General features: G+C 40.9%; 6 protein-coding genes, 1 long non-coding RNA gene and 1 pseudogene across 11 annotated transcripts; 4 read left to right on the top strand and 4 right to left on the bottom strand.

Annotated features, from left to right (window-relative positions):
* Window positions 1-9,453: 9,453 nt before the first annotated feature.
* Window positions 9,454-10,943, top strand: LOC149404501 (uncharacterized). The gene is made up of 2 exons (XM_089607551.1): window positions 9,454-10,116; window positions 10,236-10,943. Exons 1-2 carry the CDS (start codon window positions 9,454-9,456, stop codon window positions 10,941-10,943), a joined length of 1,371 nt encoding a protein of 456 aa, XP_089463677.1.
* Window positions 10,944-23,671: 12,728 nt separating this feature from the next.
* Window positions 23,672-28,583, top strand: LOC149404500 (peroxisomal acyl-coenzyme A oxidase 1). The gene is made up of 14 exons (XM_089603557.1): window positions 23,672-23,961; window positions 24,145-24,253; window positions 24,363-24,424; window positions 24,875-25,084; window positions 25,187-25,274; window positions 25,397-25,559; window positions 26,093-26,291; window positions 26,552-26,749; window positions 26,902-27,033; window positions 27,260-27,380; window positions 27,498-27,608; window positions 27,759-27,828; window positions 27,953-28,136; window positions 28,232-28,583. The coding sequence occupies exons 1-14, from the start codon at window positions 23,824-23,826 to the stop codon at window positions 28,439-28,441; spliced, it is 1,995 nt and encodes a 664-aa protein (XP_089459683.1). The 5' UTR covers window positions 23,672-23,823; the 3' UTR covers window positions 28,442-28,583.
* A 5,903-nt stretch (window positions 28,584-34,486) lies between these two features.
* On the bottom strand, window positions 34,487-37,075 carry LOC149404499 (uncharacterized). Its single transcript, XM_089607550.1, has 3 exons — window positions 36,570-37,075; window positions 36,378-36,500; window positions 34,487-34,511 (listed from the first exon to the last, which is right to left on the bottom strand). Exons 1-3 carry the CDS (start codon window positions 37,073-37,075, stop codon window positions 34,487-34,489), a joined length of 654 nt encoding a protein of 217 aa, XP_089463676.1.
* Window positions 37,076-39,450: 2,375 nt separating this feature from the next.
* LOC149404498 (sphingomyelin phosphodiesterase) lies at window positions 39,451-43,282 on the top strand. Its single transcript, XM_089607091.1, has 4 exons — window positions 39,451-41,128; window positions 41,805-41,951; window positions 42,071-42,187; window positions 42,538-43,282. Exons 1-4 carry the CDS (start codon window positions 39,632-39,634, stop codon window positions 43,132-43,134), a joined length of 2,358 nt encoding a protein of 785 aa, XP_089463217.1. The 5' UTR covers window positions 39,451-39,631; the 3' UTR covers window positions 43,135-43,282.
* A 6,351-nt stretch (window positions 43,283-49,633) lies between these two features.
* Window positions 49,634-86,839, bottom strand: LOC149404496 (structural maintenance of chromosomes flexible hinge domain-containing protein GMI1-like). 5 transcript variants are annotated; one of them, XM_089606050.1, is made up of 9 exons: window positions 86,617-86,839; window positions 79,697-79,780; window positions 78,994-79,125; window positions 77,939-78,025; window positions 77,746-77,796; window positions 77,161-77,217; window positions 76,986-77,084; window positions 50,335-50,399; window positions 49,634-50,056 (listed from the first exon to the last, which is right to left on the bottom strand). In XM_089606050.1, the coding sequence occupies exons 2-7, from the start codon at window positions 79,754-79,756 to the stop codon at window positions 77,055-77,057; spliced, it is 417 nt and encodes a 138-aa protein (XP_089462176.1). In that variant the 5' UTR covers window positions 79,757-79,780; window positions 86,617-86,839; the 3' UTR covers window positions 49,634-50,056; window positions 50,335-50,399; window positions 76,986-77,054. The 5 variants fall into 5 exon arrangements, with proteins under 5 accessions (XP_089462176.1, XP_089462197.1, XP_089462169.1 ...); XM_089606071.1 differs by lacking the exon at window positions 86,617-86,839 and having other exon boundaries at window positions 77,161-77,195; window positions 79,697-80,080; XM_089606043.1 differs by lacking the exon at window positions 86,617-86,839 and having other exon boundaries at window positions 79,697-80,077.
* On the bottom strand, window positions 67,382-67,638 carry LOC149404497 (uncharacterized). The gene is made up of 3 exons (XR_016294227.1): window positions 67,598-67,638; window positions 67,476-67,532; window positions 67,382-67,410 (listed from the first exon to the last, which is right to left on the bottom strand). It is a non-coding gene; the product is annotated as an uncharacterized LOC149404497 (long non-coding RNA).
* A 5,010-nt stretch (window positions 86,840-91,849) lies between the features above and the next one.
* Window positions 91,850-107,236, bottom strand: LOC149404494 (uncharacterized; annotated as a pseudogene).
* On the top strand, window positions 96,773-98,170 carry LOC149404495 (uncharacterized). The gene is made up of 2 exons (XM_089603664.1): window positions 96,773-97,427; window positions 97,504-98,170. The coding sequence occupies exons 1-2, from the start codon at window positions 96,841-96,843 to the stop codon at window positions 98,168-98,170; spliced, it is 1,254 nt and encodes a 417-aa protein (XP_089459790.1). The 5' UTR covers window positions 96,773-96,840.
* Window positions 107,237-144,179: the final 36,943 nt, after the last annotated feature.

Raw genomic sequence — 144,179 nt, 5'->3', positions numbered from 1 at the left:
CCTTTTAAATATTATTCTCTCCTAATATTCATGAGAGAGAATAAAAGACAATATCTTATTTTCTTTTAAATATTATTCTCTCTAAATATTCATTACAGAGAATAAAAGAAAATATCTTATTTCATTTTAAATATTATTCTCTCTAAATATTCATGAGAGAGAATAAATGACAATATCTTATTTCTTTTTTAATATTTTTCTCTCTCCTTTATTTAAACAACTAAAGAGAAAACATTGGTAAGTACCAATATATAGCACACGGCCAAGAGATTTGCGTGACTTCCTTGTTGCCAGATCCTAAAATTCGACTTTCACATAGTGCAAGACTCAATTGCTTAAAACCTAATTAATTATTTATTTACTTGGTCCAACAATAAAAAAATAAGAACTTGATTAATTATTTACTTGATCAAACAATAAATAATTAGTACTATCATAAATAATTATTTAATTTTGCAAATACATGTATTTTCGAATTGATGTTATCAATCACAATTACAGATAGTGAGATTATAATAATGAAAACACATTATTATTAGAGGTTCTTTATTCGTCTTATCAAAGCCGAATCGGGGACTATGGACCTAGTAATAGAAGTTCAACAAATCCGATGAAAAGACCAAAAAAGTCTTTTCTCTTTTCCACATCGATTTGTCTAATCTTGGTCAGACTCCACCGAGGCACGCCAAGACTAAACTCTCCTTTATACTAGAATTTTATTTACTCATCGTGACGAGTGTCCACTGATCTAGTCAGTACGTGATCAAGATCCTCCAGGTTCAACCCGTATCGAGAAAGGTCAATTAAGCCGTTATACATTTCTTGATACATATATACCCTAAGCACTATTGCTTCCTCAACAAAAGATTCTCCCGAACGTACATACTTCGGAAGTGCTAGCAATCTATCGGTTCTGGAATCAACTCTTAGGTGAGTGAGCATTGACCTTCTTCCAGGAAGGCTAGATTCCGTATCTGTCAACCATTTCCTACTCGAATCATGCTTTGAAACACCCAAGACATTAGTTTTGATTAGCATGATAGTAGCCTTTTAGCAAATGAGTCAAAGAGCGCGGTAACATGATCCAGTGTCCATGATCACTTCAGGATTTAGATCAAACTGTGACCATCATAGCGACCCCGGTTAGTGTGTCGTAACGGTACTTAAACGACACATCTACAACCAAAGTCTGTCTGGGTCGTGCACTTACCACAAGTGCAGAATGCTTGCACGTCGTGATCAACCTTCATTAGTGTTCCGCATATATGACTTTAGATAAAGCTATCCAGGCGTGTATCAAGCCTCTACTTCTATTGTTCCTTAATTAGTGCTAGAAGAATTTCAAGAAGATGCTCCACCAACTTCTCAGGATGATCTTGCTACAAGAACTGTCGTAGTAGCCTCTCCGGAAGCTGAGTCTCCTCAAAGGAACACTCGGATGAAACTGCTGCATCTAAACCCAGCCCTGCCAAGGAGATCACTCAGAAGAAGAAGAACATCTCATGGATTGAAGAGAATTCTTCCAGAATCAAGGGAGTATGGAAGAAAGGTGTGTGGTTTAGGTCCCAAGCACATGCAGGCAACTGGGATGCTGTCGTGAAGCGTTCTATCATTCACGGGAAGAGGATTGATGAAGCAAAGTACACAGTCCCTCATATCATATCTCTGATGAAAGAGGTACACTTGTTCTCCACTATTACCTCGTCTAACAAGTGCAGTGTTCAGCTTGTGAGAGATTTTATAGCGAACCTCACTAAGGACTTTGGAAACTCTGCAAGTCCTTTCTTTGGAGATGTTGTGCTAAGAGGTAAGAAGGTGCGGATCACTCCTCGTGTTATCAATGAGTACTACAACTTGTTGGTTGAATATCATGTTGAGCCAGAATCTGACTTCAACAAGATCGCCCTGTGCCTCACTGCTGGAGAGAAGACCAGTTAGATCGAGAATAACATGTCCTCGAACGATCTCAGCTCGAAGTACTCCATCCTCTATGGGATTGTTAACAAAAAACGGTACCCTAATCTTCACATGGGAACAAACAATCGGTCAACATGGGAGTAATCATCTTCTCTCATATTACTTCTCAGCTTATGGAACATGGATATGAGTTATCCATTGAAGCCAAGTTGATCAACGCTGATCCCAACCTGTTCTCCGGGAAGCACAAGAATGACATTGAGGGGGAGCATCCTGCTTCACTTGTTCAAGAAGATGTTCCTGAAGAATTAGGGAATGCAAAAATAGAAGAGATAGTCTGAATGATAATACATTGAAGAGAAATACAATAGTCTGGGTATATATAACCCTAATAAAACAAAAAGGAAATAAAGAAAATGGAAATAATCATAAACAATAATAATAATAATAATAATAATAATGACTAAATATATGCTAATACCCTCATCAAACTCACGATGCTACAACAATAAGCATTGAGAGTTGGTCAGCTAAGAAGCAGAAGCGCGAAGTGGAGTGAGCCTTAGTGAATAAATTGTCAATCTGAAGAGAAGAGGGAACAAAAGGCAATGTGATCGTACCAAGCTGTAAATGATGGTGGGTGTAATGACAATCAATTTCAATATGTTTGGTTCACTCATGGAAGACCAAGTTACGAGCAATCTGGATGGCAATCTAATTATCACTGTATAACAGTGTAGGATGATGAAGAGTGACACCCAAATCAGCAAGTAACCAGCGTTACCAAACAATCTCACATGTAGTCGTGGGCATAGTGCAATACTCAGCTTCAGTGGAAGAGCGAGAAATAACATCCTGCTTCTTGCTCTTCCAAGAGATGAGTGAATATCCAAGAAAACACAGAATCCAGTGGTGGACTTGCGATCCGTAGGATCACCAGCCCAATCGGCATCAGGTACGCAACTCTAACGAAGACGAGGAAGGAAACAGTAGACTCTGAAATTGCGTACCACCAAGATACCTGAGAATGCGAAGAACGACAGCCCAATGAACTGTAGTACGAGCAGTGATAAAATGAACAACTTGTGCAATGTCGGGACGAGTAACTGTAAGATAAACCAAGCTCCCTACCACCGTGCGGTATAGGCTAGGATCGAGCAGATGAGACCCGTAGGATGAAGAGTAGCGAGCATTAGTTTCAAGAGGAGTATCAACGGTCCTGCTGTTAGTGAGACGAGCGCGCTGAAAAATATTTGATATATACTTTGACTGAGATAGAAGGTAGCCTTTCGGGGAGAAGGCCACCTCGATACCCATAAGATCTTTCATAGCAAAGCACATGTGAAACCCCAAACCTGTTCATTTTAAAAAAATTAGAAATTTCTTGATGTGAATTTTATAAAATTAACTTAATTTTTATGTGCTATGTATGTATGCTGGTTTTCATGGTATGAGAAATATTCTCCAAGAGATTTCTTTTAAAATAAAGTTGCTATATATTTTTTTCACCTTGTACGAATTTTCAGGTGACAATATAATTGCATTAAGCTAAGATATTATAGCATTGATATTATTTTTGTGTATCCATTCACGTCATCATGACAGTGTTAGAGTCTTCCTTCCCTTTTCTTTTTTCTCTCCCAACAGACCGCTCCTTTTTACCTTAAAAAAAGAAGAACAACAACAAAACCGACTAAAACTATTTTAGCAAATGGTCTACCGTATTGGTATTTCTAACAAGCATCAGGGATTTTTCTTCTTTCAGCTGATCAAGAGGTATTTTATTTTTCAACTCTTTGTTTTCATTATTTTGGAATTATATTAGTTAATATGTATTTCTTTTTGTATGAGCAAATATTGATAAAAATATTTTTATTTATTTGAAATAATTTCATATATTTTTAAAAAGAGTTGTTTTATATAACTGACGAGATGATTTTCATATGAAATTTTTATGCACAATTATTTCACATGTCTTTGATACGTGTTTAAAAATTCATGATCTTTGGATAAACAGTATTTATTCTAAAAACTATTTACAATCAATGGGTAGACATATGATCATGTTTTATACGACGTGGTTTTTTATTTTAATAAAATACCTACATTACGAATTTTTATTTGAAATATTTATACCAAAATATTCAAGACTTAAATAATACGTATTTTAAATTTCGAAATTTTTGGACGAACCTTGTTTTTTTTTTTTTTTCTAAAAATCAATTATGATCAGTACGGAGATTTTTTATTTATGTTTCAAACAGCATGTTTTGTAATTTGTTAAAATACTTGCAAAACTTACTTTGGCATGAAATTTTTATATGAGACGCACATTTTTGGTATTGTTATATATAAAGATAATTAGGAGTTTTCTTTTACCGGAAATATTTTTTTAGTATTTATTTTAACAAGTACGCAGACATGTCTGTTTTCTCTAAAACTCAATTTTTAGAGAATATGCGTTTAAATTATATTTCGTCATGTTGGAATATGATTTTGGCACTGCCATTGAAGAAGAAAATGTTTAAAATTTTGTTTTCTATGTTCTAGAATTTTTTCAGATTTTTTTCTCACAAATTCGTATGTTTGCCGAAACCTTGGGCCAAGGGCTTTTTTGTCTTTTACCTCCAAGTTTCGCCTCTGCATTTTCCCGAAACTTTACTATGCCAAAAACCGATTATTATAACCTGATTGTCATTCTTTCGTTTAGGTTCCGAGCCAAATACTTTTTCCGATCGTTTGATAGTTTAAAGTCGGACGTTCCCGAAACAATGTGAATATAATCTCACTACAATACGGATTAGTTTAAAATTAATTATGATGAGTGTGTGATCTGAATTGGTTAATATGTGTTATATGATTGATTGTGTGATATTTTCTATATGCGTTATGTGTTATTGAGTAAATTGTGATTATTATGTTATGCCTTGTTATGATGAGCTTATGTATGAGTTTAGTACAACTTTGGCATAACATGTTCTAATTATTAGCATGCTTCATTTATGTTTATGTCATATGTCATATATGTATGCAACACAAATAATCAAGTGATAAGATAAGTAAGAGAATTCTCTCGAGCCGACCTACGGGCTCATAAAGGGAGTTTTCTCATACGATATATTTATTAGATGGTGCGAACTATGGGAGGTTGCAGCCCCGTAGCTCGTTTCCAAAGTGTACACTGAAATTGGTCGACTACTCTAGGGGCACCCCTAATAAAATACGATAAGATTTATGATACGAATGACCATGACACTATTAGAATTAAAACACTAATAATCGGTTAATGCATTACATTACTCATCTTTTGTGAGTTATAGTTATTCTCGCTGAGCATTTGCTCACTCTATGTGTTTGCGTCCGTGTTGTAGGTAAACCACATATGAATAAGTGGGCATGGTGGATAAGCGGCGTTCGATGGCTAAGGGGTCGGGTTGTGGTCCCTGCTCGCTTTTTTTTTCAAAAAGACTTCCGCTATGCATTTCTAAATACTCAGCTTGAGATTTTTATGATTATGATATTTTAGAGTTTAATTAGTTTTTCCAAAAATACCGAAGTTGAATTTCATGAATTTATTTTCGTTAAGTATATCTATTTTGGTTTTTATTTCTAAGTTAAATATTTCTTTGTTTTAGTCATATGAATTGGTGAGACTTATAATGTTGTGTTTATTTTCAAATTTGTTATATTTTGAGATATACACCTTACAAATATATGAAACGATGTTTTAAAAAAAAATATTCCTATTTTTTTTCTTTCTAAAATTTTCAAAGTTAGCTTAATATGACGGTCCGGAAAGCCGAGTCGTCACAATACCGATAGAAGTTAGACTTTAACTATTCAATCCCATCATAATCATCGTTGGTAATCATCATATCATCAACATAAAAGAACAAAAGGATACGACATGTACTTGTACGCTTGACAAACAAGGCGGTGTCATGTTGACTAGGGAAAAAGCTAAGAGAGATAATCACGGTGGAGAACTTCTCAAACCAAGCTCGGAGAGCTTGTTTGAGACCATAGAGAGCTTTGTGTAGCTTGCACACATGACCGGACTGCTGCGCAACACCCGGATGAGGTGTCATGTAGACTTCCTCCTGAAGGTCACTATACAAGAAAGCATTCTTCAAATCCATCTGAGATATTTTCCATCGATGAATGGAAGCCACATCGATTAGAGTGCGGATCGTCGTCATCTTCGCAACCAGAGCAAAAGTCTCTTCATAATTCAAGCCATACTCTTGTGAATAACCTTTTGTAACAAGACGGGCCTTGTACCGCTCCACGAACCCAACGCGAGCCAATAGCTCGATTCTCTGACGATAACGGTACTAAGTCCTAAGTATGAGTCTGATGTAGAGCAGTAAGTTCCTCAGCCATAACAGTCTGCCAAAGGGGGTCGACAACAGCTTCTGTAGAGGACAATAGCTCAGAAAGAGAGTGAAGAGACACAAGAAATGAAACAAAAGTAAAGTATAAAGAATAACCAAAGTCGGGAAGTTTAGTGGACTTACGACGACGAGTGGACCGACGCAGAGGAGGATGATCCGCAATCTCGAGCGATGGGTGAGCACTCATAATAGGGTAGGTCATAAGTGTGCGTAACTCAATAACCAAAGTATCAGTGAGTATAGCCTCAACGGTGTCAATGTCAAAAGGATCAATACGAATAAGGTCGCTCAGAGTCACGATAAGAACTAGCGGGAATAGAGAAGAAAGGAATATGCTCTAAAAACACGACATGACGAGAGACATACAATTTTTCACTAATCGGATCAAAACAACGATATCCTTTTTGACCCATACCCTATCCCAAAAAGACACACAAAAATATTTAAGAGACAATTTATTGCGCTCGAGGTCGAAGCACGAAAACAAGTGGAACTGAACACACACAAAGAGGCATAATCAGGGATATTGCCGAACAATTTTTCAAAAGCGGATAAACTTGAATTGTGAGAGGTAGGAATTCTATTTATGACACAGGCAGCGGTTTCGATAGCCCCCCCCCAAAAAAAAATACTGGGAACCTCGACGGACAGTAGGAATGAGCGAGCGGTCTCAACAAGATGAAAGTATTTTCTTTCGACAAAACCATTTCTCTGAGATATGTTGGTGCATGAGGTTTGACGAATGGTCCCATCAGAAGCAAATAACTGGCAAAAATCGTTAGAAGTAACTGACAAAAATCGTTAGAAGTAACTGGCAAGTAATTACGTGACAATCCAATAGTGGACGAATGTGGAAAATCGATTTTAGGGCTTTGATACCATGAAGATTGACGGATTGCGAAAATAAAAGAGATAGTCTGAATGATAATACATTAAAGAGAAATACAATAGTCTGGGTATATATAACCCTAATATAACAAAGATGGAAATAGAAAGGGAAATAATCCTAAATAAATATAATAATAATGACTAATATATATATATATATATATATATATGCGCTAATAGTTCCATCATCTTCTCAGACAACCAATGCATCCTCTCTCCTCTCATCCATGAAGGCGAAGATTCTCAACCTGCTGGAAGCGAAGGTAAAGTTCGAGACCGCTGAGATCAAGAGGCTGACGAACCAGAGTAGGCTCATCTCCAACTTGATCAGAGATATCAAGTACTCGGTTGAAGACCTTGTTCAAGACTTTATTGCTAATGACGATGAAGAAGAAGAAGATTGAAGATCGATGTTCATTCCGCTGCTTAAGAAGAAATGTGTAGTTTTTATCTTTTTACTTCTTTTTAGTTCTTTTTACACTCAAAATAGACTTATATATTTCCCTATCTTGTCCTTTTGTGGCAGAAAGGGGGAGTATTTTTTTATTGAGTGTTTTCATTTTGGGTTGTAGTAAGCTAGTTAAACAATGCTTTTACTTCCTTTTGCTGGAACTGTTGATTCGCCTTCTTAGTTGCTAAAACAATTGCTTGAAACAGTCTCCGTAGGGTAATGTGTTCGTTTTGGCATAAAAATGCCAAGAGGGAGATTGTTGAATCTTTATGGCATAGTTTATTTGGCAAAACAAATTGTAATTGAGTTGTTCAAGCAGGAACATCAACAAGTTGTTCAAGCAACTTAAAGTCACGGCAGTTGCATCTTTTCCTCACTCGGAATCAAGTAAAAAACTGTTTAAATTAGTTACCTGATTTAGTTGGTGTGGGGGTCAAAAATCAATTTTCTAAAAAATAATAAAACCATTTAAGTTGGGCTTTAGTTCGACCAAAGCCCAACAACAGACCCAGTCCGGCTCTCAAAGACATATCTGGGCCTAGCTCGACTCCTGAAGATCGACCAAAGCCCATTCATAAGCCCAGTTAGCCAGAGGAAGGATGAGTCGCCCGTGTTGACCCAGTTAGAGGAATCGGTCTTGGTCAGATAGAAGACCTCGCTGGGAAGACCGGATCTGAGATAACTTCGACCAGCGACGTGGCAGAGCCGAACTGATCAACACGTGTCCTCTTCAACGAATTCTCTCCCGCTATAAATAGGAGCCAATATGTCGATTTTCACACACACGAGCATATACATTTATTCTCGATATTCTTTCTTCTATTTCTTGTTCGCTGAGTTCGTCCGTTTGAGTTCGGCACTTCGTCCTCCGATTGTAATACATTTGATTATCAATAAAAGTATTGAGTTCATATATTCGTTTTCATCCATTTCTTTTCAAATTCCTTTTTGTTTCTTATACGACGTATTTTGAGACCCATACTTAAATAAATCAAATATATGTATTATATTATAATTTGAAATTGTTGGAATCGACATCAACAATTTGGCGCCGTCTGTGGGAATCCTCAAACAGACCAACCTCGAAAGAAGCAAGTTCACCAGAAAAGAAATACCATGTCTTCCACCCCAACTCGTTATGAATCGGGAGAGAAAATCCCTCCGGGGATCAGGGTAATCCTGGATATGCTAAATAAAAAGATAGAAAGTCAAGAAGAAACCAACCGGAGTCTTAATGCCCGGTTGGATTCCCTCTTGACCCCTCGGAATAATTCTGATCAACAGGCGGGATCCGGCGAATTGACCGCCTCAGAATCTGCTCGAAACGCGGCGTCAGCCGCGCAGACGAGCCAGGTTCTTCCTCCCAGAGTCTGCTTGGACTTCACCGGGATCCAGGTCTCCCAGGGCATTGATCAGTCCCCAGGTCGGAGCTCACAGATTGGGGGGCTGCAGAAAAGGCCGCCACTGAAGCCGCGATCGATCCAGCCGGACTGCCCCCGCCCCCGCCGGCGGGAACACCGCCGGAATCCTTCCCCGAAAGTTTTGGACCTCGCCCTTCGATGACCTCCCAAATGTTCACCCCCCAATATCTTGGCGGGTAGAACCAGATGCGGTACGATCAAACCGAAATCACTACAGTCACCCCAGTGCGCATGGGACTTCGCCCCTTTCAATGGGGCGAACCTAGCATGACTGAGTTCGAAAGATTCAAGGAATCAGTGACGGCCGAACTAAAAGAAGTCCACTCAAAATTTCACAGTGTGTTCAGCCCCCGAGATAGACCGACTCGTTGCGGAAACGGGAATGACTCATTTCGCTAAAAACATCACCAACGTTTTCATTAGAGATGCCGGGAAAGTCCGTCTTCCTCGGTACAATGGGACCTCGAACCCGAAAGCTTACATCCTGTCCTTCAGAATTGCAATGGGACGAGCAATGCTGACAGAGAGAGAACAAGAGGCGGGAAATTGCCAACTGTTCGCTCAAAGCTTGTTTGGAGCTGCCTTGGAGTGGTTCTCCAGACTCGAGCCTAACTCTATCGATAGTTTTGCCAAACTATCGGCAATATTCCTAAAACATTACTCGATGTTCGTAGAGGACGAACTCACAATAGCAAACCTATGGGGGGTCCAACAGAAAGAGAACGAGTCCTTAAAGGACTACATGATCCGTTACAAGGACGTTCTCTCAAAAATCTCTAACATTGATCCCGAATCTGCCATAACCTCTCTAAGGAACGGCCCGTGGCATGAATCGAGATTCAAACTAGAGATGACTGTAAACCGCTCCCTTACATTGGAAGATGCAATTCACAAAGCATTAAACTACGCTAAGGCCGAGGAGGAATTTGCCTCCTTAGCAAAACAGCGTACGGCCGAGAAGAAGCCATACGCGAACACATGGGTGCGGCCAGCAAGTGCTGGGAGCAATCCCCGAAGGCCCAGCCCCCAGGAGGCCGGGCCACAGGTTAGGAAACAGCACCCCCTTCGGGGTTTGCTTTCAACATAAGAGACGAAAGCAAGGAATGAGGTCCCCAAGCAAAAAGATGGACCAGGGACCCAAACGCGTTCTGCGATTTCCATCAGACCAACGGCCACCCCACAATAAACTGCGAGACTATGCGCAAAGTTTTGACCGAAAAATATGCAAAGGGGGAACTAAAAAACATCGATCTAGGTCCCCCGCCCAAAAAGAAGATTTTCAACAACCGCAGGAGAGGCAACCCCTCACCTAAGAGGACTAGGCACACCGACGAAAGGGAACCAGAATCCTCGCCGACCACGATAAAACATCGAGTCGACTTCATAATGGGCGGTTCAAAATTTTGCAACGGCTCGGTCAACTTGATTAAAGCTCATCAGCGTCAGCTGATGAATAAGACCACCAAGACCGGAGCAGAACAGGATGCTCAAATCTCATTCTCCAAAAAGGAAGCCTCAGCGGCAGCAGATCTGCATGACGTGCTCGTGATAACGATCGACGTGTCCAACTGCGAGGTCGCTCTAGTCCTAATCGATGGAGGAAGCTCCGTGGATCTCATTTTCAAAGATACCCTCAAGAGAATGGGAATCGAGGAATCTGAGATTGAAAGGGAGCAGACCCAATTGACGGGCTTCAACGGGTCGACTACTCCATCACTAGGAACCGTTAAGTTGCTTTTAAAGACCCACGGGTTAAACAAAATAGTCGAATTCCAGGTTCTGGAGTGTCTCTCCCCTTATAACATCATCCTGGGACGACCATGGATACACCGAATGAGGTCTGTTCCCTCAACCTTCCACCAGTATATTTGATTTCCCACGCTTGAAGGGATAATGGAGATCAAAGGGAACCAGGCAACCTCCCGTAGCTGCTATCTCACTAGCCACAAGCAGAATATTAAAAAGGCTAATGAGAAGCAATAGAAATTAATGAACGTAAAGCCAACTAAAAATGAAAGCTCTAAACTAGAAGAATCGGATTCCCGAAGTACTGAAATGACGATACAAATACGGCTCAACGGCCTCGATCCCTCCAAATGCGTAGGAATCGGAGCCGAGCTTAAGGGAAGTATATGACGAGAGCTTATTTGTTTCCTGAAGAGAAACAAATCTACCTTCGCCTAGACGACAGAGGATATGCCAGGGATTAGCATTGACGTTACGTCCCACCAGCTTAATGTTGACCCAAGTTTCAAACCAGTAAAACAAACGAGACGCAAGCTTGGCCCCGACAGAGCATCAGTAGTCAATGACAAAGTCGAAAGTCTCCTCAAAACCGACTCAATCCGCGAGGTCAAATATCTGAATTGGTTAGCAAACACCGCCGTCGTAAAGAAAAAAAATGGAAAATGGAGGGTATGCATTGATTTCACCGACCTAAACAAAGCATGCCCTAAAGATAGCTTCCCCTTGCCGCATATTGAACAACTGGTCGAGGCAACCGCGGGACATAAGGTACTCTCGTTCATGGACGCATTCTCAGGGTACAACTAGATCCTAATGCATCCGGACGATCAAGAAAAAACGGCATTCATAACAGACCGAGGCACCTATTGCTAAAAGGTCTTGCCATTTGGACTAAAGAACGCTGGCGCCACCTATCAAAGGTTAGTCAACGAAATGTTCAAAGAAAAAATAGGAAAAACGATGGAAGTGTACATCGATGATATGCTCGTCAAGTCCCTAAGAGAAAATGACCATGTAGGACAGCTAGAGGAATGTTTCGAGGTACTGAATAAGTACTAAATGAAACTGAATCCTACCAAGTGTTCGTTCGGAGTGTCCTCCGGGAAATTCCTCGGGTACTTAGTCACCCAATGAGGAATCGAAGCAAACCCTTACCAGCTAAATGACTTACCAGAGATGCCCTCATCTCGTAACAAACGAGAAGTGCAGAGGTTGACAGGTCGTATCGCCGCCCTCAATCGCTTCATCTCTCGATCCACGGACAAATGTCTCCCATTCTATCGACTCCTAAAAGGAAACAAGAAACTCAAATGGGACGAAAAATGCGAAAAAGCGTTTAAAGAACTAAAAGAATATCTATCGACACCCCCAATTTTAGCAAAACCCGTGACAAGAGAGCCACTCTACCTATACGTTGCTGTTTCCCAAGCAGCGGTTAGTGGAGTGCTCGTCAGGGAAGAGCAAGGGGACCAACGACCCATATTCTATGTGAGCAAGTCGTTCGTCGATGCAGAAACTTGGTATCCTATTATGGAAAAATTGGCCTTAGCCGTTGTTTCCGCCGCACGAAAGCTCCGGCCATACTTCCAATCCCATTCCATAATAGTGATGACGACCCAACCGCTGAGAAGTTTCCTACACAGCCCTAATCAGTCGGGAGGATTGACCAAATGGGCCGTAGAACTAAGGAGTACAACATTGAGTATCGAATTAGGACTTGCGCTAAATCTCAAGTTTTAGCGGACTTCCTCATCAAACTCCCAAGAGAGGACCCCGCCGTGACTGAAGACGAGGGCACTTGGACACTCAAAGTGGACGGCGCATCATCAAAACAAGGGGCAGGAGTAGGAATACACATAACATCCCCCCACGATGAGGTCATCGAACAATCATTCAGACTCGACTTCGTTGCATCAAACAATGAGGCCGAGTACGAAGCACTAATAGCCGGACTAAGATTGGTTATAGCCGTCAGGGCAAAGCAAGTACAAGCTTTCTGCGACTCTGCGACTCTCAGCTCGTAGCAAATCAATACTCCGGCGAATACGAGACGCGGGATGAGTGAATGGAAGCCTATTCAAAGGTCGTAAAAGACCTTACGGCACAGTTCAAACAATTCTCTCTAACGCGAATCCCTAGGGGATAAAACACCTCAGTAGACGCATTGGCCGCCTTGGCGTCCACTTCGGATCCGGACCTCAGAAGGATAATACCAGTCGAAACAATCAAACAACCTTCTATAGCCATCACTGTCGCCACAGTAATAACTATAGAAGGGGGGTATTGGAGAGATGAAATCATACATTACATCACGACTGGTACGATCCCGTCCGACAAGATGGCAAAACGCAGACTTGCATTGAGAAGTGCAAGATTCTGCGTGATAAACGGAAACCTGTTCAAAAGAAGCTTCGCAGAACCATACCTTAAGTGCGTTGGTACGTATGAGTCAAAACGAATCCTAGAAGACGTACACGAGGGAGAATACGAAAGCCACGCAGGGGGAAGAGCATTCGCCATCAAAATAAAGAGGCAATGCTACTTTTGGCTGACCATGTTGGCAGATTGTGAGGCACATTCGCGTCACTGCGACCAATGCCAACGCCACGCACCTAACATAAAAAGACCCACAGAAGAACTATCCTCAATCTTGTCTCCATACCCATTCATGAAATGGTCTATGAGACATCGTATGACCAATGCCGACCGCCCCTGGCGGACTAAGATTTTTATTAATCATAACAGATTATTTCTTGAAATGGGTCGAAGCAGACGCCTTCGTCTTGATAAAAGATGTCGACGTGACAACATCCATCTGGAAAAATATAATCTGTCGGCATGAAACCCCCCACGAACTCGTAACGGATAACGGGTCAAAGTTTATATAAAAAAAATTCCGCAATAATATTGGGGTGAGGATGTCGACACCACAATATCCTCAAGGGAATGGACATGCAGAAGCAACAAACAAGACCATAGTAGATTCCATAAGGAAAAGGCTCGATGCTAAGAAATGACGGTGGGCGGAAGAGCTACATGGTGTGCTATGGGCATACCGAACTAGTCCGCGAAGGCGATAGGGAAAACTCCATTTTCCTTGGTCCATGGAGTCGAATTAGTCATCCCAATCGAACAACAAGTGCAAACCCTTAGGGTGATGCATGCGCCTGAGGATGAACCAAAAAATTATGAGTAGTCACTATGTGACGCATTGGATCTTGTAGAGGAAAAGCGGGATTCGGCCCTGGTACGGCTACCCACTATAGACAATCCATTGCCATATTCTACAATAAAGGCGTTAACACGAGAAGATTTGATATAGAGGACTTGGTCCTCCGAAAAGTCTTCCAAAACACTAGCGAGGCAAACGCCGGAAAACTCGATGCGAATTGGGAAGACCCCTATAGGGTCACCAGAGTAGCACACCCCGTTTTGAGATCATGGAACGTAATCAACCTGAAAAAATACTACTGCTAACACGGTAAGAATCGAACTACATCCGACTTGATCCCTACATAAGGGTACGTAGGCAGCCTTTCTTTACAAAGGCACAGTCCAAAAAAAAAAACTAACTTAAATCGTTCATTTGAGACAACTGGAAAGGAATGACAATAGGGCTCCGGAGCCCATACTTCGTCCTAGGGGTCCAGGCCCCGAACTAGGACCACGGTGTGAATACCTCACGACCAAGGCGAGATCCGAAATCTCACTTCGTTATCTCACGTAACATCTGAATCAGAGGACGCACCTCGGCAAGGAGGGCCTCGCCCAGGAAATACATAGTGAAACCTTTTGGATCTCGACGATTTAAAAGACTTGACAACGCCTGGGTAAAATTCATTTGATTACTTCAACCTAAGGGAAACATTTTAGATATTCGGCGATCTAAAAGACTTAGCAAATATAAAAAGACATGTCCATGAGACCACGGCCCAAGGGAAACATTTTAAATACTCGGCGATCTAAAAGACTTGGCAAATATAAAAGACATGTCCATGTGACCGTGGCCTAAGGGAAACATTTTAGATACTCGGCGATCTAAAAGACTTAGCAAATATAAAAGACATACGGCCTAAAATCTTAAGGGAAACGTTTTGGATAACAGCGATCTAAAAGACTTAACAGATTCTGGAAAACCCGAGTTGATAGAGACTCTGACTAAATAACATTTGATGGAAACCCTCAGAGCAAAAAGGCGACCTGAATGACTTAGACAAAATAAACAAACATTCATGCATTCTTAAAAGAATTTGGCGAGCTAAAAGACTTGGCAAATATTTAAGAAATGAAAATTGCATTAAATAATAAACAATAAACAAATAATCCAAAATAGATAGGGATACCGAAGCCCCCTATAATTGTTTCAAAATAAATAAAAATTGCGCCCACAACAAACGGGCCTAATAAGTACTACTAAAAAAAGGCAGAGGTTGTGGAGAGCAAGGCCTCGAGCTCAGATTTCGGGACGATCCGGGGACAGAGTGAACGGCTGCGCGTCCTCGTCGACCTCTGGGATCGGGTTCAGGGCCTCGTCCGTCACACCCATCATCGACCCATGCTCGTCAAATGGAGGAACTTCTGGCTCCGGAACCTCGGAAGGGGCGTTGGGGGCAGAGTCGGCTGGGACCTCGGGAGGGGAACGGTCGGCGTAAGGAGTGAATGGGATGTCCTCGACCTCAGGAATGGTAATGGCGGCATACTATGCCTTGTACTGAGCAATGTCATCCTCAGTATCTTTGAGTTCGTTGGTCTAGTCGGAAATATCCCCCTTCAATACTTCCGAGATCAACTCTTTGTTGCCCCGGCACTGCTTGAGTTTTTTTAAGACGAGGACGGCCTCGTCTATCTTCTCCTTTTGAGCACGATACTTCAGTATCTGCTCCCGATATCGCAGCGAGGTCGCCTTCCTCGCCGCTAAGACTGCCCTATCCTTCTCGGCTTTGGCCGACCTATTGAGCTTCACCGCCTCGTCCTGAGCGGCCGCCAGATCCTGATCCTGGTTCATCACCTTGGCCTCGGCCACATCGAGCTTCTTCTTCAGCTCGGCCGAATGAAAGCCCCACCTTTCGATTGTGGCCACTTTCTTTTCGACCTCGGCCTCCAAAGCCTTGGTCTTCGCCACCAGATCGGCCTGAGCAGCATTGTACTTCCCCAAGAGTGCGTCCTTGGCAGCGATGTCCTCCTCAAGGGAAGCTACTTTGCCGCCCACCTCCCGGAGTTCGGCCTAAAGGGACTCCGTCCCCTTCTTCACCGAAGCCAGTTCGGCGAGAGCAGCATTTGCCTTCCGGAGGCGCCTATCGTACCGGTACACTCCCCGGTTGAACTGAGTTGATAGCTGCACAAAAAAAATCGCTCAGTATCTCAGTTTGCCATTGTAAGAAATAAAGTTGCAAAGATTATAGGACTTACCTTGGTAATGGTCGACGCCATGCATCGGTACCAGTCCGACTCTGTCAGCTCAGGGACCTTGGGCAACTCATGACCTTCTACGGTCAGCTGCTTGAGCAACCATGTGGACGAATAGAAATCATCGCACAGTAGGTGATCCTGGTTGTAGTGGAAGTTAATGTAGTGCGCCTTCTTCGGTTTCGAAGAAGAGACACCCGGGTCACCTCCACGGGTCCTCGCAAGACCACCATGGGTCCTGGCCTGGCCGTTTCCACCGGCCGGGGTGCTCTCCCCTTTGTCTCCATGAGCCACTCCGGCCTCAGGGGCGATCCCTGGCCCGCTTGCGGCCACCACAGGCTCCGGGTCCCTACCCCCGTTGCCCTTATTCTTCTTCTTCTTCTTCAGCTCGCCCTCGAGATGGGCATCCTCCTCCTCACTTCGGCCTTCACTCTGGCCCGCCGGCGTTTTCCTCTTTTTAAGAGATGCCGACGCCTCGGCCAAATTGTCGACCTGCCCAGCCGATGTGGCAGGAACGGACCCGGGGGCTTGATCGCCCTGTACATCGGCGGTTCCAGCAGGGGCCGCTTCTTTCTCGACATCCACGATGGGGATGTCGGCCCGAGGACACTCTCCGGTGACCTCGACTTCGGGGTCCTGAGGAGGACCCGAGGGCGCAGTGGCCGAAGAAGAAGCCACAGTGGCCTTCTTACTACAAAAAAAGCACATTCATGCTGCCCTCGGTTACTACAAAAAAACAGAGAAGAGGAAGCGAAAATTCTCAGTCAAAATTGTTAAGAAAGGATAAAAAGAAATTATTGGCCGAACTAACCTTCTTCGAGAACAACGCCTGGAGAAGGTGGCCAAAGTCCGACCGAGATGAAACGCTCCAGAGTGAAGCTCGACCACTCACCGAGGCCTTCCTGAAGTTGGTCGAGTTTAGCAGCGAACTCCGCGGGCGAAGGAGCATTGATTTTTCCTATAAAAAATATAAGAGGGAAAAACGTTTATGATAATAACAATAATAATAATGTGAAAACAAAAATAAATAAATAATATAAAATATTTTAAAAGTTCGCATACTCGATGAGCTCGCCCACTTCGCCAAAAAATTACGAGCTCGGCTCTCGAGGGATTACTCGTTAACGGCGAAGAAAAAGTAACGCCGCCCCCAATTCTTGTCTTTCGAAGGGAGGCCAGAGATCACTCCCCGACCTGCGGCCTTTGAAAGATAGAAACACTTAGGGTCGTGTTTCGAGTTCGCCTTGACCACGCAAAGACGGACTAAGTCCATCAGGACGAGGTCGACCTTTTGTTCGTGGGCCACAACTAAGAGGCCCAAGACCATCCGAACGAAGTTGGGCTTCGACGAAGTCGAAGAGAAGAGGGTGGATCGGGAACCGAAGTCCACACGATTCTAACCAAACCTCATAAATACAGCAGTACCCCTCGACTAGGGTATCTGCAGTAGCGAACGGTGGTGGAAGGAGAATCCCGATCTTGGGGGCTATCTGGTATTTGCGTCGGATGCCTGGAAGGTCCGCGCTCTTGATATCCGAAGGCATGAGGATGTCCTCATTATCCAATGGATTGAGTCCCGACTGAGGAACCCCGGACCCAGACATTTAATTTTTAAGTGTTTAGAGGTTTGAAGTTCGTTTGAGTTCGCTAGCCGAACTGAAGGCGAAGTGTTTAAAAAATATGAATCTGTTTGAGTTCGCTGGCCGAACTGAAGGAAATTCAAAGCCGAATTCACGAAAAAACCGAAAGTCTAAGACAGAAAAGAAATAAGTATTTCGAAGAAACTAAAAGAAGTGAGAAGTTACCTTTTCACCGAAGCCGCTCGAATTATAAATGAAGTAAGAAGTCTTTTCGAATTACTCTTATTTATAACCATTTATATTAAACCGAATTCCGATAAAATCTAATGATTACAGATCAAATCAAATATTCAGTCGGTTAAAATAATATAAAATCTCAACTGACATCCGACTCTTCGATTTCGACTGACGAAGCGTGGCTGATATCGCGCCACGTGTCAAAAATATTCCGGAAATATGCGCCACACGCCAAAAATGAAAATTCAAATCTTTCCCCCCTTTTTTATTTCGGGATTTCGAAAGTTTCGCTCTAGTATTTTCAAAAATATTTGAAATATTTTCAAAATAATCGAGGGCTAATTATGGGGGTCAAAAATCAATTTTCTAAAAAATAATAAAACCATTTATGTTGGGCTTAGTTCGACCAAAGCCCAACAAGAGACCCAATCCGGCCCTCAAAGACATATCTGGGCCTAGCTCGACTCATGAAGATCGGCCCTAGCCTAGTTCGCCAGAGGAAGGATGAGTCGCCCGTGTTGACCCAGTTAGAGGAATCGGTCTTGGTCAGATAGAAGACCTCGCCGCGAAAACCGGATCTATGATAACTTCGACCAGCGACGTGGCAGAGCCGAACTTATCAACACGTGTCCTCTTCAACGAATTCTCTCCCGCTATAAATAGGAGCCGATATGTCGATTTTCGCACACACGAGCATATACATTTATTCTCCATATTCTTTCTTCTATTTCTTGTTCTCTGAGTTCGTCCGTTTGAGTTCGGCACTTCGTCCTCCGATTGTAATACATTTGATTATCAATAAAAGTATTGAGTTCATATATTCGTTTTCATCCATTTCTTTTCGAATTCCTTTTTGTTTCTGATACGACGTCTTTTGAGACCCATACTTAAATAAATCAAATATATATATATATATATATATATATATATATATATTACAATTTGAGATTGTTGGAATCGACATCAACCGGTTGAGATCGTAATCTCGGATTAGGTGGATCCGATTGATTTGACTTTCTGCGTAGATTCAGAACCAAACGATATATATATATCGTTTGGTTCTGAATCTACGCGATGCCATAAAAGGTTGATGTCACAACTAAGAGGCCCAAAAGGTTTGCATAAAAGGTTGGTTGTTTTGGTTCTTCGTTTTTTGGCAAATACATGACGCCATAGTTCTTTTCTTGTCTCTCTAGTGGTTCAGAGATCTTCATCGACAATAAGCTTAGAACAACTCACAGCTTGTGTACCGTCGTACTAAGTGTGAGATCATGTTTTGCATTGACGTGCTATTGATCTTCGGGAGAAGATCAGGTAAATGCTTAGAGAGTGAGTCTCTAGATCCGAGGGGAGCTTGGATCCATATTCATTGGGGATAATCAAATGAGAGAGGTATTTGCGAATGACAGCTTTGTCAAACTTAATATTCCTATAACCTTAATGGATTGATTATAGTGGATTGCTTTTACTTGGACATGTCAGTCCTACTGAGTAGGTTGTTTATACCGAATAAGGTTACCAATTGTCTTGTGTTCTTTATTGTTTTCTGTTTGATTGTTTGCTTGTTTATCACCTTGATTAATCTGCTTAAAACAATCCGATGTTCAATAACTTGATCAACCTAAATCTTGAACAACCATCTTATCCACGTTAGGTAATTTCACAGCTATATGAGAATTATTAAGTTATGTGTATCAGTTTTGTAACAGAAATTTTTTACCACTATTAGATTTATCTTATTTGTTTTATGAGTTATTATATTTTTCAGTGGAGGAGATTAGTTCACGTAGCTCCCATACATAAGATTTTTAATAATCGTTCATCATCAATCATGTCAATTAATATATCAAATAATTAGAGGCCAATATTTCTATAATCTCTTTAGCTCACATGTTTGTTATTTTCTGAACCTTTTTCCCCTGGCTTGAGACTTTACTGCAACCGAGAGATTTATAACTAATTAGACCACTTTAAACATGTGATTTTGGATCTAGCCTATGTTTGACAATTTTTAGGGATATAACCAAATGGCTTATGTGACAATAATTAAGGTCTGATTTGCCCTTATTTATTAATAAATTCGTCACTTTCTCTCTCTTATTTTTTTCAAATAATTTTTTTTGCATCAAAACTTCAAAAATTCGTATCTTTCTCATACGAACTCGAAATTGAGTGATTTCAAATCCTACAAATTCATGGCGTCTAGATCTTCAAAAATATACCCAATGTGTTTGATGAAAAATTATGTTTAATGCATCATATTTACATTTCCATTTTTTTTATAATTTCAAAAAATTTCCGTTATTTCCATATTTAAGGTAGATTTTTCTACATCTATGGTATTAAACATTATTTTTCATCAAACACAATGGATCTATTTTTGAAGATCTCGGCGTCACGAATCCGTAGGATTTGGAATCACTCAATTTCGAGTTCATATGAGATAGATATGGTTTTTTGAAGTTTTTATGTAAAAAAAGTGTAGGAAAAAAATATGAAAGAGAAAATGACGAATTTATTAATAAATAAGAGTAAATAAGACCTTAATTATTGTCACATAATCATGTTGGCTATTTCTCTAAAAGTTGTGAAACATAGGCTAAAAACAAATTTCATAGTTTCATTTTGGTTATTTCGCTACAATGCCCGACTTTAGTGCAACATCAAAATGATGAAAGCATATTATGGCCACATGGGAAATTCTGCTACAAACCTTGAAAAGGATATTGTTGAAATTGTGACCGCCAAAACGATATCCTACGTGGCCTCGTGCATGTGCATGCAAGTTCCTAGCATAATAGTTGAACAAAGATCCTCCACGATCTTCGTAAAAAGCGGTATTCACAACGGTATACATGAAAAGATCGACAATTTATGTTGAGTTTTAAGCTCCATTCTTCATCTCTTGCGATATGAGTTCAAATTCTACCTCTCTCTCTCTAGAGAGAGAGAGACAGAGAGAGAGAGAGTCTTCATCTTCAATTGATGACCCATCCGTGCAAGGATTTCTTCATCCTGAGAATGACTTCATTCATAGTGCGATTACATTTTCTTCATCGTATGCATCCAGAAACGTAATTGAAGGACTCTAGCACTCAAAGTGGCAAAAAAAAATATCATTGATCACATCCTAAGCATTGAAGGCATGAAGATAGAGATTCACGTGACCTAGTATAGATTCATAAATAGAATCGAACAACCAACTCAACAAGAACGAGTCATGCCTTAACTAAAGGACATACGTTGGGTTTGGTACTCAAGTGATCATACCATTAGAGATTGATTCAAGAAATTTTTGACTACCCGAGTCTGATAACACAGACAACGATGAGTTTTCTACCCAGAGTTTGACAAACATTTTGAGAATGAAAGAGAAGATCACAACGAGGAAAAAAAATGTTTATCTTTGCGATAGGCGTCAAGGGCAGTGATTGAATGAGAGGGAATCAAACCGAATAGAAAACCATCGAGACGATAAATTTGTGCTGTTAATAAGACTTGTGAGTTCTTAAACTGAAAATAATTAGGATCCAACTATAGATTATAGGATTGGACATTTGATGAAAATTTTGCATATGTTTGTAGTCGACTTTGGAGTTGATGATCAAGAAAGGAAATGTTATGGAAATACGAAGTATTTATAGTGGGAAGCCATGAATAATTTAAAGGGTTATATAGGTATATAGCCACGCGGCTATAGAGGTTTTTGGTTTTAGTCAACTTTTTGTTAATTTTCTGTTAATAGCCACGGCAATCTATTTACACCATGTTAAAAGACGTGAATGGCCTCAAATAACACCAGCCTATTATCCGCCCATTATTTTCAGCCTATTAATTTAAATGGAAAACAAATATTCGGTCATAACTACTCGCACAAATTGAGGGAGGATTTTATTCGGTATTGATTTTAAATCCCGGAAATCAAGGGAAGGTTGTGGATTAACCGAATATACCCATTTGAACACGCCACTTTTCTTCATTTTGTTTACCAAAAAAAAAGATAGGAAGCCGAGAGAAAAAAAGATAGGAAGACGAGGAAAAAATTGGAATCATCAGACGAACGACTAACGAAATCAACGAGAAAAAGGTATGTTTGTAGCCGATTTACTTCACAGTTAATACGATTTTCTCATAGGGGTGTGTTTGTACATGATTTTTTTGTTTATGGTTGTTCTTCTTCGGTATGAGATGGTTTTTTTTCAGTTGAAATTAGGTTCACAATTCGAGAAAAAGAGATGACCTGCATTTCAAAATCGGAGGGAAAAAAAATGGTGTTCACGCGCGCGCTCTCTTCCCGTGGCTCCACAGCCCCAACGCCTACATGTGAAACACCATGATTCGAGGTTGTTACATGGACGGGATTGCAAACGCCTGCGAGAAGGCTCCGACGCCCAAGGAAGATGGGTCGGTAATTTGCGTGACGAGGAAGATGAGTTTCAATGGTTATTTGGTTGTACAAAATAGGATGATTCGTTTTTGTTCGGATGGTGTATATTCGTGTAAATACAAAGCATATTTTATTCGTGTAAATAAAAAGCATATTTACAGTTTATTGTACAATATATTCGTGTAAATACAAAGTATATTTATAGTATATTCATTGTAAATACAAAGCATATTTACAGTATATTCGTGTAAATAAATTGAAAAAAATTCTGAAAATATTTTGGACGTTCTAAAATTATGAATATATGGAAGACAATAAGATCAATAAATGAAGAATATATTTACAGATTATATCTATAATGAATTGCCACGAAAATAGAAACTAATTAACTAAAGTTAACGCTGAAAACTTCCAAATACACGATAACAATAAACATGCGCTGGAAACTTTCAAAATCTACTGGAAAATTCAAATTTCAAATTTGAAAACTTCCCTATTCGGTTTCAAAATTTGATTAAAAAAACTGTCTAATTAAAATAGCGACCGAATTAAATAAGTGCAAATGTGTAAAACTAATTTAATTAATAAGATGTCACGTAAGTAAGATGATTATTTACGGAAAAGTAACGATGTCTACGCAGCCAATAATTTGTAATTTAAATTTGATGTATTGACTTTACTAAGAAAGGAAATGTTATGGGAATAATTTCTTTACAGATTTACTTTGATCAAGAGAGAGAAAGCGAGGCAAGAGAATTGCTTATAATAATTTGGGGTATTGACTATGAGCTTAGTGGACTAATCTCAGCCACTGAACATGTGTTACAAAACTATTACACATAACATAAGTGATGTAATGCTATTCCCTAAGTAAAATGATTTGAATCATTGAATTAGTATATTCTCTCTCCTTATCTTTATCGCTTGTTCTAAAAGGAGACCAATTCTAAATGACGTCAGCGCAGTCGTCGTCTCATCTCGTCCGATGAACCGCAAATAAAAATAAAAATAAAAAGAAAACTAAAAGGGAAACGGAAATGTCTAACAAGTTATAAACGTGACAAAATTAAAAAAAAAAAAAAAAGGCATGGGTCAACATCATTCATTGGGAATTTCAACGCGTAGGATATAAAATTTGCCAACTGATCAAGATTCAAAATCCAAAAATTAATAATTCCGGTAAAATAACAAAAAAATTCAGTAAGTAAAACTTATCCTTTTGGTTGGTTTATCCATTTAAGACCGGTTTTGATTTTGATGTGCTATTAATAGGTTTGGTTTTTTTGGTCGGTTTGCCTTTTAGTTCTCATCTTTCGATTTTCTTCAAAAGAAAAGAAAAAGAAAAAAAAAGAGCTAGTAAAGGATTTTTTTTTTTCCGATCGACCGATCTGCTGGAATGGAGGGCGTAGATCACTTGGCGCTGGAGAGGAGCAAGGCGGAGTTCGATGTCGACGAGATGAAGATCGTCTGGGCTGGCTCTCGCGACGCCTTCGAGGTCTCCGATCGGATCGCTCGCCTCGTCGCTTCCGATCCAGTAAGTTTCCTTTCGTTTATTTGCATGTTCGGTTTGTTTCGGAGATAAATGTTGAAATTAGGGCGTTTTTTCAAGGTTTGCAGAGAAATCGAAATTGCTCATGCCTGTCTTTATCAGATTCTCCGGTTTTTCAATCTGTGTTTTTTTCTTTTCTTTTATGTTTTTGTTTTGTTACGTTGACAGGTCTTTAAAAAGGATAATAGGACTATGCTACCAAGGAAAGAGTTGTTTAAGGACACACTGAGAAAAGCTGCTCATGCTTGGAAACGAATCATTGAGCTTCGACTTAACGGTTTGTAATCACCAATTTGTCATCGTCTCGTGCGCAATTAAAATGCTTTAAATGTATAGTTGTTTTCTCTATTACTTATTGAGCTGGAAATTACTTTCTGAAACTACAGAAGAGGAAGCTGGTAGGCTAAGGTTTTTCGTGGACCAGCCTGCGTTTACTGATCTTCACTGGGTAGGATTTTTCTCCTTGATAACTAATAAAGTGTACAAAAAAATAAAATTCAGTTTACTTCCTTCGAATAAATCGCAAAAATGTCGTTATTTAGGTTGGTGGTCGATTCGCTGTGTTTTTATTTATTTATTTTTTATTGGGGAAATGGTAGTAAAAATACTCGATGGTTAGACAAAACACTACTTATATACTCATTCTTTTTTTTCTTAGGCAAAAATACTTAAAGTTTCAAATTTAGTTACACGCAAATACTTTGTCGTTAAAATTTCTGTTAGAACTTAACGGTCCGAGTAGTAACGGACTCAATATAACGTAACATGTGGTATTTTTGCCAAAGAAAAAAAACTTCGGGTATATACATAGTATTTTGATAAAACATTAAGTATTATTGCCACCATTTCCCCATTTTTATTTGCTTGATACATAAATTGGTGTGTCAACTATACTCAGGGAATGTTTGTGCCGGCTATCAAAGGACAAGGTACGGACGAGCAGCAACAGAAATGGTTGCCCTTGGCTTACAAAATGCAAATAATTGGCTGTTACGCACAGACTGAACTCGGCCACGGCTCCAACGTTCAAGGGCTCGAGACCACTGCGACTTTTGATCCCAGCACAGACGAGTTCGTTGTCCATAGTCCAACACTGACTTCTTCCAAAGTGAGTAAAGTGGTTGAATTGGCATATGATATGATGTTTTGCCTCCCTGAATGAAATTTACTAATCAGGTTCTTTTTTTTTTCCTTCCTCTGTTGTGAATAGTGGTGGCCTGGAGGTTTAGGCAAGGTTTCCACACATGCTATTGTCTATGCTCGTCTTATTACTGATGGCCAGGACTATGGAGTGCACGGTAAATACCAAATACCAAGTTTTCAGATTAGATTTTTTTTTCTTCCTATTTTGTATTGTTTGTTTCTCTCTGATGAATGCATGCATTATATAGTATTGATATATGTAGACCTGAATTTTTAGGCTTTATTGTTCAACTCCGAAGCTTGGAGGATCATTTACCTCTTCCCGGCATCACTGTTGGTGATATCGGAAATAAATTTGGTAGTGGAGCTTACAACTCTATGGACAATGGGGTGTTACAATTCGATAATGTGCGCATCCCAAGAGACCAGATGTTGATGAGGTTTAAACTTGTAACTTGCTCTTCTATATTCAATGGACCCTATATATTCTCACTTTTTTTTTATTCAGGCTGTTAATCCACTTAGTCATACTGTTTCACTTTTTCATCTTCTTCTATAGTCCTAAGACTCCTAATTGGCCTGTGTAAACAAATATTTATGTTTTCAATTCCTCTTAAATTGTTTCTTCCACTGGGCAAGTGGGAAGTGCTGTACAAATTGAACACAGTTGTTAGATTTAAGTTCTTAAAATTATCCTAATAGTACTGTATAGCAAGAACAGCAGAACCAGCAAGGAAATATTAGTTGCTATATGCAGTTGTTATGCATAAAATACATCTAGAACAGATCAACTTTCTGGCATCACAGGTTCTTAAGTCCTTTCTTTTAAAGTTTTAATCTTCCCTCATGTGTAAGATTTTCAAGAATCACCTTTCTACTTGCTTTCCTAGTTAGATTTTCAATTGTCACAATTTCTTAATTAGTTATAAAAATTTAATAACTAATTTTTTTTTCCTTGCTCGAAATGTACCAGGATTTCACAAGTTACAAGAGAAGGAAAATATGTACAATCTGATGTGCCACGGCAACTAGTTTATGGTACCATGGTATTCGTGCGACAAAGTATCGTTGCTGATGCCTCCTCTGCCTTGTCACGGGCGGTGTGCATCGCTACACGATACAGTGCTATTCGAAGACAATTTGGCGCTCAGAATGGTGGTGTTGAGACACAGGTATTCTTTTTCAGTACTTTTCCTGTCCAGAAATGCTCTATTATTTGCAAATAGTGAATTTCGCGCACTGCATTTTGGATTGACTTGATCAACAAACCAAATTAAACTGCAGATATATATGGGAAAATAGAAAGAATTTATTTAGAATTATTTTCTCATCCAGAAGCCTGAGAACTTCATATATGTTTCATCTATACTAGATCTTTACGTTGATACTGACTATTAGCTACCGACGTATTGGTTCATTGTTGGCGTTATAGGTGATTGATTACAAAACTCAACAAAGTAGACTATTCCCTCTGCTGGCCTCTGCCTATGCTTTCAGATTTGTCGGGGAGTGGTTAAAATGGCTGTACACGGATGTGACCCAAAAGTTGGAAGCCAAAGAGTTTTCAACATTGCCCGAGGCTCATGCCTGCACTGCCGGCTTGAAGTCCTTGACTACTACTGCTACTGCTGTAAGGCTATCTTCCAAACTTCTTTACATATATATTCTTCTTCTTTTTTTTTTTTTTATGCGTCGTTTTTCTCATCTATGTTATGTTACAAACTCAAAAGAATCAAAATTCTTTTCATTTCCATGTTATTAATAATACTATGTGGATTTCAGGATGGGATTGAAGAATGCAGGAAGTTATGTGGTGGCCATGGTTATCTATCAAGCAGTGGACTTCCTGAGCTTTTTGCGGTTTACATTCCTGCCTGTACATACGAAGGAGACAATGTTGTGCTACTTCTCCAGGTCTGTGAACAAGCTTTTCTTTATATATATATATATTTTTTTTACTTTTTTGGTTTTGGGCTTTCAGTCTATTTAGTTGAATTTGTTTTATTAAAAGCACTTGGGATGAATAAATATGCACAATGGAATTTTGTGTTTCCAAAATATAAGTAGGTGTTTGCTCAATGTAATGCACAACCATTATTTTTTTTTTCTAACCCAACCCTGCTGACGATTTATAACTTAGGTGGCAAGGTTCCTCATGAAGACTGTTGCTCAGCTGACATCAGGGAAAAAGCCTGTTGGAACCACAGCTTACCTGGGCCGAGTTCAACAACTGATGACATGTCGATCAAATGTTCAGCAAGGTAAGACATTCAAATGTTCCTCATGAAGAGGGTTTTGAAACGATTTAATTTTTTTATTTATTATATAAAGAATTTTGTAAAATTACGTACTGAAATATTTTTTTTCTTCCTGCGCAGCTAGTGATTGGTCAAAGCCCTGTGTGGTATTGGAGGCATTTGAAGCAAGAGCTGCCAGGTTGTCTGTTACCTGTGCAAAAAACCTGAGCAAGTTTCCAAGTCAAGAGGAGGGTATACCTTCTCTTTTTTTTCCTCCAAAGCTCTATATATCATCTAATTGCTACATCACTCTTTAGTTTATTTCTTAGTATGATTGCATATGTTACGGGCTGTTGATTTTAATTTTAAATCAATCGGGCTGTTTTGTCTCTTCAAAATCAGGCGTTTCAGAACTCTCTGCTGATTTGGCTGAAGCAGCTGTGGCCCATTGCCAGCTTATTGTCGTTTCCAAGTATTGCTTCTTCCCTTTTGATGTGTTATTGTTTTTTTAGTTATGCAAGTTCTGATGTTCAATTACTACACTTTTCTGGTTGCTCCTTGCAATTTATTTTTTTCTCGTGTTCTTTATGAATTAGGTTCATCGAGAAACTTGAACAAGAAATCCCCGGAAAGGGAGTGAAGGAACAACTCCAGAACCTGTGTTACGTCTACGCTCTGAGTCTCCTCCACAAACATCTCGGTGATTTCCTCTCCACTGGTTGCATCACTCCCAAACAGGCTTCGCTCGCAAACGATCAGCTTCGCTTTCTTTACTCTCAGGTGCGTAATATCAACCGTCTTTCTATATCTTTGTATTGAAACCAGATTCTCTCTAGTGTTGACATCGTTTCAATCTTTGTTTTGCCGGTGGTCAGGTCCGTCCCAATGCAGTTGCGCTTGTGGACGCGTTCAACTACACCGATCACTACCTCAGCTCTGTGCTCGGCTGCTACGACGGCAATGTCTACCCGAAACTCTACGAGGAGGCGTGGAAAGACCCGCTGAACGAGTCTGTGGTGCCCGATGGTTATCAAGAGTACATTAGGCCTCTGCTGAAACAGCAGCTTCGCAATTCAAGGCTCTGATCTCAAATGGTATGGGAAGAACAGGACAAGTTTCTGTAATAATTATGGCAATGGTATTTATTTGTTAGCTCTAATAAAGCGACTGAGGGTACAGCTGCTAATAAGTCGATAATTATATATGAAATTTAAACATATTTAATCATATTGGCCTTCAATTTTCGGAAATCTCTGTTGCGTGTTTGGCTTTATATTCTTTTCAGATCCATGATGTTCTTCTGAAACTCGCGTAATTTAAAAGTGAAAAATAAAAGCTTTAGAGCTTCGAAAATATGAATGAGATCCGAAGGGGTAAAACGTATTGGTGATAATTAAAAACATCTAGTGATATGCTGTGAACCGAAAACAATCGGATTGGTTTGGTTTGGTTTGATTTATGTGGGATGATTTAAGTAGGTTTGTTCGAGTTAATTATCACAACAAAACTACAAAATTAACCGTTGAAACAAATTCAACAAAAGTCATGCAAATACTAAAAATAAATAAACTCATCTCAAATTTCACTCCATAAAAAAATCTATACCTCTTGAAAAATTCATAAAATAAAATAAAATAAAAAAGAGTTGTAGAAATTAATATAAATAGGTCTTCAAGACCATAACGATTGTACTTGCATTATCTCTTTGTTCCGTTGTAACCATGTTTTGTAGTAGTATATACTTTAAAAATGTATTTATATTTTTATTATGAAATCATAAAGCATAATGTGTATTTTTTTTTTATTAAACCTTAATAACATTTTACCTTGATAATATTTTTAATTTTTCGTGAGCATCAGTTCTTAATCGAACTGCATCGAATTGGTTTGGTTCAACTCAATCTCATGACTATCAAAAATCAAACCAACCCGAAAGACTTGCGGTTTGGGTTGGTTACAACCCAAAGTTCTTTGGGTTTTAATAGGGTGGTTTAGAAAATACTACGGTTTGATATGGATGATCGGGTTGTTTGGTTTAGCGGTTCTCATGAACATTTCTATATATATACACACTTTTCATTTTTCTTTCTCCTTATCTGATTCCTATGGTGACACTAGTAGTTTTGCTGCCATGAGCGAAAGAGATAGAGGGAAAAAATATATGCAAAGGTTGAATGTGTAGTATTGTAACTTAGAACATCAATTTTCAATTTATTTACATTTATGTCTAGTATTTTCATTACGACGACTAGAAATTGATGCTGTGGTGAGAACGAATGCTAGTCCCAAACTGTGAACATGGATTTTAGTCTCCGCACATCGTTTACCAAATAATTGCTTTGCTTGACAAGCTTGCCCTCTTGACTATGAATCCACCGAGAGGCTCAAACCATGAATGTTATGTAGCATGGAGAGTGATCTGATTTCTTATGTTGGAACTTTGTTATGAACAAGCGTATTTTAGTGAGTAGGACGTTTCAGGGCTAGGAATTCACTCGCGTTTTAATGAATCAAAGATATGATAGAAGATTTCCCATTGGAGTGCTCATCAACATGCTTTGTCCTCTTCATACGTACTTCTAAAGATATCTCTTCCTAAACCCAACTATTGATGGTGCTGCTCCACCACATGTGACTCACAGAATGTATGCCAGTAAATAAAACTCAATGAGATATGACACATAAATTATTAGATGCCAGTATCTAAAAATTCAATGTGTTGCAATGACAAAGTCCATGTTGTAACTCCGTTGTTCGTCTTACTGCTCGAACAACTCAAGATCGAATATAGCCTGTCTTAACTCGACTTTATCGTTACTCACTTGCCATTGCTTGTAAGACTCGAGCCGCTCGAATCTCCCCGGCCTTGGTACTCTATTACGTCCAGTTGTCTCGATTGTATGCCGCTCCTCTCAAACTTCATCGAGTACCAGTCGTCCTACGCCACTGTGGCATCGAATATGTTGAACAAGCCCGAGTAATAGAGTAGCGCCTCTTTGAACTGACTCCTGCAGAACGGCTTGTTTTACGTCCCATGCTAGACTTTATACATGAACATGTTGGTTTTAAATCCCAATTTTTTTTTTAATTCAGAGAACTACAACCAAAGATTTCAATAGCGGAAGCTTGTATGAATTTTTTGTATTGAAAACTCAAAAGTATTGGTCTTCCAATTTTATTTTGCCAAAGTTTGTATATTCTTGTTGATGAGGATAAAATAACTCACGCAGTTATTAATAAGTGCTATTGTTTATTTTTAACTTCGCCTCTCATTAAATAGAATCTAACACTTACGGTAGTTATTAATAAGTACTATTGCCTATTTTTAATTTCGCCTCTCATCAAAGTAGAATCAACAATTATGGTATCCACACAAATTATCTTAATTAACAACTTTATTCTAAGTTAGACCATATTATTTTGACTTATTAAATTATTACTCCCAACATATATATTTAACAACATTAATAGTCACAAATTTACTCCAAGAATCTTCCACTCACACGTGTATAAATAAATTTATGAACCTTAGTGCACCAAAAATGTTTATCATTATTATGATATGATATAGTACAATCTCATCCATTAATTATTGATAATCAAACCGATTTTCATTGTATCCGTCACAACTAAACACATCTATAATAGCATATATTAATATAATCAAATGATAGAGATCAATTATGAATACATGGTAGAAAAATTATATTTAAGACGATCTATTCATATTAGTTTTTTTATGGTCCTACTTTACTTTTAAAGAGATCAAACTTTATAACTAATGACATAAATATGATTAAAAAAATGTGTGTTTGCTAACAACGCAAAACAAAATACAGAACATGAACAAACAAATATACTCCCATGAAGTTTGTTCCAAAATGCTCTATGTAAATTTGTTCACTTTGTACGCTTTCCTTTATAACTAAGAACTCGATGTCGATGAGTTTTGACTTGGTCGAGCTCCTGTTGTCCGATTACAACTGATTTATTTGATTTATTACACAATATAACTTGAGAGGTCTTCCAATTCCTTCAACAATATGTAAGCCAACGGAAAAGTTCATCAATCATATACCGCGTATGGATGCCTCATATATAATATGTTGCGAGTTATGTTCCCATGGAGGATGAATTTATAAGAGTTTGTTTTGAATTCTTCCATGATGTAGTTTCTCTACTATATATATAAACATAGCACAATGTAGATTTTCTACTGTCTTGGCATCTTGCAAAGTCTGAGTCAGAATATCTAATGATCATGTGATCTTTTGTTCTTTTCAAGCATCATGATTCGTGTGGCTACTTTCCTATGTTGATTGCTTAAGTATATGTCTGAAACTCCAACAATATACACAATATCTAGCTTTGTACATACTCAAGCATGCATTTGACTGAGAAACATGCAAAGAGATGCCCGCTTGTTTCTCGAGACGAATTATTCGTGGATGAACGACTTATCTGTCAATACCAATTATCCTTTGCAAAGAAATGGCCTGTTTGTTTCGCGAGAAAATGTGAGAAATAAATTCAATATCCTTTGATTGAATAATTGATTATGCTCTGTCTTGTTTGAAAAAAGAATATTTTTTTTTCATTTTTCTTTTCTCATGAAAAAAACATGAGATAACAAATTTAATGTTTAACAAAGGTTTTGAATAACCAAATTCAAGTTTTTTTAGTCCAATAAGCAATTTACTTGCATTAAAAATGAGCTATTGAAATGGAGCAAATATAAAATTTTGTATGTTCTACACTTTTCACGAAATCAGAGTTTTGGACATCATTCGAGTACTTTTCATCAATTTTTGTTTTTTAATAATAAAATAAATTATAACTTTAATTTTTTGTTTCGGGAATAATTTCAGTTTGGCCGTCCGGTCTCAAGTTGGGCATGCGGATGGTGGTCTCCCTTCCGAACATAGAAAACTTTGTCAGTGGAAGTCACCGCTTTCGACACGTGGCTTAGCAGTGGTCAGGCTTCTGACAGTGTGTCGGAAGCGGCGGTGTCAGACAGAAGGCAATCTCACCGCTTATTACCGTTGCATATATGAACGTTAGTAATAGTTTTGAAAGACAATCTAAGCCATTGGTTATGTGTACGTTACAAACATCAAAGACTGAAAAAAAAAACTAACCGTTTATTACCGTTTCAGCTCAATTTTTTTTTTTTACACTTTCATCCTTTTTAACCATTCCGTTTCATTTTTCACAACATTAACAAACATTCTACTTCATTCTCTAATAACATTCTATACAAACATTCTCTACACAATTTTTGTAATATATAATTTTGATTTATAGAAATATATTATATACTTAAGTTTTTATAAAATTTATATTATATAGTTTTGATTTTGATTAGTATCATATAGTTGAATTTATAAAATTTATATTATATAGTTTTGAGTATGTCTGACGAGTCATCAACTCGCCGAGGTTCACGTGAATCATATTGAAGTTCTAGTCGAACTCTCATACAATCACAAGAAGATAAGAAGTAACATGAAGAAGTTCAACAACACTCTCCACCACGACAATATCCACAAAATTGGTTAAACTTTTCTCAATTTTTCAATTATGAAAATACCGAATTTCAACTCGTCCCCGAACCAACATTTTCATATCAACCTCCAAGTATCCCTCTAGAATGATCTCAATTCACCCTGATTTTCGGTTCCTTATATTCCACATCAACCACAAGATTTTACACAACAACCTCCCCCTCAACTTTCACATCAACATCCTTCTAGCTCACAACAACATCCATACGAAGAAGCTTTTATGTTATATCAAAAATAACTTCGTAGATTTCAAAACCAATCACCTCTTCCACCACCTCAACATGAGTCACCTCATCCACCATCACCACCACAAGATCCACCACAACCACAAGACCAAGAAAACCCACAAAAAGCCATAGTTTGGATAACCGAGTTTTTACATTTTGAAGAATGTATTGCTAAGATTAAAGAAGCCATAGTTTGGATAAACAGTTCCAACACAAGAGTAGACGAACTAAAGATGCGTTTTTTTTTATTTAACGGACTTGACGAGAGCACCTTTCACATCTATGTTAGGATTAGTGGAACACAACATTTTTAATGTTGAATACCTTCTTGGCCGAAGGTTATGTCCAAGTTATTAGAGAATATGTGAATAAGTTCGGAGGTGCTAATATAACCGAAACAAACATCGAAGTGGCTAAAATGGTTGTCGTTTTCTTCATCTTTTTACGATGAAACATGTGCATTGTTGGCCGTTTACACACCCACATTGTATTTAGCAATCCATAGTGTTATAAAATTGCCGAACATCTTCATGATTCCAACCACTTTCAAATATTTCAACCGTGTATAACATCTATGAGAACAAAGTTTGCAGAGTACTGTGATATATGAAAGATTCCGTTCTTATATGGTTTTGCATGCATTTAGACCCCCGAATGAAACTTGGAGGTTATCTTACATTTTTACAATATTTAAAACACACTATTAGCGAAGATTACGTTACACACGATCATCTAAGGGTTGTAGAAGAGTTTTACGAATTTTTCAGGCATTACCAAGGACAGATTCCAACTCTTCTCGAGCTGAGTCCACCTCGAAACACATCAACGAGCAAAGAAATGTACCATGAAATGTGACATTTTACCCGAGGTAGGAGTTCGTCTCCAAGATCATCACCACATCCAACAATCTCTCGAGAGACATCCAGACATGACGAGATCACGCTTTACAACTCTCAATAATTCACCTCCATGAACCAAGACGACCTCAACTTGCTGGCATGATGGAGGCAACACGAAAATATGTTCCCAATAATGTCCAAGATGATCTCAGATGTACATTCGATCCCGGTTCCAACGGTTTCATCCAGATACACATTTAGTAGCTTGGGTCGCATCATCGACGATCGAAGGTAAAGCTTGAAACCAGGGCCGGCTTAACGAAATTGGAGGCCTAAAGCAAATATACAAAATCGGGCCTTTTTTTAACCCACGCAAAATAAACTTCACATATGGTAATCATAAGTGTAATACCATTAAATAATACAAATATTCAACAAAAATATGTTTGTCAACTATCTCCATCATGAACTTCATCCTCAAACTCTTCAATATTCTTCGTTCACACCACACAAAATATGAGAAACCTGCAAAACAAAAAAACACATACACGCACACAACTTCAAAACTTGACTTTTCTTGCCTTTTGCGATGCAAAAGTATTGATCAAATCATTATATTCTAATTTTTCCAGCAAATCCTTTTCAATAGACAACATAGCCAACCCAGATAACCGTTCCTGTGACATCGTTGACCTCAAGTAAGTTTTTATTAATTTCAACTTTGAAAAGCTTCTCTCTGCAGACGCAACAGTCACGGGAATGGTTAATAAAATTCTTTAAGCAATACATGCATTCGGAAAAGAATCCACCTTTTTTATGTAATCAAGTATTTCAATTGGACCATTAGTTTGCTGTCGAAAAACAACTCTTAATATTTTTAATTCCGAAAACAAGTCTAAACCATCAATATCCGAAGATTCCTCATGTTTTAAAATATTTTCAAGATTCAAGCAATATGTTTTCAAAACATTTTCGTCCAATAATTTCAGCTTATCAAAAGTAAAAAGAAATCCAAAATTTTTATCATACTCTTGAAACTGCTCAAATCTAATTTGAATTGAGGAAACAACTTGATCAACCATGTATAAAAAATAATCAATTCGAAATAATTCTTCAAGAGATTTAGTATCATCGGAAACTATTGGCTCATCGAATTGTCTCTTCCTACGAATCACACGTCTTTCACGAAATTGGGATTTTACTCCCATCTCATTTGCAATTTCTTTTGCCGAAATCATGGCAGATGTGAATCCATTTTCTCTATAACTCTCAAAATATGAAACAAGACCTTTCAATTGATCTAATGCCACATCGATATGCATATCTTTACTTTGTAAACTCTTGCTAACCAAATTAATAGCATGTAAGATATCATACCAAATTGTCATGCCTAGCAAAAATTCAAAATCTTCTAGTTCATATTCCGCTAGACATTTTGCTTCACTCTTAATTTTAGGATCGTCACTTGCTTCTGCGAGGTCTAACAATGCATCTCTACTTTTTGGAGCTTGATACCTAATTGCTTTGACACTTTCTATTCGACTTTCCCAACGAGTTTGTGACAATGATTTTATAGTCAAACTAGATATATTTTCTTTCAATATCTTCCATCGCTTGACTGATGAGGAAAACAATGAGTATATGCGTTGTAAAACTCCAAAAAATGATATAGCTTTAACACAAGAGTTTGCAACATCACAAAGCACCAAATTAAGATTATGACAACCACATGGTGTGTAAAACGCTCTACAATTTATTTCCAATAATCTTTTTTGCACACCTTGATGTTTTCCTTTCATATTAGATCCATTATCATATCCTTGTCCTCTTACATTATTAATATCAAGTTTCAAATTTTCAATCTCCCTCACAAGTGTATTAAAGAGGCCTTTCCCGGATGTATCATCAACATTTAAAAATCCCAAAAAGTATTCTTCGACTCGAATTGGACTTGTTGACATATCCACACACCTTAATATGATAGACATTTGTTCTTGGTGGCTTGTATCCGGAGTACAATCAAGTATAATAGAAAAGTATTTTGCCTCTTTTAACTTTTTGACAATTGTAGTTTTGATTTCATGTGCCAACATTTGAATGAACTCATTTTGAACTCCATGTCCCAAGTAATGATTACGGATCTCGTCGTTTTTAATACGCCTCACATGCTCTTGCATTACCGGATCGAATTCCGCTACCATCTCAACTAGACTAAGAAAGTTTCCGTTATTTTCTTGATAAATCTTTTCATTTGTTCCCCGAAATGCCGAGTTATTCTTAGCCAAGTTTTTAACAATAGCAATGATTCTTATCAAAACACTTCTCCAATGTTCTTTCTCTTTGTTAATTATGTTTTGAGCACTCCGATCAATTTTTTTATTTTTGACCAACCTCAACTCCAAATCAAACCAATCTTTCATATTAATCATGTGTTCATCACTTGTTTCATGACCTTTAAGTTTTGCACCAAGATTTCTCCAATCATTTGTTCCATCATTTCCTAATAGGTTTACACTAGACTTCATACCAAACAATTTACAACAAAAACAATACACTTTGTTCGATTCCTTTGAATAGACTAACCATCTTCTATCACATCTTTCCCCATTTAATAATTTTCTCGTGTAAAAAGAAGTTGAAAAATGCCTACAATTATCATCTTTTGGAAATGTTATATCATTATCTCTAATGGGGCCTTTTTCCACCAATAAATCTCTCAACTTATGATCTATATTTTTCCATTTAGACGGGTCAAAAATATTGGTAGAATTTTCAATAAAATCACATTTATCACCCTTGGTGTCCATATCAATTTCCTCTTCTTCTATGATTTTTTCACCTTCTTCATCAATCATTACAATATCACATGTTTCATCAATATTAATCTCTTTCTCTAGACCTTCTTCTACCACCACTTTGTCACGTCTCTTTGAATTAGGCAAATTTTCTTCTCTTATTGCTTCACTTGTAGTTTCATGTCTTTTTGTAAGAAATTTTTCAAGTGCTCCTTTTTGAGATTGAATCAAATTTTCTTCTTTTCTTTTTTTCTTAATTTTATCATAACCCGATTGATATTTTTTACTAGACATATTTAAATTAAACCAAGAAAACACTACAATTCCAAGAAATAAAAATTCACACTTTGAAAAAAAAAAAAAAAACCACACTTGAACACACAAAAATTAATTTAAATCTAAGAAACAAGCAAGACACACTAAGAAGGAAAAATAAAATTAAGATAGATAAAACCTGAAATTAATTCATTGTCTTCCTTCTTCATGTTGGTAAAGAAACGATTTTGCCATCATCACAGCTGTTTCTTGATTCTTTTTGGGGAGAAGATGAAATGTCGCTACTTTTTTACAGTGGAGTGTCTTTACACAAACAAAAAAAAGCTTTGATATTTATGCCACTGTCTGGCCCGACATTGTGTGCACGCACATGGGCCATATTCCAAAACTACAATTGGGCCTTTTGGGTAGCTTAACGTATTAGAGTGTCTTTCAAAGCCATGTACAGATTTCTTTTTTTGGTACATATCAAGGAACTAAATGCCGGCGAATTTCCCGGAATTTCGGCTGGAAATTCCATTTCCATGGGTCAACGGCGAGCGGAAGAGACATATGTCGTTTCCATGTGTTATGTCGCTGCAATTTCCAAGAAACGACATTTCGTTTCTGTCGTTTAATGCCGGTTGATGTCGTTCCATTTTGTGTATAAAACCATCCTCATATCCAAGAAATTCGAGGAAATTCGAAGGAAAAGAAAAAAAAAAGACTCGCGGCTGTGGAGGAGAGAACGTGGGTGTCGGAGGAATTCGACGGCGATCGGCGAGTTTCCACCATTTTCGTCACGCTCAAGGTATAAATCAACAAGATGTCGACGAATTTCCTCCGATTTGAAGGAATTTCCAAGTCGTTTTGGAAACCCTAGATTCTGAAACTTGCACCTTCAATTTCTTGAGTAATTTGATTTTTTTTTTCATATAATCCTCTTCATGAAAGTTGTTTGTAATGTGACGATCTATCATATATATTTTTTCCAGATTTTTTTGGTGAAATTCCGGTGAACCTTGAAATTTTCCGGCGAAACACCATTTTTTCCGGCGAACCTTGAATTTTCCGGCGACTGAAAAAACCGAAGTTCAAGTTTTATTTCTGTTTTTAAGTAAGTTTATGTGTTTAATTTGTATCTTGTATATGCTAGAAATGAAATTATTTAAGACTTAAGTGTATGAATTTATTGATATATTGAAATTGTTACGTTTTGAATTGAAATGTTTGACATGTTGAAATAAATTTGTTGTATGTTTAAATTAGATTATGAATTGAAATTGTTACGTTTTGAATTGAAATTAAATTAGTTTGAACTTTGAATAGAATTTATTGATATCTTGAAATAAATTTGTTGACATGTTTAAATTAGATTATGAATTGAAATTGTTACGTTTTGAATTGAAATGAAAGTAGTTTGACTATAATTTGTTGATATGTTGAAAGAAATTTGTTGACATGGTGAAAGAAATTTGTTGACATTTATGCTAGATATGTATGATTTGAAGTGTTTTAAATTTGAACTACATTTAAAAATATATATATTTATGTGTTTGTTTCGCCACATTATTTCCGTTCGGTTTTCCGTCGGCACGTCGGTTTTCCATGGAAATCGGCATTTGAAAACGGCATTTTACTTGCCCATTTCCACAATTTTTCCGTTGAAAATTCCATCGGCATGACGACTTTCCGTAAATCAGGAGGTTCGAAACGGCAACGAAAACGGCATTTTTTTTCCTTGGTACATATATAAAATGAAAAAAAAAAATTGGGCCTTTTGATTGAGGGGGCCTAAAGCCCTTGCTTTAGTATACTTGTAGATGGGCCGGGCCTGCTTGAAACTCGAAATGGTCGAGATTGATATCAATATGAAGAACATGTTCAAGAAACTTTTGTGAACATTGATATTGTTGATATAAACTTCCAAAACATGACTATTCATGATGTGTAGTTTTGTTGTAATGTTTTTATTATTATATTTTTGTAATGCTTTATTTATTTATTTTTTTAAAGTGATTAATAAAGATGCAATTTAGTTTACATATTAATCGCTTCTTTAAAAATTTTACATTTTAATCTCATTTGATTTATCATTTAAAGTTAATTTTTTAATTTTATTTATTAAATTAACAGAAATTTGCGGAGATGCTAATTTCCGATAAGTAGATAGTAGTGATATTGTTAAGCGTCGAAAATGAGTTTGAGGCCTAACGAAGGCATCGGAAGCCTTTTTTTTTTTAATGGTAACAGTATTTCCGTAAACCTCCGCTGCCCTTGCCGAGTCCGGTCCATGATGGTCGTAAGTCCTGCTGGTGGGCCCCACCCACATTATGTGGGAGAATTGAGAATGAGATGAGACCGCACCGCACAACAAAGTGACAAACAAAACCCGCCATGTGTCCATCGATGCTCTAAAATATTCCACGTGTGCTAATTCCAAAACCCCTTTCGTATTTCCCTTCGCTCCTCTGTCTGTTAGTATCCAGAAAATACCGCCATTTGCTTCTTCCATCCCTCATTCAAATAAAACACCCAAACCCTCACAAAACCCTAATACCTCTATTCCATGTCCGCACGCCCAGGATAACAACCATGCACCCGCACTCCTTCGCCGTCGATTCTCACGCCAAGGCCCAGGAGCTCGCCTCCGCCATCCTCGCCGCCGCATCCCCACCGCAGATCTCAGCCGCGTGCTCCTCCACCGCCTCCTTCCTCCGATCCCACTCGCCGGACCATTCCCGCCATTTCTTCTCTATCGCCTTCCCAGCCCTAATCTCCAAGCTATTCGGCTTCGGAGCTCTCGAAGACAGCTCCACCGCGTCGCCGTCGCCGTCTTCCGGTGGCTGGATCGGCATCGCCGCCGCGTCCAAGGATTCCGTCTTGACCGGAAAAGTTTACGACCTTCTCTCGCCCGACGGAGCGCTTTTCGGAGCGATCTCGGCCGTTGATCGCCTCGACCTCGTGAAGTACGTGTTCCCGGCGGAGCGGCTTCCGGAATGGGCGAGGTTCTTGCTCACCTCGGAGAAAGATCGGAAGGTAGTCTCTGACATATGTCCGATTTTCAAGAATAGAGTGAAAGAAGACTCCGTGAAGGGTTCGATATCTCAGGTCCAGCTTAATGTATTTGAGTACTACATGTTTTGGTTCGCTTATTACCCTGTTTGCAGAGGGAACAGTGAGAATTCAGATAATTTGGTGGTTAAGACGAATAGGAGGTTTAAATTAGAGAGCTGGGTTTCGTCGATTTCGGGGTTTTCCAGTGGTGGTGTCGCCCAGAGTAATGGCAGTGGAAATGTTGAGCCTAATCTGTATGTTAGGCTTTTGTTTGCTTACCTTCAAGCTTTTGTGCCCATAAGCGATTTGAATTCACACCTACCGTATCGGAGCTCGCTTCTTCATTTCTCGTCGAGTTACGATGGGAAGGCTATGAAGCAAGCCGAGTTTGTAGCCAATGCCTTTGTTCACTTTTGGTTGGTCGACAATGACTTTTCTCCGTTGCCGACTGATCTGTGCAAGTCTTTTGGAGTGAGTTTTCCGTTCCGGTCCGTCTTGGGTGCGCCTCCTCCGACGGCTGGGCTCGGAGAGGTGGTTAAGCTGTTTGTTAAGTACTTGAATCTGAGCTCTGCAATGGAAGGATGTGGGAATGACAGTGTCGACTGTGCTGGCAGTCCGATGTGGAATACTCCTCGGACTCCCGGCCCATTCGAGGGTTCGAATTCGAGGACTGTTGTGGCGGCATCGCCACTCGGGTCTTGGAACTTGACGATTCAGAGGCCGTTATATAGATTTATACTCAGGACATTCATGTTTTGCCCAATTGGGACTTCGATAAAAAATGCTTCTGAGGTGTTTTCTGTCTGGATTGCCTATCTTGAACCGTGGAAAGCCAGCTTGGATGATTTTCGTGATCTTAATAAGACTTCAAGCAAAGAGGTCTTTCCGTCCCACGATTGTGGGTACTCGTCAGCCTGGCAGGGTTATGTTCTGTCCAATTACTTGTACTACAGCTCTTTGGTTATGCATTTCATCGGGTTTGCACACAAGTTTCTTCATGCTGATGTTGAGATATTAGTCCAGATGGTCTTGAAGGTACACCTATTAACCATTAATTTCCTTTTAAAATATTTTAGGTCTGTGACGCAGCACATATTTATTTGTTCGTTTTATTGGGATCGGTGACACAGAATTTAGATTAGTAATTTAAACTAAAAAATATTTGTTGATGTGTGTCAACGTGACGTGGCATCTCTATTCCAGACAATGCTAAAAAACATCCCTAAGTTGAAAGAATTTAATTGCATATATTTTGGGGGAATAAAAGATCGAAGGGACTAAATTTTTTTATCAAGCAGTTCAACGATGGAGAAATCTACATTCCAAGACACATGCTAAATACTTTGACCTTGATGATTTTGGCCAATTGCTATGGCGGACTAGGTTTATGCTAAAAACTGTTCCATCCCTTGGGAAGAATTTTGTACAACTGAATCCTCAAGTTCTTTTTTTATTTTTTATTTTGTTATCAGGCAAATCTGATGTTACTATATAAATTACCTTTAGAAATGATGTAGTTAGTTGATTAGGAAATTGAAATAGGCGCGTCATTGGTTTGTATTTAGTGATAGTTTAGAAAAAAATAGTTCTTGCATTGTGATGTCAACCTGGTAGTGTTACAATTATTGCGTCGAAGCTTTTGCATCAGACAAAAATCTATGAATGTCCTTTCTTTCTAAACATCACACACACACACTATGTTTATTCATAGGCCATCACTGTGTTGACATCGTCCAAAGAGTTGGTGGACCTTATAAGAGCGGTGGACTCTGTCTTCCATTCCAAACAAGATGGATCGGGAAAGGCAATGCGTAACAGCCTGTATAGATACGTGCCTTTGATTCGGGAGCAGCTGAAGGTAAGTTTCAACTCGACATAATCTCTACTGAATGCTCAAATATTGGTCAAGGATTCGAAGTAATTTTTATTTCCATGTAATCATGCTATTTTCTTTTTCGTCTGTTTTGATGATGATAGGATTGGGAAGAAGGGTTGTCGGAGATGGATGCGGATGGATCGTTCTTGAATGAGAATTGGAACAAAGATTTACGTCTCTTCAGTGTAGGAGAAGATGGTGGCCAGCAGCTACTACAGGTTTCTACTTTTAACTATGTACCTGTTTGGACCAACGTTTAAAATGCTGCAGAAATTCACCGATATGCTGGAAATTTTCTCTTTTTTTTAGCACTTTCCGGCAGCTTAAAGGCTTAATTTTTTTTTTACCCTGTAAATTGTCGAAAATTCAGAAAATATATATTTCATGGAAAAAAAATATCTAAATTACTATCTGCTTCCGAAATTTCCGTGAAATATAACAATCAAAATTCTGTCTTAATTGGCATTTCAAAGTTCAAACCTAGTTCTGCACATGCTTTTACTGATATATACACGGTTCACGCCTTGAGATTGTGTCTGAAATTACTTGTTTTCTTTTGTTACGATAGTTGTTCATCTTGAGAGCTGAAGCGGAGTTTCACGCCATTTCTGGCGAAAATCTTGCTCGCAATCTTCAACACATTGACTCGTTGAAAGCTGAGGTGAGTTGCTTGTTTGGCGGCGACACGGTCAAGCGGCTGTCTTTCTCTCCGGAACTGAAGCATCATCAAAACATCCGCGATGACGTATTCAGCCCAAGAAGCGTTGGGAATCGGTTATCGGAGAACACCAAATACAAGGGAGACTGGATGAAGCGCCCAATCTCTGACGATGAGGTGGCGTGGCTTGCGAGAATCCTCGTCTTGTTGTCCGATTGGCTGAACTTGTCCCTCGGGTTGAACCCCCAGGAAGATAGGGAGGCGGGCCCGTGGGCTTACATCGATGTTTCGAGCGCTGACATGGACAGTGTTTCTGGACCAAAGGCTGTCTTGTGTGCTATTGGCTCTTGGCTTCTTATGATGTTCATGGCCGCAGTGAAGCTGATGAGAAGACATGGTTTTAGGGTGAATCTTAGGGTTTTGGCATCAAAGAAGTTCGTTATGGTTGTGCTTATGTACGTTGGTTTTAATGTGCTGAGGAGAGCTTTTAGACATCTTTATTCATAGGGTATACTAGATGAGGCTATTAAAAGGGAGAGCTTGTATACGGATTTTGGTAAATAATATTTCATCCAGTAACGTTGGGAGTTTTGTTGCCGAATTGTAAGTAACTATGATATATACATACAGCTTGAAAAGTTGCAAGGGTTTTTCATTTTTATTTATTAAACTAGATTTCGCAATACGCTTTTACGTGTCTAGAAAAGAAAAGAAAAAAAAATGTTTATTAAATAGGAAAAAGTACGTCGAAAAATTCGATAGTGCCGACCATGAAAAGAGTGCCTAGAAGAGTCGCGAGAAATCGAGATGTTGAACAACACGGGAAATCAAGAGATTGAATGACATTGCGGTTTTTGGTGAGCTCGAAAGTGCACCTATCTTTGACTTTCAAATTGTTGTGTTGACGAAATGTTATGGATCTGGGATTTCGATCACATGATGGGAAGAGTCGTTGTGCTTAATTAACTTTAATGAGAATACATAAGAACCGCAAAATCTACTAGAATTTAACATCTGGTTTTGAGAGAGATTAATTTGTTTGCTTGTAGGTTAATCTTTACAATTCAATGGACTAGACCCAAACGCCATAACCTAGTTACAAAGGATTTCGATCACGTGAAGGGAAGAGCCGTTGTGCTTAATTAACGTTAATGAGAATACGTAAGAACCGTAAAGCTCCACTAGAATTTAATATGTCATTTTAAGAGAGATTAATTTATTTGGTTGGAGGTTAATCTTTACAATTTAATGGACTAGACCCAAACACCATAACCTAGGTTACAAAGGATTTCGGTCACATGATGGGAAGAGTCGTTTTGCTTAATTAACATTAATGAGAATACATAAGAACCGCAAAGCTCCACTAGAATTTAACATCTCGTTTTGAGAGATTAATTTGTTTGGTTGGAGGTTACTCTTTACAATTTAATGGACTAGACCCAAACACCATAAGCTAGTTACAAATTCTAAGTACTTATTAGTTATTTAATCAAAATTTATAATAATATAAATTCATAACTAAAGATATTAATTGCGTAACTCCAAAGGGTTGGTCTAGCAATAAGGACGATTGTTAAGACCTTGTACGTCTCCGGTTTGATTACCCCTGGACGCAACAATTGAGGCCACTGGGTAATCTTCCTGTCGATAACACTAGTGCCTCGTGGATTTTAGTCGGGTTAAGCCGGACACCGCGGTTATAAAAAATTATTGAACAAATAAATAAGTAGTTGTATGTTAAGAAAGTATTGAATATATTAAAATAATTATTGTAAATTAAAAATGAACATATTCAGTTTATTATAATGTTAAGATAGTCTATGAATATGTTTATTTTTGTTTATGCATATGTTTGATTAAGTTTAATGTTAAGTTATGGTTTGTGTTGATGTCGAAATCTCAACAATCACAAATATTATATAAGGTATATTTATTTGATTTATTTTATGGGTCTCAGAAGACTTCGTATAAGAAACAAACGATATTAAAAGAAATATTAATACGAAATAATAAAAGAGTAACTTTTATTTAAATCTTCTGTTTACAAGAGGCGAAGTACCGAGCTCAAGTGGGCGAACTCTACAAATGACCGAGAGAATTTGAATAATAAATAATTATGTTACGTGAGCTCGTGTATGCAAAAATGAATACAACAATCGTTATTTATGAGCGAAGAAAGGATCATCTCTTGGATACGTGTTGATCAACTCATACTCGCCATGTCGCAGACTGGTCAAGTCTTAGATCCGATCTTCTCGGCGAGATTGCAGGTAGACCACGACTTCGTTACTTGGCTAAGTCAGCTCGGGCGAACTGAATGACTTCTCTGTGAACTGGGCTTGGTCTTTTCTCCTCGAGCCGGATTGTATCATTTATTGGGCCTTTAGTCGAACCGAAGCCCAATAAATAAATAATAATAAATTTATTTTTATACCCCCATAGTTTGCTAATGAATATGTGTAGTTAATAGTTAATTTGATTTGAAACTAAATGTGTAAATAATCTGAATTGTTGGTTAAATAAATTAGTCGTTATGTTTAAAAAATAAATAAATAAATTAGTCGTTAAAATCTTTCAAAGAACTCAACAACCTGTATCGTTTTATAAAATCCTAGGAAGAGATATCTACAACATTCAGAAAATGATCATAAGAAACATTAATGAGTCACCTTGAGAAATCTTTACTCATATACTCCAAAAGAAATGACAAAGGCAATACCTATATTCAAAGAAGTCCCATCTAAGTCCGCATGAGACTTTAATAAAACCCTTTCGATTATCATAAACCATTAATTTTATAGGATTCTCTTACCCACTACTATTAGACCTCATGACTGCATCATATTTAGAGAAAATGACAGCAAAAATACTCGATATTTTCGAATTGTTGAACTTAAATTTCCAAGTTTTGAAAGTTAAGAATTAAAATACTCAAGCTTAACAATTTGTTCCACGTTATAACTTCAAACGTTAAAAATTAAATGACATGACACATGTCAACATCTTATTATTTTGAAAAAAATAGAATAAATGAATCATTAATTTTAATTATATATATTTTTTTAAAACTCTCTTCCTCTCTCTTACTTTGTCTTGCCTTGTGTGTGCGCACAAATACCCACCCAAAACAGATATACATATGCCTTGGCAATGGTGGGTATGTCTGTTTTGGGTGGGTATTTGTGCACACACACAAGGGTGGTGGGGTAGTGATACCCAGTGGAGGTAATTAATAGAGGTAATGAGGATGAACTATATGATAACGAAGAAGAGAAAACGACTGAGATAGTGGTACCCATTATGAAGTCGACTCGGTGTTTTGTCGTTGTCGTCGGGGATTCTGGTTCCCCTTCGTCGGTGGGCCTAGACCTCTTGGGTGAGGCGTTGCCTCTCCCTCGACTGTTGTTGAAGGCCTTCTTTTTGGGCGGGGGACCCAAATCGATGTTCTTCAATTCCACATTCGCATATTTTTCCGCCAAGACTTTGAGCATAGTTTCGCAATTTATCGTGGCGTGGTCGTTGGTCTGATGGAAATCGCAGAATGCGTTTGGGTCCGTGGTCCATTTTTTTGCTTGGGGACCTCCCTCCTTGCCTTCATCTCCTATATTGAAGGCAAAACCCATAGGGGCATGCTGCTTTCTGACTTGTGGCCCGGCTTCCTGGGGGTTGGGCCTTCGGGGGTTGCCCCCGACGCTTAAGGGCCGTACCCACCTGTTACCGTGTGGCTTCTTTTCAGCCGTACGCTGTTTTGCTAAGGATGCAAATTCCTCCTCGGCCTTAGCGTAGTTAGCGGCCTTGTGGATCGCGTCTTCCAATGTAAGAGGAAGGTTTACAGTCATCTCTAGTTTGAATCTCGATTCGTGCCACAGACCGTTCCTTAGGGAGGTTATGGTAGATTCTGGATCAACGTTAGAGATTTTTGAGAGAACGTCTTTATAACAGACCATGTAGTCACTCAAGGACTCGTTCTCCTTCTGATGGACCCCCCACAGGTCTGCTATCGTGAGTTTGTCCTCTACGAACATCGAGTAATGTTTTAGGAATGCTGCCGATTGTTTGGCAAAACTATCGATAGAGTTAGGCTCGAGTCTGGAGAACCACTCTAGAGCGGCTCCAAACAAGCTTTCAGCGAACAGTTGGCAATATCCCGCCTCTTGTTCTCTCTCTGTCAGCATTGCCCGTCTCATTGCAATTCTGAAGGACAAGATGTAAGCTTTCGGGTTCGATGTCCCATTGTACCTAGGAAGGCGGATTCTCGGCATTTCCACTGAACACATCGGTAATGTTTTTAGTGAAATGAGTCCTTACCGTTTCTGCAACGAGTCGGTCTATATCACGAATCGAGCTGGTCGCACTGTGAAATTTGGAGTGGACCGCTTTCAGTTCGACTGTTACCGATTCCTTGAACCTTTCGAACTCAGTCATGTTGGGTTTGCCCTCTTGAGATGGGCGAAGTCCCGTGCGCACTGGGGTGACTGTATTAACTTCGGCCTGATTATACTGCGTCTGGTTCTGCCCGCCAAAACATTGGGGGGTGAACTTTCGGGAGGTCGTCACGGGACGAGGTCCGAAACTTGCTGGGAAGGATCCCGAGGGTGCTCCCGCCTGCGACGGCGGGGGCAGTCCGATTGGATCGATCGTAGCTTCAGTGGCGGCCTCTTCTGCAGTCCCTCCGAGTTGTGAGCTCGGGCCTGGGGGCTGATCTGTCCCTTGGGAGACCTGAATCCCGGTGAAGTCCAGACGGACTCCAGGGGGAAGAACCATGCTCGTCTGTGCGGCTGACACCGCGTTCCGAGCAGATTCTGAGGCGATCATTTCGCCGGATCCCGCCTGCTGATCCTGAGTATTCCGAGGGGTCAAGAGGGAATCCAACCGGGCATTGAGACTCCGGTTGGTTTCTTCCTGACTTTCTATTTTTTTTGTTTAGCATATCCAGGATTGCCCTGATACTCGGAGGGATTTTTTCTCCCGATTCATAGTGAGTTGAGGTGTAAGACATGGTATTTCTTTTCCAGTGAACTTGCTTCTATCGAGTTGGTCTTTCTGAAAATATTCTCACAGACGGCGCCAAATTGTTGATGTCGATTTCAACAATCACAAATTATAATATGATATATATATATATATATATATTTGAGTTATTTAAATATTGTCTCAGAAGACGTCGTATAAGAAACAAAAAGAGATACGAAAAGAAATGAATGAAAACGAATATAAGAACTTAATATATTTATTAATAATCAGATGTATTACAATGAGGGGCGAATTGCCGAACTCAAACGGGCGAACTCGGAGAGTAAGAAATAGAAGAAAGACTATCGAGAATAAATGTATATGCTCGTGTGTGCGAAAATCAACATATCGGCTTCTATCTATAGCATGAGAGAATTCGTTGAAGAGGACACGTGTTGATCAGTTCAGCTCTGCCACGTTGCTGGTCGAAGTTATCTCAGATCCGCTCTTCGCGGCGAGGTCTTCTATCTGACCAAGACCGATTCCTCTAACTGGGTCAACACGGGCGACTCATCCTTCCTCTGGCGAACTGGGCTTCTGAATGGGCTTGGGCCGACCTTCAAGAGTCAAGCTGGGCCCAGATATGTCTTTGAGAGCCGGACTGGGTCTGCTGTTGGGCTTTGGTCGAACTAAAGCCGAACTTAAGTTGTTTTATTTTTAGAAAATTGATTTTTGACCCCCACAGTGTCGATTAATCTTTCTTCTTCCTTGTTTACTTTTTTTCGGTCGACCGTCTTGTTTCTTTTCAAGTGGTTCCGCAACTTTCATGTTTTTTTTATCTCATCCGGGACACCCTACTGGTCTTCATTGCCAACTGGATATATGGCTTCCTTGTACATTTCAATATACGTCTCCTTCAAATAAAATTCACTACATAACAAGTACACGTCCACGCTTCGATGTTGGGCTGCTGCGATGGAATGCTCGCACGAGATATTCAATTGTTGTGGTAGTCCGCAAGTGCATGTCTTTGCCATAAGGTCTACATCGAAATCACCTCTTGCGTCTTTGGCATGACATTGGTGAACCTCCATATGTGTTATTCCTTCTCCCAACTGCTCTATGCAAAATTAGCTCATCCATCGTACAATATCGTACAGCATTGCGTCGTACGGCATCGTACATCATCGTACAGACCATAATTTTTTTTTTCCAAATTTCATCGTACAAAAAGTTAAATCTCATCCTACCATATCGTATAACCATCATACAACAAAAGTTAAAACCCGGATTTTTTACTATGTTTTTCAGATCTGATTGATTTTTATCACTACATTCTATCATATACAATCAAAAGTTAAAACCCGGATTTTTTACTATGTTTTTCAGATCTGATCGATTTTTATCACTACATTCTATCATATACAATCAAAAGTTATTTAAAATGATTAAGTTAGTAATATTACTCATGATTCCTTGAAATCCACTTAAGTAGAGAGGATTTGAGAGAGAAGAGAAGATTGAAGTGTTAAAATGAATTAATTTTTACGAGTGAATGAGATATAGAGAACTAGAGGGGTATATTTGTCCGATTATAGTACAAAAGTCTATTTTTGGATATTTTTCTAAGTTTGGGTCTAATCTTGATACCAATTAATTTTAAGATGAAATTCGACAAAAACAACTAAATTGTTGAAACCGAATCCACTATGCGTTTGAGCCTCTTGAAGACATCTTTTTGGGTGAGGCAAAGTTAGTCTTCAATGTCTTTACTATTTTTGACATGGTCCGCGATCACGACCTCAAGAACAGATTTCTTGTGATGCAAGTCTTTGACCTAGCCTATGAGAATTAGGGGATTATAAGATAAAACTCGAACACCAACAATTTATCCTAGTTCAATCAATGTGATCTACTCCTTGTCCACTTTTGCAATCACAACCTCAAGAATAGATTTCTTGTGATGAAAGTCTTTGACCTAGCTTATGAGAATTCAGGGATTAGAAGAGAAAACTTCAACAGCGATTTACCCTGGTTTGATCAATAAGATCTACTCCAATCTTTCCTCTCTTACTATCTTGGATCAAATCGATCTCTTGTATACAATAACGACGTTTACAGATATTGCAGAACTAAACCCGGAAAGATTTCCTAGTTTTAAGTATACCTCCCACCCCCTTGTTATATGTTTTACACGTAATGACCTACCCCTAAAACAAATGAAACCCTTCTATTTATATAGACCATAGAAGTAATAGTCTCATTACAAGTATTCACGATAAAAACGGACGCTAACTTCGTGCTCAAGTAATTTCGTAGATGTAATAGTCGACATCAGTTTTAGGCTTCCAAATACAATCTGATGCTCAGCATTTTACAATGAAGTCAGTAACTCCACATCCACGTTGATTTTTTTTTTCCCACAAATATATCACAAAGTATTAGCCACTCTATGCAGATCTAGAAAATATTCCACCTATAAAAAAAAACATAAAATACACAAGAGGTCGTATCACTGAACCAACTTTGATTATAATTGAATATTTCTAAGAATATATAGGATCCTTGAAAATCCACTCTCCTATTAGTAGTTGGAGGAAAAATCAAATTCAAATATTTTATTTTCTCATATTTTGTGACAAATATGCCCACAAGGATGATTACTGACGCGGGCATATTTTATTTTCTCATATTCTACAACACATATACGTAACTGTACTCCTATTAGTTCCAAATCGGTTAGATCAGACTTACCACGCTCACTAAAAACACACGGCGTTGCTTTGATAAGGAATTCCAGCGGCTTGCGCTTACAACATCTGAACCGACACAAAATAAGTTTCAGGGCGCAAGAAGTCATTTATTTTTAACTCGAGTGCAAAAGCTTATGACAGAGCATCAAACTTAGTGTTATAAGCATATTATACAATTAGCTGGCAGAAAATGACCACCATAAAATAAAGCTTTGACCACCAGACTCATAAAATAAAGAAGTATATATCAATTACCAATATGGACAGAAAATGACCACCAGACTTATACCAGTATACCCAAACAGCATGCCATACAATAATAAAACAAAAAATTGGCCAGATAAGCCTTACTAACATTGGCAATTGCGTTTTAGCCAACATTTGGTTAATTATAAGTAAATAGCCATTGCGTCTACGTGTCAAGATATTAACTGTTTTTTTGTTACTTATTTGCCCTTATTAATTATCGTGACTCATCAATATGCGGCAGTTTTTAAAATTTTAAAAATAAACTTAATTGGAAAGTAGTTATATTGGACGTGTGTGTTTTGGATCTATTTAAATCGTATTAATTAATGACGCTGGTTTTTTTTAGAATTTGGTATAAACTGAATTGGATAGCAGTTATTCTATTCCCGAAATATTAGGACCTGGTTTGAGAAAATCCCGCGAGAAGTTATTGAGAATTAGTTTCCATATTTCTGGCAGAATAAAAAGTAGTCAGTATCCTTTTAGCATTTATAGACTTTATTTGCGTTCATAATGAGCGAAAATATTGCAGTCAATTGGCCGCCAATTTATTTTAAATTTTAGTATACAAAGATGCTTTAAACTGACCATATAACGTCCAGTTTCTTTGTATTATCAATATTTGACGATAAAGCATGGAGGAGAGTTCTTCATTTTCGCTCATGCAGTCTGGTAAATATGTTATCATGAAGCTCTCTATTTTTTTGCGTTAACTTTACTGTTTATGCTGAATTTATTTGTCTTGTTTTCAGTTAATTTATTCGTGCAACAATGCCATCAATCAAAGACAGAGTTGTTGGCTAATTGTAGTGAAGAATTGACTGCTCCAGAAATAGTTATGTATGATGAACCTGATTTGAAGAATTTTCCAATGAATTTTGAAATCGATGTTAATAATGTATTTAGAAGCAAAGAAGTTCTCCAAACGGCTATTGGAATGACTGCTGTTCGCAATAATTTTGAATTCAAGGTGTTTAGATCAAATAAAACTCGATATTGTATTGGATGTGTGAATGATATGTGTTCTTGGAAGATGAATGCGTCGGTTTGCAAGAATTCTGGATTGTGGGTTATCAGGTCATATGTTAAAGAACATACGTGCTATGGACAGTCAATTATTCACAAGAATAAACATGCTTCTTCTGTTCTTATTAGCAAGTGTGTCAAAGATGATTTTAGGGGTCCATTGGCAAATCAAATTACGCCATCTGGTGTTGCCGAAATAATGAGGTCAAGATTTAATGTGGAGGTTACATATTATAGAGCATGGAAGGGACGTAAAGAGTCTATGAGGGATCTTCGCGGTGATTTTGAAGAGTCATACAGTCATTTACCACTTATTGGAGAAATGATCTGGGAGAAAAACCCAGGTATCTACTTTGTTGGCTCTTGTTAATTAATTTTTGATGTTATTTACGTTCTCAGTAATTGTAAATGTATCACCAATTTACATTACATTAACTATGACTCATTAACATATGCATATCTGTGATGTGTTATTTACTGTTATTAATGATTCAAATTGGTATTTCAGGCTCATATACTGTTACTGAGACCGAATCCGATGGTACTTTAAGTCATTTTTCCTTGCATTTGGCGCCTCGATTCATGGGTTTCAATATTGTCGTCCTGTAATATCGGTGGATGGCACTTTTTTTTAAAGGAAAATCTTATGGTACCTTGCTATTGGCTACGGCTCAAGATGGTGACAATCATTTATTTACGTTAGCTTTTAGTATTGTGGATTCTGAAAATGAAAAATCTTGGCTTTGGTTTTTGAATCATATTAGAGTTGTGTATGGTGTTAGAAAAGATATGGTGTTTGTATCGGATAGGCACAAGTCAATTCAGAAGGCAGTGAACATGGTGTTTCCGGAAGCCAATTTTGCTATATGCATGCAGCATCTTTGGGGTAATGTGAAGGCAAATTTTGGTAAAACTTATATCCAACCTCTTTTTTATAGATGTGCTAAAGCTTATTCTGTAAGAGAGTTTGAATATTGGCTCAATATACTCTCTAACAACAAAATAAAAAAAAAATATCTTCTCAAAGCCAATCCTGAGTTGTGGGCTCAGAGTAAATTCCCTGGAAATAGGTTTAATGTCATGACCACAAACATTTCTGAGTGTTTGAATGTTGTTCTAAGAGAAGCTAGAGGTTGGCCGGTTGCATGTCTTGTCTTGAGTTATAGAAGTTTAATCCAGAATTGTTTTAACAAGAAGAGAGAGTTAATTCCAAAGATGCAATCAGGTCTGACTGGAGAAGGTTTTAGGATGCTCTATGAGTCGCTTGAAGCTGCCAGATCTATGAACGTAAGTATAGTCACAATCTGTTTTCTGTAAATCACAAGTGTATTAACAACCCATTTACAGTACTTATTTAAGTATGTTCTGTAACCACAACCTTATTAACAACCCATTTACACTACATATATACAGGTTAATGCCATTAACGACAATGAGTTTGAAGTAGTTGATGGGGCTATTCGTCGTGTTGTTAATGTTTATTTGAGGACCTGCACATGTTGTTATTGGCAACTTGAAGATTTTCCATGTTCTCATGCGTCTGCGGCTTTATATCGTAAAAATTTACGACCCATTGATTTTGTTCCATGTTACTATACCCAAGAATATTTTGCAGCGACATATGAGAAAGATGTGTTTCCAATTTCGCATGAAGGTGATTGGGAGATTCCTGTTGATGCTCCTGTTATCAAGCCTCCTATTAAAAAACGTCAAGCTGGGCGTCCGAAAGAGAAGAGGTATCGTTCGAAGCATGAAAGAGTTCATCCGTATAATCATCGTTGCGGCAAATGCGGACAGATTGGTCATAACAAACAGGGTTGCCAAATTTAGTGTATTTAGTTGTATATGCTTTGGATTATGTTTATATTTGAATGTTGTGCAAGTAATTAGACTTGCTAGAAATTATGGTGTGTATGGATGCTTTTTCTTTTAAATTCAGTCAGTAATTGTGGTTGTAGTTCTTTTATAATCATGCAACTGTTTTATTCAGATCTGGAATACATGTTAATATTTGCCAGGAACATATATTTATGGCTGTAAATTGCTTATCAATTAACGTATTGTCAAAGTAAATTGATTAACAAATTATTTAGTCCATATTACTGTAAATTAAGAACTACTATTAAATTCATTGTTATGCTTTGTAAATGTATTAAAAAATAATTATTTATAGTAATATTAACATGAGCATAAACAATTTAAATTGCCAATGAACAATACCTACATATCATTTTACTTAACAATTCTTTGTTGAAACGTGAAATGAAGTGATTATATGGTAACTTGGCGTTAAACATTAACAAAAAAGCTAGTCATTAACCATAAGCAATTTCAAGTAAATAAAAGTGCTAAAGCACACAAAATACATCCCAAAATACTGTAAGTGCTAGAGTTTAAGAAAGTTAAACAGTAAATAAGCTAAATTTCTAAGTCAAAAGATGGCTGACTAGGAGGATCATCATTGGTATCATCTGCGATGGGATCATCATTGTCTTCACCAGATTTCTCATTTGCGTTCCTCTTCTTTTTGGTTTCAATGACGTATGGAGATGTTGTAAAGACTGATTTCCTACACGTTCTTTTTGGTCTTGTAGGTACTTGCTGTTGTAGATGGACCTTTGGTGAAGTCTTTTTGGGTTGAGGTTGAGCAATGGTTTCCTGTGAAATAACATTATTTACCATCGGCATGTTATCATCATTAATTCAACAATTCACTGTTTACTTATATACCTTAGATTTTCCTTTTACATCACCGCATTGTTTACTGTCTGGCACTAATCTTGGCTGTTTGGGGATTGATTGGCTAGGCAGTTCACTCCTCACTGTAGGCTTGGGCACTGGTTGGCCGTTTTTCCTCAAGCGTTTGTAGACGCGACCAGCACTACTACAAAACAAGGATTCTACAACGCTTAAAATCCGTTGTGGAATGATTCTACAACGCTTGTCAAGCGTTGTAGAATCCTGCGTTGTAGAAGCTTCTACAACGCTTAAATATCCGTTGTAGAATCCAAGGGGCTTCTACAACGCTTAAATATCCGTTGTAGAATCCAACTTTCTACAACGGATATCTAACCGCTGTGGAACCTCCTACAACGGTATAAGTCCATTGTGAAATTTCTAAATAATTAAAAACTTCCCGCCGCGGCGACATATAATTTTTGCCGCGGCAAGATTTTATACAACGGATATGATATCCGTTGTAGAATCAACTCGTCGCGGCGAATATTACACGTCGCCGCGGCGACGTCAAATCTTAGCCGCGGCGACATGATTCTACAACGGATAATTATGCGTTGTAGGAAGGTGGTGAATTTTTTTTTAAAAACTCGCCGCGGCGAAGAAAAAATCTCGCCGCGGCGAGACTAAGATTTCTAATTTGCCTGCTCTCGGTATCTTTTCTCGCCGCGGCGAATAATATTTCTCGCCGCGGCTTGAATTACTTGCCGCGGCGAGAAGTATAGTTCGCCGCGGCGAGAGTATTTTTTTTTCAATCCAAAATCTATTTTTACACGGTATACCAGCACCTGAAAATAATCTTCAATACCAAAAATAATATCCTCAGTTTCAAAACATTCAAAATCTAATATATACATCTACAACCAATCCATAATTCAATAAAAAAAACTAGCTAATCATCACAGTTAATAAATGTTTGTACATAACTTACCCATTCTTCCCTAACTCTCTCTAAATCCTCCTTTGTATAGGATTTCTTATTTTCTAATTTTCCTACACCTCCTACGACTATATCACGCATATAAGAGATCACAAAATACCCGCATTCTGTGTTTCCCGTTTGTCTCGGAGCGTCCCAAGCCTTGATGTACGTTGATTGCCCGTTACTATGGGCGTTTTGATGCTCGAGCTTGAAATCAACAAGAACCCTATATAACACGGAGATTATAAGAGAAAAAACATCTAGAACGATTTATAATAAAAATTATTTAAGAAATCAAAATATTACCTTTTTTATCAATCGATTGGGATTTTATTTCTCAACGGGTCAAAGAACATAGCGCTATTTCTCCAAAGGTCGAGGACAACGAGCATCCAATGCGCACCTTTGTTATACGGCATCAAAACTAGTTCACCAAATTTGCAATGTCGTACCACGTTTCCAACGTCCTTGACTCGTTTTGACAAATAAGCCTCCTCGTCGTCATTTTCGATGTACGAACTTAAGCTCGGATTTATAAAACAATAATTTCGAGTCTTCTTCGCCTTTTCTAGCCTCGAGCGTAGATAGCTATGACAAACAAATATTTAGTTGATCAAAACACTAAATATTGAATATTGATATTAAAAAACGCATATAAAGAAAACTCTTACTCCATATAAACCGTTATGCTCCCCGCGCCAATTTCCAAGTATTGCAAAAAATTGGAAATGTCTTCAAATGACACCGAAATCGGGATATCCGCGAGACTTGGACTAACATTGACCATAATCACATCCCCTTCCGGTAACATTACTTTGTTGGCATGTTGAGCGAGCAATCGATACTTGGGATTGATCACCTTGTACGAAATCTTCTTAGCATCATCGATGCTAGCTTCACTCTCAAAACCGAGCTTTGAGAGTTGTTTGACAACCGGACCGCGACTCTCTATTCCCGTGTCCATTTCTATGAGTCTCTTCGGCCACGAGACAAACCCGCCTATAGCATCTTCAATGGTTTGAGCTTCTTTTGTGGGAATTGGCAATTTTGCGAAGTGTGTTTGGATTGACCGCAAACTCGCGACGTTCCCAAAGCTTCTTGCAAAATGCTCTTTCCCGATTCCGGCACCCATGTCCCTTGTGTTGCTTGTTGTGATAACGTTTTCTACACAAAATTATTTTCAAATAAAATTACAAGATTAATTGTTATAACAAATGTAAAGTACTTACGATTTTTTCTGCCATTAGTTTGTCTTTCTCATCCTTGTAGTTATCTACGTCTTTCATTCGCGAGTCAATCCAAAGTTCCTCTTTCGTAGGCCATTCCCCCGTTTCTTCGTGCTAGTAAGAAGTAATTATACAATAAATTAAAAAATAATTGCAACATTTGGAATAACTAAAAGAAAAAAATGAATCTAACCTTTTCTTGATCAAGCTTTCGATATCCATTTCGGCCCGTTCGAGATTTGTACACACTTTTTCCGATATTTGATTTCCCATGTTCCGATGTTTGTTTGAACATTTCGGTTCGTCTATACTCAACAAATGCTATCCAATCTTCTTCGGTGATACTTGTATAGAATTTCAAAATACAAGCCGGTCTCTTTAAGGCGATTGGTTCGTTGATTATGTCTTTGAGTAGATCGTTGTATATCTCATGACGAAATAACCTTGCCGCTTCTCCGACTCTCATAAGGCAATCGTGTTTTTGTTCGATAGGAATCGTAAATCCTTCTTGCATTTCGTTCCAAATCCGTTCTTTAATTTGGGCGTTGTCTTTACATCTCCAATCACGCATCGAAAGTGGAACGTGTTCTCTTGCTAACACGCCAAAGTAACTCGACAACTCATCACCCTCTTTACCGATTGGTTTCCCTTTATCATCAAATTGTACCGGGATTTTTTTACCAAGTGTTTTAGCCTTATTAACCCGAACCATAAGAGTGTTTCTTCGTTTTCCTTGGTCATCGGAGTTAAGCGCTAGTTGTCTTCTAATTTTTCTTTTACCACTACCGCTAGAAGTAGTAGTAGTGGACGACATGGAATCTAATATACAAAATTCAAAACATAATCTCAATTTCTAACTCAAATCCAATCCGATTCCAACTTAAATACAATCAATATCAAACTCAAATACAACGAATTCAAATCCAATATACTAAAATCCAATACAAATTCTTCCTAACTTCAAATAAATACCAAATTCTAACTAAATAATAACATAAATCAAATTAAATTCAAAACAAGTTGGGAAATAACATACCCGGTGAAGGCGAGGACGTGGCGAGCGAGAGGCGAGGTGGAGGCGGGGCAGGGGCGAGGTGGAGGCGGGGCTGGGCGAGGTGGAGGCCGGGCTGGGCGATGTGGAGGCGGGGCAGGGGGCGAGGTGGAGCGGGGCTGGGCGAGGTGGAGGCCGGGCTGGGCGAGGAGGAGGCGGGGCAGGGGCGAGGTGGAGGCAGGGCTGGGCGAGGTGGAGGCCGGGCTGGGCGATGTGGAGGCGGGGCAGGGGCGAGGTGGAGGCTGGGTGGGGTCAAGGCGGAGGCAATGAGTGAGGGTGAGGACCGGAGAGAGAGGGGCGGGGAAAAGAGAGTATGAGGGCCGGAGAGAGAGGGGCGGCGAGAAGAGAGGGTGGTGGCCGGAGAGAGAGCGACGGCGAGAAGAGAGAGGGGCGGAGAGAGAGCGACGGTGAGAAAGAGGAGAAGAGAGAGAAGAAGAATAAGAGAGGAGTAGAGCGACGGCGAGAGAGGGGTGGGGCGGCAAGAGAGTGGCGGAGAGTGAGAGAGGGACGAGAGAGATGAGTAGTGGAGAGAGAGATGAGAAGAAATGAAGTAGAATAAGGAATGAGAATGAGAGGAAAATTGAAAAAAAGCGCTAAGTATAGAATATGAAATGGGCGGGTAGTTAAAAAAATTTGAAATTTTCAGATTTTAAAACGCTTCTACAACGCTTCTTCTAAGCGTTGTAGGAGCTCGCCGCGGCGATGTATATTTCTCGCCGTGGCGAACTGCTTCTACAACGCTTAACATAAGCGTTGTAGGATCCTCGCCGCGGCGAAACCAAATTCTCGCTGCAGCGAGAGTTACCCAGAAAATTCTCGCCGCGACGAAAATGTGTCATCGCCGCAGCGAGGTAACCCTAGATGTCCTCGCTGCGGCAGTATACAATTGTCGCCGCGGCAACCCCTTTCTACAACGCTTAAACAAGCGTTGTAGAATTCGCCGCGGCGTAAAATGTATGATGCCGCGGCGAGACTATATGTCTGGAACATGGTGCTCTCGGTAAGATTTTCGCCGCGGCGACGACGTGTTCCCGCCGCGGCGCAGGACTCCTGCCGCGGCGAGATTTGTACCTCGCTGCGGCGTGATGGTGTCGCCGCGGCGAATGCATATTTTTGCCGCGACGAGGACATTCTACAACGCTTTTGGAAGCGTTGTAGAATGTCTCGCCGCGGCGAAGTAGAAATGTCGCCGCGGCGAGTGACACGAGACTGGTGATATAAATTCTCATTTCTGGTCTTTTTCACTTTGAACTCTCTCATAACCTCACTCGAAAAAATATTTCCAGTACCTTTCCTACTCATTCTAGAGCGTCCTCGTTTACTAGTCTCATCTACACATTCAAACCTTATAAGTTCTTCTTTAACTTGTTCTAATTGTTATTCTCCTGATAGTTTACTAATTAGAATGGGCAATTTTTTTGTATAATTAGGGTTTTTCTATGAAGATGAGAAAGTGGATGTGGGAGAATAGATTGAATGAGATATATCGGAAAGGTGTAGATGAGTTTTGTGATTTTGCTAGAGAGAACATGGTAGATGTGAAATCTATTCGTTGTCCTTGTATTAAATGTGGAAATCATAGACATTTTTCGATTGATGTCGTTCGGACCCATTTGTTTGCATATGGAATAATGACCTCGTATCAAAGATGGTTCTACCATGGTGAGGTTTTTCGTTCTACGGCAAATGAGGATGATGTTGAAAATGATATTGATGATATGTGCAGAATGATGAATGATTTGGAGGACGATTTTGTTGAGCGACCGGAATTGTTTAAGTCCATGATGAATGATGCGGAGACACCATTATATGAAGGGTGTACAAGCTATTCGAAGTTGTCATTTTTAGTTACATTATTTCATTTGAAGGTGTCGGGGGGTTGGACAAACACTAGTTTTACTCTATTGTTGGAAACACTGAAAGAAGCATTTCCGAAAGACAATAAAGTACCTTTAAGTATGTATGAAGCAAAGAAGACTTTGGGTACATTAGGCATGAAGTACGAGAAATTCCATGCGTGCCCAAATAATTGTGTTTTATATAGACACGAGTATGAAGATCTAGATGAATGTCCGACGTGCAAAGAGTCACGGTGGAAGAAGGGTAAAATTCCATGTAACGGGGTTAAAGGAGTTCCAGTTAAGGTACGTATATTTTCATCACTTGATTAGGAAATACATGTAGCTCATATTCATTATTTATTACTTATTTTCGTTAAATATATTTAAGTCGTTATGGTACATTCCTCCAATGCCGCGCTTTCGTCGAATGTTTAATAGTGTCAAACACGCGAAGAACATGGTTTGGCACTCCGAAAAGCGTATCGATGATGGTATGTTGAGACATTCTGCTGATGCTGCACAGTGGAAATCATTCGATTTAGAGTATAAGGATTTCAGTGTTGATACTCGAAATTTGCGCCTTGGTCTAGCTTCTGATGGAATGAACCCGTTCAACATGATGAGCAGTAAATACAGTGTTTGGCCGGTTATACTTGTGAACTACAATCTCCCTCCAAAGCTATGTATGAAGAGAAAGTTCTTGATGTTAACGCTTTTGATTTCAGGACCGAATCAACCAGGAAATGATATTGATGTCTATTTGGCACCGTTGGTCGATGATTTGAAGATGTTATGGGAGAAAGGGATGGAAGTTAAAGACGCTTACCGTGGAGATTCGTTCAACTTAAGGGCAATGTTAATGTGGACTATTAACGATTTTCCGGCCTATGGAAACTTGTCAGGATACTCTGTGAAATGCTCGATTGGTTGTCCGATTTGCATGAAAGACACATCTTCCATCCGTTTGAAGCATGGTAAGAAAACTGTTTTTCTGGGTCATAAAAGATTCTTACCAAGAGATCACTCGTATAGAAGATTGAAACAAGCATTTGATGGAAATTCATAAGAACGACCCCCTCCTAGAATTTTGTCTGGTGAAGATGTCTATGAGATGGTTAAAAACGTCAATGAAGTGCTTGGGAAAAGAAAGCGGAGTGCTAGTACTAAAGAATCGTTCAAAGAGAATCCTTGGAAGAAGAAATCGATTTTCTACGACCTTCCTTATTGGAAGACACACTACGTCCGGCATTGTCTGGATGTTATGCACATCGAGAAAAATGTTTGCGAATCGCTTATTGGTACACTTCTTGATGATCCAAATAAATCGAAAGACGGAATAAAATCTCGATTGGATCTCAAAGAGATGAATATAAGAAGCATTTTGCATCCCGAGGAGGGGGGTGGGAAAAAAACAAAATTACCACCGGCAAAGTACACTCTAGATCGAAAGGAGAAAAAGAAATTGTGTAACTGGTTTGCTTCTATTAAAGTCCCCGAAGGTCATTCGTCAAACTATAAGAGGTTCGTGTCTTTGAAAGATTTGAGACTTATTGGAATGAAGACGCACGACTGTCATGTGCTGCTACAACAAATGTTGCCTCTTGCTTTGCGAGGAATTGTGCCAAAAGATGTGAGGTTTGCAATACCAAAGATATGTGTATTCTTTAACTCGATTTGCTCGAAGGTCATCGATCCAACTCGATTGGATTTAATGCAGTCAGAATTGGTGAAAACTCTGTGCTTGCTCGAAAAGATCTTTCCACCTTCGTTTTTCGACATAATGATCCTCTTAACCATCCACTTGGTACGTGAAGTGAAATTAGGAGGGCCCGTGTTTTTACGGTGGATGTATCCAATCGAACGTTATATGAAAGTGTTGAAAAGCTACGTGAAGAACTACAATAGGCCGGAAGGAAGCATAGTTGAAAATTACATAGCAGAAGAGTCGGTTGAGTTTTGTTCTGAGTATTTAGCTAAAACAGACGAAATTGGGTTACCCAAGAATACCAATTTTGATTCAAAAGCTCTATCTACACGTATTTTTTTTAACACTTTATTTGTTTATTTAAATTATATATGAACATTATTTTTAAGTATTTGTTTCATTATAGGTACTTATTCGATCGTCAATCGAAAAGAATGGGAGCAAGCAAGTCTCCATGTGCTACACAACGTTTCCGAGGTCACGCCATTTGTGGATATTCATTTGAATGAGTTGAGAGTGAATAATCCAAAGAAGGGTAAAAATGAAAAATGGTTGCAAGAAGAGCACAACCGTTTGTTTCAAAACTGGCTTGGAAAACGCTTATTTAAAGAGGCAGGACATTCATCTACGTTGAGTAAACTATCTGGCGGGCCTTCCTCAATGGTTACAAGGTACACTGCTTGGTCTGTTAATGGTTTTACATTTTACACAAGAGAACGAGACAACAAGCATCCCGTACAAAATAGTGGTGTTACATTGTTTGCCGAAGCTTTACATGTTTCGTCGGCAAAAGATAAGAATCCAAAACATGCTTTTATGAAGTATTACGGATACATTGAAGATATTTGGGAACTTGATTATTGCGGGTTGCGAGTCGCATTATTCAAGTGCAAATGGGCAGACAATAATCACGTTAAAGTTGATAATGAAGGAGTTACAATTGTCGACTTTAGACGGATTGGCTACGAGAATGATTCATTTATTTTGGCTTCGCAAGCAAGTCAAGTGTTTTATGTTTCGGATCCAGCAAATCCTGAGTTATCGTTAGTGGTTCATATGAAAGCGAGAAACGGTAACGAAGAAGAAGACGAAGACATGTCTAGCATTCCTCCGTTCACATCAGGATTACCGCCAATTGATCAAGAGATGGATGATTTTGATGATGACGATGTTTCACATCTACTTCGTAAGGATATAGATCCTATTTTTGTTTGATATTGAACATTTAGATAATGTATTTTCATTTTGGATTTTATGTTATTCTCCTGTGGACAACGTTATTTTTCATTCAAAATTTCTCTATACAATGTCATTTACATTAAAATTACATTTCTCTGACATCGCCGCGGCTGAGTACAACACTCGCCGCGGCAAGATAATCTCGCCGCGGCCGTATACAAATCCTGCCGCGGCGAGAACCTTTCTACAACGGTTAAACAAGCGTTGTAGAAACCTCGCTGCGGCAACATATATTTCATGCCGCGGCGAGGTGACTTCGCCGCGGCGGGAATATCACCTCGCCGCGGCGAGATATCTTCTTAAAAACCCAAGACTCTCGATATAAAAAAAAAACAAAATCTCGCCGCGGCCGTATACAAATCCTGCCACGGCGAGAACCTTTCTACAACGCTTAAACAAGCGTTGTAGAAACCTCGCCGCGGCAACGTATATTTCATGCCGCGGCGAGGGAAGTTCGCCGCGGCGGGAATATCACCTCGCCGCGGCGAGACAAGTTCTTAAAAAACACAGACTCTCGGTATTAAAAAAATCAAAATCTCGCCGCGACGAAGTAATATTTTAGCCGCGGCGTAGAGTACTCGCCGCGGCGGGGACTATACAGTGCCGCGGCGAGAATAGTCACGCCGCGGTGAGAAAGGTACCTAGTCTTAAGATTTCTACAATCAATAAAACAAACCGAACTAGTCTTAAACATATAACATCAAGTTTCAAACATATATGAAATAAAACACACCAAACGAGTCTCAAACAAAGACTGAAGTCTCAAACACACAAATAAAACACAGTAAACTGAAACTTAAATTTAAAAAGAGTTTGAAATTTATATGGAAGAGTTGGTGTTGTTGGTTCTTGAAATTTACTTGTCATTCGGTGGTGGTGGTGGTGGGTTCGCCGGATATTGAGGAGGTGCCATATGCGGTGGCCACTGTGGTGGTGCGTACGGATAGTCGGAGTACTGAGGATATGGAGGAAATAACACCTGATTCTCTTGGTTGATGTCCCACCGAGAGTAGAGATCGTTCAACTGATTGATGTGAGAGGCGCCATACTCCGCTTGTTGGTGCATGTACTGTTGCGTGTGTTGGAACCCCCCGACGAGATAGTTGGAGCAATGCGCAATGTAGTCGATGGTGGCGGGGTCGATTACCGGAGGTGCTGGTAAGCGCAATAGGGGCTCCGCTTCCCCCTCTTCCTCCGCTTCCTCCGCTGGTGGATCCTCCCTAATCTTGTACCGCTCGATAATGGAATTCGTAATAGGCCCCATTGGACTGTTGATCGTATCCCTTTTCGAGCGTGGTACCCCCGCATTTGTACAAAGGCCGGTAATGATCGACGGATATGGCAAACCGTGTCGTTCATTAGTATAGTCGAGTTTCTTCATCCAAGTATAGATGAATCGACCGACGTTAATGGAAAGGCCTTTAACAATGCAGAACAACACCTGGATACGATCCTCGTCGAGAGTGGTAAAGTGCTTGATCGGATAGAGACGAGCGCAAACAAAGTAAATCCACGCTTTAGTGATCCTGGTGAGTTGGTCACGCTTGAGTACCCTTTTTTCCTTTTTCAGTGACCTAATCCTCTCCCGGAATGCACAACACCTGCGACATCTCCTGATGGCTACAACTTCTTAGCCATTCTCGATAGCCCTCGTTCTCGAAAGGCACATATGGGGTCCCAAGAAGATCGTTGATAGCTTCGACACTCATATCGACCCGTTTCCCATGGACCGTCACAACATCACCTTGGGAGTCCAGCAAGTTTGCGTAGAATTCGTACACGAAGTTGACGTTCGAATCGAACTCGGGTACAACACAGTACCTCCTCCAATCATGACCAACTATGCTGTTGCGGATTTGCTTTCCTATATCCAACGTATTGCTTACATTGAATCCTCTCTCATGGATAATGTTACGCGGCAAGATTTTGTCGTAGCGTTCCTCCGCGACCTTGCTAGTAAAGATACTCGAGTTGTATTTCTGTTCGAGAGACTGTTGACGAGGTCGCTTGCTTTTTCCTTTACTCTGACCTCTGGAAGAGCTCGGAGCCTTGGAGCCCGCCGTGTTTTTAGTTCGACGCATTTTCAAGCTCCTACAAAACATAATCATAAACAATTCTACAATTAACATATAACAAATTATATATCAATTCCAACAATATATATTTAAACATGACAAATTAAAACAATTCCAACAATCACAAATAATTCATAAACAATTCGACCAATCACAAATTCATGAACAATTCGATCAATCACAAATTCATAAACAATTCAATCTCAACATTAATATACATAACCATTTTAACCACTAACCTATGTAACAATATGTCAAACACAATCCGGACATTTCAATTTAACTCAAATTCTCATTCAAATTCATTCATATCAACAAAACCCTAATTTCACTAAATTCACTCATTCAAATTCCACTAACCTAAACCCTAATTTCTTGTTCTAAAAAGAGAAAATCAAACAAAACCCTAAATTTGTGAATTAAAAAAATCAAACTATATGCAATTCGGGTAAACAACAAAAAATCCATATCAACAACACGAAATTAAATCAATAACTACCTTAAAAAACTTTTAAAATCATACCTTACAATGAGGCGGCAAGAGAGAGAGAGAGAGAGAGAGAGAGAGAGAGAGAGAGAGAGAGAAAGAGGCGCGAGAGGAAGCACGGCGAGGACTCGGCGAGAGAACAATGGCGGCGAGGACAAGGCGAGAGAAAAATGGCGGCGAGGACAAGGCGACGGCGAGATTTTGGGGCGGCGAAGACGTGGCGAGGGATTTTGGAAGAAAAAAATAGGAGAGATGCGGCCGAAAATGGTTGTCTCGTGTGTGGGTATTGGAAAAAATGAGAAAAAAAAACTGAAAACGACATTTTATAGTGAAAACCTAAAAAACCCTCGCCGCGGCGAAAATATGTCGTCGCTGCGGCGAGGTGTTCCTACAACGGATATTATAACCGTTGTAGGAACGTCTCGCCGCGGCGTGATTCCTCACTCGCCGCGGCGAGACAGGGTTGAGGTGGAGGCGGGGCAGGGGGCGAGGTGGAGGCGGGGCTGGGCGAGGTGAAGGCCGGGCTGGGCGACCGGGCTGGGCGAGGTGACGGTGGGGCTGGGCGATGTGGAGGTGGGGCTGGGCGAGGACGTGGCGAGGTGGAGGCGAGGACGTGGCGAGCGAGAGGCGAGGTGGAGACGGGGCAGTGGCGAGGTGGAGGCGGGGCTGGGCGAGGTGGAGGCCGGGCTGGGCGAGGACGTGGCGAGGTGGAGGCGAAGACGTGGCGAGGTGGAGGTGGGGCAGGGGCGAGGTGGAGGCGGGGCTGGGCAAGGTGGAGGCCGGCTGGACGATGTAGAGGCAGGGCAGGGGGCGAGGTGGAGGCCGGCTGGGCAAGGTGGAGGCGGGGCAGAGGCGAGGTGGAGGCGGGGCTGGGCGAGGTGAAGACCGGGCTGGGCGAGGTGACGGCGGGGCTGGGCGATGTGGAGGCGGGGTTGGGCGTGGACGTGGCGAGCGAGAGGCGAGCTGGAGGCGAGGACGTGGCGAGCGAGAGGCAAGGTGGAGGCGGGGCTGGGCGAGGTGGAGGCGGGGCTGGGCGAGGATGTGGCGAGCGAGAGGCGAGGTGGAGGCGAGGACGTGGCGAGCGAGAGGCGAGGTGAAGGTGGGGCAGGGGCGAGGTGGAGGCGGGGCTGGGCGAGGTGGAGGCCGGCTGGGCGATGTGGAGGCGGGGCAGGGGGCGAGGTGGAGGCGGGGCTGGGCGAGGTGGAGGCCGGTTGGGCGAGGTGGAGGCGGGGCAGGGGCGAGGTGGAGGCGGGGCTGGGCGATGAGGAGGCCGGGCTGGGCGAGGACGTGGCGAATGAGAGGCGAGGTGGAGGCGAGGACGTAGCGAGCGAGAGGCGAGGTGGAGGCGGGGCAGGGGCGAGGTGGAGGTGGGGCTGGGCGATGTGGAGGCCAGGCTGGGCGATGTGGAGGCGGGGCTGGGCGAGGTGGAGGCCGGGCTGGGCGAGGTGGAGGCGGGGGCTGGGCGATGTGGAGGCGGGCTGGGCGAGGACGTGGCGAGCGAGAGGCGAGGTAGAGCGGGGCTGGGCGAGGTGGAGGCGGGGCAGGGGGCGAGGTGGAGCGGGGCTGGGCGAGGTGGAGGCCGGGCTGGGCGAGGAGGAGGCGGGGCTGGGCGAGGTGGAGGCGAGCGAGAGGCGAGGTGGAGGCGAGGCAGGGGCGAGATGTTCCTACAACGGATTTTATAACCGTTGTAGGAACATCTCGCTGCGGCGAGATTCCTCACTCGCCGCTGCGAGACAGTTTCTTAAAAAACTGCTTGGCCACGGTATCCACCTCGCCACGGCGGCGAATATTTCTAGCCGCGGCGAGATATATTCGCCGCGGCGAGATAGATACCCCGCCGCGGCGACAAGTTTCTACAACGCTTTTGTTTAGTGTTGTAGAAACCACCCGCCGCGGCGAGGTATGAATTTCGCCGCGGCGGATTACATTTTTCTACAACGCTTTCACTGTGCGTTGTAGTAAGTTCTCACTGCGGCATAAAACACATTACGCCGCGGCGTGGATTCTACAACGGATTTTTAAAGCGTTGTGGAAAATCTGAAGCACCATGTTTCTACAACGCTTCACTATATACGTTGTAGAATCTACAAGTTTCTACAACGCTTAACCATATGCGTTGTAGAAACACCAAGTTTCTACAACGCTTGTCCATAGGCGTTGTAGAAACACCATGTTTCTACAACGCTTGTCATAAGCGTTGTAGAATCACTAGTTTCTACAACGCTTTTCATAAGCGTTGTAGAAAGTGGGTTGTATAATCCAACATTTGTAGTAGTGCAGGTACATCATTAGGCTCGGGATCCTTCTCTTGAACAACCTGTGGACGTTGTTCAAATTCGTACTTGTTAGGTAAGCTACTCAACACATCATTTACGGTAAATACCCAATCAGCTTGCAGTTTCCGCATGTCGTCCTGTGACAAGTTAATGTCAGTTTACAAGTTATCCCTTATTTCATTACATTTTCAATACTTACTGGACTGTATTGAGCTGCTCTTTCTCCTAGTAGCGGTGAAATATCCTGAGAAGAATAAATGTGAGTAACGGGATGTTTTCCTTATTGTTAGTACATGTATTGTACTGTACCATGGAAATTGACTCTGAGCTAGTTGTTTCCACGTTTCCCGACCTTCTTCTTAGCATCTGCATATAATAATCAAAATTTATTCGTTTAAGTTACTTAAACTATGCTGTTAATTAAATTTTACCATGTTTGTTAAGGTTACTTGGGTATGTTGCCTTGCTGCCTGTTCTACTTGAACCTGTAAATGGATCTTAATGTAACATTTTAATGTAATTTTAATTCAGTTATATTATTATACCTCTTTTTTTTTTGGACTTGGACATGGATTGTCTCTTTAACTTAGCGTGTTGTTTCCTTAGGTGTTGCTATATCAGGAATTGGGGTTCTTTCCTATTATACACGTGTTCCAAAATAATTAACAAATTTACAGACTGTTAAAAGAATTTTTAAAGCAGCAAATGCTTACATGGATGTTTTCATTTGATTGATGTTGTTCTTTGGTTTGACCAGTTGGTGTTGAACCTTCTGATACTTGTAAATTGATCGTTAGGTGATTATCTATTTCCAACCTATTAACAAACCTTACCTTCTTGTGTTGCTCTGGATTTGAAGCTGCTTTGTCATAATCCTTTTGGATGTACGCTTGGAATAACTCCAATAGTGTGTCGTATTTGTTATGAGCCTCGTCCACACGTTGCTTTAGGAATTCTATTGATTGGAGAGCTTGATCTAATTTTAGTTGCATGTCCTCTTGTGAATGGCTGGGCATTTCAGTTTGAGAGTGTGTTGAACTGCTTGCAACGCTTTTGCCTTTGTCAACAGGATTGTGATGTGTCTCTGGATTGGCAGCTTCTACGCGCTCTATGTAGCCTTCTGCAATTTCTTCCTCCGTAGCGTTTATTGGCAGAATACGAACCTAGTACAATAAACAATTTTTTACAAAAATGCATTTACATTTAACACATTAATTCAAGACAGTTATTTACCTGGCCGTTGTTGAATATATTCTTCTGGAGTTCCTCGTATTCTGGGCTGAAGTTGAAATTCCATTTTAGTATTCATGGTATGCATAATCCGTTTGTTTTCGATGTGTATCCGTGGAACTCGAAATCTGGGATGACTTCATACGCCCATGCTATTAACGGATGTAAAAACCCATCGATATTGAAACCAGTTCTTTCGGATGCGTAGTTCTTTGATCTTTTTAAGGATCTGCACAAGGCGTTGTAGCTAAGTGTACCCCACAGATAAGTTTTGAACAAGTCAGAGTCGATGGCCATTTTTAAATGGTCATCTGGAATTTTTTCTTGCCGTTCGCGAGGCAGTATCATGGTCTCCAAGATTGCGAAATTGATGAGTGCCACCTTTTCCTCGTCGTTTCCACCAAATTTGCTTTGTAGTATCCCAAGCAGGTAAGGTGCTCGTTGTGTTCCGGCCACTTTGAAATATTCATCTTTTAAATGATTGTCTGAACGAAGCTGATTTTGAATACGGGGTACATTATCACAGTTTAACCCTGTAAATAAGTTGCATTAAATATATTAATAATTGTAAAACAAAGTCTATTTATTTGGATACGAATTCTTAGAAATGAAATAGAAACAAACCTGAAATTATTTTAAAGTCGTAGATATTGAATACCAATATATTCCCGCAAATGTTAAAATGTAGCTCGTCATTGTTCCCGGATTCCACCTGACTTAGCACTAGTAAATGGGCTAGTTTTTTCGGGTACACTTCTCCTTTAAGATGTTGAAGATGAGAAAATGGCCCTTGATTGAATAAATCCCTTTGTTGCTCAATGTCGAGTACTGACATCAGGTTGTTAATGACATTGAAGGACGAATGAACTATTATACGTTGTTTCAAGTCCCAATTTTCTTGTCTAATTATCTGTTCACCAATCTGAAAGCAATTTTATTTGTTAGTTATCTATTATTGTCATATTAACAGCAGGCGTCAGAATTAATAAACTTCCAGTCACTATTAATAGATACTGTTAATGGATTCTGTTGAAATCGAGCTTGTCAGCTCGCCCTTCCGCGTCGAGCTCATCAGTTCGCCCTTCCGCGTCGAGCTCGCCAGCTCGCCCTTCCGCGTCGAGCTTGCCTCGGAAGTCCTCTCCTTGGAACTCATTCCACATGGGAAATTGTCGCATTTATTTCTCATGTTATTTCCTATGTCTTGCTCTCTCTGTATATTTATTATTCTCTTTTTCCTAGAAGTAGTTATTACACTCTCTCTTGTACCCACCATATGTATAAATAGGTGATACAAATTAATATCAAATATAAGAAATATTCAAAGTCTCGGAACACTCTCTCTCTTCTCCGATTCTCTCTTTCTTTATCTTCTCTCCAGATTCGACTCTCTCTCTCTAAACTTCAACATGGTATCAGAGCAGGGAAAATCAACCACCATGAACACCACTCAGACCACGTCCACTCAGTCGCAATCTGAATCCTTCTCCCAACATATCACGAGCCACAAACTCAATTGCCACAACTTCCTACAGTGGTCCCAATCTGTGCTCATGTTCATATCGGGACGAGGTAAAGATGACTACCTCACAGGCGTGGCCACATCTCCTGTGATCGAAGATCCGACGTTCAAGAGTTGGAAGGCCTAAAACAGCATGGTGATGTCCTGGCTCATAAACTCTATGCTCCCCGAAATCGGAGAAACCTTCCTCCTTCACCGAACGGCAGCAGAAATCTGGCAAGCAGCTAGAGAAATCTTCTCCAACTCAGAAGATATGTCCGAGCTGTTTGAAACTGAGAACACTCTCCACGACCTACGTCAAGGAGAGATGTCTGTTACTCAGTTCTTCAGCTCACTCACACATCTATGGAAGAAGATCGACCTCTACGAACAGCACCAGTGGACCAGCTCCGAAGACTCAAAAATCTACCGCAGGATAGTGGAGACCAAACGTGTGTTTAAACTACTATCCGGCCTCAACCAAGACCTTGATGAGGTCAGAGGTCGGATACTTAGTACAAAACCACTACCATCTCTCCGTGAAGCCTTCTCCGCGGTCAGACACGAGGAAAGCATGAGGAAACTCATGCTGGGAGTTATCAAATCGAGCTCACTTCCGGGCTCATCCTCAGACTCGTCCGCCCTCACCACACATGGAGACGAAGTTCTTGCAGCCCGCGTCTCAACAGAGAAACCTCGCAAACCTCGCCCCTACTGCGATCATTGCATACGACCTGGACACCTCCGAGAAACCTGCTGGAAACTGCATGGGAAACCACCGAGCTCGAAGTCTACCCAAGATACTAAGGATCCTAACTCAGTCGGAAACTTAGTATCCACCTCGTCCGCTGCTTCGACCTCGACCTCGGACTCCTCTCCCTTCAGCAACGACCAGCTCGCTATTCTCCAGAAGCTTCTTCAACAAGTCCAACTCAGTGGAGAACACTCAGGCATTGGCCCTCTAGGTAACTCTCCTAGAGCCCTCAATGTAAGCTCAGAGAATCCCACAGCATGGATTGTCGACTCCGGTGCCACTGATCACATGACTGGTAATCGAAATCTATTCACAACTTACTCCGCTTGTAATAAAAGCATATCAGTCACCATCGCCAACGGAGCCAAAACTCAAGTCACTGGTATTGGCACTGTTGTCTTGACGAAGTCCATGAGGCTAGACTCGGTGTTCTTTGTGCCTCAACTACAATGCAATCTCTTATCTGTGCATAAGATCAACCAAGACTCTAAGTGCCGAACTATTTTTTATGGAAGTTCATGTGTGTTTCAGGAACAGGCCACGGGGAGACAGATTGGTAATGCCGAGCTGAGTACCGGACTCTATGTCATCAAGCCAGATCAGCCCGCCATGTGTCAGCTCGCCCAACATTCACCCCAGTACAAAGAGATCATGCTCAATCACCTTAGACTAGGGCATCCAAATTTCATGTATCTCAAAAGAATGTTTCCTTCTTTGTTTATCAATAAAAATATCAATTCCATTCAGTGTGACATGTGTGAGTTCGCCAAACATTCTCGAAGCTCGTATCACCCCACCTCGTACAAACCATCTCGTCCTTTTGCCACAATTCACAGTGATATATGGGGGCCCTCAAAAGTTCCCAATATCACTGGAGTTCGATGGTTCCTTCTCTTTGTTGACGACCGCACTAGACTCAGTTGGATATACATGATGAAACAAAAATCTGAAACATCCAATCTATTCAAAACCTTTCACAAAATGATCCAAACACAGTTCGACACATCCATTCAAATTGTCCACACTGACAACACTCGAGATTACTTTAATTCTGAGCTCGGCGATTTCTTCAAAACACATGGCATAATTCACTCCAGCTCGTGCGTTCATACCCCGCAACAAAATGGGGTAGCCGAGCGGAAAAATCGACACATTCTCGAAGTCGCCCGAGCCATCATGTTCTCCTCAAACGTCCCATCTCATTTTTGGGGAGAAGCTGTCCTCACAGCCACCTACCTCATAAACAGAATGCCATCTCGTGTCCCTGGCTATAAAATCCCATCTCAAGTCCTTCTAGAGACATACTCTCACTGTCAACTCATCTCAACCCTACCTGCGAAAGTGTTCGGCTGTTCAGTCTTCACCCATTCGTATGGCCAAGGTAAACTTGAACCAAAATCGCTCAAATGCATCTTCCTTGGCTATTCAGCAACCCAGAAAGGCTACAAATGCTATGAACCCCGATCACGAAAATTCATAGTCTCAATGGATGCATCTTTTCATGAGTTCAGTCCTTACTTCGCCAATTCAGCTCGTCAGGGGGAGAATGACGAAAATGACTTCCCAAATTGGCTCATCATAAACCCAGAATTCAGCTCGCCTCAAAATCCGACCTCACCTGTTCCAGAAATTCCCAGCTCGCCGACCTCACCTGGTCAAGAAATTCCCAGCTCGCAAGCCTCTGAACCCTCTCCATGCGAACTGAATATCACCCAGAGTCCGGTACAAGCTCGCGACCAAGATGTCTCTCCGGACTTGAACCACGACACTATTGAACAAGGTAACATCGAATCTCCAGACTTACCCATTGCATTGAGAAAACCTCCTCGGTCGTGTGCTCAATACAGGATGGCAGATTACGTGTACTATGGGAATTTATCTACGAGCTACCAAGCCTATGTGGCGAAGTTAGATGAAGGAAAAGTGCCGAACTCCATCAAAGAAGCCCTTCAAAGTTCCGAGTGGCGAGACGCAAGTCATGCTGAGATCCAATCCCTCGAAAAGAATGATATGTGGGATATCGTCGAGCTACCACCAGGCAAGCGAACTGTTGGATGTAGATGGCTCTTCACCATCAAACACAATCCAGATGGGACAGTGGAGAGATACAAAGCCCGACTTGTCGCAAAAGGGTACACGCAGGCATATGGCATTGACTATAAAGAAACATTCGCTCCAGTTGCAAAGTTCAATACCATGAGAATCCTCCTTTCACTAGCAGCCAACTTAGATTGGCCTCTCATCCAGCTCGATGTAAAGAATGCTTTTCTAAACGGCGAACTAGAAGAGGAAGTCTACATGCAACTCCCACCAGGATTTGACAAAGATCAAGGAGTCAATAAAGTTTGCAAACTCAAGAAGTCACTATATGGACTAAAACAGTCCCCTCGAGCATGGTTCGGAAAATTCACCAACGTGCTCAAACGTTGTGACTACGAGCAGAGTCAAGCAGATCCAACACTCTTCTCAAAAATCTCCACACAAGGCAAGCACACCATTCTTAGTGTGTATGTGGACGATATAGTCATCACCGGAGACGACCTGGAAGAGATCAGGAGGCTGAAGCAAACTTTGTTATCTGAGTTCGAAGTCAAGGACCTCGGCAGCCTACGATACTTCCTCGGCATGGAGGTAGCTCGATCAGAAAAGGGCATCTCTGTTTCCCAGTGCAAGTACACATTGGATCTCCTCAAAGAAACTGGCATGCTTGGCTGCAAACCAGTTGACACTCCGATGGATGCCAATGTGAAACTTCTAGCTCGCACCAACGAGGCCGCCACCGACAAAGAAAGATTTCAGCAGCTCGTAGGAAAACTCATCTACCTAACTCACACGAGACCAGATATTGGATTCGCAGTGAGTATAGTAAGTCGATTCATGAGTAATCCCTCATAAACTCACATGGACGCAGTCATGAGGATTCTCCAATACCTCAAATCTGCCCCAGGGACTGGTCTCTCCTTCAAGAAAAGACGAAGTCGAGGTGTCGAAGTATTCACAGATGCAGACTGGGCCGGATATGTTCCAGACAGACGATCAACATCAGGCATGTGCACATACGTCTCGGGAAATCTTGTTACCTGGAGAAGCAAGAAGCAGTCCGTTGTCTCAAGAAGTAGTGCTGAAGCCGAGCTCAGGTCCTTAGCAAGTGGAGTATGTGAAGGCATCTGGCTGAAGAGAGTTCTCGACGACCTCAAGATCATCATCGAAGGTCCAATCAAGCTCTTTTGCGATAATCAAGCTGCTCTCAGCATAGCCAAAAATCCAGTCCATCATGACAGAACAAAACATATCGAGATCGACCGATACTTCATCGGTGAAAAGATTGAAGAAAAAATAATCGATATGGAATACATTCCGTCAGGTCATCAGCTTGCCGACATTCTCACCAAAGCCCTTCCGCGAGCAACCTTTTTCGAGCTATGTAGCAAGCTTGACCTCCTCAACATATACAGTCAAGCTTGAGGGGGAGTGTTGAAATCGAGCTCGTCAGCTCGCCCTTCCGCGTCGAGCTCGTCAGCTCGCCCTTCCGCTTCGAGCTCGCCAGCTCGCCCTTCCGCGTCGAGCTTGCCTCAGAAGTCCTCTCCTTGGAACTCATTCCACATGGGAAACTGTCGCATTTATTTCTCATGTTATTTCCTATGTCTTGCTCTCTCTGTATATTTATTATTCTCTTTTTCCTAGAAGTAGTTATTACACTCTCTCTTGTACCCACCATATGTATAAATAGGTGATACAAATTAATATCAAATATAAGAAATATTCAAAGTCTCGGAACACTCTCTCTCTTCTCCGATTCTCTCTTTCTTTATCTTCTCTCCAGATTCGACTCTCTCTCTCTCTAAACTTCAACAGATTCACTTATTTACGCTTTTACTAAACATCTTCTTATTTACATATGCTGTTATCTATTACACATCCATGTATTTACACTTATTTACATACACAAGTTAGTAACTTATATACCAACCTATTTACAATAACGACTACCCTATTAACAACATATTTACAGGTGCATCTTTACTTGTTTTTATTCAATTTACATATATTCATCTACATTACATCATCTGTTAATTTACATAGTTGAACTGTACACAGAATTAGCGTTCTAGTTAAAAGACATAGAACATTGTAAATAACCACAATTTTGAACATATCTTTGGCTCCTTTATTTTACGACGAGATGTCTTGATTTTTTTTTCATCTTTGTCAGCCGCGTTCGGCTTCGTTTTTGCCTGAGATTTCCTTGTCATTTTCGTAAATCTGTTCATCATACATGATTAACCATCATGACATTTAACTGTAAATTTGTTTGTAGAACCCCAATATCTCTGCATCGCACAAATTTTTCACCTAAAAACTATTTAAATAGATTTGGGAAAAATATAAAACTAAACATCTATTCTATATTCCGGGATTTTTATAGATAAGATAACATGCAAACCTATTTACCAATCCAGTTGTTTGGATTAAGATTCACACCGTCATATTATTTACACTTTTCTTTTTACATATTTACTGGTTTCTCATTTCATTTCATTAATCGGTCATCAATGTCCGATAAGAGATAGGGCTTGGTTCGAAAAAGCAGATATGTAAAGTTTGGATATTACCTTTATCGCCGTCGGTTGATGATTTGATCGTCTTTATGGTAATGAATCTGTAGTTATCGGTCGTTCAAACGAAGAAGATTTGTCGGTGTAGAAACCAGAGGTCGCGTAAATTTTAATGGGTTTCAATTTGGGGATTTCGTGTTTCAATTCTCGCCTGTATCAGAGTAAAGATTTCGTGTATCTTTGGTATTAATTGCAAAGCGTAATGATGGCCTCGATAACCGCGGTTGTTATTAGCCGAATATTGCTTTAATTCATTTATTTCGTAGGCTGTATGGGCGGGAACGGTTAGAGGGTACTTTGGTATTTTTATACGTGTAAATAAGTTGGCCTGGCTATTAACCCGAAATTAACAGAATGTTGGCCAAATCCAAAACTGGAATAATATTGGTGGCTATTTAGCTATAATACCCTTAATAAAATTACAAATCTGTTATAAGCTCTATTTAGTAGTTTCCATCTTAAAACTATATAACTTTGAGATGAATTTTTAACATGGTGTCACACACTCAAACGAGAACAAAATGCCAAAAAATAATAAGATCCGGTCTGAGATGGGTGAGAGGCTTGGCAGCCATGAAGTCAATTGAAATCAGACGAACCTGCCTGCCTGCGACTTTTGTCGCGGCTATATTTAAATATTTTCGTTTTTTATTTTCATTATATTTTTAATATATTTTATTAAGGGAGGTTTTCATTCCAGTTTCTACCCACAAAATTCAACACAATACAAGAAATATTCACAGGCAAAATAGTAATCAAAAGGCTAAAAAAATTTCTCTTATAAGGATTTTGCTGTGCAAGATCGGTCTTGATACGAACCTCGGCCGACTAAGCTCCGAGACCCGATACCCCAATAGCACAGCGGCGGATCGTCTACAAATTAGGAACGAAGGTGGATCGAATGACGCCACGAACGGTTGCGAAAGACCGTCTGATGAGTCGGGTTTGAACGCCACAAGACTAGTCTTGATAAGTTCGATAAAAGTTCATAAGAACTCAAGAGAAGACTCTCATATTTTTTTTTATCAAAATCTGGATCCCTTTCATTCAGCTTGAAACCTCCATAGGAAAATACAAAGCAAATTCGGAGTACATTGTTGCCCTAGTTTAAATGGGCCTACAAAACATTATTTAGGCCTGATAACATTAAAATTAAAAGTCTAACTTAATACCTAACACATATGGGCTTCATTAAGCATAACTAAAGCGCAAAAACACTTTAAAAAGACTCTAACTTCATCTATTCTTTTTAACTACGAAAATAACAAATAAATAACTCAAACTGCTTAAAATGACGTGAATAAGCTTTCCTTTATTTGCGCCGCCCTTGGCCTCGTGGTTGAGTTTTCTTCTTGCGTCGCTTTTGGCTCTAGCTTTATATTTCTTCCATTCAGCTTTGTTCAAACCATGAAACTCTTTGTTGAAGTCTTGTACTCTTGAATTAGGAATAGGCTCGATGAAACGCCTTTGTTCCTTCGCACGTGGGATCACATCAAGTCTGTAGATAATGATGCATAAGATAGCAATCGGTTATATAGAGTAGTGAGTACTAAGTTAGAGCTAGCATGGCTTGATATTACTGACCATAAGGAAGATTAAAGTTGGACTTGCCTTAGAGGGTATTGAATTAATCCACAATCCATGAATTAGTAAAAGTTATACCGAAAATTTCCATGCTTTTGGTTTACATATGGAAACAGATCATTTGAAGAGAAACTGACCGATGAAGCACTTGACTCTGAAACAGCAACGTTTCAGCAATTGGGACTTGTCAGAACCCTTTTTGTGTGTTACGTTACGTCAATGAAAGGAAGCCAAGCCTGTAAATAAATATTAGAAGAGTTACTAATTTACTCAGAGATAGCATAAAAGTGGGCAAGCTTATAAAAGAGATACCATATTTGTGATTGCCACCTCTCCACCATTAATCCCTGCCAAATCAGTTCCATTAACCTGAGATGTTAAGAACCCAAAAATATTTCAAAACGCACATTCAAATTTCACTGCTTAAGCCTAAAACTGTGACGCTATGTTTGCAACCAGGATTTTTACCAAGAAAAATGAAAACGTTGAGGAATTTCAAGTCAAAATTATTTATTCTGTTTGGATTTCATACCTTTTTTTTCCGCTAAATTTTCCTTTATTCCAAGCTCAACAAAAAATGTGCTAGATATACCCATTTTTATCAATTGTATTTTCCGGTTTATGATCTTAAAGGATACACAAAAAATATTATATGAGAGCTCAAAAAATAAGTTGTGACAAAACAAAGCTTGAATGCACTAGGAAGAGTCCATTGAAAATATAAATCTGATATTATTATTTTCTATCTCAAGGCACCAATTCAATTAAACAGTCGAATAGACAGAAATTATGTTTCCAAAATGAGTATCAAGAAGACCATAAGCTATTAAAGAATATTTCTAGCAAAAAAACAAAAGCTATTATAGAATATGATGGAGACAAAGATCCAGAACAAACCTGAAACATTACAGGCATGACTGTTTTCTCTGTTTTGGACACCTCGTCACACTGGACACCCACATAAAATAATTCACAACACAAAGAATTATGATGCATATTTACCATGGGCCAATTTTCCAAAGCAACCCAAGCACCATCAAAATATGTTCCCAAATCAAGAAAGACAGCTTAATAGAGCATTATAATTAACCTGAATATATGGACAGTATATGTCCTTTAGCCAGCATTTAAGTTGATTGATGTCCAACTTTTTCACCTTTGGTTCAAAAATTTCAACCTGCAAAGACAATGCAAAGAACCAAAAAGTGGGAATGTCATTCCACTGCTCAGTTACTCTTAGCAAATAAAGGGAAGAAAGTAAACTGAAAGGATAATATTTACAGAAGAAAATAAAATGAACGATTCACTATATAGCCTAGCAAACACATCAATGCACCTTGGTAACACTTCCATGTAGACACTAACACCAACATTCCACGCATCATAACACACACATAACATTTTATGCATTAATTGACCTTGTAACACATATACTTGACTAAATCCTATTAGTTTCAAATGGGTGTCAAACAAGTTTATCAATTTATCACACATAACATTTTATGCATCAATTTGACCTTGTAACACATATACTTTACTATATCCCCATTAGTTTCAAATGGGTGTCAAACAAGTTTATCAATTCATCTTCCAATGGTGTCAAATAAGTTTTGCAAGGTCCTAAAACACATCAAGAAAAAGTTCTTGTATAGAACAATAAAATCAAAGGTAATTTAAAATTTAAAGGCGAGGTCCTAAAACACATCAAGAAAAAGTTCTTGTATAGAACCATGAAATCAAAGGTAATTTAAAATTTAAATAAACTAAAAAAAACACGGCTGTTAGAGAAGAGACGCAGAAAATAGAATTTCACACAAAACAGAAAATAAAAAATCTGATCAAACACAAATTACAGAGATAACTTGCACAGAAAGTTATGGTAAACAGAATTGACCCAAAGAACAAAACACGATTTTATCCTTGGTACGGATAAAAACGATCGTAATCCACAAGATAACAAAGCTATGATGTCAATCTTAATATTCAAAATGTGTTTTCCAAGCTCAAGCTCTCGAATCTCAGTGTGTGTCCTTGAGAATCAAATCCCGTTCTTGACTCTCAAAATGTTCTTGCTCTCAGCAATTTTCCCTCAGTACACAAGTGAATCAACGGAATAAACTGAAATGTCCTGAATTACAATCTGACCTTCATTGGCATCGTGAAGAGGGAGATTTTCGACCTGCAATATCCGGAGCTCCTTCTTCCACGGGTTGCTTGGTGAGGAAGCTTTGTATGAAGCAGATGATAGTGAACATTCTTTAGGCGAGGCTTCATGTTCTGCAATTTAAAGTAATTACCTCTATGCTATAGTAAAAATAATTTAAACATACATACAAAAAAAAAATTAAAATAAATAAATAAAAAATTAAAATTTCAACTTCACGGTGAGATTACTCTATTACCCTATTCTTAGAGGAAAAAACACAAAATAAAATAATATTTTGGGCAAAAGTCTTGTATTAAGTTACAAAGTAATTACCTCTATGCTATAGTAAAAATAATTTAAATATACATACAAAAAAAAGCATTAAAATAAATAAATAAAAAATTATAATTTCAACCTCATGGTGAGATTACTCTATTACCCTATTCTTAGAGGAAAAAACACAAAAATAAAACAATATTTTGGGCAAAAGTCTTGTATTAAGTTACAAAGGGAATTTTTGGATTTTACAGGTAATGAAACCCCAAAAGAATGCACAAGCATACTCATCGAATTTGAATCGCTTGCCTGTTTTGAACTTTAATATAAAGCAGAACAATTGCATAACAAATCAGCGGTCCATGCAAAAAAATACTAATTTCATATAAAAACATCTGGTAAAAGATTTGGAAACTGTAAGCTTACATTGTAATTTGTAGATTTACTTGAGTGCGAGGTGAGTAATTGATGCGTGTTCATCTTCATCTTCGTCCACGTCTTCTTCCATTGCTTCAAGGTCCATGATAATGTTAATACCAAGTGGGGTGACTGGTGAGGTTTAAATTGTGGCCGACTCTTCAAAAAATTATTAATATATATATATATATATATATATATATATATATAGAGAGAGAGAGAGAGAGAGAGAGAGAGAGAGAGAGAGACTCAATTGAAGCAGTACTTTCTTTCTGAGAAAAAATCTGGAAACAAAAAGCGAAAAGAGAAAAGATGGTGATCTCTTTCTCTCACTCGTCATTTATATATAATATAATAGATATGTGTTGGCGTGTAAGTGAGATTACATTTACACCTGACACGTTTTTCTGAGTATTTTCGTTTTTCTTAAATACATTCATTATTTTCACATTCACGAGACCTTTAGGTGATGTTTGGTACGTATTTCAAAAAGAGTTTTCCACTTTTTGAGTGAAAAAAATAGGAAAAAAAAGTGGAAAGCAGTGTTTGGTTACAATATTCGGGAAAACTTTTTAAAAATTTTTTGAATTGTTTTGAAAACCGGGTGAAGGAAATTGAAAACAGGTTGGAGGTGTTTTCCGAAATTTTTTTCACTTTTTTGTCGCGTGTAGTACCTATCCTCTGTCATTATTGTCGAGCAACAGAAAAAAACAAAAAAAGAAACGCAGAAGAGAGAGAGAAGAGAGAGCGAGCGAGAGCGAGAGGTAGAGGAAACGAAAAACGCAGAAGAGAGAGGGAAGAGAGAGCGAGCGAGAGCGAGAGAGCAGATCAGCGAGCGAGAGCGAGAGCGAGAGAAAAAGAAAAACGCAGAAGAGAGAGAGAAGAGAGAGCGAGCGAGAGCGAGAGCTAGAGCGAGAGAGTAGATCTGAGGAATTTGAGAGCAGATCTGAGAGAGCGAGAGCGAGAGCGAGAGCGAGAGCGAGAGCGAGAGCGAGAGAGAGAGAGAGAGAGAGAGAGAGAGAGAGAGAGAGAGAGAGAGAGAGAGCGAGAGAGAGTCACCGGAGAGTCGTCGGTGTGTCTTCTCGGTCTTCTTCTCCGGTCGTTCTTTGGTCTCTGCAATTTGGTGAGTCTTTTGTCTTCGTTCTCGGTATTGTTATTTAGTCAATTTTCTTCGTTTTCGGCTGCATGTTTTGTAGAAACCAACAGAAGGATTTATGTTTTATTCTCGTTTCTTTTTTTTTCGGGTTTGTTGTAGATCAATTTAGGGTTGCACGGTTGCTGTGGATTCGCCGAGGCTTTCGTGGATCTGCTGAATCGGTGAGTGGATTTCAAATTTTTTTGTTCATGTTGTCGTAGCTGTGATGTATTGTTTGAGTAAACTGTGTTTAGGTAATAGAGCTGATTGGGTTGGGCTGTTGTTTTGTTCTGTTGTTAGTTCGGCTGTGGCTATGATTTGCTTTGTGATATGTAAGCGTGCTAGAATAAAGACTAATCGAAAGTGAAACCCAAAATTGGGGATTTGTGTTCTTGAATCTGAGAGCTAGGGCCTTGGGTGTTTGTATGAGCTTGACTTTGTGTTTGGTTACTGAGAAACTGGAGACAAGTTTGGTCGGGGTGTGTTTGAGAATTAAAAAAATAATTTGCAGACTTCCTTATTTGTCGTGAAACATAGCCTGAATTATTCTTTGTAGATTTTTGTTGCAAGTAATCACATGCTTACTTTAAATGTAATTTATTTATCATGTACGATCCGAATGAAATCCCAAAAACGCATGTTTTGAAATTGGCTGTCTATGTTCTGATTTCATGTTTGGTTTGATATGCACATGAATTGTTGGTCTGAAGTATTTTCAGTGTGACGTTGTGTATTTTTCTGATAGGTAGGTAGTGAATTTTTTTTTCGTCTTTTGTTATACTATGTTTATATGGTTCAGTTCTGTGAGAAATGGGTGACGGCGCTCATTGGCCGGACGCGGCTTTGGCTAAGTTCATTGACCTTTGTCATGAAGAAGTCCAACGCCGCATGGGACCAGCTCAATTTGACAAACGTTCTTGGATGAAAATTGAGCTGGAAATGGTCGGTACGTTTGGTAACGCCTATAAGGTTGATAAATTGAAGCAAAAGTGGCATCGACTTAAAACTACTACTAAGATCTTCCAAGGACTTACGGAAGCCACTGGTTTTGGATGGGATACGGAGACGAATACAGTGACTGCCGATGACGAAGTTTGGGATACGTATATACAGGTATGTTTCTTTTTTTTGTGTATTTAGTTTATATTTGTATTTATTTGTTTTATATCTGTGTCTTTAAGAATCAGCCGGTGTGTAATATTGTTTGAAATTGTGTGAATTAGATATAGGTATGATTTTTTGATTTGTTGCTCGAATTAGGAGAGGCTATGATGAATTTGGGAATTGGTGAGGTTTGGTTTGGAAATACATTTGGCTGTGTGACTTGTTTTGGCCGTGTGACCTGTTTTGGCCGTGTGACCTGTTTTGGCCGTCTGTTATTTGGCCGTGTGACCTGTTTTGGCCGTGTGACCTGTTTTGGCTGTGTGATTCATTTTGACTGTTTTGTGATAATAATTCTGAGCCTCAACAACTGAGATGGTTGATTTGATAAAAATTCTGAGCCTCAAAAACTGAGATGGTTGATTTGATAATAATTCATGTTGTCTTGTTAGCCCCGTGTGACCTGTTTTGGCCGTGTGTTATTTGGCCGTGTGACCTGTTTTGGCCGTGTGTTATTTGGCCGTGTGACCTGTTTTTGGCCGTGTGACCTGTTTTGGCTGTGTGATTCATTTTGACTGTTTTGTTAAATATACGATTTCCATCTCTGTTCGTGATTTATCAGCTGATGATATTCTCTACTTCTTGTACACCACAAATATATATATATATATATAATTAAAATTAAACTGAAATACATAAATAAACAAAGAGAGTTCTTTTATGTAAAAGCTTATGATCTTTACTCACCATATTTTCTTAGTAATGTAAATAATCAGTTTGATATATATATATATATATATATATATATATATATATATATAAATATCGGCACTAGTAATTTTTAAAAAAATCAAACACCTCTAATATTTTTTTCCATATTATTCGGGAAAAATACATCATTAAATCACTTGGGCAGTCCCCTATAATATAATTTTATTTAATTAATAGAGGTTCCTCAGCATTAAAGTATATTGGATGTAATTAAAAGTACTAGTTATTTATGATGCTAGATAAAAATTCATAAAAATTAATTAAGTACCATATATAAGTAGCTAGCCACGGACTGTCGGAAATTAATTGGTTGGTTTCAAATTCTATTGTGAAAAACAACTAATCAAAATTAAAATATTGCTTCATATATTATATGTCATACACTATGGTACCAATATAAAAAAAAAGATCAAATACGTGAATGCATCATTACGTTTGATCAATTGTCATAATAAAAAGCTGTATTTATTTCTCACGTCGATCATTTTCTAAACTATTGAGTGAATGTTAAGACAAACTAATTAGAAATGCCTATTGACCCGCATTATTATATGAGAGCTGATATATATTAGCGAACGCTGATATACAAATATAAGTCGGACTCACTTGTTTTGGCTGTGTGATTCATTTTGGCCGTGTAATATTTGGCCGTGTGACCTGTTTTGGCCGAGTGACCTGTTTTGGCCGTGTGACCTGTTTTGGCCGTGTGTTATTTGGCCGTGTGACCTGTTTTGGCCGTGTGACCTGTTTTGGCTGTGTGATTCATTTTGGCCGTGTAATATTTGGCCGTGTGACCTGTTTTGGCCGAGTGACCTGTTTTGGCCGTGTGACCTGTTTTGGCCGTGTGTTATTTGGCCGTGTGACCTGTTTTGGCCGTGTGACCTGTTTTGGCTGTGTGATTCTGATTGCTTGCTTTTAATTATTTGCAGAAATATCCAGATTCAAAACGGTTCAAGAAAAAGGGATTGCCGCACTACGACAAACTGAAGGAAATATTCGCTGGTAAGTCCGCAACCGGTGCGTTAGCGATGGGACCAAGCCAGGTAGCCGCCATCAGCCAGGCTGCAATAAGCGCTCGGGAAAAGAATCCGTGCGTATCGGCTGCGGGAAGTGGGCGTGATGGGGAAGAGGGAGGGGGCTCATCTGATGAAGCCCGGGAGGTCGAGAAACAAACGGAGAAAAAATCTACGGCACGCAAGAGGAAATCCTCGAGTAGCAGTAAAACCAGGTGGGAAGAGGCAGTTGAATCCCAAAATGAAACTGAGCGCTTCACAAGTCAGCAGTTGATTTCTTTTATGGCAGAGAAAGAAGCACGGAGAGCGTCTAGTCAGGCGGACTCGATTACTTCAGACAACGAGCTTCTGAAACTGTGTGGAGCTAAGGTTACAAGTTTTCGAGATTCGCTTACGCTGAGACAATACAGCGGATTCATGATGGATCTCGTGAATAAGAAGGACTTGCGCGTACTTTTCATGTCACTCCCGGACGACGCGGTGTTACCGTTTGTGCAAGGCATGATCTATGATTAAGTTTTATTTGCGTTTACTTCTACTTCGGATAGAGTTCTATTTACGTTGAGTTTTATTTACGATTGAGTTTTATTTACGTTCAGTTTTATTTCGGATTGAGTTTTATTTACTTTGAGTGTGTTTTATGTGAAATGAGTTATGTGGATTGTGTTTTATGTGAAATGAGTTATGTGGATTGTGTTTTACGTGGATTGTGTTTTATGTGGAATGTGTTATTTCGGATTGAGTTTTATTTACGTTGCGTGTGTTTTTAGAAGTCTCTCTTTAAAAAGTGGTCAATAATTCTTTCATATTGCTTTGCAAAATGCCAAGGGGAGGAGCAAATTTTGATTAGCCGTAGTTAGCTAGTTTCATAATGTGTAGTGTCGTTTACTTTTCTATTTTTAAGTATTGGAGAACTAGTGCTCGCCACAATAATGCGTAGTGTCGTTTACTTTTCTATTTTTAAGACGTATTTTCTAGGTTTATGAACGGGAAAAATAAATAAAAAATGTGGAAATTGAGTAACTCACTAATGAAAGCTATTTTGTTGCGTAACTTCAGTTTATTTTGTAGGGTCATTATTTCTAAAACCATGGATTCAGATAGTGACCAACAGCTTGGGGTAGACGCCATGTTTCGTCGTCACAGACGGCGGCGTGAACATATAAGGCGGGAACGAGATGCCGAAGAAGCACGGAGAATTGAACGCCAACCCCGGCGAACGATCACGGAAAGTGGAAGTGAGTACGTGTATGCTATGTTAAGTAATCCCAACGGAGCGCCCTTGTTTGAGATGTGTCGCATGTCCAAGGACCCATTCATAGCAATCGTTGGATTGATTCGGCAATTCCTCCCGCCCGGTCACATATCACCAGAAGAGTCTTTCATGATGTTCATGAAAGTTCTCGCACATTCGGACCGGAATAGAGTCGTTCAAGACCGATTCAATCACTCTGGTGAGACCGTCAGCAGACATTTTGGATATGTCCTTGATGCCATAACTCATTTGACACCCAACGTCATAAAGCATCCCGGTTATACAACCACACCCCCGGAGATTGTCAACAACCCAAAATACTGGCCATGGTTTAAAGTAAGTTTAATGAATTTATTTTATCTCTAACGTAAGTTATATTAATTATCAAACTAAGTTTTGTTCTAATATTTTATAAAGGATTGCATCGGCGCTATTGACGGTACTCATATTGCTGTCATCGTCCCCGCTGCGCAACAACAGAATTATCGAGGACGGAAAGGAATATGTACGACGAATGTCATGGCTGCTTGTACATTTGACATGCGATTTACGTACGTAAATGCCGGATGGGAAGGTTCAGCGTCCGATTCACGAATACTACGTGAGGTATTACTGTCTAACGATCCATCTTTTTTAATACCACAAGGACGACAGTACTACGTAGTGGATAGTGGATATCCTAATGAGCCAGGTTTTTTGGGACCGTATCGCACCGTACGATACCACCTATCCGAGTTCAGACAGGACAGGCAAATGCGTAGACCCCAAGAACTTTTTAATTACAGGCACTCGTCTTTACGGAACGTGATAGAGAGATGTTTTGGCGTCGTAAAAGCTCGGTTCCCTATTTTAAAGAATATGTCACGTTATCCGTTAGAAAAACAAATTAAGATAATTATGGCATGCTTTGTATTGCATAATTTAATAAAAATGCACACAAACGACGACCCTTTGTTTACAACATGGAATCAAGATGATCCTCCGGAGGACATTGAAGGCCAAAGTTCTGAAGGAGTCGGAGGTGAAGGTGCGTCAGAATATGGTGGACCGTCGTACATAAGCGCAACTACACAAGCTCGACGTGCACATTCGGTGTCTAGAGATGTTATTGCTGATGCTATGTGGGATGAATATGTACAATGATTTCATATTTATGATGACCAAAAAAATTTTGTATTCAATCTAAACAATAATGTCATCTTTATATTTTGTATAGTTAAATTTATGTTTAAAAAAAAAAATTTAGTTAAGAAATTGTTTCCATGTACCAAACAGTTTCCACTTTTCATTTTTTCAAAAAAAAAAGAGAAAAGTGTACCAAACAGTTTTTCCAGTTTTTTCAATTTCTCAAAAACAAAAATGAAAACTGTACCAAACAGCTTTTTGAAAACAACTACAAAACAGTTTTTCAATACAACTACAAAAATTAGAAAACAGAAAACAAAAAACTTTTTGAGTTAACTACCAAACACTACCTTATGTTCATTTACGAGACCTCATTTCCGTCAACACTCTTTCACTTTGCTCAATATATTTACTATGAATCATTTGTATTTCCAATGAATTTTAAAATACAGTGAAACCTGCAATGTGGTAGCAGTAATTGTAATACAATTATACTATACTACACAACACACTATTGTTGTTACTGTACCTGCGCGAGAAATCCTTTTCCGTCAAATTGAAAATATTATTGTGGCAATGATAACCCCCACTTAGGGGCGAGCTGAATCGGACGGCTTCACCATAAGCGCTAGTGTGATCTTGAAGCAGGGACGGCTTAACGTATTCCGAGGCCTAAAGCGAAATTCAAGACCTTTTTTTTCTTCTTCTAAACAATCGACAAGATCTCCTTGTGAGAGGGAATTAAAATTATTCTCTTCATTTTATTTCTTCTAATCCTACTATTATCTCATTTCATATTTTTTTTTTACTTGACATAATTAACTCTTGCTTATATTCAAATCAAATAAAAAAAATTGGCAATGCACAACAATTTAACACACACACAATACTAATTTAAATACAACATGTAGAGGGTAAACTAATCAAATGAAAAAAAAAAAAAAACAAGAAAGGCAAAACCAAAAGAAATTATAAATGAAAATCATAAAAGCAATTATAAAGATGGGAGAAGTAGCGTTTTTTTTTTTTCTAATAATTCGAGAAGTAGTGTTTCATTTTGTAAAAAAAATAAATGGTACAGAGCCATTGTGGTTGTTGTTACATGGAGTTTGGTGTTCTTGATTCAGACAAATCTCTTGTCTCTCATGTTGCTTCTCCCTCTTCAGAGAACATCCTTATTCTCCTTTTGTCATGATACGACGTGGTCTCGCTGACACTTTTTTCACTGGTCGCATTGGATGTGCGCCATCAGTCTCTGTTCCGGATCAAATGACATTCTCTTTGCTTGTCTCTTATATAAGATAATGTTTCTCTTGTGTGTAGGGTTACACATTCTTATTACGTCGAAACCTATGACAAAGAAAATGTGTGTCTTTTGTCATCTAGTGTTGGTGTCTTTCCGGTGAGAGTGAACCCAGTTCATGATGTGTTGTTGGTGATTGATATTTATTGAAACACTGAGAGTGCGAGAGTGAAAAGTGAGGGGAGCTCAAATCTAAATAAGAAAACTTAAACAGTACATCTGGGTTAACAGTGGCAAATTTAAAAGATTAAAGGTAGATACAAAAGAGAATGATGATGATGATGATGATGATGATGATGATGATGATGATGATGATGATGATGATGATGATGATGATGATGATGATGATGATGATGATGATGATGATGATGATGATGATGATGATGATGATGATGATGATGATGATGATGATGATGATGATGATGATGATGATGATGATGATGATGATGATGATGATGATGATGATGATGATGATGATGATGATGATGATGATGATGATGATGATGATGATGATGATGATGATGATGATGATGATGATGATGATGATGATGATGATGATGATGATGATGATGATGATGATGATGATGATGATGATGATGATGATGATGATGATGATGATGATGATGATGATGATGATGATGATGATGATGATGATGATGATGATGATGATGATGATGATGATGATGATGATGATGATGATGATGATGATGATGATGATGATGATGATGATGATGATGATGATGATGATGATGATGATGATGATGATGATGATGATGATGATGATGATGATGATGATGATGATGATGATGATGATGATGATGATGATGATGATGATGATGATGATGATGATGATGATGATGATGATGATGATGATGATGATGATGATGATGATGATGATGATGATGATGGGCTTTGTGTTGTCTTTTGCTAGCAAATGAGCTTTTAGCCTTTTAATTTGGTTTACACTTAGAGACGTTTGCATTGTCTTGGTAGCAGTGGCCGATATGTCTGCAACAGTGCAACAATTTTTATTTTATTTTGTTCAAATTAGTATGGGTTTCAATTTTTTTTTTGCCTCTGTTATCGCACGAAAATAAACAACGATTAAATACATCGGGCGGTTCGATCCAAGGCCGGACTAAGTGACCGCGCCCGGGCAAAAAATGGGAGCTCATAGACCAAGCTGCACCCTCCAGACCCTGAGGTGTGTTTTGGGGGGTGCGACCGTGCCAAAGGTTGGCTGCCTACGTACCCTTTAGTCGGGATCAGGTCAGAACGTAGTTCAATTTGTGTATTGGGGGCTATCTTGGACTCGGAGGCTTGAGAATCCAAGGCTTTAGAGTAGGACCCGACTCGTAGCTTCTAGTGAAGACTTTAGAGGGGTCGCTTGCCTCGTAGCTCGGAGTTCTAGCTCAAGGGCCAAGAAGCAGGAGAGCAGTGTGTACTGCAGAAGCTCGGGTCACAGAAAAGGAGCGCGCTCCCTCTCGTGGAGGGGGGTCCTTGTATTTCTGAGCCGAGGGTGGAGGAGCGAGCGCTCTTGGATTGTCACAAGGGCGCGGGAGAGGAGAGAATTCTCGAGTGGGAGAGAAGACTTATGTGAATTTCCCAATGAGAAAGGTGTGTATTTCCCTCCCCCTAGGAGGGGGGGTATTTATAGTGTTGGAGGAGTCCATGGGCCGTCCCCCTTAAGGTCCACCGGGTGGCCAGGAGCGGGGCGCGCGAGGCATAGCGCCCGGGAGGGCGCAGGGCGCGTCGTCTGGATGGGCGCGGGACGCGCAGGGCGCAAGACTTGGCCGGGCGCGGCGTGCCCGGCAACAGGTGCGCCTGGCCGAGGCAGCAGGGGCACTCGGCCGAGGCAGCAGGAGTGCTTGGCCGGGGCAGCAGGGACGCCCGGCCGAGGCAGCAGGGACGCCCGGCCGAGGCAGCAGAGGCGCTTGGCCGGGGGAGCAGGGGCACCCGGCCGAGGCGACAGGAGCGCCCGGCCGAGGCAGCAGGAGTGCTCGGCCGGGGTAGCAGGGACGCCCAGCAGAGGCGCTCGGCCGGGGCGGCAGGGGCACCCGGCCGAGGCGACAGGAGCACCCGGCCAAGGCAGCAGGAGCGCTCGGCCGGGGCAGCAGGGGCGCCCGGCCGAGGCAGCAGATGCGCTCGGCCGGATCAGCACGGACGTGCGCGGGCCGGGACGCCCGGGGCGCGGGAGCGCGCGCGGGCCGGGTCGCCAAAGGCGCGGGAGCGCGCGCGGGCCGGGACGGCCGGGGCGCAGGGCGCGCGCGGGCCAGGCGCGCTAGGGCACGCTAAGGCCCACTGGACCGGGGGCGCGGGTGCGCGTGGCCTTTGGGCCGGGGGCGCAGGTGCGCGCGCGCCGGCCCTGTTGGGCCGTGGGTGCGTCAGGGCGCTTGGGCCTGGTGGGCCGGGGCCTGTTGGACTTCCGGCCGGCGAAGCCCAGCCGGTCTTGAATTGTTTTTTGAATTTCCGGTGTCCCGAAAATGACCGGTAACATTAGCCCCCCAAGTTTACAGCTGCGGGACGCAAGTCGTGAACTTTTAGAAAAGAGAGGGCGTTGAGGTCATTTACCCTTGGTTGCGTGTGAACGCAACACACAACGTATTATTTTTTATTTTTTATTTTGGTGTTGGCCGGACCCTGGGGGGTCGGACCGGGCCGGCTAGGCAGCAAGGCCCGCGCGCGGCCTGGCGCCGGCAGACTGGCGCGCGCGCGAGGCCGGCCTGCGGGCCGGGCCTTGTGTCGCGCGCGCAGGGGGGGAAGGAGCAGGGTTTGCTCCTTCATCTCCTATAAATAGGAGAGCTCCCTCCCTTTATATTCACACTGGGCAGCCTTTGGGTAATTTGGAAAATTCCTTTGAGTTTGAAATTCCCTCTAGGCAGCCGACTTTTTTACCCTTTTTTAATGGGGAGTGAGCTTTTTTCCCATGTTGACGATCCCAAGGTTGACTCTTCCTGCCCTCTCCCAGATTTTTGGGGGGCGGCCAAGGGTCCCTTTAAGGAACTCGACGGGATTCCCATTTTTGTCGAGGAAGACTCTGGCGCAGCCGACAAATGGCTCGTAGAGTTGGAGACTGATGCCGCGGCGATAGCCGAGCTGGCGGGGCCCAGGAGCAGCCTACCTACCAGGTGCGGCCCCGAAGGGGAGGATGAAGGGTCCAAAGACTCGCGTTCGTCGCGGCTGGTGATCAACCTGGTTTCCCGTGAGGCGTCCTTTGACGCCCCCTCGCTCAAGCAGCGAGGTGAAGCGATGGTGAGTGCTGGGCTTCCCCGGGCGTCTACTTTAGATGCCTCGGGTGCTGAGCTTGCGATAGTGCCGTCCGAATCTTTTCTGGACGAGATTTATTCCGACGATCCCCTAGGGTCGGGCTCAGATGGCCCCGAAGAGGATTTGGAGGCTCCTCCCGCGAGGGGGAAGGAGAAATGTAACGGAAAGGTACTGGAAACGGCCTGGTCGGCTTTTGAGTCCGCGGAGGCCTCGGGCTATACCTATGCCAGGTCTCTGGAGAGGACCCGCATGTACGGAGTAGGCGACTCTGTTGCCCCCTTCGGCCTAGACTGCAGGGGAATCGATGCCGCGAGCACACTCACTTCCCGAGTCTTTAGCACGCTCTGGGAGACGTATAACATCCCTCCCTCGGTGGGGCTGCTTAGACCTGCCCCCGAGGACAGGCCCTTGTCGTCAATGGTGCCCACAAGAAGAGTTGCAGTGTGTATTTATGTACATTTAATGTCATATATACACTACAAGAAAAGTGACTTTTCCCCACACAAAATTGATGACATTTATAATTAAATGTCGCTAATTCATGTGTACAATGACATTTTTATTAAAAATGTCGCCAAATGTAGTTACAATAGAAAATTTGGCGACATTTAAAAGTAAAATGTCATTGTTTGTAAGTTTGCCGACAATAATTTAATGTCATTAACGCTTGGAAATAATGACATTATAAACATGTTGTTATACTTTTTAGTGACATTTTTTTTCCATGTTGTCGTACGTAATTCAATGTCGTTAAATCTTCAGTATAGTGACATTTAAAAATGTCATGAAAAATACTTTTAGTGACACATTTATATTCATGTCGTTGTATGAATATATAGATAAATTCATGTCAGATTTAATTAATAAAAAATAAAATTGAACTATGTTACAAACATTTCTTTTGAGGACTAGCTAGTAAAGGTAGTCAACTAATTTATGCATTTTGTGATTTCTTAAAATAATAAGAAAATTATTTGTTCTATAGATATGATTACATTTACGTATATGTACAATATAATATAATACATGTGATTATAATTGCATTGTGAAATAAAACCAAATATAAAATACATCATTCATACGAGAAGAAAACCTAAGCAATATCAATAAGAATAATAAAACATGATATTTGAAATAACAATATACTCAAATCCAATCATCAATTACAAGAAAATAAATAGAGAATATATTTTTAAAACTGAACATTTTTAACCAAAAATTAGAAATAATAAAAATACTAAACTGCTTTACTTCGTACTAAACAAAAGTACCTTCACAATCTTCCCTAACATATGACTCTTCATCATCATCCATGTTGTCTGTGACAAGTTTACTTACATCATTCGGTATAAAACTAGTATAAACATTCTCATCAAAGGCATCTAGCTCGTGAAATCCTCTTGGTGGAGCTCTCATCACGACGTACCAGTTCGAAGACTCGTTTTCTCTAGAATAGAATACTTGTCTTGCTTGAGTAGCTAGAATGAATGGATCTCTATGAAATTGATTCAGCCCATCATGAAGATTCACAACTGTAAAACCTTCTTCTTCTTTGACACCTGACACTGTATTAGCCCAATCACATCGAAATACGGGTAATCTAAACGTGTGAAAATCGAGCAAAATTATCTATCTTATGATGCCAAAATACGAGACATTAGTACGAACATGAGCTGTGTCTCGTGAACTTGATCTACAAATGGTCTCTGCATCCACGGAAACCCCGTAGCCTTGTGTAGTCCTTTCCATGTCAAAAGTATGATAACGTTTACCGTTAATTATGTCACCTTTATGTGACATGTAAACTCGTCGAGGACCATGTACAAACCACTGTAGTGTATCAGATGTTGGTATCGCACCAGGATTACGAGTATTGTTACTAATCTGCAACGTAAAAAAAACATATTTTATGCCGAAACAAAAATATATACAACATTTAATGAGCTGTAGAAACTAATCTTTTCTAATAACCATGAAGGAAATGTATCATAATGTAACTTCTGCAACATGTTACTATCTCGCAACAATCGCTTATTGTTATGTTTCAGCTCATCAAGGTGCATTCTACATTGTTGTTAATAAAGAAAATTAATATGTATATTATTGAAATTGAATGAAGCGTACTATGAATAAATTCAAATTTTTTTACTTACGTTGCAAAGGACTCAGCTTCAGCAATATTAAATAAGACATGTCTGTGAACAGTCTTAAGCATTTTGTCTGAGAATTCCTTCGCCTTCCCTTTAAAAAGTGGACGACCTCCAACAACTGTATCATCTTCATTGCAAGATTCTGTATTAAAGGTTGTGTCACAATCTGTGTAAATACGAAAGAATCGCATTGACTCATCAATCAAGTACTTTTCTGCTATGCATCCTTCTGGTCGTGCATAATTTCTTACGTAACCTTTCAAAATCTTCATATACCTGTCCAAGAGACATTAATAGAAGAAAACAAATTAAGATTCTAATTGATATCATATCAAATAACTCAAAATAAATATTTTTTTACAACATATTACCTCTCAAATGGATACATCCACCTATAGTGAACAGGGCCATAAATTCGTACTTCTCGTCCAAGATGCATCGTAAGATGAATCATAACATAAAAAAAACTAGGAGGAAAATACATCTCTAGTGTGCACAACGTTTCTACAATCTCGCTTTCTAACTTTTCAATTTTTTTTTTATCAACCACTCGTTGACAAATTTCATTAAAAAATGAACACAATCGAAAGATAGCGAATCGTACTTTTTTCGGCAAAAGTCATCTCAAGGCAGTAGGGAGCAATTGTTGCATCATCATATGATAGTCATGAGATTTGAAACTGACTATTTTGCATTCTTTGATATGGATACACTTTCGAATATTTGATCCGTAACCATGTGGTAGCTTCAAATTGTGCAATCTCTCACAAAATAATTTTCTCTCACGCTTCGATAACAAATATGGCGCAGGCGGAAGATAAGTACGATTACCTTTCTCTTCAGGATGTAATGTTTTCCTTATGTTCATGTCCTGTAAATCCTTGCGAGATTCAACCCCATCTTTTGACTTTCTTTTAATATTCAATAATGTAGCTATTATGCTCTCACAAACGTTCCTCTCAATATGCATGACATCCAAATTGTGCCGAAGATCTAATACCTATAATGAAACACACAAATAACACATTATAATAAATATAATTAAAAAAAATCAAGTTCGTTAGATCTATAATATTTTTGAAAAACTCACCTCCCAATATGGCAACTCAAAAAATATGGATTTCTTCTTCCACATTTTCATTAATCCTTTGGGTTTTTCAACTTTAATCTTTCTTTTTTTTCACATTTTTCTCCTTTGCAGCTTCCATCGAGATTCTCTCCCGCTCATTAGCTACACTTTGCAGGGTCTCTAGTATCTCAGTACCACTTGACGGTATCGGAGGCCTTCGATCTTCTTTGGTTCCATCAAAAGATGTAGCGTTATTATGCCATTTGTGATTTCGGGGAAGCAATCGTCTATGACCCATGTATGCTGTTTTTCTGCTATGATTTAACCAAACTGAAGATGTATCAATTGCACATACAGGACACGCAAATTCACCTTTTGTAGTACACCCACATACATTTCCATAAGCTGGAAAGTCATGTATTGTCCAGATAAGAACTGCTTTTAAGTTAAACTCTTTATTTGTTTCTGCATCGAACACATCAACACCTGTCATCCAGAGCTCCTTCAAGTCATCAATTAGTGGCTGTAAATAGATATCTATGTTATTTCCAGGTTGATTTGGCCCCGGTATGAGCAATGACAACATCAAGTTTTCGTACGACATGCAAACCTCTGGTGGAAGATTGTATATGCATAATATCACTGGCCAACAACTATAAGTAGTATTAAGACCTTTGAAAGGATTAAATCCATCAGTTGCGAGACCAAACCTTAGATTTCTTGGCTCATAAGCAAACTCGGGTTTTTTTTTGTCAATAGTGTTCCAAGCAAGCGAATCAGCTGGATGTCTCATCTTCCCATCGTCGCTCCTGTGAGAGTAATGCCATCTTAATTGCCTTGATGTTTCAGCCAAACTAAACATCCTTCGCAACCTCGGTATAATTGGAAAGTAGCGCAACACTTTTGCAGACACACCTCCTTGCGGCTCGTTGGAACTTGTGAGCTTCCACCGTGATGTTTCACATTTGGGACAATTTTCTAAATGTTCATATTCCTTCCTGAACAAGCAACAATCATTCACACAAGCATCAATCTATTGAGAAATTTCATTTTCTAGACTAAAAAACTATGAAAATATCACCATTAGACCCGTTACTTAAAAAATATCCAAAATTGGACTTTTGGACACATTTCGGACAAAAACACCCTTACAAGACCATATAACACTACTAAAAAAAATTCATTCTCTACTTCTCTCATTCTCTCTCATTCTCTCTCATTCTCTATCATTTTTTCATCATTTCGCGTATCCAATTGGTGTAATTCCTTCAAAATGGGTAAGTATGCTTCTCCATTCATCTTTTATTGCTTTAGTCATATAGCTTGTATAGAAAAAATAAAGTTGGTAGATGTAGGTAAAAGTTTCCGGAATTTAACGTTATTTCCGATGAATTCCGACCTTTTCGGATGAAAATCATGTAAAAATTCCGATGAAATTTAAGCCACAAATTCCGACAAATTCCGACACTTTCCGACACATTCCGACAAGACCAAATTTCCGATGGTTTCTGACCGTTTCCGACCGATTCCGACCGGTTCCGACCAATTCCGACCGGTTCCGACCAATTCCGATGAGTTTGGAAAAAATCAAAGTTTAATGCATTTTTTGATATTTCTTGCAGTTTTATTGATGGTTAACGGCACGTGGGAGAGAAATGGACACTTATACGTGTTCAAAAACGCGAGAACATTTCCGCTTGAAGTTTCGAAAGAGACAACCTACATGGAGTTAGTCGACAAGGTGTACAAGAGAGTCGATATAGACAGATCAAAGTATGACTTAAAGTTTGAAGTTCCATATGAGGCTGGTAATATGCCAATTGAGCCTGCTTTGTTGAAGGACGATATGGACGTTAAGTATTATACGAAGAATAAAAGTCGTAGAAGTTATGCACTTTGTGTAACTTTGGTATCGAAAGAAGTCAAGGCGTTAACTCCAAAAAAAAAGATAAAGGGAAAAATGTCATGAACGAAGAATTGTCTCGTGTTGAACTCAACAAGAGACAACATAATCTTATTACAAATGATCGAGATGATAATCATGTGTGCAACAGTCGAATAGATGACCGAGACGATGAAGTATACAAGCGTGATAGATATGACTACCACAACAACGATCTGGATGATGACGACAAGTTTGACCTAGATGATGGAAACAACTATGACAAAGGAACAGAATTTGAAGAGTTCGTGAACACTGAAGAATATGAAGATTTTGTAAAACATTTTACAGTACCATCGGGACAGGGTGAACCATCGAGACACGGTGAACAATCACGTAACCCTCATAAAGTTGTACCACCAACAGATTGCGTGCCTTATTCATGGAAAGCCCCTGAGTTCACAATCGATGATTTTGTCAAGGAAGAACATAATGACGATCTAAGTCGGTTGCCAAATTCTTCGACAGGTATTAAGAATGAGATGTACTTATATTCTTAAATGAAAAATGTAATGTTATATGTATTATAACCATTGAATGCAATAGGTAGCACAGAAGAAATGTACCTTGGGAAGGAGTTTGAGTCCAAGAAGCAGATGAAGCAAGAGATTCATGTTTTTGCTCTAAAAAATAATTTCGAGTTTAGAGTGAAATCCTCTTCGAGAAGTAGATGGTATGTCATATGCAAAAATGAGATGTGCACTTGGAAGCTGAGGGGTGTTGTGCAGTGGTCTGAAATGTGGCAGATTACGTCGTACGAGAGTAGACATTCTTGTGCGCATGTGGTTCGAACAGAAGGACATAGAGGAGCTGCACCATGGGTTATTGGTCACGTCTTTAAAGATAAGTACAATATTAGCTCTATGGCTGAGTATTCGGCACATAACGTAAGAGAGGAAGTCAAGACAAGATGGGGTGTTGACATATCGTACTTGAAAGCTTGGAGAACCAGGGAGAAAGCAATTTCATACGTAAGGGGTACGCCAAAAGAATCTTATCAGAAGTTAGCATCTTGGCTATACATGTTGGAGCAGAAGAACCCTGGGACTCTGACTGCGTTTGTGAAAGATGGCGATAGATTCAAGTACGCGTTCTTTTCTATTGGGGCGTGTCGTAGAGGATTCAAGTCTTGTCGACCGGTGATATCACTAGACGGTTCATTTTTGAAGACAAAATACGGTGGACAGTTGTTATGCGCAATTGCGATGGATGCTAATTCACAATTATATCCACTTGCATTCGGGGTAGTAGATAGCGAGTGTCATGCTTCGTGGATTTGGTTTTTAAGAAAGTTGAGAGAAGCTATCGGTGAAGACGTTGAAGAGTTGGTGTTCATATCCGATCGACATGTTAGCATCATACATGGCGTCGAAGTGGTGTTTCCCGGCATCCCTCATGGAGCATGCTTCCATCATCTCAAACTAAATGTCCAACACAAATTCAAGACCGATCATTGTGGAATTGAACTGTATGAAGCCGCTTATGCCTTCAATAAGAGGGCTTTCGAAGCTCATTTTCAGCAATTGAGGAGAAAAGATGTCGAGATGGCTAAGTATCTCGAGGAAGTCGGTTTTGATCGGTGGGCAAGAGCATTTTTTCCTGGAAAACGGTAAAACTAAAACTTTTCCCTTTGTCATTACAAGTGTTTTAACTAGAACGTCGCTAATATGTAACTGTGTATATAGGTACGATATAATGACAAGTAATAATGCAGAAAGCTTCAACAATAAGACGAGGAATGCTAGAACGTTTCCAATTACCACGTTGCTTGAGTTTATTAGATTCACACTTCAAACGTGGTTTTTTGATCGAGAGGAAATGGCTAGAAAATGTGATACAAGACTGTCCCCGAAGTTTCAAGACAATCTCGCCCATCTAAACAATAAGGCACAATTCGTCAATACATATGGACTCGGTATGTATGAATGTCATGTAAAAGACGAGAGAGGTGACTTTGATGTTGATTTATTGAGAAAGACATGCATGTGCGGCCTACCACAACTACTTGGAATCCCATGCGAGCATGCCATTGCATCTGCACAACACAGGAGTGTCGACATCTATTCTTTATGCAGTCCTTTCTATTCGAAGGAAACATGGATTGAGATGTACAAGGAATCCATATATCCTGTTGGGAACGAAGACCAATGGAACGTTCCGGATGACATAAAGAACATGAAGGTGTCAGAACCAATTGAAAAGAAACAAGCCGGTCGACCGAAGAAAAGTAAACAAGGAAGGCGCAGGGTCAATCGTTATCCTTCGCAAGGCGAAAAAGTTGTTATTCACCGCAAATGTGATAAATGTGGTGGTATGGGCCATAACAGGAAGACGTGCACTTGGAGAGAGTGACAACATTTATCTTTTATTTTGTTTGTTTTGAATTAAAGACGCATTTCTATGTTGACAACTTTTGTACGTGTTTTGTTGAATATTTGTAGTTTAAGGTGAACTTCATCTTTATGTAATTTCATATAATTTATATTTACTATTTATCATATATTTTCATAGCGAACATTAACATAACATTTTAAAATATTTAATGACACAAAATATCCAAAAATTTAATGAATACATATCATCGCGCTTCTAATTGGAAAAATAAATCGGTCGACCATTTCTTCCTGAACGTCCTCATGTTCTCGCTTAGAAGTGTATCAAACCCCACGCCAACAAGGATGTGCTCCACATACTTGATTGCGAACATCCCGCAATCACCACTGAAAGACAAAACCACAAAATTTATACACAAAATACTCATAATCTTGTTCTTATTCAAATTACATACCTTGTCACACATTGTGGCACTTTTTGATCGACTAGCCATAGAAACTCAGGAAGTCGAATTTCGCCGCCATCTAGTTCTCGCTCCGCCTTTGGATGCTCGGTGAACATCCCCGACATTGCCATAACCGTCGGCAACGCTCGTTTCCAATTCTACGTTAACATAATAATGTTATAATAATGTAAGATAATAGACATAAAGTTCATAAGAGTATTTACTAGAGATCTCATTTACTAACCTCCATCATCGTGTTAAAATCAACTGAATTGTGTTGCATATTCACAATATCTTTCTGGCAATCCAAGACGGTTATGGTCCACTCTTGAAGATTGACCCGGAACGTGAACCAATGCATGTTCTTGAAGTTGACGACATACAAGATCTCTCGCGCTCTAGTCCACGGAATGACTTGGGAATCTCTGCAGCCAGTCATCGGGTCGAACACGACCTTGCGATCCCATTCTACGAGCTCCACCTCTGTGTCTTGTTCTGCGGCTATCTTCTTGTTTTCCTCTTGCTTCGTATAACGACCGTATACGTTTTGGACCCACCGGCTATCCATGACACATATGTCTTGACGATACTCTGCATACTGTCGCTGGCGTCTCCGAAGCATATCCAGGATAGTATCAATATGCTGTAATCGTGTATGAAACAACAAACATATTAATTAACTTTTTTTTATAAACGTACTCAATGTAATTGAACTTACCGTATCTGTTAGCCATTTTCCATTTTCCAAAAGGAGCTTGAAGAAGTCGGTCTCCACATCAGCGACCTTCACATAAACTCGGCCCAATAACTTTCCCTCAAGTTTAGAAGTGCGGGTCCACTTCACGCAGTCATTCCAATCAGAAGTTTTTGGTTCCTTCAATGGTCTGAACGGCGTTACCCGCACCTCTGAGGAGTATTTCGGCCGCGTCGGGTCTGTGAAATCGGAGGGAAAAGTATCTTTTCGGTGACGCTTCTGAGATGGTGTTCGTACCGAGTCGCTTTCCGACCTCAGCCTCTTCTGCGCTAGGGTTGACAATGGTAGCGTCTTTTCCGATACATCGAGCCGTCATGAACGTTTCCTTTTCGGAGAGGGTGGCTTCTTCGACGATGGAGTCGAAGAAGGCGGTATTGTCGAAGAGGACGGCTTCTTCGACGATGAAGTCGAGTAAGGCGCCTTTGTCGAAGAGGACGGCTGTGAAGGAGGAGGAGGTGGTGGAGGAGGACTAGGAGAACTAGGAGGACTAGGGGATCAGGAGGACCAGGAGGAGGAGGACTACGCGATCGATGTCGACGGCGTGAACCAGCTTGCGTAGTTGGTAACGGCCCCGGAGGTAAACCTGTCACGTCCTCGAACATGATGTTTATCTTCTCAAGCATGTCAAGCTATAAATTGTGACACAAAATACTGAATAAGAAACTAAACATTTATAGAAACGACTGATTAGAAACTTATTTATTAAACGAAAATTAATACTAAACTGATCTTGCCTCATTCTTTCTAGCCTGCGACCGTTCGTACTCAGTGCTCTCAAGACGGTTGCCTGAGAATGTATCATTTGATTCCACATATTCTCCGTCAAAGCCCACGGAGCAGGATGATCGGGTCGAGCGGGAGGTGCGGGATGATCGTGACTCTCGGGAGGAGCGGGATGATCGGGACGAGCGGGAGGTGCGGGATGATCGGGAAGTTCGAACTGAAATGAATAATAATAAACTACTTACTCATTAATAAATGATAAACTAATCATTTATTAATAAATAATCTACTAACTAATTAATAAATTATATAATTATAAAATTTATTAGTAAATAATCTACTAACTAATTAATAAATTATACACTAATCACTAATTAATAAATAAACTACTAACTACTTAATAAATTATAAACTAATCACTACTTAATAAATTATAAACTAATCACTAATTAATAAATAAACTACTAACTACTTAATAAATTATAAACTAATCACGTATTAATAAATAATCTACTAACTACTAAATAAATTATAAACTAATCACTTATTAATAAATAATCTAGCCTAACTAATTAATAAATTATATAATTATAAAATTTATTAGTAAATAATCTACTAACTAATTAATAAATTATAAACTAATCACTAATTAATAAATAAACTAGAACTTACATCGGCTTCGTCATCGTCTTCATCACTCCACAACTTCTCCTCTTCGTCTTGTCTGAGCACGCCGGCTTCTTTCGCCGTTGACTCTACTAAGTCAATCTCTTCCTCGATATTACGTGGCTCAACCACGTCTTCGCCTTCAGTCGGATAGAGTGATTGACTGAGTTGCGTCTCTAGTAGCTCGAAGAACTCGCGCTTTCCGGTCCGTGGTCTCAACATCTGAAAAACACCGAGCTACAAGACAACAAAATTTATTAAAATTTATAAGTTAGATAATTGTAGTTATAAAATATTTTTAAAAATTATAAATTACCGTTTTTTTGAGCAAAACCTTCTCCACGTCCTTGCGCGTGATCACTCGAGTGCTTGACCAAGAATTCATCCTCGGTACTCGAACACCGGCATTATTCCCGAACTGCTGACCAATCTCCAGGATCGCCTCGAACGCCCAATATTGCACCGCGTGCAAATTCCCTGATAGGGAATACTTCGCCTCCTTCTGTAGGACATTCTCTTTGAGAGATTTCTCCTTTACTCGTTTGTAGTACCGCAGCAAGTTTACTAAGAGGGAAGACATCGTCTCAGCCCACGAGATGTTCCCCCATGGCAGAGAATAGAAGAACGGCAAATCCTCAACCATGTATAGGTACTTGTCGTTGACTGCCTTGTTGTGTTCTAGTCCAAGGAGATATCCCAAGACAAACACACATAATCCAAGCTTGTACGCGTCGTTTGGATCTTGACATGTCTTGAACGCGCTAATCAAGGCGTCGAACTTGGCGTTTGACACGCCGTTCAAGTAATCTTTAATGAGCCTATCGCTCCTCCGCTCATTCTGCTCCTCCTTCGATGGACCATCTTCCATGCTCATTCCGGTTATCAATGCGTATTCGAGTCTCCCGAATCTCACGCGTTTATTTCCTATTCCGAAATGAATCTCCCCCCTTTTTGTTGGATGGATCTTACGTAGAAGAAGAGAGTGTAGAAGTACCGTAGAAAAGTTTAGTGTGCTCCCTTCGAAGAATTGAGCGAAGGGACTCTCCGCGACCCTTTGAAGTAGACCGAGATCGATGAATTTTTCTTTCACCGTCTTAATATGCCCCGAACCACCGTACGTGATTCGACCGGCAAAGTCGTGGTCGCATAAATACGTCAATTTATCCTACATATTTAATTATCACAAAATATTAATAGAATTAAACATAACTCCATGAATTCATAATTAAAAAAAAACAACAAACTTCATAACTCCAAGAATTCATAATTAAAAAAAACTAATTATATAAAACAACTAATTTGTATGTTGTTCATCATTTAAAAAATATACTTACAAAAAACAATTGTTGTTCATAATAAAAAAAAACAATTAATCATTAATTAGAAAAAAACAACTATTTGTGATGTTCATAATTAAAAAAAACTAATCATTAAAAAAAACTAATCATTAATTACACAAACAACTAATTAGATTAATTATGTTGTTCATCATTTAAAAAAATACAAAAAACTCTTTATTTATCTTAAATTATTAAAAAAAAAAAAAAAAAACTGTCGGAAGAGGTCGGAAAACGTCGGAATTGGTCGGAAATTTCCGATGAATTCATCGGAAACTGTCGGATCCGACAGTTTCCGATGAATTCCGATGGGATTCATCGGAATTTCCCAAAAATTAAAAAAAAAAAAAAAAAAATTCACCTCCAAATCTCATTCAAATCAACCTAAAATAACTAACAACCACTCAAATCTTGTATCCTATCATTCCTACTCTAATCAAACCATGAAAAAACTATAAAAAAACTAACCTTTTTTGTCATTTGGTGAAGGTTGGAGCTATGGTGGTTCGGTCGGAGGCGTGACGGAGCTTCGGTCGGAGGCGTGTCGGAACTCGTCGAAATGGGTGTGGTTGGCGTCGGAATGGGTGTGGTTTCGTCGGAATGGGCGTCGGAATGGGTGTGGTTGTGGTTGGAGAGAAAGTGAGAGTGAGAGAGTGAGAATGGTGTGGTTGGAGAAGAAGATAGGGTTTATTTTGAAATGAGGGTATTTTTGTCCGAAATGTGTCCAAAAGTCCAATATTGGATATTTTTTAAGTAATGGGTCTAATGGTGATATTTTCATAGTTTTTGGGTCTAGAAAATGAAATTTCTCAATCTTTTCATACCCTAAATTGAACTCCTTCAGGAAACTCTTTACCGTGTTCAAAGAATCGGGAAGTATATTGTCGGTCGGTAACAGACTGCGAATAATTTGAAGAAGCTCATCAAAACCCTTATCCGAGAGACCATTCTCGGCTTTGTGATTGTACAAGGCCATTGTTGCTGAGAATTTCGTGTGACTTTTACAAGTTGAATATAAAGGAAGTTCAGCTTGTTCATAAGTCTTACGAAAATCTGGACGATCTCTTCTTTCAGAATAGTCAGGTTGATTCTCATTGCCAACATATGAATCTTGAAACATTCTATATGCCTTTGACGTATCTATACTTTCATTGACCGATGTTGAAGGCTCACCATGTAGTACCCATACCTTGTATAATGGGTCAAAGCCATTGATAATCAGATCTTCATAAAGCTCTTCGTGAGTTTTGGAAGACAGATTCTTGCACTTAGCACATGGACAAATAATCTTTTCTTGATTTCTTGCATGCTTTCTTGCATCATCAATAAAACGTCTAACTCCATCTCTATATTTTTGTGTATACCTGTAAATAAAATAACAAAGGTTGTTATAAAGGTTCCTATAAACACATACTTGCAATTCTAGTAAATATATTAAATTGTACCTTTCATAAGTTGTCCAAGTTTTGTCCATCTTGTACATGGTAACACAAGTTTCTGGTTCGTAATCTACTGTATATTTCATAATCGAACCATCAATATATATTTAAAAAATATATAAAAACTTATTCAGATCAATATATTTTTAAAAAATATATACAAACTTATTCAGATCAATATATTTTAATATATATCCAATATGTAATGAGTATTAATTGGTGAGAAAAAAGTTGAAATTTTGTTTACCTCAGCAGTGCAATTAGATCCAAAAATAAAAGAATGGTGACGTTGAGGTCAGGTCTAAATTGAAAATTGATGGTGTGGAGCTGTTCAAATATTCCAGAACAGAGGCAAATCCCAAGCCTTTTTAACCAATTCAACATGGACATGAGCAAGCAAATAATAAGAGCGTGAGATTATTAGGGTAAGGAGGTCGGATTTGTGAGCTCAATTATAAATAAATATATGAATCTGAATAAACAAAAAAACAAGGGAAAAAAAACTAAAACAAAAGTTTTAAGAAATTATTACCTGTAATGAAATATACGAAGAGATGAAAATATTTACGGCCGCAAGAATGGTGCGTAATGAAATATCAGATGTGCTAAAGAGGTCTAGTTTGATTGTTCAAAACTGCCTGGGTAAAGTGGTCGGATTTGCCAAGCTTGAACGGCTGTGTTGAAACAATTTATTTGCGTTGCTTTTTTTCGGATATGCGGTGCTGTGGTTGTTATATCGTTCTTACTAATGTTGTGTTGTATTTGGGCTTTCAATTTCTTTATGGGCTTTCCGAAATGTATCAATAATGGTCCTCGTTGTGTTCTCTTTTGATCATATTTCGAAATCAGTTTTTATTTATAATTTAATGCCCTAGTTGACATAGAAATATATATGAAATATTCATGAATTGATTATTACTTACACCACTTTTGATAAATATTCAAGGATACATTTTATGGCAATCAAAACTTCTAAAGATTTATGCTCAAGCGGCAAACTGTATATTACATAAATTACAATCCTTCAAAAAAAAAAAATACATAAATATTTGGCAAGAAGATTATCATAAGGAATAAGAGGTCATAAATAAATATTTGAGAGGTTACTGAGAATGAGTATGAATTACACACAATATAAATTTCAAACAATAAATGTACTTCGTTTCACATCATTAAGACTAAGATATAACAAATTTGTGTGGCCACGCAATCGTACTTCCTTTCGCATCATCAAGACTAGTAAATTCATTTGAATGTCGATAAAACGGAGCATTTGGTACTAGTATACTTGTAACCCATACTTTATAGCAATCAGGTCCAAGGGGCACATGGTGTACCATGATCTTTGGATCGGTAGACGCAATTTCAGCTTCGGCAACACATTCGTCAGTTCCTATCCAATGCAACAGTCTACAAGTAGATTTGTTTCTTGGAATCTCCTGACCATTTTCTTGAATTGTCTATATAATACACGCGTGTATATATCAACATAACCAAAATATTATAATTAAAAAAACTTAAATGCACGTTTCAAATTACAGTACATTTGTAGATGGAGAGTCTTTACTTGCATGATCTTTAGTATCATCTTGATTCTGCTATATAAAAAAATGAGATGTCAACTCACTCTTTAAACATGTAAATAAAATAGATTGAGCTTACTGTTTTAGAGAGTCGGCCAGATGACAGTAGACTTTCAATATCTTGTTTCCATGCTTTAAGGTCCCTCAACTCGTCGTACACTGATTTCTTTAGGCTTTTGATATGACCTTCCACTTCTAGTTTCTTCAATGTGGCTCCAAATCCACGGCCTCTCACATATCCAGGAGGCTCACGACCTAAAACTCTTCCCAATGCATCATCCTCGAGATGGACGGCATCGGTATCGTCTGACTTTGAATCCTCATCAATTTCTCTCTACTCATAAAGATGTTGAATTATAACAAAAAATATAGTTTTTTATGTTCATTTATAAATTTTCCAGTACTTATACATATATAATGACATACCATTTTTTCTTCCACGGCCTCATTGATTGCTTTTCCATTCTTTCGTTTATGCCCCTCTAACCAAATTTCAACTCTAGGAATGTGGTCTTTGTTTTGTTCTTTTCGCTGCAATATTATAACATCAACTCTCATGTACAATTAAAACATGTAACTATATAAAAATATCAATAGAAAAATTTATGGCAAACGCGTAACCCTTTCTTCCATTTCGAGCTGAAAAATTAAGTCGTCCTATAAACTGCAGCGTAGTTGTAAAACTTACTAATTCCATTTCGAGCCTTGCATAACCTTTTCTTCCAGTTGTGTGAGGATGCTTCTGTTTTGATCTAACTTTACTCATGTTTGCACTTTTCTCCTAATAGCAATCAACACATAAGTTTTCAATCAAGAGAAAAAAATCACTTCAAACATTTGGGCATCTAGTAAAAAATAATGGGTTTAACGAATATGCATAAAAAAATTCTATGCGATTCTCCATTTCCAAATTAATAGAAGATGATCAACTAATAAAAAACCTAGCTAGCTAGCATGATTCATAATGAGTACAATTTATCAAGATAGTATGTGAGATAAATACTTTGAATTCTCGAGATCGCCGCATCCGAATAAATTCATTCCACTCTTCGGAACTAACATCATTCGGCTTCAACAATGTTAGTTCATGCTCTATGTTAGGACAATTAGCAAGGTTTCTTATTTGTATAGAGAGCTCGCTTTTGTATCCACGCCATAACCTTCCCAAAAGCCGTATAATATAGGTCTTGTGTATTTGGTCAATTATGAACTTTTGCTACATAATCATAAGAAAAACTCAAAGGTCAGTTTTGCAACAATTTAATAAAATGTTAAAATAAGCTCTTATAAACACATGGTTGCAAGATAGAGCTGATTATAAGGGAAAAAATATGAAATTATACATATAATATAAATCGTACCAGAATTAAACTCCACAAGCGTTCTTTTAATTCCTTATCAACCTTTTTCCAGTTGTTGATGGTTATTGGAAGGTATTGCCTTGCGATTACTCCAAGCGTAGAGCTGAGTGTGATTGAAGACTTGCCAATTGGTTGTCCTAATCTATTCCACCTGACGTTTTTACGTCTTTGCTCGCTCACAGGAAGAATATCAAGCCGTGTTGGACCCCTGACTTTTTTCTTTTCTTTTACTTCACTAAATTCAGCTTCCTCGTGTGATTTTGATGAACCAGAACTTGACTCACATAACTCTACATCTCTATTAATCTTAGACTTCTCAGGTTTATTATTTATTTTTGAATGATTTATTGATTCCTCTTTCCCAAAAGCTCTTTCTTTTTTTCTTTCAGGGAAAAGATCATCAATATCGTCATCAAACTCTGATTCACTTGAGCTTAAGCTTGCAATTTTTTTAGCTCTCTTGTCACCACCTACTAAATCTTTTTCTTTCCCGTTGGATTTATTACGCATTTCATCTTTTGAATGATTTTTGTTTCTCATACCTCTATCAATTGAGTTTTCCACCTCATGTACCTCTTGCGCAATATTTGAGGCCTCAATTATTCTCAGCGTTCTGTTCTTGTGTGTTGTGGATACTAAAGCAGCTTGAACTTGTTTCTTCAACCTTTTTTTGGCCTTTTTAGATGACTGAAAGACATATATTTTAAATAGTATTTATTAACCAATTCAAGCCATATAAATTAGAATATAAAATGGATATAAAGTACCTCAGCCATAGTCGACAGCAGAGAGAGAGAAAGAGACGACGGTGGATAATCTAATTTCGAGGTAACGAGATATAATGGTGATGTATATTTTAGTATACCATATATATATATATATATATATATATATATATATATATATATATATATATTAATGGGAACGTGTAAATAAGAACGGTTAACAAATTAATAAAAATATTGATTTATTCTAATTTACCACACAAATAACCATGCCAAAAAAAATAAAAATAAATAAATAACTGATCCCCGTATTTCTAGTGATCGTGGAATAAATCAGAGAAAGATATTTTGTTTCCATTACTCTTTCACAAAACAAAACATCAGAACGTGGCTACTAACCGCTCAAGAATAATCGACCAGCCCGAATCAACAGCGTCGTGTAGGATTCCACCACCGCATGATTTATTTTTCCACAACAATGGCAACTCTGATATGGGTACTGTCTGCGGCACCGACGAACACCCCAACGGAACCATCTCGTGAAAGGCAAACAGCCAATTCTCAATGTCGAGGAGGGCTTTGGGGAAAAGGGAGTCAACAGAGGTGGCGCTATCTCGAGAGGGAAAGAGAGCTTGGCAAGTGGGTTAGAGGAAGACGATTACGATTACGGCCGCGTACTAAGAAAACAAGAGAGAAATTGGAACCTGACCTACGCAGATAGAGGTGAGGTTTTTTAATGGGAACTTCCCATTTAGTCCCTGGTAAAATTTTCTTATTAGCTTTATTTATATTGATATTAAAGTAAATTGTTTACTCTCTTTTACTAGTGTGTTTTCTTTAATAGATTTGATACACCACCACTTATGAATTAAATTAGTCTGTTATTCCAATTTTTTGTAGGCGAATTTTTTTTTAACTATATACATGTATATATAATTCTTTACTACAACTAATTCTGAATTTCTTATTGAATATAATGATTACAGGAGAAGTTTCAATGCATGTGGTGAAGCCCAAGGATCATCAAGAGTAGAGTGGGACAAAATATTAGATAAATTGATATGAGATCATCCAAGATATCTCATTGTTTACATGTATTGTGTTAACTATGTGTAACGTGCTTTTGATATTGTACTATACGTTTTTTTTGTGCAATGTTCATAGTAGTTTTCTTTCAATCGATGTACATCCAAAATATTTAATGAATAAGTGTACAAGTAAATTTTCACAGCCTTTCTTACATAAATAACATAAAATAATTTTGAAAACGAAAAGCTACAGGAAAAGCTACATGTTTCTCACGTCAACGATATTCATAACAACAACAATTTATACATGTAGGCAATAAATCCAATCTTATAAATCACCACACTTATATAAATGTCATTAAAAGAGTTTTCACAACAATAATTATAACATCTTAAAATTGTCACAAATTAATTTACAACAATAACTGCGACATGTATAAAATGTCATAAAAATAATTTAGAACACCGATTACGACATTAAAAAAAAGTCTTTAAAAATATCCGCAACAAAAACTATGACAATATAAAAATGTCATTAAATTTATTTACAACATTAATTATGACTCTTATAAAATGTCATTAAAAGTAAAATACTTTCCCCGGCACCCCCATTTAACGACAAGTGAAAAAATGTCGGGATATCTCTACCACGACATTATACACATGTCGTTGAAAACCTTTTTTCTTGTAGTGATATAGTCTTATGAATACTCTTGCTTGTAACTCCCTTTTTATTAATAAAAGTTGAAACGTTCATTCAATCTTCCTTGTCTTAAGCTTTATGATAAAACCTTAGTCTTTTAGTCCATAAACAAACTTAACAACTTACGAAGAGACAAATGTAGATTTGCATGAACAAACTCTTCGTAGTTTGCTTAAAACGATATATTCGCAATCTAAGGGTCAAATGACTATTGACCTTAGTATGATTGTTAGAAGAATCTATGATGTCTGGTTATGAGGCATTGAGTGTTGGAGACTCTATAGTTCTTCTAGGTATCTTCTGAAGGTACTGAATTGACCAGTGCACTTCTAGAGACAAGATAAGAACAAACCATTTAACCCCTTATGTCTCGAAGTCACTATGTATGAATTACATCGTGCTTACCTTAATCCTGAAATGAGACATGCCATTTCACACCTTACGTATTCTCATTTGAGAAAGTCAGAGTTCGGACTCACTATGTGATTCCGAACAAGGACTATTGGTGAAGTACTAAGTTGTGAGAATGTCATGAGTAACTTTGTGAAGTTCTCATAGATATGGAATTCATGTACAAGATTGCTGAAATGCAATGTATATCACCTCATGCTTTGTTCCTTGGAGTGTGAATAAATGAACTGGCCACTGTCCAAATTGAGTCTTGACTCTTTTGGATGAAACAATGTGACTTGTTATCTCCTCGTCAATACATTGTTTCTAACTTATTCACAAGCGACAAAGGAGTTGAGAAAATAACAGCTAAAAGGGTAAAATGGTAATTTTGTAAATAGCTGATGATATTCATGAAGGGTAAACATGATAATATTCTGTGGATCCACTCATTACAATTAGGTTGAATTCTTGAGTAGAAAATAAATTCATTTGAACCGAGATATTTTCAGTGTCAACTCTTTAGTGGAGTCAGTTGACATTAAGCTAAACTTGGAAAAGGTTTGTGAACTTTAGAGTCCAAGTATTTAGCTCAAGCTTTGTTCATTTGGATCCATGAGGTCACTGTCACGAATCACATCGAGTAGGAATAGTTAAACTGGAAGCTAAGTCAAAACAAGAACGAAAATTGTCAAAATGGTATTTTTGTCTTTTTAGACATAGGATGAAATGAATGTCAATAAATTTTTTGACAAGGTCATTTGATGACTTAATGTCACTCGGCCAAATTAGAATAATTGGGCCTTGTGGATTAATTTCATTTCATAAGAATTTTATTGAAAATTCTTAATGGGCCTTTTTCATGTTGTCATGAACAAATGAAGGAGCTTCTAGAAGCCCCTTCTAGATTGAAATAGGCGCCCATAATACCCAAAGAAAGAGAGAATATTTTGTGCATTTATGTATCAAGATACTTGCCAAAAGAAAAAGAGGAAACAAATTTCCCCTAAGAGGAAATCAAGTGGGCGCCCAAGAGGGAGTCAAGGCAAGGCAAGGAACAAAAAAGGAAACAAATCCAAGCCTTCTAGAAGGCTGTCTTGGCCGAGTATCTCATAGAGGAAAAGAGGAAATTGGCTCATGAATATTTGATATTCTATAGAAGAGGAAACTACCTTATTGAAGGTGAGACCTCTCCTATAAATAGGAGCCTCATTCTTCACATTTCATTCATCCCAAGTTCTAGAGATTTGAGAGCTTCTCTCTCTAGCTTGGCCGATCCTCTCTCTCTCTCTCTCTCTCTCTCTCTCTCTCTCTCTCTCTCTCTATTCAATTTCGTTTTATTATTTTGGCACCTAGGTCCTCATTTGACCTAGAGTTTAGCTCTGCGACTTCAAGACTCGTTCTTAAGTCGTAGTGTTTAAAAGTGTCCACTCACTAATTTCTTTTATTTCGAGTGATTTAGTGATAGAAACTTTCGTGGTTGCTCGAGTTGCCGAGGAAAGAAAGAGAGACGTGCTGCGAGGGAGACGAACGTTTTCAACCTTCCGAAGGCTCATCAACGTTCAAGCTTCTAAAGAGGTTAGTAAATTTATTATGCTCATATTAGTTTTATTTACATGTGCTTGCACTTTGTCTATGTTAGTAAAAACTGTTTTACTTGTAAATGAAAATTTTTAAAATTCCGCCGCTTACCGAAGTGTTAAACTTTTTCTTGAACCCTAGATCAATTCCAACAGCCCTCTCGTCCACGGGACGGGTACGCGGCCGTGACGGTCGAGAGTCTCGTCTGCGGGTTGCGCCTCCCGTTCCCGGCGATCGTCCAGCGGATTCTGATCCGACTAGGGGTCCACGCATGTCAAATAAGCCCGGCGTTCTATCGCATGTTGGCTACATGCTTCATGGAGTGGCATTGCCAGACGCAGCGTGCCATGACCTTGGACGACAGGGCAGCCGGGGTTTCACATGGCCCGCGCCAGGGGCAATGTGTGGTTGGTCGAGGATAGTGACCCGCCTAGCCGCCGGGCGTGGGTGTGGGTCTCGACGGACGCCTTTGGCGAGGTGCCCCTTCACTTCGGTCGTTTGGCCGACTTCCCAGCGGATGAGGGGGCGGCGGAGCTCCCCTTTGTGAGAGAGATATCGAGGATGTCGGAAGCCCGCAAGGCTGGCGAGCGGTTCCGTTCTCCCGAGCTGATGGCGCTTACCGGGTGGTTCCCACCCTTTGCTCTGGGCACCGAGAAGGCGCGCCGGGCGAGCATGCCCCCGAGTCCCGAGGCTCAGCCAGTCGCTCCTGCTTCTCTAGGTAACTTTACGGTTTTGTAAAATTTTTTGTTTGACATGAACCTGACCTTTGTCGCTTTGTGTCGCGTAGCCGCGAAGAGGCGAGCTAGGAGGCTGGCTTCCGCTTCTCGGGACCCTGCGTCGATGGCGGAAATTCGCTCTAGGGTCGCTGACCGCAAGGCGAGGGGAGATCGCGTCGAGACTGCTAATGTAGTTGAACCAGAGCCCCGTGCTTCTTTGAAGAGGGCTTCGACATCGGCGCCTCCTGACAAACGTTTCGAACCCAAGAGGGTGAACTCGGCGGTGGAGCTGGAGGCGATAAAGGCTCAAGGGGATTGCTTCCATCATCTCGAGGGATCCTCACTGTCCTGGTGGAAGGGCGTGGTGTCGAAGAGCGACATTGCCTTCTTCCAGGCGGGGCTTACCGACGCTCAGAGGGTTAGTATTTTTGTTTATTCTGTCGTAAGCGTAGGTTTAGTTTTAACCCTTGCTCTTTGTCGTCGCAGGCGTACGCGAGGGCCGTGCGGAGCGACAGGATTTTGCACGACTTCATCCGGCGCTTGGGGGCATCCCAGGAGGAGCTTGCTCGGACGAAGGCTAGGTTGGCTCAGGTCGAGCGAGGTTCGCACCCGGAGGCGGAGACCGAGACACTTCGAGACCAGCTTCATGAGGCTAAGGTGGAACTTCAAATCGCATGGGATCAGCGCGACGGAGCCCAAATATCTGTGGCCAAGATGGCGGGGGAGCTCACCGAAGAACGGTGAGCTTGTGAGGTGGCGACCCGATCAGCAGAAATTTTTCGCATTGAGGTTACCGACCTTCGGAGACAGCTGGATGCTCGATCCGATGCTTTGGAGACGTCGCACCGCCAGCTTACTTCGAGCGAAGCGGCGCGTGTTCGGGCGGAGCGCGAGCGCGACTCTCTGGCGGAGGAGAATGCTCGCCTTTCATCTCAGCTTGCTGAGGCGGAGCGAAGAGCGTCCGACTTGCAGGATGACTACGACATAGGGACCGAGGAGGCCCGTCGTGCCGGAGCGGTGGGGTGTCGAGATGCGATCGCCACCGAGAACGAAGCCCGGGGGGTCACCTTTGACTTCTTCGACACCCTGTTTCCCCTACTAGATGAGGGTGCTGTGTGAGCCGTGTGGCTTCTTTTTAGCGCACATGTTTAGCGCTTTGCTTTCTTTACCTTCTTTCAGGATTTTATTTATTTCCCACGCACTTTTCTATTCAGCACGTGTTCATTGGATTTAGAGCTGTGGCTCTTTTTATTTATGAGATACTTTTGTTGCTTTCATGTTGAATGCTTATCTCAATTTTTGCGCAGTTTTGCTCGCATATGCCTTCCTTGTGGGCTAACGTGGCCCGAAGGTCTTGTACCCTTACCAATAGTTTTGGCAGGTTTTACGTCCTTAACTGGGGTTCATCCTCGGCTCATTTCATCGTTACGACTCGTCGTCGTTTAAACATTTGAGGTGAGGGGGCGTTTGTGTCCAGTTAGGTGATGGGCCGACCCGTGTCGAACGGTGATATCGGCCTGTCGGGTTAGGCCGACGAATCAGCGTGCCTAATGTGGCTGTGGCCCAGCAACTTCACTTCGCGCCATTCGGCGATCAAAGAGGTCGCACCGGGTAGTTCCCGGTGGCTCTGCGTCCGTGCCTTCGGCGACTGGACGCGCATGTTGCGCCGGGTTGGGTCGGCGTCTTTGGAGCTCGTGCTGTTTGAGCGACAGAGCGTAGATTGCGTCGGGTTAGGCCGGCGTCTTTATGGGTTCACTCACCCTGGAGCAAGCGAACGCGGATGCGTCGGGTTAGGCCGACGTCTTTTTGGGTTCGCTCACCCTGGAGCAAGCGAACGCGGGTGCGTCGGGTTAGGCCGACGTCTTTCTGGGTTCGCTCACCCTGAAGCAAGCGAACGCGGGTGCGTCGGGTTAGGCCGACGTCTTTTTTGGGTTTGCTCACCCTGGAGCAAGCGAACGCGGGTGCGTCGGGTTAGGCCGACGTCTTTTTTGGGTTCGCTCACCCTGGAGCAAGCGAACGCGGGTGCGTCGGGTTTAGGCCGACGTCTTTTTGGGTTCGCTCACCCTGAAGCAAGCGAACGCGAGTTGCGCCGGGTTAGGCCGACGTCTTTTTGGCTCGTGCTGTTGAGCGACCGAGCGTAGATTGCGCCGGGTTAGGCCGGCGTCTTTATGGGTTCGCTCACCTTGGAGCAAGCGAACGCGGGTTGCACCGGGTTATGCCGGCGTCTTGTGGGCTCGCTTGCCCTGGAGCAAGCGAACGCGGGTGCGTCGGGTTAGGCCGACGTGTTTTGGGCTCGTGATGTTGAGCGACCGAGCGTAGATTGCGCCGGGTTAGGCCGGCGTCTTTATGGGTTCGCTCACCCTGGAGTAAGCAAACGCGGGTTGCGCCGGGTTATGCCGGCATCTTGTGGGCTCGCTTGCCCTGGAGCAAGCGAACGCGGTTGCGTTGGGTTAGGCCGACGTCTTTTACTCAAACCCTGTTGCGACGGGTTAGGCCGGCGTCTTTGGTGTTCGTGCCCTGAGGCTAGCGAACATTTGTTTGGCTCAAATTTGGCCTTTTTAGGGTTTGAGGCACCGCCTTTACGCGACTTACATGCGTCCTGGAAGAAGTCTTTCACCTGCGCCTTTACGCGTCTTATGGCACGCCGGGAAGGCCGACGTTTTACTCGAACCCGTATGCACAAGGGCCGTCGGGGTCCGATCTTCCTAAGTCTGTATCCCCGTGGGGGACTTAGGCCTGGGTAAAAGTGTTCGTGATGTTGAGCGACCGAACTTATGTGTTGCGCCGGGTTAGGCAGACGTCTTTTCTCAAACCCGTATGCTTGATGAGCTGTCGGGGTTCGAGCTTGTTAAGCCACTATATCCCATGAGTGGGGGGCTTAAGGGTTTTTTTTTATGCCGTGATTTCTAGAGTGTATGTCTCAGGACCCATAGCCCCCCAAGTTTTTAGTTTACAGGTCGTGCCGTGATGACTTAAAACTTTGATAAAGTGGGTAAAAGACCGCAAACTTTATTTTTTATTAATTTTTTGCTAACAGGGAACATCCTCAAACAGTGGCGCGTAGGCCTTATTGAATAAGGGAAATCAGAGCAATAGGGGGGGGGGGACTCAATCACTGGTGGTACTGCCTCAAGTGTTCGGCGTTCCACGGGTGCCGGATTGGAGTTCCGTCCGTGTGTTCGATGTAGTAGGTTCCGTCGTGTATGACTTGTCGAACTCTATACGGTCATTCCCAATTCGGGCCCAGGACTTCGGCGCCTTGCACTTGGGTGTTCTGGAACACGCGCCTGAGTACAAGGCTGCCGATGGCGAAGATCCGCCTTTTGACTTTGGCGTTGTAGTATCTCTCAACCTTTTGCTTTTGTCCAGCGAGTCTGGTGAGGGCCTCGGATCTTTTCTCGTCGATTAGATCCAATTCGAGGCGTATGGCTTTGTCATTCTCTTTTTCGTCGAAGGTATCGACCCGGTAGGTGGGGACCTCCGTTTCCACGGGGACCACCGCTTCAATCCCAAAAGCTAGGGAGAAGGGGGTCTCTCCGGTGGCGTTTTGAACGGTTGTTCGGTAGGCCCACAGGATGAAAGGCAGCTCCTCAGCCCAGGCGCCTTTTTTGGCTTCGAGCTTTTTCTTGAGGTTGCTTTTAATCGTCTTGTTGACGGCTGTTGGAATCGATCTAGGGTTTAAGAAAATGATTAACGCTTCGGGAAGCGGCAGAATTTTAAAAATTTTCTTTTACAAGTAAAACGGTTTTTACTAACCTAGACAAGTGCAAGTACATGTAATTAAAAACTAATATGAGCTAAGAAGTTTACTAACCTTTTTTGAAGCTTGATCTTTGAGAAGCTCTTAGAAAGTTGCAACGCTCGTCTCCCCTCGCAGCACGTCCCTCTTTCTTTCCTCGGCACCTCGAGCAACCACGAAAGTTTCTATCACTAAATCACTCGAGAGAAAAGGAATTAGTGAGTGGGCACTTTTAAACACTACGACTTAAGAACGAGTCTTGAAGTCGCAGAGCTAAACTCTAGGTCAAATGAGGACCTAGGTGCCAAAACAATAAAACGAAATTGAAGAGAGAGAGAGAGAGAGAGAGGATCGGCCAAGTCTAGAGAGAGAAGCTCTAAATCTCTAAAAATTTGGGATGAATGAAACAATGAGAATGAGGCCTCTATTTATAGGGGAGGGATTACCTTCAAAAGGTAGTTTCCTTTTCTCTTTTCTCACCTATATGGACGTCCAACATGAGCCAATTAAGGCCTTGGATTTGTTTCCTCATTTAATTTGCTCTCTCTTGGCCGAAAATACACTTGCTTCTAGAAGCAAATTTGTTTCCTCTTTTTCTTTTGGCAAGTATCTTCATACATTAATGCACAAAATAATCTCTCTTTCATACCATGGCATGCACGAAATTTAGCCTCTCTTTTCATTGGGTTGGACGAAAATAAGGCTTCTAGAAGGACCTTCTAGATGTTTCTTCATTTGTTCATGACAACATAAGAAAACCCCACTAAGAATTTTCAAGTAAAATTCTATGAATTGAAATTAATCCTCAAGGCCCAGTTACACTAATATGGCTGAGTAATATTTATTTCATTTGTCATCATATGACAATGTCAAAAAAATTTATTGACATTCTTTCGTCCTATGTCCAAAAAGACAAAAATACCCTTTTGACAATTTTCGTAAAACTGTCTCGTTCTTGTTTTGACTTAGCTTTCAGTTTAACTATTCCTACTCGATGTGATTCGTGACAGTGACCTCATGGACCCAAATGAACAAAGCTTGAGCTAAACACTTGGACTCAAAAGTTCACAAACCTTTTCCAAGTTTAGCTTAATGCCAACTGACTCCACTAAAGAGTTGACACTGAAAATCTCTCGGTTCAAATGAATTTATTTTCTACTCAAGAATTCACCTAATTATAATGAGCGGATCCACTGAATATTATCTATGCTACCCTTCATGAATGTCATCAGCTAGTCGGGATTTACTAAATTACCATTTTACCCTTCTAGCTGTTATTTCCTCAACTCCTTTGTCGCTTGTGAATAAGTTAGAAACAATGTATTGACGAGGAGCTAACAAGTCACATTGTTTCATCCAAAAGAGTCAGGACTCAATTTGGACACTGGCCAGTTCATTTATTCACACTCCATGGAACAAAGCATGAGGTGACATACATTGCATTTCAGCAATCTTGTACATGAATTCCATATCTATGAGAACTTCACAAAGTTACTCATGACATACTCACAACTTAGTACTTCACCAATAGGCCCTGTTCGGAATCACATAGTGAGTCCGAACTTTGACTTTCTCAAATGAGAATACTAAGGTGTGAAATGGCATGTCTCATTTCAGGATTAAGGTAAGCATGATGCAATTCATACATAGTGACTTCGAGACATAAGAGGTTAAATGGTTTGTTCTTATCTTGTCTCTAGAAGTGCACTGGTCAATTCAGTACCTTCGGAAGATACCTAGAAGAACTATAGAATCTCCAACTCTCAATGCCTCATAACCAGACATCATAGATTCTTCTAACAATCATACTGAGGTCAATAGTCCTTTGACCCTTAGATTGCGAATATATCGTTTTAAGCAAACTACGAAGAGTTTGTTCATGCAAATCTACATTTGTCTCTTCGTAAGTTGTTTAGTTTGTTTATGGACTAAAAGACTAAGGTTTTATCATAAAGCTTCAGACAAGGAAGATTGAATGAACGTTTCAACTTTTTATTAATGAATAAACAATTACAAGCAAGAGTCTTCATGAGACTATATTACATCACTACTACAAATGTTGGATTATACAACCCACTTTCTACAACGCTTAACATAAGCGTTGTAGAAACTAGGGATTCTACAACGCTTATGGCTAAGCGTTGTAGAATCTCAGTGTTTCTACAACGCTTATGGATAAGCGTTGTAGGATATGATAGTTTCTACAACGCTTAAAGCTAAGCGTTGTAGAAGTACATAAATTTCAGATTTTCCACAACGTTTAAACTATCCGTTGTAGAATCCTCGCCGCGGCACCACGTGATTTATGCCTCGGCGAGAACTTTCTACAACGCTTTGTAAAAGCGTTGTAGAAGGACGGGTCTCGCCGCGGCACAATTTAAACATCGCCGCGGCGACTCATTCTGCAACGCTTGTTACAAGCGTTGTAGATTCATGTCGCCGCGGCGATAACTATTTCTCGCCGCGGCGAGATAATTTCGCCGCGGCTAGAAATATCCTCCGCCGCGGCGAGGTGGATACCGTGGCCAAGCAGTTTTTTAAGAAACTGTCTCGCCGCGGCGAGGGAGGAATCTCGCCGCGGCGACCCGTTCCTACAACGGATATTATAACCGTTGTAGGAACGTCTCGCCGCGGCGAAGAGATATTTTCGCCGCGGCGAGAATTTTTAGGTTTTCACTATAAAAGGCCGTTTTCAGTTTTTTTCTCATTTTTTCCAATACCCACACACGAGACAACCATTTTCGGCCGCTTCTCTCCAGTTTTTTTCTTTCAAAATCCCTCGCCACGTCCTCGCCGCCCCAAAATCTCGCCGTCGCCTTGTCCTCGCCGCCAACTCTCTCTCGCCTTGTCCTCGCCGTCACTTTTCTCTCGCCGAGTCCTCGCCGTGCTTCCTCTCGCGCCTCTCTCTCTCTCTCTCTCTTGCCGCGTCATTGTAAGGTATGATTTTAAAAGTTTTTTAAGGTGTATATTGATTTAATTTGGTGTTGTTGATATGGATTTCTTGTTGTTTACCCGAATTGCATATAGTTTGATTTTTTGAATTCACAAATTTAGGGTTTTGTTTGATTTTCTCTTATTAGAACAAGAAATCAGGGTTTGGGTTAGTGGAATTTGAATGAGTGAATTTAGGTTAGTGGAATTTGAATGAGTGAATTTGAATGAGAATTTGAGTTAAATTGAAATGTCCGGATTGTGTTTGACATATTGTTACATAGGTTAGTGGTTAAAATGGTTATGTATATTAATGTTGAGATTGAATTGTTTATGAATTGGTGATTGATCGAATTGTTCATGAATTTGTGATTGGTCGAATTGTTTATGAATTATTTGTGATTGTTGGAATTGTTTATGATTATGTTTTGTAGGAGCTTGAAAATGCCTCGAACTAAAAACAAGGCCTCCAAGGCTCCGAGCTCTTCCAGAGGTCAGAGTAAAGTAAAAAGCAAGCGACCTCGTCAACAGTCTCCCGAAGAGGAATACAACTCGAGTATCTTTACTAGCAAGGTGGCAGAGGAACGCTACGACAAAATCTTGCCGCGTAACATTATCCATGAGAGAGGATTCAATGTAAGCAATACGTCGGATATAGGAAAGCAAATCCGCAACAGCATAGTTGGTCATGATTGGGGGAGGTATTGTGCTGTACCCGAGTTCGATTCGAACGTCAACTTCGTGTACGAATTCTACGCAAACTTGCCGGACTCCCAAGGTATGTTGTGACGGTCCGTGGGAAACGGGTCGATATGAGTATCGAAGCTATCAACGATCTTCTTGGGACCCCAGATGTGCCTTTCGAGAATGAGGGCTATCGAGAATGGCTAAGAAGTTGCAGCCATGAGGAGATGTCACGGGTGTTGTGCATTCCGGGAGAGGATTGGGTCACTGAAAAAGGAAAAAGGGTACTCAAGCGTGACCAACTCACCAGGATCGCTAAAGCGTGGATTTACTTTGTTTGCGCTCGTCTCTATCCAATCAAGCACTTCACCACTCTCGACGAGGATCGTATCCAGGTGTTGTTCTGCATTGTTAAAGGCCTTTCCATTAACGTCGGTCGATTCATCTATAATTGGATGAAGAAACTCGACTATACTAATGAACGACACGGTTTGCCATATCCGGCGATCATTACCGGCCTTTGTACAAATGCGGGGGTACCACGCTCGAAAAGGGATACGATACACAGTTCAATGGGGCCTATTACGGATTCCATTATCAAGCGGTACAAGATTAGGGAGGATCCACAAGCGGAGGAAGAGGAAGAAGCGGAGGAAGAGGGTGAAGAGGGGGAAGCGGAGCCCCTATTGCGCTTACCAGCGCCTCCGGTAATCGACCCCGCCACCATCGACTACATTGCTCATTGCTCCAACTATCTCGTCGGCGGGTTCCAACACACGCAACAGTACATGCACCAACAAGCGGAGTATGGCGCCTCTCACATCAATCAGTTGAACGATCTCTACTCTCGGTGGGACATCAACCAAGAGAATCAGGTGTTATTTCCTCCATATCCTCAGTACTTCGACTATCCGTACGCACCACCACAGTGGCCACCGCATATGGCACCTCCTCAATATCCGGCGAACCCACCACCACCACCACCGAATGACGAGTAAATTTCAAGAACCAACAACACCAACTCTTCCATATAAATTTCAAACTCTTTTTAAATTTAAGTTTCAGTTTAAGACTCGCTTGGTGTGTTTTATTTGTGTGTTTGAGACTCGTTTGGTTTGTTTTATTTGTGTGTTTGAGACTCGTTTGGTTTGTTTTATTTATTGTAGAAATTTTAATTGAATGATCATTTTTAGTTTGAGAATTGGTTAAACATTGCAAAAAAGTGAATGAGTACCTGGTAGAGTGCTTCTTCGTCGCGGCTAGGTACCTTTCTCGCCGCGGCGTGACTATTCTCGCCGCGGCACAATATATTTTCCGCCGCGGCGAGTGATCTACGCCGCGGCTAAAATATCACCTCGCCGCGGCGAGAGTTTTATTTTTTTTATACCGAGAGTCTGTATTTTTTAAGAACTTGTCTCGCCGCGGCGAGTTGATATTCCCGCCGCGGCGTAATGACCTCGCCGCGGCATGGAATATACGTTGCCGCGGCGAGGTTTCTACAACGCTTTATTTAAGCGTTGTAGAAGTGTCCTCGCCGCGGCAGGATTTGTATTTCGCCGCGGCGAGAAATTGATTTTTTTATACCGAGAGTCTTTGTTTTTTAAGAACTTGTCTCGCCGCGGCGAGTTGATATTCCCGCCGCGGCGTAATGACCTCGCCGCGGCATGGAATATAAGTTACCGCGGCGAGGTTTCTACAACAGTTTAGTTCGGCCAGGCGAGGCGAGCTGATGAGCTCGGCCGGGCGAGGCGAGCTGATGAGCTCGGCCGGGCGAGGCGAGCTGATGAGCTCGGCCAGGCGAGGCGAGCTGGTGAGCTCGGTCGGGCGAGGCGAGCTAACGAGCTCGGCCAGGCGAGACGAGCTGGTGAGCTCGGCCGGGCGAGGCGAACTGACGAGCTCGACAGGGCGAGGCGAGCTGACGAGCTCGGCCAGGCGAGGCGAGTCAAGACATTGTCTCGCCGCGGCGAGGTAATATTCCCGCCGCGGCGGGATACCCTCGCCGCGGCATGTAATATACGTTGCCGCAGCGAGGGTTCTACAACGCCTGTTTAAGCGTTGTAGAAGGGTCCTCGCCGCGGCAGGATTTATATGTCGCCGCGGCGAGATTTTCATTTTTTTATACCGAGAGTCTGTGTTTTTTAAGATCTAGTCTCGCCGCGGCGAGGTAATATTCCCGCCGCGGCGTGATATCCTCGCCGCGGCATGGAATATACGTTGCCACGGCGAGGTTTCTACAACGCTTGTTTAAGCGTTGTAGAAGGGTCCTCGCCGCGGCAGGATTTGTATTTCGCCGCGGCGAGATGATCCTGCCACGGCGAGAGTTGTACTCAGCCGCGGCGATGTCGGAGAAATGTAATGTTAATGTAAATGACATTGTATAGAGAAATTTTGAATGGAAAATAACGTTGTCTACAGGAGAATAACATCAAATCCAAAATGAAAATACATTATCTAAATGTTCAATATTAAACAAAAATAGGATCTATATCCTTACGAAGTAGATGTGAAACATCGTCATTATCAAGATCATCCACCTCTTGATCAATTGGCGGTAATCCTGATGTGAACGGAGGAATGCTAGACATGTCTTTGTCTTCTTCTTCGTTACCGTTTCTCGCTTTCATATGAACCACTAACGATAACTCAGGATTTGCTGGATCCGAAACATAAAACACTTGACTTGCTTGCGAAGCCAAAATAAATGAATCATTCTCGTAGCCAATCCGTCTAAAGTCGACAATTGTAACTCCGTCATTATCAACTTTAACGTGATTATTGTCTGCCCATTTGCACTGGAATAATGCGACTCGCAACCCGCAATAATCAAGTTCCCAAATATCTTCAATGTATCCGTAATACTTCATAAAAGCATGTTTTGGATTCTTATCTTTTGCCGACGAAACATGTAAAGCTTCCGCAAACAATGTAACACCACTATTTTGTACGGGATGCTTATTGTCTCGTTCCTTTGTGTAAAATATAAAACCATTAACAGACCAAGCAGTGTACCTTGTAACCATTGAGGAAGGCCCGCCAGATAGTTTACTCAACGTAGATGAATGTCCTGCCTCTTTAAATATGCGTTTTCCAAGCCAGTTTTGAAACAAACGGTTGTGCTCTTCTTGCAACCATTTTTCATTTCTACCCTTCTTTGGATTATTCACTCTCAACTCATTCAAATGAATATCAACAAATGGCTTGACCTCGGAAACGTTGTGTAGCACATGGAGACTTGCTTGCTCCCATTCTTTTCGGTTGACGATTGAATAAGTACCTATAATGATACAAATACTTAAAAATAATGTTCATATATAATTTAAATAAACAAATAAAGTGTTAAAAAAATACCTTTAGATAGAGGTTTTGAATCAAAATTGGTATTCTTGGGTAACCCAATTTCGTCTGTTTTAGCTAAATACTCAGAACAAAACTCAACCGACTCTTCTGCTATGTAATTTTCAACTATGCTTCCTTCCGGCCTATTGTAGTTCTTCACGTAGCTTTTCAACACTTTCATATAACGTTCGATTGGATACATCCACCGTAAAAATACGGGCCCTCCTAATTTCACTTCACGTACCAAGTGGACGGTTAAGTGGATCATTATGTCGAAAAACGAAGGTGGAAAGATCTTTTCGAGCAAGCACAGAGTTTTCACCAATTCTGACTGCATTAAATCCAATCGAGTTGGATCGATGACCTTCGAGCAAATCGAGTTAAAGAATACACATATCTTTGATATTGCAAACCTCACATCTTTTGGCACAATTCCTCGCAAAGCAAGAGGCAACATTTGTTGTAGCAGCACATGACAGTCGTGCGTCTTCATTCCAGTAAGCCTCAAATCTTTCAAAGACACGAACCTCTTATAGTTTGACGAATGACCTTCGGGGACTTTAATAGAAGCAAACCAGTTACACAATTTCTTCTTCTCCTTTCGATCTAGAGTGTACTTTGCCGGTGGTAATTTTGTTTTTTTCCCACCCCCTCCTCGGGATGCAAAATGCTTCTTATATTCATCTCTTTGAGATCCAATCGAGATTGTATTCCGTCTTTCGATTTATTTGGATCATCAAGAAGTGTACCAATAAGCGATTCGCAAACATTTTTCTCGATGTGCATAACATCCAAACAATGCCGGACGTAGTGTGTCTTCCAATAAGGAAGGTCGTAGAAAATCGATTTCTTCTTCCAAGGATTCTCTTTGAACGATTCTTTAGTACTAGCACTCCGCTTTCTTTTCCCAAGCACTTCATTGACGTTTTTAACCATCTCATAGACATCTTCACCAGACAAAATTCTAGGAGGGGGTCGTTCTTCTGAATTTCCATCAAACGCTTGTTTCAATCTTCTATACGAGTGATCTCTTGGTAAGAATCTTCTATGACCCAGAAAAACAGTTTTCTTACCATGCTTCAAACGGATGGAAGATGTGTCTTTCATGCAAATCGGACAACCAATCGAGCATTTCACAGAGTATCCTGACAAGTTTCCATAGGCCGGAAAATCGTTAATAGTCCACATTAACATTGCCCTTAAGTTGAACGAATCTCCACGGTAAGCGTCTTTAACTTCCATCCCTTTCTCCCATAACATCTTCAAATCATCGACCAACGGTGCCAAATAGACATCAATATCATTTCCTGGTTGATTCGGTCCTGAAATCAAAAGCGTTAACATCAAGAACTTTCTCTTCATACATAGCTTTGGAGGGAGATTGTAGTTCACAAGTATAACCGGCCAAACACTGTATTTACTGCTCATCATGCTGAACGGGTTCATTCCATCAGAAGCTAAACCAAGGCGCAAATTTCGAGTATCAACACTGAAATCCTTATACTCTAAATCGAATGATTTCCACTGTGCAGCATCAGCAGGATGTCTCAACATACCATCATCGATACGCTTTTCGGAGTGTCAAACCATGTTCTTCGCGTGTTTGACACTATTAAACATTCGACGAAAGCGCGGCATTGGAGGAATGTACCATAACGACTGAAATATATTTAATGAAAATCAGTAATAAATAATGAATATGAGCTACATGTATTTCCTAATCAAGTGATGAAAATGTACGTACCTTAACTGGAACTCCTTTAACCCCATTACATGGAATTTTACCCTTCTTCCACCGTGACTCTTTGCACGTCGGACATTCATCTAGATCTTCATACTCGTGTCTATATAAAACACAATCATTTGGGCACGCATGGAATTTCTCGTACTTCATGCCTAATGTACCCAAAGTCTTCTTTGCTTCATACATACTTAAAGGTACTTTATTGTCTTTCGGAAATGCATCCTTCAGTGTTTCCAACAATAGAGTAAAACTAGTGTTTGTCCAACCCCCCGACGCCTTCAAATGAAATAATGTAACTAAAAATGACAACTTCGAATAGCTTGTACACCCTTCATATAATGGTGTCTCCGCATCATTCATCATGGACTCAAACAATTCCGGTCGCTCAACAAAATCGTCCTCCAAATCATTCATCATTCCGCACATATCATCAATATCATCTTCAACATCATCCTCATTTGCCGTAGAACGAAAAACCTCACCATGGTAGAACCATCTTTGATACGAGGTCATTATTCCATATGCAAACAAATGGGTCCGAACGACATCAATCGAAAAATGTCTATGATTTCCACATTTAATACAAGGACAACGAATAGATTTCAAATCTACCATGTTCTCTCTAGCAAAATCACAAAACTCATCTACACCTTTCCGATATATCTCATTCAATCTATTCTCCCACATCCACTTCCTCATATTCATAGAAAAACCCTAATTATACAAAAAATTACCAATTCTAATTAGTATAAACTATCAAGAGAACAACAATTAGAAGAAGTTAAAGAAGAACTTACAAGATTTGAATGTGTAGATGAGACTAGCAAACGAGGACGCTCTAGAATGAGTAGAAAAGGTACTGGAAATATTTTTTCGAGTGAGGTTATGAGAGAGTTCAAAGTGAAAAAGACCAGAAATGAGAATTTATATCACCAGTCTCGTGTCACTCGCCGCGGCGAACTTTCTACTTCGCCGCGGCGAGACATTCTACAACGCTTACCATAAGCGTTGTAGAATGTCCTCGCCGCGGCAAAAATATGCGTTCGCCGCGGCGACATATCACGCCGCGGCGAGGTACAAATCCCGCCGCGGCAGGAGTCCTGCGCCGCGGCGGGAACAAGTCGTCGCCGCGGCGAAAAACTTACCGAGAGCACCATGTTCCAGACATATACTATCGCCGCGGCATCATACAATTCCCGCCGCGGCGAATGTATTCCTCGCCGCGGCGGGAATTAGCCTTCGCCGCGGCGAGGCTTCTACAACGCTTACTTAAGCGTTGTAGAAAGGTCTCGCCGCGGCGGAAATTGTATATTGCCGCGGCGAGGACATCTAGGGTTACCTCGCCGCGGCGATGCCACATTTTTGCCGCGACGAGACGTTTCTGGGTAACTCTCGCCGCAGCGAGAATTTGGTTTCGCCGCGGCGAGGATCCTACAACGCTTATTCTAAGCGTTGTAGAATCATCTCGCCGCGGCGAGAAATACACTTCGCCGCGGCGAGATCCTACAACGCTTAGAATAAGCGTTGTAGGAGCGTTAAAAAATCTGAAATTTTCAAATTTTTTTAACTACCCGCGTCCATTCATATCTATACTTAGGGTTTTTTTTTCCCTCTCATTTCTCATTCTCATTTCTTCTCATCTCTATCTCTCTCGTCCTTCTCTCTCTCCGCCCGTCCCTCTCTCTCTCCGCCACTCTCTTGCCGCCCGTCCCTCTCTCTCTCCGCCACTCTCTCTCTCTCGGCCCCTCTCTCTCTCCGTCCCTCACTTCGCTGAACTACCGCGCCCTCCCGCGCGTTCTCTCCGACCCTCAACTCCCTCTCCTCGCCGTGCGCCGCGCCCACGCCGCCCTCTCTCACCTCGCCGTGCGCCCACGCCGCCCTCCCTCGCCGCGCGCCCTCACCTTGCTCGTGCCCACCCTCGCCGCGCGCCCTCACCTCGCCTCACCACCTTCTCTTCGCCGCCCTTGTGCTCGTCCAACTCCGGGTAATGTTTTTGAACATTTTTACATGAACTTATTTAGTGTGAATTCGATATTGATTTGAAATTAGGAGATATTGTATTGGATTTGAGTTTATTGAATTGAAGTTTGATATTGATTTGATTTGAGAAATATATTTGATAGTAGATTGAATTGGGATTGAAATTGTGTTTTTGTTTAGAATCGGATTGGATTTGAGTTTATATTGTGATTGGAGTTGAGTTTATATTTGATTTTTGTTACATTTGAGTTGAAATTTTGATAACATTTGAGTTGAAAATTGAAATTATGATTTGAATTTTGTTTATGAGAGTCGGAGAAGCCGCAAGGTTATTTCGTCATGAGATATACAACGATCTACTCAAAGACATAATCAACGAACCAATCGCCTTAAAGAGACCGGCTTGTATTTTGAAATACTATACAAGTATCACCGAAGAAGATTGGATAGCATTTGTTGAATATAGGCGAACCGAAATGTTCAAACAAACATCGGAACATGGGAAATCAAATATCGGAAAAAGTGTGTACAAATCTCGAACGGGTCGAAATGGATATCGAAAGCTTGATCAAGAAAATGTTAGATTCATTTTTTTCTTTTAGTTATTTCAAATGTTGCAATTATTTTTTAATTTATTATATAATTACTTCTTACTAGCATGACGAAACGGGGGAATGGCCTACGAAAGAGGAACTTTGGATTGACTCGCGAATGAAAGACGTAGATAACTACAAGGATGAGAAAGACAAATTGATGGGAGAAAAAATCGTAAGTTCTTTACCTTTGTTATAACAATTAACCTTGTAATTTTATTTTCAAATAATTTTATGTGTAGAAAACGTTATCCCAACAAGCATCGCAAGGGACATGGTTGCCGGAATCGGGAAAGAGTGTTTTGCAAGAAGCTTTGGGAACGTCGCGAGTTTGCGGTCAATCCAAACACACGTCGCGTTTTAAGTATTTTGTTCCTCCAACGCCCAACGAAGAAGTAATGAAGATGCGTCGGGAAATGAGCGAGTTAAAGTCTTTGGTGATGAAGGCCTTCGGTGGAAATGGTAGCATTAATGTCGAGTCGCCTAGTGTCGAGCAAGTGGAAGGGAATCTCAACGCGAAGGTTGTTGATGATAAAGAGATGGCAAATGTTGAAGAACACGTCAATGAAGCGGTCTCTTTAGGTATGTTTAATTTTTTTTATCTATTTATTAAAGATAAATGTTTTGGTATTAAGTTATTGATAAAATTCTTGATTCGCTTAGAACACGACGATGTTGATGATCGTCCGAAGATCGATCCTATCATTGTTGATGATCGTCCGAAGATCGATCCTATTGTTGTGGAAAAACCCAATAGTGTTCGTGCTAGTTGCTCTATGAATCCAACCATGCCGGTGACACCGAGTTCGGATGAAAGCGTCGAGTGTCTTCTTTTTATTGATGACACCGAGTTTGGAGGCACAATTCATGTTGCAAATGGGCGAGCGTACATGAATGGAGGCGTAGTTCATTTCTCACCTTTGGAGGAAGGAAATTTACGCGTGGCCGTTTTGGGGGTTTTGATTAAAAAAGCAAAATTGCCAATTCCTACCGAAGAAGCTCAAACCGTTGAAGATGCTATAGGCGGGTTTGTCTCGTGGCCAAAGAGACTCATGGAAATGGACTCGGGAATAGAGAGTCGTGGTCCGGTTGTCAAACAACTCTCAAAGCTCGGTTTTGAGAGTGAAGCTAGCATCGATGATGCTAAGAAGATTCCGTACAAGGTGATTAATCCCAAGTATCGATTGCTCGCTCAACATGCCAACAAAGTAATGTTACCGGAAGGGGATGTGATTATGGTCGATGTTAGTCCAACTCTCGCGGCTATCCCGATTCCTGTGTCATTTGAAGACATTTCCGATTTTTTGCAATACTTGGAAATTGGCGCGGGGAGCATAACGGTTTATATGGAGTAAGAGTTTTCTTTATATGCGTTTTTTAATATCAATATTCAATATTTAGTGTTTTGATCAACTAAATATTTGTTTGTCATAGCTATCTACGCTCGAGGCTAGAAAAGGCGAAGAAGACTCGAAATTATTGTTTTATAAATCCGAGCTTAAGTTCGTATATCGAAAATGACGACGAGGAGGCTTATTTGTCAAAACGAGTCAAGGACGTTGGAAACGTGGTACGAGATTGCAAATTTGGTGAATTAGTTTTGATGCCGTATAACAAAGGTGCGCATTGGATGCTCGTTGTCCTCGACCTTTGGAGAAATAGCGCTATGTTCTTTGACCCGTTGAGAAATAAAATCCCAATCGATTTAAATCGATTGATAAAAAGGTAATATTTTGATTTCTTAAATAATTTTCATTATAAATCGTTCTAGATGTTTTTTCTCTTATAATCTCCGTGTTATATAGGGTTCTTGTTGATTTCAAGCTCGAGCATCAAAACGCCCATAGTAACGGGCAATCAACGTACATCAAGGCTTGGGACGCTCCGAGACAAATGGGAAACACGGAATGCGGGTATTTTGTCATTTCTTATATGCGTGATATAGTCGTAGGAGGTGTAGGAAAATTAGAAAATAAGAAATCCTATACAAAGGAGGATTTAGAGAGAGTTAGGGAAGAATGGGTAAGTTATGTACAAACATTTATTAACTGTGATGATTAGCTAGTTTTTTTGAAGATGTATATATTAGATTTTGAATGTTTTGAAGATGAGGATATTTGAAGATGAATGTATATATTAGATATTTTTTGTATTGAAGATTATTTTCAGGTGCTAGTATCGTGTAAAAAACAGATTCTGGATTGAAAATAAATGATTCTCGCCGCGGCGAACTTTTTTTCTCGCCGCGGCAAGTAATTCGAGCCGCGGCGGGAAATATTATTCGCCGCGGCGAGACAAGATACCGAGAGCAGGCAAATTAGAAATCTTAGTCTCGCCGCGGCGAGATTTTTTCTTCGCCGCGGCGAGTTTTTAAAAAAAAATTTATCGCCTTCCTACAACGCATTATAATCCGTTGTAGAATAATCTCGCCGCGGCTAAGATTTGATTTCGCGCGGCGAAGTGTATTATTCGCCGCGGCGAGTTGATTCTACAACGGATTATTATCCGTTGTAGAATGTTCTCGCCGCGGCGTGGAACGTACCTCGCCGCGGCAAATAACTCGCCGCGGCGACGTATATTCCGCGCCGGGGCGACGTGCTTCTACAACGGATTGAAGATCCGTTGTAGAATATGTCGCCGCGGCGCGAATTATACGTCGCCGCGGCGAGATGTTTGAAAATGTTTAAAAATTACACAATGGATTCAACCCGTTGTAGAAGCTTCTACAACGCTTAAGAATCCGTTGTAGAAGCTTAGTTTCTACAACGGATAATTAAGCGTTGTAGAAAGCTGTTGGATTCTACAACGGATTTTTAAGCGTTGTAGAAGCTTCTACAACGCTTAAGAAGCGTTGTAGAATCATTCTACAACTGTTTTTAAGCGTTGTAGAATCCTATTTTTGTAGTAGTGCATCAAATGTACATAAATAGACACTACTACTCTTCTTGTGGGCACCATTGACAACAAACTCCCACTTGACTCAAAGAAGATGTGAGTAGTTCTACATGCCTAATCCCTCTCGAAGTTGGTCGAAGACCATGTTCCCTAGGGCCTTGGTGAATGGATCTGCCAGAGATCTACTTCACCTCCACGTCTCCGCGTTGCGCGATCTCTCGAATCAAATGGTATTTCCTCTCAATATGTTTAGAGCGCTTATGGCTTCTAGGTTCCTTTGAGTTAGCGACAGCCCCACTATTATCACAATAAAGGGTCATGGGCTCGTCGACGTTTGGAACAACTTCCAAATACTTAAGGAATTTTCTAAGCCATACAGCCTCTTTGGATGCTTCACAAGCAGCCACATATTCTGCTTCCATTGTGGAGTCAGCAATGCAAGATTGCTTAATACTCCTCCACACAACAGCTCCACCATTAAGGATGAACACAGATCCCGAAGTGGATTTCCTGGAATCCTTATCCGCTTGAAAATCGGAGTCAGTATATCCCGTCATAGTCAGGTCAGTACCTGAGTATGTAAGTATCAAGTTCCTAGTTCTTCGAAGATACTTAAGAACATGCTTAACAGCAATCCAGTGCTCGGGTCCAGGGTTGGATTGGAAACGGCTAACTACGCCAACGGCGAAACATATATCAGGTCTAGTGCAAAGCATGGCATACATGAGGCTTCCTACGGCAGAGGCGTAAGGAATTTTCCTCATGTCTTCAATCTCTTGTGCAGTCTTGGGAGACTGGTCCTTAGAGAGTGAAACTCCATGCCTAAAGGGTGTTTGGCCCTTCTTGGAGTCTTGCATCGAGAAGCGATCCATTACCTTATCAATATAAGATGCTTGAGAGAGCGACAGGGTCCGGTTTTTCCTATCTCGAAAGATTTGGATCCCCAGAATGTACGCGGCTTCTCCTAGATCCTTCATATCGAATTGCTTTGCCAGCCAGACCTTAACCTCAGATAACTTACCCACGTTATTACCAATGAGTAGTATATCATCGACATATAGTACCAGAAACACAACTTTGCCTTCGTGTATTAACTTGTAAACACAAGGCTCATCTATTGATTGTTCAAAGCCAAAGCTCTTTACAGTTTCATCGAATCTAATATTCCATGACCTAGATGCTTGCTTTAGTCCATAAATGGATTTAAGCAACTCACAAAACTTGGTCTCTTGACCTTTATCCACGAAACCGTCTGGTTGAGCCATGTAAATGCGCTCGCCATTCAGAAAGGCTGTCTTGACATCCATTTGCCAGATCTCAAAGTCGAGAGCTGCAGCTATGGATAGGAGTATGCGGATGGATTTAAGCATCGCGACTGGCGAGAAGGTTTCTTCATAGTCAATCCCTTCTTGTTGGGTATAACCCTTCGCCACAAGTCGTGCTTTGAACGTCTCAACGTTCGCATCAGGACCCTTTTTCTTCTTGTATATCCACTTACACCCTACGGGTTTAATCCCTTCAGGAAGGTCTACAAGTTTCCAGACATTGTTGACATACATTGAGTGCATTTCAACTTTCATGGCGTCAAGCCAAAGGTTTGATTCAGAACAAGCCATCGCTTGGCTATAGGAAACAGGGTCATCCATGTCGGAGACGGCTACAAGAGAGTCTCCATAAGACATGTACCTGTCAGGCTTTTGAGTAGCCCTCCCACTACGTCTAAGTACTACTTGACGAGATTCTGATGAGTTAGGTTGTGTTTCAGTTGGGGTAAGAACAGTTCTTACAGATGAGGTAGAAGCTTCCTCACCCAACTTTTCTTCAAGCACAATTTTGCTTCTAGGTTTCGCATCTTTCACAAAGTCCTCCTCAAGGAAACGAGCATTCGTGCTAACGAAAGTCTTATCGTCCTCGGGACTATAGAAAGTAAAACCTTTGGTTTCCTTTGAATATCCCACAAACAGGCACAATTCTGACCTACTAGCCAACTTGCTAGTCTTTTGCCTCAGCACGTGTGCAGGGCAGCCCCAAATCCGGATGCGGCCAAGATTCACTTTACGGCCAGTCCATCGTTCATAAGGAGTACCAGGAACCATTTTGGACGGAACTTGGTTCAGAATATAGGCGGCTGTTTCAAGGGCATATCCCCAAAAGGAAAGAGGGAGTGATGAGTAACTCATCATTGATCTAACCATCTCCATAAGAGTTCGGTTTCTTCTCTCTGACACTCCGTTTTGTTGAGGTGTGCCAGGTGCGGTAAGCTGAGAAGCGATACCTTCTTCTTTAAGAAAGTCATCGAACTCTCCAGACATATACTCACCACCTCGATCAGATCGAAGGGTTTTGATCACTTTGCCAGTTTGCTTTTCCACTAAAGCCCTAAAGACCTTAAATACGTTAAAGGTATCGGATTTGTGTTTAAGCAAATAGACAAACCCATATCGCGAGTAATCATCGGTGAAGGTAACGAAGTATTCGTATCCTCCACGTGCCTGTTGGCTGAGCGGACCACATACATCAGAATGTATTAGTTCCAGCAACTCAGTGGCTCTTCGACCCTTATCGGAGAAAGGTCGCTTAGTCATTTTTCCTTCTATGCAAGATTTACAAGTAGGTAGTGAACTTATTGCAGAGGCTTGGAGTGGACCGTCCCTCACAAGTCTCTTAATCCTATCTAGACTGATATGACCAAGTCTTAAGTGCCATAGGTATGTTGATTTTGTTAGATCGGAGGATTCAGAAAGTTTGATCCTCTTTGGCTCCCTAATTAGATCATTATCTATTTCGGTGTCTAAAAGAGAAGGTTGAGTGGGATAGATGTAGAAAAGAGCATTCTTCATACATGCATCAGTAACAAAAGAATTATCAGGAAACGAAATACGAATTCCATTCTTAATGAACTTTAAACAATAATCTTGCTCACGAAGACGAGCAACGGATATTAAGTTCTTCCCAAAGGTAGGAACAAAATAAACATTATTCAAGTTTAAAGTGCGGTCTTCAAAAGACAGCGTCACGGATCCCACAGCCTTTGCAGACACCAGGCTCCCATCACCCCATTTGAAACAGAACTCGCCTTCCTCTAAGCTTTTGGTTTTCTTGAAACCATTCAAGGAACAACAAATATGGTTAGTAGCAGCGGAGTCAAGAATCCACGTTGATACATTATCAGCTACTAAGCATGCTTCGGTAACTAGTACAATACTATGTTCCCTTGCTTTGAGATTGGCAGGACAGTTCTTTTTATCGGCCTTGTGAGGTCTCTTCTTAGTTCCAGAGGCGGAGGCTCTTTGCTCAGTAGCATGTGCCTCTCCTTGATTCCTCTTTCTCTTAGTGAGACCTTCAGCAGTGTTAAACTCCTTTATAAGCTTGGTAACAGTGTACTCTAGCTTGTTTATGGAGTAGTTCATCTTCGAGGTATCAAGACATGCGGGGAGAGTTTCTAAGATCATATCTATGACATTCTTCCCATCAATCTCAGATCCTAGGATTTCCATTTTATTCAGAAAACTAATGATCAGTATCATAAAGTCTCCAACAGGAGTCCCAGCCTTCATGTGACAGTTCATAAACTGTTGGACTGCTTGTTGCCTTGTTTGACGTCCTTGCCCTCCAAACATCTCAAGGAGATTGTAGAGCATTTCGGCGGCAGTCTCGATGTCACGATGTCACGATGTTGCTCTTTCAGCATATTGTTCATAGATGCCAAGATATAGCACCTCACAATCTCATCGGATCGAAGCCAGGCCGCTAAGGCGTCATTGTCCTCTTGAGTTGAATCATCATTCGTCAGAGGAGAACACGGGGTGGTGAGTACCCATTTGTGCTTGTTAACGGTAGGTATTATGTCGAGGTTACGTTTCGAGTCTATGTAGTTTTCGTTTTCGAGTTTGTTCGAGGAAAGAATGAAAGAGAGAGAGTTGGGAGACATATTGCCTATAAAAGTTGAAACAAGTTTATGATTAGTCTTTGGTTTAGGATTTAAGTTTGTTTAAGACTTTATAAAATCCAAAGGTGTTATGAACGAAATGACACTTTACTCCTTCGAGGGAAGGCCGCAACGAGTCTCCTTTCATAAGTAAATGACTCATCATTAATGCATAGCCAAGATGTCAATACATCAATTTTGACTAGCCACCTTGTAAATTGGTTTGATCACTCACATCCTTTCGCAGGGCCTCGAGGGAGGATTACTAGGGATTGAGTCTAAGTGTGTAACCAACCACTTAGTCCAAAAGATTGACTTTGAAAAACAATCCGCCGAGGGGAGGCCTTGTCATCATCGTCTCACTCTCGGACGTAGCTCATTGAGCAATGATCAGAGCAAAGCGCCCTTGAGTACTCTCATTTAAGAGAGGGCCACGAGGGTGACTCTTAGTCCGGCGACACTTGCACTTTTCATTAGTGTTGGGGATCGTGGGTTACAAACAACAAGTATAACCCTCCCACTTAGTTTTTGGAGTTGGTTCATCGACTCTTATAAGTTCGGAAACAAATTTCCTAGTTAGAGAGCGACAGAGCGGATAACTAGAAGAGAATCCTAGATCGACATGTTCAGAGTAGTATTAGTGCATAAAGGCACAAGGTACATACTCGATCTTTTCCTATTTTCTATTTTGGGAAAGTGCGTGAGGGAAGTGTGAACTTCAACTCACTCGAACACTTGAATGTTTGAGATTACACATCTTTTTATTTTTCGGCTTGTCTACAAAGAGACCTCCCACTCAAAATTTTCAAGAGCATATAGATTTTGAACATATGTGATATAGATATAGTTTTGAAAACATTTTGAAAACTTATTTGATTTGGGTGACAAAATATTTTCAAGTTTGAAAGTGAAAACGGTTTTTCAAAATTCAAACTAGTTTTGTAAAAACTCAATTTCAATTAATCTTTCAAAAATCAAAACTTTTAATCTTACACATCATGTTTATAATCATATGAAAAACATTTTTGCTCAAGAAAGTTTTCTCATTAGAGTTCTATAACTCATGGTAGTGGGGTTTGAAAATCCGGATTTCTAAAAAACTGGAGTTTCAGACAGCCGCGCACCTCGGAGTAAAATCGCCATATCTGGCGGCTCCGATGTCCTTTTGAGTCGAAACCGGTGGCATTGGACAGAGGACAGACATAGCTTTAATTTGATTCAAGAATCATTAAATTTAGATTTCTGAGCAGAGAGTTATGCTACTTTTAATGCGGGTTTACTCCAGCTCGAAGAAAAAGAAATAAATTAAAGCGTGGTCCTTTTTAGGTGCGAAAAAGAATCGAGTGTAACGGAACGTTTTAAGATGTTGTTTAAAGCTTTTATTTGTGTTTTATTAGCAGGGTAATAACATAGAATAAAAGAAATAACAACATGCATAAAACGATTCAAGTAAAAATAAGAAACTAGCAAGATAACAAAACTAGTCACAAAAATTTACTCGAAATTTCTCAAACCATTAAAACACGTTTTTCAATATAAAAAATTAAAAACTTTTAGAACTGATTCAAACGTGTTTTAAAAACATCCCAAACTCATATAAAATCAACATGCTTTTTAATTTAAAGACAAGAGCATTAAATTAAAAAAACATCTAAGATTACAATTCTAACTTGTCACAAAATTAGTAAACTTTCGAAAACGATTTTCAAGCTCATAATTTTAAAAACATGTACATGCTAATATTTGACCATAGCTCTGATACCATTTGTTGGAATCGATCTAGGGTTTAAGAAAATGATTAACGCTTCGGGAAGCGGCAGAATTTTAAAAATTTTCTTTTACAAGTAAAACGGTTTTTACTAACCTAGACAAGTGCAAGTACATGTAATTAAAAACTAATATGAGCTAAGAAGTTTACGAACCTTTCTTGAAGCTTGATCTTTGAGAAGCTCTTAGAAAGTTGCAACGCTCGTCTCCCCTCGCAGCACGTCCCTCTTTCTTTCCTCGGCACCTCGAGCAACCACAAAAGTTTCTATCACTAAATCACTCGAGAGAAAAGGAATTAGTGAGTGGGCACTTTTAAACACTACGACTTAAGAACGAGTCTTGAAGTCGCAGAGCTAAACTCTAGGTCAAATGAGGACCTAGGTGCCAAAACAATAAAACGAAATTGAAGAGAGAGAGAGAGAGAGGATCGGCCAAGTCTAGAGAGAGAAGCTCTCAATCTCTAAAACTTTGGGATGAATGAAACAATGAGAATGAGGCCTCTATTTATAGGGGAGGGATTACCTTCAAAAGGTAGTTTCCTTTTCTCTTTTCTCACCTATATGGACGTCCAACATGAGCCAATTAAGGCCTTGGATTTGTTTCCTCATTTAATTTGCTCTCTCTTGGCCGAAAATACACTTGCTTCTAGAAGCAAATTTGTTTCCTCTTTTTCTTTTGGCAAGTATCTTCATACATTAATGCACAAAATAATCTCTCTTTCATACCATGGCATGCACGAAATTTAGCCTCTCTTTTCATTGGGTTGGACGAAAATAAGGCTTCTAGAAGGACCTTCTAGAAGTTTCTTCATTTGTTCATGACAACATAAGAAAACCCCACTAAGAATTTTCAAGTAAAATTCTATGAATTGAAATTAATCCTCAAGGCCCAGTTACACTAATATGGCTGAGTAATATTTATTTCATTTGTCATCATATGACAATGTCAAAAAAATTTATTGACATTCTTTCGTCCTATGTCCAAAAAGACAAAAATACCCTTTTGACAATTTTCGTAAAACTGTCTCGTTCTTGTTTTGACTTAGCTTTCAGTTTAACTATTCCTACTCGATGTGATTCGTGACAGTGACCTCATGGACCCAAATGAACAAAGCTTGAGCTAAACACTTGGACTCAAAAGTTCACAAACCTTTTCCAAGTTTAGCTTAATGCCAACTGACTCCACTAAAGAGTTGACACTGAAAATCTCTCGGTTCAAATGAATTTATTTTCTACTCAAGAATTCACCTAATTATAATGAGCGGATCCACTGAATATTATCTATGCTACCCTTCATGAATGTCATCAGCTAGTCGGGATTTACTAAATTACCATTTTACCCTTCTAGCTGTTATTTCCTCAACTCCTTTGTCGCTTGTGAATAAGTTAGAAACAATGTATTGACGAGGAGCTAACAAGTCACATTGTTTCATCCAAAAGAGTCAGGACTCAATTTGGACACTGGCCAGTTCATTTATTCACACTCCATGGAACAAAGCATGAGGTGACATACATTGCATTTCAGCAATCTTGTACATGAATTCCATATCTATGAGAACTTCACAAAGTTACTCATGACATACTCACAACTTAGTACTTCACCAATAGGCCCTGTTCGGAATCACATAGTGAGTCCGAACTTTGACTTTCTCAAATGAGAATACTAAGGTGTGAAATGGCATGTCTCATTTCAGGATTAAGGTAAGCATGATGCAATTCATACATAGTGACTTCGAGACATAAGAGGTTAAATGGTTTGTTCTTATCTTGTCTCTAGAAGTGCACTGGTCAATTCAGTACCTTCGGAAGATACCTAGAAGAACTATAGAATCTCCAACTCTCAATGCCTCATAACCAGACATCATAGATTCTTCTAACAATCATACTGAGGTCAATAGTCCTTTGACCCTTAGATTGCGAATATATCGTTTTAAGCAAACTACGAAGAGTTTGTTCATGCAAATCTACATTTGTCTCTTCGTAAGTTGTTTAGTTTGTTTATGGACTAAAAGACTAAGGTTTTATCATTCAGCTTCAGACAAGGAAGATTGAATGAACGTTTCAACTTTTTATTAATGAATAAACAATTACAAGCAAGAGTCTTCATGAGACTATATTACATCAAATGTACATAAATAGACACTACTACTCTTCTTGAGGGCACCATTGACAACAACGGATTCCACTTGGCCATTAGCCTGTGGGTGTCGCGGGGATGAGAATGTCTTGCTTATCCCTAGTTGGGCGCAAATTTCTCTAACCTTAACGTTGTCGAATTGCGCGCCGTTGTCGGTCACAATTGACGCGGGGATACCGTGGCGGCATATTATAGACTTCCAGATGAAGTTTGTGGTGTTGGCCTCGGTGATCCTGGCCAGAGGTTCGGCTTCGACCCACTTAGTGAAGTAGTCGATAGCGATGATGGTGTATTCGTATTGCCTCGGAGCTTTAGGAAGCTTGCCGATAATGTCCACGCCCCATTTCGCAAAGGGACGTGGGACGACAATGCTACCCAGGGGAGACGGCGGCTGTCGTGGAACGTTAGAGAAACGTTGACACTTGTCGCACTTTCTCGCCTAGTCGTAGGCATCTCTTTTCATTGTCGGCCAGAAATAGCCTTGTCGAAGCGCTTTTAGCGCAAGGGACCTCTTAACGGAGTGGTTTCCGCAAAGGCCTTCGTGAATTTCGCGGAGGACCTTAGTCGACTCGACGCTGTTGAGGCATCGGAGCAGCGGGGTTGAGTACCCGCGCTTGTATAAGGCTTCGCCTCTCAACACGTATTTAGATGCGACGGCTTTCAGCCTTTCGGCTTCTTTGCGGTCTTCAGGAAGTGCCCCTCTTCGCAAGAAGTCCGTAAGCGGGGTCATCCAAGTCGGATGAGCGGTGCTCTCAATCGTTCCAACCTCGTCACGTGAGACGGATGGTCGCGAGAGAGACTCGATTGGGATAGTTCCCAACTCGTCTTCGGTGATACCGGATCCGAGGCGAGCTAAAGCGTCAGCCTCGGAGTTCTCTTCTCGTGGGATCTGGATGATCTCGAACCTAGGAGAAGGCATCTAACTTGGCATTTGTTTTTGCCAAGTAGGCGATCATGTTAGGTTCTTTGGCAACGTAGTCGCCTTTAACCTGATTTACGATCAACTGCGAGTCACAGTGTATTCGTAAATTCTGTACGTTGAGCTTTGAGCGAGCTCTAGCCCTACGATGAGGGCTTTGTACTCGGCCTCATTGTTGGAGGCCTGGAATCCGTAGTGGAAGGCGTAGCGTAACTTTTCCCGGTCGGGATTTGTTAGAATCACACCGGCGCCTACTCCCTGGGCATTAGATGCTCCGTCTACGTGTAGTTCCCATATGGGACCCGTAGGGTTGACCTCTCTTTCGAGCCGACAAGTCGTCGGTCGAGTCGTCTTCTACTCTTCCCATGTCGGGAATGTAGGAGAATTCTGCCACAAAATCAGCTAAGGCTTGAGCCTTTATTGCTGGTCTCGGGTGAAACTCGATCCCGTACTCGCTCAATTCTTGGGACCAGATTGCCATGCGAGTCGATGTTCCCTTTTGAAGAGCTTTACCGATGGGGTGCCCTGTTCGGACGACAATTGGGTGAGCCTGGATGTAGGGGTGTAGCTTTTTGGCGGCTACGAGGAGAGCGAGAGAGAGTTTCTCTATCTCTGTGTAACGCATTTCGGCGTCGAGTAGGGCTTTGCTTATGTAGAAGATAGGCCATTGAGCCTTATATTCTTCACGGATCAGCACAGCGCTCACAGCTCGTTCGGAGACAGCGAGGTAGATGTAGAGCGTCTCGCCTTCTTTTGGCTTGGAGAGGAATGGAGGTGTCCCGAAGTAGGCCTTCATTTCTTGAAAGGCCTTCTCGCACTCTTCCTTCCATTCAAAGCCGTCCGTTTTCTTTATTGCTTTGAAGAACGGTTGACACTTGTCGGTTGCTTTGGCCACAAAACGTGAGAGGGCGGCAATCCGACCAGTCAGACTTTGGACTTCCTTGACACATCGCGGAGATTTCATGTCAAGGAGTGCCTTGATTTTCTCAGGGTTCGCTTCGATACCTCGACGGCTAACTATGTAGCCTAGGAACTTCCCGGATTCGACCCCGAACACACATTTGTTGGGGTTGAGCTTCATTTTGTACCGGCGGAGGATTAAGAACATCTCCTCAGGTTGTCTACGTGATTGGTAGCCAGCAGGCTTTTAACGAGCATGTCGTCCACGTATACTTCCATGGTCTTGCCGATTAGGTCGGCGAAGATCCGGTTTACCAATCGTTGTTAAGTAGCTCCTGCATTCTTAAGGCCGAAAGGCATGACCTTGTAGCAGTAGAGGCCGCGATCAGTGACGAAGGTCGTCTTGATCTGATCGGGCTCGTGCATTCGTATCTGGTTATAGCCCTAGTAGGCGTCCATGAAACTTAGCAGTTCATGTCTTGCCGTGGCGTCGACCAGTTGTTCGATGCGTGGGAGTGGAAAGCAATCTTTTGGGTAGGCTTTGATAAGATCTTTATAATCTATACAAATGCGCCACTTCCCATTAGGCTTTTTGACCATGACCACATTGGCCACCCACTTGGGGTACTTGGCTTCTCGGATGAAGCCAGCGGAGAGAGAAGCTTTTCGACTTCCTCGTTTATCGCTAGGTATCGTTCGGGGTTGAACGCACGTCTAGCTTGTACCTTTTCAGCGATAGTTTTATCGTCATTCAACCGGTGCACAATCACATCGGGGTCTATACCAGGCATGTCTGCATGTGTCCACGCAAAGACATCCTTAAACTCCCGAAGGAAGGACGCGAGTTGAGTTTTGATGGCGAGAGGGAGTTATGCACCGATCTTCACCACCTGGTCAGGTTTAGCTTCGTCGAGAACGATCGAAGTGAGATCATCGGGGGTGTCAACTTTCAACCTCTCGACATCGTCACGAGGGTCTAGTTCCCCGAATTACCGTGCGTCTTTTTTATCACACGGGTAGTCGTCTTCTAGTTGGTAGATCGTGTTAACCCTTTTTTCAGCGGGCTTGCCGCCCACGCCTTGGACATAGCATATCCTCGCTTGGGTTTGATCACCAGCCATGACGCCGATCCCCTCCTCGGTGGGGAATTTCACCAGTAGGTGATATGTGGATGTGATGGCCCTTAGTCTGTTCAACGTGGGTCGCCCAATGATAACATTGTAGGGCGACTCCTGGTCAACCACAAGAAAGGGGACCATGTGAACGACTTCGATACCTCCGGTAGTTCCGAAGGTGACTGGCAAATCAATGATTCCTTCATTCATGACCTTTTCTCCCGTGAACCCAAACAGAGGTGTCTGGGTTGGGACAGGGCGGAGCCCCCCGAGCTTCATGCGCTCTAGGGTGGTCTTAAAGATTATATCGGCTGTGCTGCCGTTATCAATAAGAACTCTTTTTACCAAGTTGTTGGCCACCTGGGCCTTAAGGACTATAGCGTCATTATGCGGGTGCACAACTCGCTTGGCCTCTTCATTGGTGAATTGTATCATCTCGTGAGGTACGGACGGAGGTTCCTCATAGGTGAGGTTAACTTGCCCGGCAAGGCCTTCTTGAGAGGCAGCTCCGAGGAGCTTTTTCCTTTGCCGGACCGAGTTCCCGTCTTGCAAGCCACCTAGGATGGTGGTGACGGCGTGGAGTTGCGCATCGGCCGTAGCCGCGACCGCGGTGCGGTCGGTGTTGGCGTTGGCCTCTCCACCTTTCTCAGGCTGTGGCCTGTTGTCGGCGGGGGCTGCGGCTCCTACCATGCGAAGGACAAACTCTTTGAGTTCTCATTTTTGGATTAATGTCTCAATTTGTCTCCTGAGATGGAAGCATTGAGCGGTCGTGTGACCATAATCTCGGTGGAACTCACAATAGCAGGACCGGTCGCGAGATGCGAAGCTGCCTTTTATCGGAGCTGGAGCGGTGAACTTGTCACGCGCCACAGCGTAGATTTGCTCTACCGGGGCGTTCAAGGGAGTGTAACTCGAGTAGCCTCTAAAATTGCTCGCAAGACGCGGCTTTTGAGACGTAGGGGGTCGGCTATCGGAAGCTTGACCTCCCTTGTTCACCCTCTTGCGGGGGTTGCCAAGCTTTGGTTGCTGCTCCTGTAGGCGTCGAGGTAATCTTCTACCCCCATGAAGGTTTTGGCTCGGTTCATTAACTCGGCCATCGTAGAAGGGACTCTACCGACGACGGACTTTAAGAAGTCTCCGGTGCGCAAGCCCTCGATGATGGCTGTAATTGCGTCACTGTCGTCAAAGCGGTCAACCTTATTTGATTCTGCGGTGAATCGGGTGAGATACTGTCTCAAGGACTCGTTATTCTCTTGCCTGATTGACCATAAGTACATCTTGGTCTTCTTTTGGACCATCGATGTAGCAAATCGTGCTAGGAACATGTCTTTCAAGTCTTTGAACGATTGGACGCTCCCTGGTCTTAAATTCTTAAACCATTCAAAACCGGGTCCGGTGAGGGTAAGACTAAAAGCCTGGCATAGAGCCCTAGGTGAAACGCCCTGCATCGTCATCCAAGTTTCGTAATATTGGATGTGATACGCGGGATCAGTTTCCCCATTGTATGGAGGGAGATTCGGGAGTTTGAAGTTTCACGTGCACACCTCAGCAAGGATTTAGGCAGTGAAGGGCGAGGAATGTTCTTCTACGACCCCGTATGTATCACCGGCCAAGCTTCCTTCACGTAGGTCACGCACTTCGTTACGAAGATTGTGAATCATGGTGACGACGTTGAGGCCAGTGTTAGGGGTCACTCCTTGTTTAGGAGGAGTCACCTGACGCCTTTCATTCGACCCTTGAGCCGTGCGAGGGTCCCCATTGATTGGGGCCGTAGGGTTGTGGCCCTTACGAGCACTTAGCCTCTCCCGGAGGTCTTCGCCACGGTCGTTCCGTTGGGCGGTAAGTCGATCTCTAAGATCCGGCCCGGTGGTATGGGGGCGTGAGCTTCTATCCACATGCCTCACTCGTCGAGTCGTTGGACCTTCCCTGACATTGCCTCTTCGATCGAGTCGGTCATGGGCTGAACGTCGGGAGGTCTCTTCTTGAGAGGAGATCGGTATTGCCTTTGTTTTAGGCGGCGGGATTGACGGACCGGCTTCGATCTCAACAGGGAGTTCCCCGTCTTTGGTGAGAGAAGTCTCGACGCCGCTGAAATCTCCAAGCCTTCATAGTCGGGGTCATAGCCATGTCCCTCGTCCATGAGGTCCTCGGATTCCCCGTGGGGGGTCCCTTGCGCAAGCGCCTTGCCCGCTAGTTGGTGGTGGTACCTTGCGTTTGCTATCTTTAGTTGGCGGATTTTCTCCTCCATCTCAAGGATGCGGTCGTCCCGACTGTCCTGAAGAGGAGGGGGCGAGGGAGTGTGACTCTCGTCGTTGAGAGACTCCTCTTCACCTTGCGCTCGGGAGCGCAGGAAGTATTTCTTCACTCCGGTTGCGTTTTCGGGGTTATTCACGCCCTCAGAATGAACGGGTGGTTGACCACTCATGTCTTTCTCGAGTTGAGAAAAAAAGGGTCGAGCTGTAGAAGGGATTTCGGGCTGTGTAAGTCGGGAAGCCCCCTCCTTCTAGCACCAAACTGTTGTCGCACGAAAATGAACAACGATTAAATACCTCGGCGGTTCGATCCAAGGCCGAACCAAGTGACCGCGCCCGGGCCAAAAATGGGAGCTCGTAGGTGTGTTTTGGGGGGTGTGACCGTGCCAAAGGTTGGCTGCCTACGTACCCTTTAGTCGGGATCAGGTCAGAACGTAGTTCAATTTATGTATTGGGGGCTATCTTGGACTCGGAGGCTTGAGAATCCAAGGCTTTAGAGTAGGACCCGGCTCGTAGCTTCTAATGAAGACTTTAGAGGGGTCACTTGCCTCGTAGCTCGGAGTTCTAGCTCAAGGGCCAAGAAGCAAGAGAGCAGTGTGTACTGCAGAAGCTCGGGTTGCAGAAAAGGAGCGTGCTCCGTCTCGTGGAGGGGGGTCCTTGTATTTCTGAGCCGAGGGAGGAGGAGCGCGCGCTCTTGGATTGTCACAAGGGCGCGGGAGAGGAGAGAATTCTCGAGTGGGAGAGAAGACTTATGTGAATTTCCCAATGAGAAAGGTGTGTCTTTCCCTCCCCCTAAGGGGGGGGGGGGGGGGGGGGGGGGGGTATTTATAGTGTTGGAGGAGGCCATGGGCCGTCCCCCTTGAGGCCCACTGGGTGGCCAGGAGCGGGGCGCGCGAGGCAGCATAGCACCCGGGAGGGCGCAGGGCGCGTCGTCTGGATGGGCGCGGGGGGCGAGACTTGGCCGGGCGCGGCGTGCCCGGCAGCAGGTGCGCCTGGCCAAGGCAGCAGGGGCACTCGGCCGAGGCAGCAGGAGTGCTCGGCCGGGGCAGCAGGGACGCCCGGCCGAGGCAGCAGAGGCGCTCGGCTGGGGGAGCAGGGGCACCCGGCTGAGGCGACAGGAGCGCCCGGCCGAGACAGCAGGAGCGCTCGGCCGGGGCAGCAGGAGTGCTCGGCCGGGGCAGCAGAGACGCCCGGCCGAGGCAGCAGAGGCGCTCGGCCGGGGCAGCAGGGGCACCCGGCCGAGGCGACAGGAGCACCCGGCCGAGGCAGCAGGAGCGCTCGGCCGGGGCAGCAGGGGCGCCCGGCCGAGGCAGCAGATGCGCTCGGCCGAGGCAGCAGATGCGCTCGGCCGGAGCAGCAGGGACGTGCGCGGGCCGGGATGCCCGGGGCGCGAGAGCGCGCGCGGGCCGGGACGCCCGGGGCGCGGGAGCGCGCATGGGTCGGGACGCCCGGGGCGCGGGAGCGCGCACTGGCCGGGACGGCCGGGGCGTAGGGCGCGCGCGCGCGGGCCGGGGCGGCCGGGGTGCAGGGCGCGCGCGGGCCAGGCGCGCTAGGGCACGCTAAGGGTACGTATGATTAAAAGCCATATCAGGGAACGACTTGAGGAACGATGAAGGCTAACATGGATGTGCTTTTGGAAGTGAGGGAGCTATTATAG

Source organism: Urtica dioica, chromosome 2 (genome assembly GCF_054948205.1).
Source record: "Urtica dioica subsp. dioica isolate 48M chromosome 2, U.dioica_male_clone48M_v1_H2, whole genome shotgun sequence".
NCBI lineage: Eukaryota > Viridiplantae > Streptophyta > Magnoliopsida > Rosales > Urticaceae > Urtica > Urtica dioica.
This window is presented reverse-complemented; position numbering and strand designations above follow the sequence as displayed.

Excerpts from the sequence above, each read along its gene's own strand:
- LOC149404501 (XM_089607551.1), top strand. The coding sequence starts at position 9,454 with ATGACTCATTTCGCTAAAAACATCACCAACGTTTTCATTAGAGATGCC. Across the intron at positions 10,117-10,235 it reads CCCAGGAGGCCGGGCCACAG|ACCAACGGCCACCCCACAAT; the intron begins GTTAGGAAACAG and ends GATTTCCATCAG.
- LOC149404500 (XM_089603557.1), top strand. The coding sequence starts at position 23,824 with ATGGAGGGCGTAGATCACTTGGCGCTGGAGAGGAGCAAGGCGGAGTTC. Across the intron at positions 25,560-26,092 it reads AGAGACCAGATGTTGATGAG|GATTTCACAAGTTACAAGAG; the intron begins GTTTAAACTTGT and ends GAAATGTACCAG. Across the intron at positions 26,750-26,901 it reads TGACTACTACTGCTACTGCT|GATGGGATTGAAGAATGCAG; the intron begins GTAAGGCTATCT and ends TGTGGATTTCAG.
- LOC149404499 (XM_089607550.1), bottom strand. The coding sequence starts at position 37,075 with ATGTCTAGTAAAAAATATCAATCGGGTTATGATAAAATTAAGAAAAAA. Across the intron at positions 36,501-36,569 it reads GAAAGATGTGATAGAAGATG|TGTAAACCTATTAGGAAATG; the intron begins GTTAGTCTATTC and ends TATGAAGTCTAG. Across the intron at positions 34,512-36,377 it reads TGGTTTGATTTGGAGTTGAG|GTTTCTCATATTTTGTGTGG; the intron begins GTTGGTCAAAAA and ends TTTGTTTTGCAG.
- LOC149404498 (XM_089607091.1), top strand. The coding sequence starts at position 39,632 with ATGCACCCGCACTCCTTCGCCGTCGATTCTCACGCCAAGGCCCAGGAG. Across the intron at positions 41,129-41,804 it reads TAGTCCAGATGGTCTTGAAG|GCCATCACTGTGTTGACATC; the intron begins GTACACCTATTA and ends GTTTATTCATAG. Across the intron at positions 42,188-42,537 it reads GTGGCCAGCAGCTACTACAG|TTGTTCATCTTGAGAGCTGA; the intron begins GTTTCTACTTTT and ends TTGTTACGATAG.
- LOC149404496 (XM_089606050.1), bottom strand. The coding sequence starts at position 79,756 with ATGAAGATGAACACGCATCAATTACTCACCTCGCACTCAAGTAAATCT. Across the intron at positions 78,026-78,993 it reads TCTTCACGATGCCAATGAAG|GTTGAAATTTTTGAACCAAA; the intron begins GTCAGATTGTAA and ends TTGTCTTTGCAG. Across the intron at positions 77,085-77,160 it reads AGGTGGCAATCACAAATATG|GCTTGGCTTCCTTTCATTGA; the intron begins GTATCTCTTTTA and ends ATTTATTTACAG.
- LOC149404495 (XM_089603664.1), top strand. The coding sequence starts at position 96,841 with ATGTTGGAGCAGAAGAACCCTGGGACTCTGACTGCGTTTGTGAAAGAT. Across the intron at positions 97,428-97,503 it reads GCATTTTTTCCTGGAAAACG|GTACGATATAATGACAAGTA; the intron begins GTAAAACTAAAA and ends CTGTGTATATAG.